Below are 109,826 nucleotides of genomic sequence, written 5' to 3' on the forward strand. Positions count from 1 at the left end.
CAGGGTTATTTCCTAAATACGGGTTGACTTGCTGGTACATAACCATTTAATTTTATATGATTACATTTCAAGTCAGCCCATAATAAAAGCTCCTGAAAAATATTAACCAGAATGCACTCAATTAGAAAAAACAGGGTGCATCATCACCTCATAAACGATGCCATCTAAAGCCATGGCATTACTAGCTTCTTCAACAGTTCGCATCTCTACAAAAGCAAATCGTTTTTCCTGATTGATGTACACATTCACAACAGCATCACCTGCGGAAAGTGGTGAATGAGTAAGACGAAAATGTTTTATACAGCGTAATTATAGATTTCTTCCTCCAGTAATCAAGACTTCACTATACAGTGCAGTCATGTGTTACGAATTTATAAAATAGCATATCAATAATGCAAATTAGCTAATGCTATCATGAACTAGTTAGCTTCCTCGTATACCTGGTCCAGCCGTATTCCCACCAACAGCTGCCATAACCTGACTGAAAAATGTCGCGACGCTCTGATTAACAATGCCAGCAATCAAGCTTTAGCCACTGGCATTCACTCTACATGTAGAAAATCCATATGCAATAAAACTGTCAGAAGAACAGTGACAATAATGACAATATTTTAATAAGATAAAGTGAACTCCGAAAAAAAAAAACACACATAGACTGAGAACTAGAGGGCAGACAAAATGACCTGTTCGTTTGCCATTGGAGGCAATCCACCCACATAAACCCTCCGAGCATGTCTTGTGGCCTACACGACATTTGTTCAAATGAGCATTTTATCAAAGGTTGCGACTATACAAAAGAGAGGTTTATGGTATGAATCACTGTTCCTCTCTCACAAATTACTCTGGATCTTATACTAGCTGACGAGAACTACATATAACCCACAAATGAAGTACTTTAAAACTCAAAAGGTTATATGAAATCGTCGAAAGTAACCAATCTTGAAAGACATATCACATTAACTATGTCAAGTGAATGAGCGTAGGTTGCTTGAGGCTCTGTTGATTGATTATTAAGAGTCACAATTAATAAACCGTGTAAATGACAAGCCAATTGCATGAAAGTGAAGTGGAAAAGGACCCACTTGTGTTCCTCCAGCGAATGGAAATATAGATGGGAACCCCATGCCTGCGATCTGACCTGTTGATTTCAATAAGTCAGTTATGTAACTAACATTACACAGGCTAAAAGAAGATTCAAGTCATGTTTTTCAAAGTAGGAAACAAGGTCGTGATAAACCTAGCAACATAAACTCTCTCATTCTGTAAAACTGTCTAACACCTTCGTTTCTACAACATATTCTAAGAAATCTAGGCTTTGCCCTCAAATACTCGAATTCCAAACTGGGGGAAAACGCAATTGCTGTCGCTTTATCTTTCTGTACCTACAGCTCTCGCAAAACTCGGACAGCCTTAGGGCTGCAAGCTGGGAAACAAAGAAATCTGTAGTACTCTTTAAGAGAGCGATACTGTCAGGGGAGTAGAAGACAAACCTAAAGGGGATAATATACTTCCAGCACCCGCGGCTGATGCTGACAATCCCCCTGTCATTGAGTTGAGCATTGAACCTATTCTCACGCATGGTCAGCCAGTGTGCCATATTTTTCTTGCTAATAGGCTCCACTGGAAGCTCTAAGAAGAAAGTACGCTTCCAGGTTCTCGAGCCCTATGAATGCCATACCCCTTGTGCAGAACCAATTTCTGCTAGTGTATGCTCATGGTTCCTTTTACCAGAATAACTCAATCAATCTTCTTCAGCATGAGTAGGAAGAAAGAGTCGTGCTGGTCAAAAGAATGAACAGAGCTTGCACAAAGATAGCCAAGGATGCAGCACTAAAGGGCTTCCCCTCTCCCATGTTGAACAAACAGGCCTTCGTAGCCAGGTTCGTTGAGAGGCACAGATGACTATTGAGGCTCGTAGTAATGCCACCCCGCAATCACAAAGCAAACACAAACACAAACAAGGACATCCAACGGAAAACACACAAACCAGCAAATAGAACCCCTCAGTTTCCAATTTGAAGAATTGACTATTTATAAAACCCTTCACACTGTAACTACGCTAAGTGAACCGCTTATTCGGGGGACAGTCAAGAAGACCGTCCAAAGTTTGAAGAGATCATAAAGACAACGAAGAAACCATTTATGAATTCTAACTTAAATTACTAATGCCTGACAGTTGCAACAGTCAGCAAACTTAGACGTGTCTTCTTACTTGACGGTTCCATGTATTGTAGTCAATCCCGCCTACCTTAAAGCCAAACTTACTGATGTCGTTCAAGTAGTGGCATTAAGTGAAGTAAAAACCAGGAAAAATATCAAAACAAACAAAAGAAAATAACAGTCCCCAAACCAACCGAGCACACCGACATCAGCATCTTACACCAACAAGGCTGAATGATTGTACATTTCATGTTCATCTTGGATAAAAAATTCAGCTGGGAGGCAAAAGTGATTGTGTAATATTTGCTAGGAGGTAGCATGTGGTCTAGTAAAATAATAAAAGAAACCTGAAGATAATAAAGTTCGAAGTCCTGGGTCAGTGCATGAACTTCACATACCTGAGAGTGCTGAAGCAGGTAAAACAGTGACACCAGGAGGGGCCATATCGAAACCACTCATCCGCTTGCTGTTCCAAAAAACCAAATTCAACCCGCTTTCATCAGTACCACATCTAAGCAAGAGTCAGCCTGATGGAGGAATTGCTGATAGTGAAGGCAAACTTGTGTCTCAAAATCTACAAAGAGTTGTATCTCAACAGTTAGCCTCGTGTTGTGTCATGTTATCAAAGACGAAAATTATTTATCACTTCTGCGGAGAAAAAATTGCTCAGAGTGCCGCACACAAGAGCGGAAATCAATACCCAGAAAAACTTTGGCAAGGAAGCAAAGTTGACGGATACAAAATTATGTAGTTCACGTAATTTGCAACGTGGGCCTCTAATGCGGAGAGTCTAGCTGACAAACCTTTTCCTTTCCTTGGAGCGAGATCTGGATCGTCGATCATGTGATCGTTCGGGAGAAATGGATCGAGACCGACGCCTGTGCCTTCGCTCTCGATCTCTCCAGTCATGACCGTGACGCCTGCAGAGAGAGCATAGTGTAAGTGACAAAAAATCGAAACGGGTTCATCTAAAGTTCTCAGCGAAATAGAATAAGTGGTGAAGCTTGACTAAAAATCACCAAACCAATCTAGCCTCTATCAATGCTCTGTGATGCCACCATACAACTACGCCGATATTGACAGCCTCGTTAGTGCTTGTTAACACCAAGCTAATGGGAGACAATTTGGCATACATATACACCTGCATTCGTATGGAGAGGTGGTAACCAGAGAACCGTCACCTTTCTCGATCACCACGATCACTCTTTTCACCGTCTTCACGGTGACGACGGCCCCACCGTTCACCACGACCACCTCTGTCGCCTTGTTCGACCCTCTGAGAGCGTTCACCTCTCTCACGCTCATCTCTTTTTCGCCTTTCTCTGTGACCATCATCTCCACGAATTCTATCTTTACTGATATCATCTTCCCTGGACTGTTGTATCACCAAAAGATTCCAACTTCAGCTTCGAAGGATACATAGATGAAAAAGGGTCGTTCTCAAAAATAACATAATCATTAACTCTTGAAGATTCTTGGCAACTACCGGTCGTACGCCTCTCAGTGAAGGATCGATAGAAGTTCTTGTCACTAGAATAGGTTAATAGGTATGGGTGATATTCTAAGACGCTTCTACAACTAACGTACATGACTTTACGATCAGAATAACAATTCACAACGTCACAACACGTAACCAGCTTAGAAAACAGCCAGTTATATAGCTGACTTCTCAAAGCTGAAATAAGGACATATTGATCATTAACATGTGCAACCTACAAAAATGCGCTGTAATAAAACGTTCAGAAATAATGACTAAGATTCCCTGAAGTCGGAACAAGCTGATTTTACATAAATATTTTACATGAAGTTGAAAGAGGTTGACACGAATGAAAATGTAAAGAACGATTCACAGCAAGTGATGAGGGCTGTATAGGTGTGGCATCAATTCTAAAGTAGCACGACACGATACGTTGCAGATGAATATGGTCCAAAATATTAGAGCGTTATGAACAAATGAGGTTGTGGTGACAGCTGACTTGTTAATTAGATCAGCACTGCCAAATGTCAGCAAAAAAATGCCTTTTGAAACTGTAAAGTTATCTTTTTTTCTGCACGTTACGACCTACTTTCAAAGAATGCGGCGGCTTAATTGGCCCTGTTTAAAGACCATGATGCTTCTGTAGTAAAAGAACTAATCCTCTCGACAAGAAGGTGATCAGAAGCATATCATTAATGCAGTCACAGTTAATGAGGGGCCATCATCGCATGACGCAATCCGCAAAATAAACGACCACAATGCCAAAATGCTTAGCGATTTAAGGAAAGCAAGGACACTACGAGTTGGAAAGACTCCAGCATCGCAAGCTTTTCGAGGTTGCATTCTCTGTGAAAATCCTGCTCGCACATAGAATTTTGATACATTGAGGAGCGACATCAATGCTGTAGGAATGGTGCAGCGATAAACAGATCGTACCTCCCTGTGACGATCACCATCTTCTCGAACAAAACTACCATCTGGTGGGAGGTCGTCGTTATCAGGAGTTCTGCAACTCGACCTAGAGAGTGGAGGCGGCGAGTCTCTCAAATCACCGTCACATCTATCGTCGTCTTCTAGAGCCATCCCACTTCTCCTGACCTTTAAGAAACCCTAATCTTCTTGTCGGACTTGGAGCTTACACTTCAGCTCTGAAATCCAGCACCAATACAAATTAAAAACAATGACAACAAGTCAAACGGCCTCATGAGAAGACCCGAGGTGTAACACCACAGCCCAGCCCACACTACTTCAAGAATCCTAACTTTACATGCCACATATACCAAAAACAAATAACATCAATTCCTGACTTTCAGATGCATGTCCCTCAGTAAACCATAAGCCCCAAGCATTTCGCAAGAGATACCAGCATTTCAAGCAAAGTGCCGACCGCAATTAACCACCTGCATGACAAGTAGACATCCATGGAAATTGGAGCGGAGAACCGTAGTCAAGAACTCGAAAACGCTTCAACTCCAGGATCTCAGACACAAACTCTTCATTTCACGACAAACTCAACCCCGACGAGATGACACAATGCAACAGTCCATGCAACATAGATTGGAAACACTGAGTCCTCGGACAAACCGTCAAGAAACAAAAAACTCTGCTGCGAAACGGAACCAGACCAGATCCTCCTCGAACAATGCAGCTTCACAATGTCAACCTCCCCTTACAAATTAAGAAAGAAAAAGACAAATGAGGACGAAATTCGTGCAGTACATGGACAACGTATTGATGCGATCGGGAGCGATTGATGGATCAGAGAGTGCTCAACGGATCCCCATCAAACAAAACACACTCAACGCGACGTGCGGAACTTTGGACGCTTCCGACCCCACACCATGAACGGAGAAAGAATGTTTGTTCGTCTCTCTCTCGTTCTCATTTTTCGTTCGTCCGACGATCGTTCTAACTTCGTCAGACGAATAACTGACGCGAACGTGCAAATCCTCCTCCGTAACGAACAGATATCTCCGTGCAATAGTGGTGAGCATGGATGGATGAAAGCATGGAGTAATAGTGTGTTTAAAGTTTAGGGTGTGATTGAATCTTTTTATGTGGAGAGACACATCACGTTTTCCACTGGCATTTTCTCCTGCTGTTTTTTGGTTCAAGAATTCTTTTCAAGACTATGACCACAAGTGTGCTTCTGTACAATTATTTGATTCGATTTACTTCTTGTGTTTAAAGGGAATAGGTTGTCGATTAGACTATATATTTATAGATATTTTGATAATTATTTGTAAAATTATTGTGAAAGATGTTTTAGTTTATAATACATTGGATGTCGTTTGACCATGACTAGAATTTTTTTTTTTTTTTTTTTTTTTTTTGATGTTGAGTAAATGATGTAATGTAGGTTTGTAATATTTTATCAGAATTGGTGATTACCATTGTTATTTACGGATAAATTAACATTTGTAGTTGTTGTCATTTTTTTGTATTTGTGGAGTTAATTAAGGCTTTAAGCATTAATGTTCAAAAGAATATATTATGAACATCAATCTTATCATTATATAACAAAATCATGAGCATGAAAAAATTTCATTGAATAAATTTACTACTTATTTTTTGGTAATCAACCAACAGTGGTCATTTTTTTTGAGTTTACAAACCTTCATGAAGCATTTCAATATTATGAAAAAGAACAGTTTTAAAATGTTCATCATTTTTTACACAATTAATATATTCCAGTAGCTTCAAAATTCAAAACTCGTTAATAGATTATTCATGATAATAAACATCACAATCTTTTAACTCTTAATATTTTATTTATATATGAAAACAAACACAAATTATTTGTTTTCTAATTAGTTTTTTGCATGTGAAAAAGTAAGGACAGTTTGAGCAACTATTCTTGACTATTATACAATTTTTGGCTTATTCAAATTGTGGTTTCGATCTGATACACATGCAAAAGGAATTACATTGTTTTAACATTTTTAATAGATTACAAAAGAACCTCACACTTTGTATACTCGAGACTTGTCATTTTAAACAGTTAAACAATTTTAACATGTGGTTGTAACTGACAAATCAAAGCCATTTGAACATGATGTAGATTTCACCTTGGCATATGAGTGATTTAAGTGGCAAGTTCAATCATTTGAATATGAAACAGGGATCACAACTTGCTTCTGATTGGATGACATCACCAATTCATCTTTACAAAAGATGATTTGTAACACGTCTTAATGTGTGCATTAACACTGTAAGGAGAGAAAGAAATTTGTAACATGCAAACATACTCAGTGTTAATAATTGCATATCCATTTACGGAAAAGTCATTGACCACTTCAATCAACAGTCCGCCCAAAGCCACACACTTTCGATTGGAGATCAGCATTCGCTTCACTTGTCCATGGACCACAGAAATGACATCACTCAATGACATGTACACAATCACAAAAGCGCAATCCATTCTGTGCGGTACCACTTGTTCCGTTGAAGTCAGTCCGCACCTTCAAGTTGCTTTTGCTCTTTTCCGAAATCCTTCCGGGTGATTTGAGGGCAGAATCACAATTCAGTATTCTGGTTCAACTAGAAACCACTGTATATGGTCCATTTCCGAGAGGATAAAATCTATCCTCCTGACGCGGTTGGCACAAGGTGGATGTAGACAATTCATGTATACTGCGTATATTCTGAGTAGTTTATGCAAGTATTTTAATCACAGAATTTGATCATACCACTCGTTTCCCTCTAAAAGTGTGTTGCAGTAATCTAACGCCACGTCGTTTAGAAGGGTTTTCATCATTGGGTAGTCTTACTAGTTGAGTCGGGGTGTCCTTTTCATCACTAAGTGGTCTACACGCTGTTTCCGGAACATGATCCACAGCGCACAATTCCATCACATTGGAAAAATTACAGAAAAATATCTACGTTCCTTGATTGACGACGACATTGATTCCCAATCTAAAATGAAAGCTAGTCTAAGACGCTCCCTGACCATTATTTTCATGAGAAAAATGTTACTTCAGCATTAACAAGACGTTCAAAAACGAGAATGTGACTTCAATAAAACCTTGAATGTTATTTGTACAAGGGTAGTTTATTCATCAATATCAGGGATGACATACTCAAGGAAGTTCTAAGCGCACACTACCAAAAATACCTCAGAAGTGGATAGGCTTGTCATAGGTGGCCATAGCAGCCTCCTTCACAGCCTCACTTAAAGTTGGATGACCATGGCAGACACGGGCAATGTCTTCACTGCTGGCTCCATATTCCATGGCCAAAACAGCCTCATGAATCAGTTCACCAGCACTGGGACCCATAATATGCACACCTAGAATCTTATCCGTTTCCTTTTCTGCAATAATCTTCACCATACCTTCCGCGTCATCGATACTGCGAGCTCGGCTGTTAGCCATGAAGGGAAATTTTCCAACATTGTATTTGATATTGGCAGCTTTCACCTGCTCTTCTGTTTTCCCGACACTGGCTACCTCCGGGTGAGTATACACGACTCCGGGTACAGTGTCATAATTAACATGACCAGCTTTTCCAGCTAAAAGTTCCACACAAGCAACGCCATCTTCTTCAGCTTTGTGCGCAAGCATTGGCCCTGGAATAACATCACCAATAGCGTAAACTCCAGGAACATTGGTCGCAAAACTGTGGTCAACTTCCACTCGTCCGAACTTGTCAACCTTGACACCCAACTCTTCTAGTCCAAGACCCTGGGTGAAAGGCGTTCTTCCAGCTGCAACCAAAACTACGTTGGCATCCAAGGTACTAGGTGAGCCCCCCTCGGCAGCTTCCAGGTGAAGTGTCAAACCATTTCCTGTATCCTCCACTTTCACTACTTTCGTTTTGAGCTTGAATTTCATCTTCTGCTTCTCCAGTGACCGCTGGAACGATTTCCTGACCTCTGCATCCATCGAAGGTACGATGGCATCACCGAATTCTACAACAGTAACCTGAGAACCTAGCCGGCCCCAAACTGAACCCATTTCCAATCCAATGTAACCTCCTCCAATCACCACAAGTTTCTCAGGAACTTCCTTCAATTTCAGGGCTCCTGTGGAGGACACGACCTTCTCCTCATCAATCGTGATACCTGGAAGCGACTTGACAGCAGAACCAGTGGCTATAATAATGTTCTTTCCTTTCACTGTTTGTGAACCTCCATCCAACAAGTCAACAGTGACTTCGTTGGGGCTAGTAATTTTCCCATAACCTTTCACATAGGTCACCTTGTTCTTCTTAAATAAACCTTCAATACCTTTCGTCAACCCTGTAACCGCTTTGTCTTTCTGCTGCATCATAGCAGGAAGGTCGATGGATACGGATCCCACCTTCACTCCATGTGCTGCAAAGCTATGCTGGGCTTCGTGATACATGTGAGACGACTGAAGAAGAGCCTGAACGGAAACAAATCCAATTCATTCATAGCCACAAACACTGTTGTTTTAGAACATTGTGCTAGAACTGTCGTAGCCTCAACAAGTTCGGTAATTAGAAATAGACAATTTATCTCCTCAAGCACACCTAGCGCCTCACACAGCACTGAAACAACTAACAGCCTCCGTCCTCCAATGATTCAAACAAAACACCTTGCATTCACCAATCCACTCATACAAACCAAGCAGAATGCAAGTAGAGCACGTGGGAACTGTAAAAAAGTCACATCGCCATTCCCGGCACACATCCGCGAGCAAATCAAATGAAGATGCTAAAGAAACCAAACTAGGTCACATCAGCACAGAAACAGGGAGAATCAGACGATTTCCTATTCACGCCTAAGGATTTCGTAAACTCTGCAACAATAGAAGGAGTTAACGCACTCTTTCCCACCGCCGATTCAATCGCTCCATGAGCGATAAAACATACCTTGGAGGGAATACATCCGACGTTCAGGCAGGTGCCTCCTAGGGAGCCTCGGCCCTCGATACAAGTCGTCTTAAATCCAAGCTGCGCAGCTTTGATGGCCGCAACGTACCCGCCGGGTCCTCCTCCGACAACAATGACATCATTCTCAGCAGCATCTGCTCCCGCAGCCGCAGCGTAGCCGCGATGGCCGACCACCCTGTACAAGCTAAATTTCTGAGTCACCTCCTTCACAGCCTTCCGCGAACAGATCCTCGCAGCCATGGCGCCTGATTAGAATCCTAATGCCCTAACGAAGGCTCCGCACTTGGCGAGACGATAATGAAGAAGGGAGAAGAAGAAGGGGAAACCAAGAGAAGAGAGCCGAGAAAGCATTAGCAAGCAAGAGGAGGGGGCGCCCGGGAGGCCGAATATACAGACCAAGGGGCCAGGGCAAAGGGAAGGAATAAGCGGAGGAAGCTCACGTTTCGGAGGGTTCTCGTTGCCCCACATACCTCACCTCAGCGCAACAACCGACGGCCAGCGTTGCTTCTTGTCGTCCCCTGGACGTGCGTCCAGTCCTGACTAGTTGCGTTCTCTCGGTCGCCGTTTCGTCCGCAATCCGTGCTACTGACGTCCGCCGTCGTGGATGTTCGTTGGCCCGGCCCCGTGCTCCGTTGGAAATGTGAACGACCGATTCTTCCGTCGTGTGTTTGTCAGCAAGTCACCAAATTGGATTGATTATTTGCTCTTGCTTAAAATGGAGCTGAATGTGGGTGAGACTTATGGGGAGACAATTATGTGGAAAGAGTGGTATTAACATTGAGAATGAAAAAATGGATGATCGACCTTTGTACTGAAAAGCTTACGAAACAAAACAATATATATATATATATATATATATGTGTGTGTGTGTGTGTGTGTGTATATATATATATATATATATATAGAGAGAGAAGGAGAGAGAGAGAGAGAGAGAAAAAAAAAAAAAAACAAACAAACAAAAAAACAAATAAACTAGTTTTTTTTAACAAATTAATTAGGTTTTGAATTAATTAGGTTTCATGTCCTCAAATAACTTGTGCTGTACAGTTCTGTGTAAAATACAGTAACACAAGCAAACAAGTAAAACACTTACTGACAACTTGGACTTGAAAAACATATCATGAGGAACCATTTATATTATTTTATAATTCACAACTTCATGGTGTTTTAGTGAACTTTCAAACTGTAAAATATTAGAATAAATTTAGATAAAAAATATTTTGTTTTTAAAAAGGATAATAAAATTAATTCCAACAAGAGGAAGAAGTAAGAGAAAAATGAAAAGAAAAGAAAGGTCTATGAATGATGGATATATTGGCACATCTAATAACAAATGTAGGCATAAAAGGAGATGTTATTATTATTTATTTTTCTCGAGCAACTGGGGAATAGAAAAGTTTTTTTGTATCAAGGCAAGTTTGGTTGTTTTAGTACAAAAGCTTTTACAAAACCAATACTAATAACTTCTTCACACATGCCAAAGCATACTCCATTTCTTGAAAAAAGACACAAATAAAAAAGAAGAAGACATTTTGTTTTAGACATTGAACCAATAAATCCAAAATTTACTCTCCTCTAAAATTTCATTTTTCTAAGCTTAAAACATGAAAAATTCACTAATATTGCCCTACAAAAAATTCTTTGATATATTTGTATATATATATATTCAAAAAAAAAAATTCGGTATAGCACAAAGAGACAAAGAAGTCCTTCAATTGGCCATGAAGAAAGGAACTTAAAGAAATGAAAGAATGCAAAGAACATGGAGTGGGACGGTGAGGATTTCCAATAGCTGCTTCTTTTCTTAGCAACTATCAATCATTGATTGTGTACTTGCAAAGAGCATTGATGCATTTAGTGGAATAACCATCCATTGTCTAACATCAATTTGTTTGTTATTTAAGTTTTTTTTTGTTGTAGATCTCAAAAATAACTCTATATTTATAATTTTAAAAATTTGAAATAATTTTGGTTGAATTTGCAATTTTTGCATGGTATACATGTTACTACACAATCATATCAAGAATTGATTTTATTTTTTGTAGTAACACAATACATGTTTGATTTTATCTACATCAATTGATCAAAACTCAACCAATTTTATTTGTATTTGTGTCTTTTGTTTTGAATTGTGATTTTTTAATTTTATTTTAAGGATGTTGTTTTCAAGATTAAAAGCTTTTTATTGACTTGTGTTGGAGTGTGACATGAAAAAGACATAAGAAAGAGATTTATACTATTGAAGGAAGTAATATGTTGTCCCAAACAATGGAGCACAACATTCAAGGTGTTTTTTTTTTTTTTTTTTTCTTGGGAAATATTAAATACATTAAGTTTCTGAAGTGAATTTCATTCCTTCAAAGTGGTGAATCTTTGCTTTATGAATTTTTTAAAGAATTTGATGATTTGATCTCAATATTATGTTTACTACGTTTTGCATCATTGGTAACTTTGGCAATAGTATGATCTGAGACTTTTGTGTAATTGGAAATGTGTACACATTTTTCATCTAAAAAAATGAATCTTTATTTATATTTGAAACTTTAAAATTAAGATGTGATTGAATTTGCAATAATTGCATGGTATGCATATTACTATACAAGCAAATCAATTTTTTTTTAATTTATAATTTAATATATCTTTAATACAATTGAGTCACAAAAATCAGCAACAGGTTATTTAGAAAATATATTTATTTTTAATAGTCATCTTTGCACCTTCTCAACTATAATATATGATGTGTTCTATTTACAAAGTTTGTACATTTTGTGGCTAATGAAGATATGTGAAGTTTTATGTTGTTTTAGTTAATGGCCAATATATTAGTACTTTCTAAGTTTAGAGACCTATTCCATTGTTATGTGGCTTTAAAAATATGCTACATTTATGTTTTCAAGATCATTAGAGAATGAGTAAAATAACTTTCAAGATCAAATAACTAGTACATATCAAGTAGCCTATGCTTTTTCATTTAATGGATTAAATAATAGGTCCACTCTTTCAAATAGATTAAGATATCAAGCAAAATTCATCAAGAATCAAGCAAAATACTTGTTAATTTTTCATTGATGCTATAGAATATATATATATATATATATATAGAATGAGAATGTTATAAATTGAATGTTTATTAAGCATATGGCATGGTATCATGACAAGATAAAAACAAATAGTAGAAGAATCTGTATCAAAGTTGAATGATACGGTATCATGCCAAGATAAAAACAAATAGTAGAAGACTCTGTATCAAAGTTGAATGATAAACAATACACTTTATATTTAGATGTTCTTGTTTTAGAAGATAACAATTTGAGAAAGCTATATTTTTTAGAAGGATCAGCATGAAGTGGAAAAATATTTGTTTACAATACAATAACAATGGAGTTCTAAAGTAACGGAAATATTTTTATATGTATTTCTTCTTACAAAATTGCAACACAACTTTTTAGTGGTAGTCGGGCTATTTATTGTATGTTTAAAATTCTATTCCATCTTAATAAAGGTTTATTTTGAAATATTATAAAAAATATATTATATGTAAATATGTTAAAAAAGAGGGTTCTTATCACTTGAAATGAAGTATCAATGCAACATTGCTATTGTGTTGAGATAGTTGATAGAACTCTTGAAGACATAAATAGCACTAATAAGTTAATTTGTAGAATTATTATAGTCTTTAGTGGAGATTTTTGGCAAATTCTTTATATTTTTGTTAAAAGCTAAAGAGAAGAGATTGATGATGCTTTTCTATAGCAATCAAAGATTTGGTCTCATATTAAAGAATATAAGTTGATAAAAAAAATATGCATTTGGAAGGTGATTTTGATAAGAAATGATTATTTGTTAGAGAGCTCTTAAAGATATGCATTTTTGTGTATATTATTTTCAAGAGTTTTTTCATGATATAATATTTATGATTAATATATCTAAGAAAAATTGCCATTTGTAGATTGAATATATATTGACAATAGTAGATCTATTGAGAATTATAGTAATTCTTCCAAAACATAAAAAAATAGGTCCAATATCAAATGACTTGATTCAAGTTGTTTATTTGAGATTGGATGAAATAGGACATTTAGAAATGAATACTTTATAGAAAGGTCAATTCAATCTGCACAAAATTATAATGTTGGAGATCTAAAGAGACATGCTATGGGAAGATTTTTTTGTGTTTTTTGTGTTTATCTTGACAAAGACATAGTAGTTATAGAAGATGACATCAATAATGTCAATTGATATCCAACCAAGTATTTAAATTGCTTAAGTCTACTTAGATTTCTATTGTATAACTTGGAGTTAAAAGTTAGATGTTTGATTTTATTGTTACATAATATTCCTCTCAATTAAAGACTTTGGAATAGATTACACTTGATTATTACACAACTAACTGATTTATTTATAGAAGCAAGACTATTATTTTAAAATTGCAAGAAAAAAATATCTTTTTTTAAGAATTAAATTATGCCCATCATTTATAGAGATTCCATTCAAATTGTAGCAAAGGCACTTTCTAATAAAGGTGGCATTTTCAATAGCCATTAACAAATCTTAAGGACAATTATTGAAGAATGTAGGAATAGATTTTAGAACCTTCATATTTGGACATGGATTGTTGTATATTGACCTTTCACAATGCAATTTTCTAAATATTTTCAAGATCCAATATCTTAAAGATAATGAAGATAAAAACACTATGATAAATGTAGTTTATCCCAATTTCTTTTAACTTAGCTATTTAAGGTCGTTGTAGTAAATAAAAATTATATTTATCAATAATATTAAAGAAACAAAAATGGTTTTTTTGTTATGTATACTCTTCTTTATTTATTTTTTAAAATAATGTTTCTTTAAGAGTGGTTGATTTTTAACTTAGAAACCAGAAATAAAAATTTTGTAGTTTTTTTGTGTCCAATAGCAAGGATTTCTACTAATACATATATATATATATATATATATATATACACACACAATCATAAACATTATATGAGGTAATTTCAGATGGAATACAATTTGATAATACAAATGCAAAAAATATATTATAAATATAAAAATAAAAATCCAATAACAAATTAAAATTGCTAATTCTACAAAAATTGATATTGGAATTATAACTTCTAGAGAAATAAATAAGTAGCAATGATACTTTTTTCTTTTTCTTTTTCTTTTTTTCCAACTTTGCCACAAATTAACTATTTGATTTTGATTTTTATTTTTTTCAATAAATTAAGGGAATTCTTTTTGGAAATACTTCATTGGACTAGCAAGTTGGTGGACATGATGCTAACTTGGATAGTATCTTGTTCCTAAAGATTGAAAAGTCTATTTAGCATTTAGTTAACAATTTATAAACTACTAAAAGCTACAGTGGATTATTTATGGTTTCAATAAATATAATAAACAAACATGATTATGGGGAACTTTGAAAAACACTTGAAAGATTTCAAATAATTGATCTTTGATGAATAATATGTTTATTAACAGTTAATTGTGACCAAGTAAAGTATTTGCCTATGCCAAAACCAATAGTGTAGTATTTAAAATTTACAACAGAGCCTGTTTCCAAACAAAAGTAACTTCTTGAAAAAAAGTGTTAAAAGAATGAATTTCTTTTCTTGGAAAGGTGTTGTTATTTTACAAGGAAAAAAAAATATTGTGATTAAAAGAAGTGAAGAATCCAAAGCAATAAATTGGATATATTTAAAGCAATCAAAAGTTATTGAAAGAAGAAATCACAAGCATTGATAAAAACATTGGATGGACTTGGATGTGTATAATAGGTCATCAACAGCATTAGAAAATGTATTAATTTTTTGATTAATTTTCAAATATTTATGCATCCACATATATAGAAAGATTAGTTCACATTAAACTACTATGAAAGAGTTGTAACATTTCCGTATATGAAATGAAAATTTATTTTAGTAAACTGAAGATATTATACACAGATTTTCAAAGAAATCAGCACGTATCTGAGGAAGTTTTTTTATAAAATACTTGAATAAAAACTGTAATTACTTTCTTACATATAAATATACATTACTGGATATATATATATATATATATATATATACATAGCCTATTTTGATTCAATAAGAACCTCCATTTAATTTTGTATTTATTTTGATATTTTTCTAAACTCAAAATGCTCTCAGTAATTGGATTTTTTTTTAAAATTCTAACTTAGACGTAACTAAATCTGAAGATATTAAGTATTATAGTACTTCAAAAAGAAAATGTTAAAAGTATTTCTTAAATCATTTCTTTTTGGAAATGTTTTGTCTTAAAAAAAATCAAAGTTCAATCTACCACTAATCTGATTTCTAAAATCAAAAATAAATTAGACCTTGTTGTTTTATTAAGTTGAATTTGCTATGTTTCATAGTTCATCATCTGTTGAGTCACTCAATTGATTGAAGTTTCTATCCACACTAACCTCTCTAAAAATATTCCTTGTTTTTTTGTTTTTTTTTATAATTATAGTTAAGTTCTTGATTTGTGATGTTTATGCTGAGACTGCGGTTTATTCATAATAATTAACATGTAATGCATTTTATAAGGCTGCTAGTAGAAACCCGTGCCATTGGCCACGGAAAATATGTGAAAAATCATCTGACTTAGACTACAATAGACTACAATAGACAAAATGCACCATGTGGACATATAAAAACTATGTCAACACTATTTCTAAAGAGAAAAGATTAGTGCTCCAGGAAGCATCCATCGCTTCTTGGTACTCTCCAATTGTCTCATGAGTTTTAACATTAGGAGAATCTACGCCCTTGGAGCACAAAGAATATTATCGAAACATTTAATGTGCGACACAATGCCTGTTGACTTCTTGCTCTCAATGAAAAATTCCAGCATTTTGTAGTCTTTCAGAAAGACCTTGACATTCATTGCATAGCTACAGCAGTTCTCAACAACCAGCCAAGAATAATGACGGAGCTTCAGAGTCTTGCACCTGAGCACAAAACAAAGGAAGATAATAGTTTCGACGCTATCTCTCAACCGCAACACGATAACAACGAGGTATATTTGCATGCAATTAAGCTCCACATTCCAACCCCCTACTCACCTCCTACAACTTTGAATGTGTCCTTCACAATGTAGGAGTCGAGAGTTTTCTTAGAACCTTTAGACCTTGCCATATCATTGAACCAATTTGTCATAACGTTTCTAGCTACTCCTCGAACACTAAATACAGATATCACATTCTTCCAATATTCTTCCCCCCACCTCCCTCACAGATTCTTAGAACCGTTGAGGATGCGTAATCTTCCCCACCTTCAATCTCATGCGCAAACAATCGCCTCTACTCAACATCCAAAAAACACAAGCTCCACAACCACATTCATGCAGTTTGCAGGATCGTAAATATTCAAGCGTGCCCTGGTCAAAACCGCACAGCACGTCACCTGACAACAACAACTATCCACAACCGCAAATACTTTGCAACGAAGGCAATTTATCAAACAAAAGCTTTAAAACCCAAATCGGCACCACCCGCACAACGCATTTTCTTGCTTCGGCAATTAGCACAGACACGCTTCAAATCTGGTAAATGCCACAGCTATGGCAGCGATTAGATGTCCCCAATGTGGAGATGTAGTGCCAAAACTTCCTTGCTTGCTTCCATGAGCCCATCGATCAATTTGTTTCACTCCACCATTACTACAACCATATTATTCATTCCTTCATTTCACCACACACATACATATCCTCCAAAATAAAAATGAAAATAACATTACCCACATCATGATTCAGTGTGTCTGAACAGCAATCCTCTCCATATAAGCAAAAATTGCACATCCATCAATACCGCCAAGCACCTTCGAAGGTCGAGCACGTCCAACCCTACACAACAAAACTCAGAACAACGCCCAATGCAACAAAATTTAAACCAATCCTACAACTAAATCAATCTGCGGAGAGGGGGAAAATTAGTCAAGCTAGCCACTTTGAGTTCTCTCTATGTAACTCTTAGAAATCAGAAATCACTCTCAAAAATCACTCTGAGTTGTCTCATTTAGTACGGGTTCTGTTACGGACCTAACAACTCTAGTTTTCATTCACTTTTGATGAAACTTTTGATGAAAACAATGATATGCAACCAATCGGGGAGGGTTTTAGTCTCTTGTTTATTCCGTGTATTTTGCCCCCCTTTTTTATACAAGAGATTATATCACTTTGTTACAATTAGGCAACTCTATGTCAAACAATATTTTGATGTTCCTTTTTTCACAAATAAATCATAATTTTCAATTCTTCATCCATTCAAATAAGTTTCCTGCAACTATTCCACCGTTTTATCTTAACAAATGTATGTGACCAGATAAGATTTCGTATTTCACACTGAGTCACACAAAAATCAGATCCAATTCCCTTTACAGTATACAATTCATTGACTACATAACTGTTCAGTTGGAAGTGACATCATATCTTTTACAAATTTCAAACTACCAATTCCACACATATTTCCAAGTCTTGCATGTCCGTTGGTGATGGGAAACCAACAATCACAAGATTTCATGTGGTCATAGATTGTTGATGCAATTACACTGTTAATTACATTCGGTAGTTTGAAAAATTACAACAATGAGTTAGCAACTCTATTCTGTCAACGGTAAAGCACACAGGAACTTCACATCCTTAGTAAGGCAATCTCACTCAGAATTTTAGTCAACACATACATTCGAAAACTTCACGATTCCTGTGTAAAAATTTCAGTCTGGCCAGAAGGAACTCATCAACTATCAAGTATGCGTCACTAGCACACACAACCTGTGTAGAAGTTCCTGCGTTAACTTTAATACAAAAATACAACTTCCAGTTCAGCTATATTTTTTCGCTTAGCCTTCATTCCAACTGAAGTAATAGGTTGCAGTCTTCACATTCTATCTATGCAGAAGACTAGAAGCATGTGGTGGGTAAGATCCACAATGATTTAGCATCCTCATTGATACTAACACAACTGTGGATGGAAAGATATAATTCAAATATGTGAAGAGTTTCACGAGCGGCCAAGACGTGCCTCTAGCCTCGCAATGTCCTTAAATTATTTACTTAACAGAAAAGGAAGAACCAAAGCCAGACCAACACAGCGGTAGAATTCAGTCTCGGCTTCAAAACACACGTAGCTCAACAGTTACAATCCTTTATTTTAATTCTCAAATTGAATAGTACAGTACAATTTAACCTCACTGTCCAGTGATCTTTGCCTTCTGTTCATCAATAAGCTTCAAAAGCTCCTCCCTGCAGCATCCGGGAATTTTAAAAATTACATCAATACGTATGTAACAGTGTGTCCTCGAAAAGCAAAGCAAGGTATAAAAAAATCATTTGAAGCGAAAGATATATTTACATCATCTCAAGCTCAGTCCCTGGCCGAGAATGTTCAACGCCTTAAAGCGAACTTCACACCAGTTACATTTGAACATATTAATATTCTCTACAATGTATACAAGGCAATATTTTGCAAACCCTAAAATAAACGTACTAACCTGTCGGGCTTGAAGAGCAAGTACCGGTAAATGAACCACTGCACACGAAACACCATTTCACATGATAATACATCAGCTCAAGTGAGCTTATCTCATCACACTACGTGATTACCTATGGGAATATTGAGCATTTATCGATAACACCGAGAACATTAAGTCAAAAAGCTCGAAGGTCAAGGTCTTAGACTAGTACCCCAGAGAACAGGATGCCGATGATCTCGAACAGATCTGGGATAATGGGAAGTTTGTCAATGGCCTGTCACATACAAATCATCAAAATGGAATCAGAGTTCTCTTGTTACCACTACTCTGCCCAACAATGCTGCTGCCATGAACATATTGCTGATTGATCATCTTGTCAGTACAGGGAACTGGTGAGGTGTTAGCGCATGCTTCATAAGAGGGCACGGGACTTGGGTCGATCCATCAGATTAACAACTACGTGATTGTGAGGCACGGTAACACAGTTCGGGAAAGCTTAGCCATTGTATTCAACCATTTTAGCACGCTGAGTTATTCAGTCAATAAAGCAAAAAAGCACGATGTGGGTTTAGGCACTCACATTGATAAGGCCGTTAGTAGCCCACAGCCCAATGAGTCCGGCAAATCCTAGTCCAACAATGGCGGGCTTATCATCCGACTTCTCCCACTGAGAATTTTAAGCCACAATTTCAGAAATTGCCAACGTGATCCGCACATGTTACGACTAACTCGTTCATAACCACAGGAAAGTGATCTACTTCCTCCTTCTGAGAAAGTTCGAAAATTACTGCTAGCTTAAACCACAGTGGAAAATACATTGATCAAACATGGCACAGTACCGCTTCCGTCAAGCTCTGGAGAAAATCCTCAGCGGCGGCGCTCGTCTCGTCCACGGCGGCCTCAGCCTCCTTGGTAGCTTTAGCAGCGACAATCGTCAAAGACCTTTTCGCATCTGCTAGTAGCCAATATTTAAGTTATGAAAGAATGTATCAGAGACAGGTCATGAATACTATATACACACCAACTTATATCACGATTCTCATCAAAACTAAACCTACACATCCCACATAGCAAGCGACGTCTCAGGTTCGAAAAAATCAGTGTCAAAAGAACAGTTTCTCTTTGTCGAGTAATAATAAACTATTTTGTCAACATTAAGTAACAATCGAAAAATCCAAATTTCTCAACCACAAGAGACTCTCTAGCTGAGAGCCTAAGATAACAACGGTTCCTACATCACATCTACAGAAGCAGAGGAACATCTGCGTGAGAAAAATGCAGCCTGGCTCACATCTTTGGCAAGCACAGTGATCTCTCCAGAATGCAGAAGGTAGCCTCATAATATTCTGAAGCATTCCTCAACAAGAGCTCCTGGTAAAGTCTGACTCAAAGGAGATAACAGATGCACAGACCGATTCATAAACGTTGAGGTCTCACAATTCCAGATAGTGGATAGACAAAGACACGTTACATGTCAAGAGGCAGAGCAACCACGAGACTCGCCACAGATAAATCGTCAGCCACTTCACTGAACGAGCTTCGAAATACAGCGAGGTTTCGACACTCCCACTCATAGATTGCAATCAACCTCATCACAACATGATGTTAAACCGACCATGGCTATTGACACACGCATCCAAACGACATTGCGCATGTGACCACATTCCACTCTCAAGACTCAGAAGAGCCATAACTGACCTGTTCGGTAACTAGAGCTGGCGAGGGAAGGAAGAGAGACGCCAGACATCACAGAAGCGCGACGCGAAGACAGAAGCACGCTCTGGCCCAGCGCGCAATGTTCTGCTTGCGCTCGGGCAGCACCAGCAACGCTCCCGATCCCAACAGATGACACCACACACGCAGAGGTCGACGCCATTGAATCCGCTGCACCTACGCTTCGTAAGCTCCACAAATTAACAAAAAAAATTAAAAAACCAACACCAAAATCCGCAGCGAGAAGGGAAACACAAATAGGAGGAAAACGGGAGAGAGAGAGAGAGAGAGAGACAAGGGAGGGGAGGCTAATGCGAGAGTGAAAGCGATAGAACCTCAAGGGGGGTGATGGAATTAGCTTCCCCTGGTCCAGATAGAATTGCGATGGAGCGAAACACACTTCCTCGGCGTTGATTGCTGCACTTCACTCTCTGCAATCCCGTCGTTGCCGATCTCTCTCCCCTCCCTCCCACCAGGGATGGATAGAGCCCGGTGTCCCGTGACCGGTCCACCGGCTCAGCCTGTCATCTCTGCCTCTTTCCCTGTTCACACTGCTTGCTTCTCCGCCGGCCCATTCTTGGCCGAACTTTGTTTTTGTGGGATATTTTTCTAAGCGCCTGTTGTAGTCCCCCCCCCTCTTCGTATTTCAGTTAAAAGGCTAGGAATAATTTTTTAAAGACATGTGTATTGGTGGGTTTGTTAATGTCCTTCATTTGCATCTCAAAAGAGGTCTGTCTTTATTTTTTCTTTTTTCCTTGGTATATGGATTTTGTTAATTTGAAGCATGGTCTTATAACAAGATAGTTTTGGAAATGAACATTTTAGACAAGTATTAGACTTGGAATTTATACAGTAATTAAAGTAGCACTCTTTTAATTAGGTATAATTGTGAACATGAAAACTAATTGGATAAAAAATAAAAATAAAACAAAAAATATATGGGTGTTGTTGATGCCATCCATCCCATGTTTCTGCAGTTTTTGATATATATATAAATATATATATACGTATGTATATAGTAATTGCTTTATTCCAATAAAAAAATGTAAATGTTTTCAACTTTTTTCAAATTATATAAGATATAATAGTAATTTCATTAAAATTACAAATTTGGGTGGAAATTTTTTTGCAAAAAAATAAATTGCAAGTTGTGGTGGGAAAAAAAAAACTGTATTGACGAAGCATTTGTTCCATCACAGGGTGAGAGACTGAATGTAGTATTATTATGTGCATCTGAATAGAAGGGTGATGAGGTAATGGGATTGGGGCTAGAATGAATGAATGAATGGATGACTACAACAGAGATTTCATCCACGAACCTGGCGAATCGGGTTCTTCCACATACCCGCCCACGCATGCAGGGTATAGATCGGACCAACGTAGTAGGTTTCCCAAGCACAAGGGCCATCCACGTGGATGGAAACGGTGTGAAAGTGGAACAAGTGGCACGAGGGTCGGAAGGGGTTGAGGCGCCACCGCGTGGCAACAGGCTTAAAATGGCAGCTAAAAGGACCAGTCGAGTGAAGGAGCGAGGATTTCCGGGCAGCCCGTTGCCAAGGGAAGCCAATGAAGGCCCGTAGCTCAGCATGGGCGTTATCCAAGAACACACCCTTTGGCGGGCAGGCTTGTGGGTCACTTGGAAAAAGAACCCTATTTTGTTTAGGGCAGGGCAGGGTGTGCCCGAGATTGGGATATGGGGCTGGAGAATGCTTGGGATCAGTTCGGGCAGATAGAAAGCGGGCAGGGGGATGAAATGCATTCCACCAGGACCATTTTCCTATGAAATAAATATCTCCCCCCTGAATTCTGTGCTCAAGTTTTCATTAGGGCCCACATTTTAGGGTATGGAATAGTTTAGTGGATGTATTTAAAAGGGGGTCTCGGAAGGTTTGTTCTGCTTTCGAGATTACAAATACCCATGAATGAATAAATGGATGGATGGATGGATGAGAAACTTGGCGGCTCGATGAGTGTAGGGATGAACGAATGAATGAATAGATAAATAATGTGGGTGCTCATCCTTGAATGAGTTTAGTTGAGATGGGTGTCAATCCAAATTTGGAAGACTTTAGTTGCAACAGATTAATGACAGATTAATATGCTTAGTAAAGGTCTTTTACTATTGGATGATGCCAAGCATAATTTGATGTTACGTCTTTTGCATGTTTAATTTCATCTGATTTAAACCATGATTCATTTGTTGCTATGTGCTGTTTTATTCTTACATCTACTGTTGATAACAAAAACATTTAACGTTTTGTAGGAAAAAAAATTTACATTGTTTCTTGACATGCTTTCTTTCAGGACAGAAATCATGAATAAGATTACTTTCAGTTTTTGGTTCACATTTGATTCGAAGAACTCAGTTACAGTTCACTTTGAAGTACATTAGTCTGACACAAATTCTAAAAAAATTTCAGATTAGCAACATTGTAATACATTCTTGGCTAAGTTTGTTCAATTGCTATTTGTATTTTAGAGAAAATGAGGAAACCAAATTTGACAGTTCTTAACCTATTACATCTGAACCAAAACTCAACACATAATAGTTGATTGATTTGACTACTGCAAAGTAACAAAGGTATATTACAACTCTGACATTTCAAATTCAATACACAGTAATAATAAAAATCGTTAAATTATGAATGTATGTATGTGTTCGATGCTGCTTTGCATCGGTGGTCTCCATGGACCTGTCTTCATGCTGTGGGTGTCAATTGCCATGCAAACTGCACATGCAATAAAAATCATGCGTTTCCACGTATGATTTGACAAGTTCCTATCGCATTATGATCGAAAGGACATCAACGAGGACTAATAGTTCATATGACGCAGCTAAAAAATGAGAAGCAACGAGTTACCCAATAATTACTCATTTTCTGAAATTACAACGAGAGAATCTCCTTCATTAAATTCTAAAGGTTTCTCCTTAGAGTCTGGATTCAGAACCTGCGCGCACATTGACATGCTAATCAATCGCTTTGAAAAATTCGTGGATGATATATTCCCACCAGACATACAGGATACTGTGAAGAAGAACAGACTGGAAAGTAAATGGAAAAAAACGATGCACGTACCACTTTGTTATTATGTCGGTAACCTATAGCAACTTCAGACCGCGATGCAGCCCGTTCTTGAAGCTCAGAAAAAGATGGTGATTCGCCCTCTTTTATGTATAGTTGTATTCCCTGATAGTACAAAAATCCATAAGCATTAGGTGACGTGCCCACATTATGACCAGGTATTGCTAAAAATTAAGAGAGCGGACTTTGCATGCTTTGTCGATACGGAGATTCATTTGCTTTTGCGGTATATAAATATTTGATGAAACATGCAATTCGCATGCTGTCATTCTACAGATATACCTTCATGTATATTTCGTTCCCCCAGGAATTTAGCAATTCTGTCCAGACGGCGTTCAACTCCCTATGCTCGACCACTGAACCAGCCAAGCATATAACATTTATTAGTTGCCGAAAGCAATTTCATAGAGTTTATTGAATAAATTAAAGAATCGAGAGTTAAGTAAAACTATTCAATCACAGGTGACATCAAGTATGCTAACGCATGGAAATTTGTTCCGTCGCTAATCAGATAGTATGCCCACAGTTGAGTGTAATTGTGCTTTCACCTTGAGAAGTTACAAGCCCCGTCAGGTCACTGGTTCCTATGTACGTGAGAGAAGGGTGACTTTTAACCACCTGCAAGTATCATAACGAGTATCAGAACGTGCACTTTCACGCCAAAAATTTATAGCCTAACTAGTTATCTGTAGAACCCAAGAAAAAATGGTATAAATCTAGACATTTGAGAGTCCAATTGAGAGTTTTCCCAGACCTTTTCAGGAAACTTTCAGAAGCATTTAAAGGCCAGAGACTAAACTCCTGTGAAAAGAAACATGGATGGTTTGCATAAAGCCAGCACTAAAGGCCACGTGAACCTTTCAGTGCAGATCCACTTTTCGAAATATTTTCGTATTGTACATTACAACATCGCCATTCTGAATTTAAAGCCAAAGAGTCTGGAAAATGACCTGCTTCCCCAGCTTGGTGTCCACAAATTCAGCCACTAAACTTGTAACCTACAACACAACAGTGCAGCATTGTTGCAACACGAATGTTGGGCCGATTATATCAGTGAGATACCTAAAATGACGCTACGAAACCATCAGATATGCTGTCACACAAGACAGGCGGACTTCAGAACTCGACGGAATGAAATTCACTTCACCTAACAAAGGAATAACTTTCATTCGTTTCGATAAGAACTATTCCCTCCCAGTTTGATCACCCTAATTATGCGTCTCCAAAAGGCTAGTGTGAATCATGAATACCCAAATGTGGGATGGAAAACTTTGAAGGTTCTCTTTAAATCAGCTCACCTTAACCTTGAACTCCTTGCAGATTGATTCCGCTAACAGCAACGCAAACACACATTGCTTATCCGGTCTGGATGAGTCTGAAAACACAGATGTGGGAGAGTTAATTGCATGACTAGATAATCTGCCTGAAGTTCGTTCGTTCGCTCTTGATCGGATTTCGTTCTTTTTCATAATGCACGACAGTTTCATTTCCACTACAACCTGTCCAACTCATGAATTTTTAATTGTTGATTGCTTGTACTGTCGTTCATGAAAACCACAATGACAGCATACACTGTTGCAAGACTTCAAACAGAATGCAGAGGAAATACCTCCTGCATGCCACCCTCGATCTCCTACAACTATAATCGAAAATGGAATCTTCTCGGACTCTTCAGCTGCTGACTTCACTTCCTTGTGCAGATTCAATGGATTACTATCCAGAATCGCGTCTTGCAGATCTGTTCGACTCATAGGATTGCCGATCTGCATTTCAAGCGTAATCAGGTCCAGCGGTTTGTACACATGGTGGCGGGACATTGTGTCAAGAAAATGACGACGAAAAATAGTTATTAATCATAAGTAAGAGGTGTTGGCTAAAGAACTGAAAAACTTACCTTGTGAACTACATGAATATTGCGTAGCAATCTTTCATTTCTTCTAGCCAGGCAGGCCTTTCTTTCTTCCACAGGAGCCTCTGCTAGTATGATCTAAGATTGTAATAAATTTATCAGAAATCTCTACTAAAAGGTCAGCCCACCTGTAACAAATTCTTAACAACCGAGGACAACAAGGACACACCATCTCACAACGTAATTCTTTCAACCTATTGCATTCTACCTTCAACAGTCACATTCGATATGGTGATGGTAACTCAACATGGATGTTCATGAACAGAACATCAAAAGCCAATACCGCGATACAAGCATTTCAATAAGAAATATTCTTCTAGACCCGTACCCACAAGGTATGAGTTCATCTCAGGATGTTTGTTAGTGTTCTGATATATTTTTCATATCCTGGAGGCATTAAGTCATAATCGGTCAAATACGTAACGCCACTAGGATCTATTAGTTTTTCCAAAAGTTCATACAAAGAAAACGTAGGAATCAGAACAGTCAATTACCAGTTCACTACCAGGGCCGACATAATCATCGTATTCCCACACCATCTCGCTGACACCAGGACGCCACCCTAATATGATGATTCGTTCTTTCCTTGTAGCACTCCAATCAGCTGTCTAAAACACCCATCAGAAAACATCAGATAGTAAATAAATCTTTGAAGCGAAAGTAAAGCGAGAAGATGGGCAGAGCTCCACAATCTACCACTTAGCGAATCCAAGTCGGATATGAGACATACCTTGGAGACTGGCTTCTTTTTTCGATTTAAAAATTTAGCCAGACTGTTGGATTCAACTGAATCTGTTGAAACAGGGATTGGATCAGAAGTGGACGCTTCACTAGAACTTGTGATTCTCAGCCTTTCCTCTGCTTTGGCTAAGAGTGCTGGGGGGGCTAAGCGCTGAGTATGTTTCGGTGCTATGACTAGCAACTGTCACAAATATGAAATGGAATCAGTTTTGATTTTCTTATTTGTGCCAATACACAGATTGTAGGTCTCATCATGGAGGAAAATCATGGGTGTTTCATAGGTGTCCCACAACGTATAATTTCAAAAATACAAGGAATTTCCCTTACTATCCTTGCCCCAAATTATCCATATCTCAGATTTATAGATCGTGTATATATCATCCTTGTCATGAAAAATGTTGCGGTGAAGTGAAATGGACCAGTTTCTGCACAATGGCCGCTGAGTTTTGAAATGTGAGTATTACCTTATCAGTTGACTCCAAGAGGCGCGTGTCGTTAGGATGAAAATCTGGGCCTCCTCCATTCGGAATGAGTCCACACACCACAGCCTGCATTGTGCATGCCCGTAAAGCTTCCATAATCACAATGAATTCAGCAGCTACTATGACAACCTAAAATTGTCACACTGAAGGTTACACCATCATAAATACGGCTAGAGAAAAGATAAATGCCTCACAGATAATCCATAAGGGGTAATACCTCCGGAAATCCACGTCGGACATCTCCATATGACATTCCAGCAAGACTTGGGTAACCTCGAAGATTAATGACAGTCTCTGCACATCAATTTCTCACACAATATATATGCAGTTTCTGATAACTTTGAAAGTTCTAGTTGCTAAGCACACAAAATAAGTTGAGAAATTGGAAGCGTTGGGCTCATGGAACATACTGCCGTGATCAAGAAGCTGTTGATACACATCTACTAAGCCACATTGACGAGTACATTGGACGAAGAGCTTGGATGCTAAGTTCTGCACTGGGCTTACTTTCAACCCTGACAAAGTTTTCAGCAAGCCTGCAGTGCTCTTCCTTGATACCTACATCCACGTCACAGAAGTTATTACTCTATTGAGCACACTTGCAACAACTTCAATACTGTACGACGAGGTTATACAACCTTCTCTATTAATCCACAGCCAGATTACAAATGTAGCTAAAGAGCTCTACCTCAACAATGACGTTTCCAGGGGCACGTTCGTCAAGTAGTGATTGCAAGGCTAAAACCGCTAGAACATTGTCTGCATCAGCTTCATATCTGCACGAAATTCAAGATACAGACTAAGAAATTTTACTCCATAATATTAATTTATTTCATTGTGTGGCTTCAATTGATGCTTGAGATGACTTGACAGACATATAGGCCTCGAAAGATTGCCAGCAAGTAGAAACCTGCAATTCACTTGTTATCTGATGCATATCAAAAACTATCTCATTACAAAGCTACAGGAATAGAAGCTTACGGATCATCCTTATTTGCCAGAAGAACAATGGAGCGAGCTTTGTCAGCAGCAACTTTCGAAAAAGACCTCGTGCTGCTGAGGCTACCACTGCGTTCACCTAGTGCAGTTAGTTCGTTTGACATCATAAGAAACAAGTGTACGTGAATTTTGTATGCAGACTACAAAAGGCTTCATGTAGACGCAAAAAACACATGACTAACATAGACGAATGAAAATCTACAGTTATGCCCACCAACGTCACTGACAAGATGAATTGTCCTGACCAACCAGTATCACGACAGAGCCAACTCATAAATTGTAGATTACGAATATTAGCTCACGGCTATTAAGGAACCAATCTCCTCACCATCGGGTCAAAATGTTAATTTGAGTGCATTCCTTGGTAACAGGCGATACAAGCCTCTCAGTCTCCCTTCTTGCTCGTTCAGAAAGTAGTAAAACTGTTTGCTTCCTGTAATGGAGAAAAGCAAGGTTCAGTGCATAACATTGAATGGATCACTTAATCATGCCAGTCCACTCTGGCAAAAATGACACACAGTAAACACCATATATCTTCAATGTAAATCATGAATCTGCCATATGTTTTATAAACTTGAAAGAAATCCGCTCTCAAGTCAAAAAATACCGTGAAGCAGCAGTACCATCACGTATGGCAAATTCATGGGCCCTGTTAAGTTGTTTCAGAACAGTTGTGATATGGTTGTTGGCTCCACATATAATGATATGCCCACTCTCCATCACTTGGGAATGAGCTCCTTCGCGGAGATACTCCATTCGTAACTGCAGTTCGAAACTTTCGTCTATCAAACATACCCTGTGCTGCTAACTTTGTGCAACAGACAAACGACCTTTCCAACAAAAGAATTATAAATGAAAACATGTAAATGTTGATTTCAATTATATTGAAAAAAAAAATCTAACAGCAATTCCTCTTTAAGAATTTATGTTAATTGCAGAGTCCGCATAAGGATGGAAGTATCTCTGATCAATCCTGGCCGCATATATGTGGAACAGTACACACTTTCCCAAATTGATTCAGGTGATACGAGGTCACACCTTAATCTGCGCCGTCAATGTACTTGTCAGTAATGAGTAAAACAGAAGACCTCCAAAAGCTAGAAAGATCCCAATCGTACGTCCCTCTTGCGTCTTCTCCTGCAAAACATGCAGTTCCGTGGCTTCTTTATTCTAGCACAATTTACGGTCACACATTTTTAAAGCAACTCAACTGTAACAAAAGAGTAGCAACACACTGACAGAATTCAATTAGCAAACACTGCCCACTTGGAAATAGACATGAACAGACAATGCTTCAGATGGCTCATATCAGAAAGAAATATCAATAGAGAGCAGGACGAGTAATTGGGCAGCAGGCAACAAACCCTCAAGTGCGTTCCAGAAGAGCAGAGGCATGCCCATGCGTCCCAGAGAGCGTCTCCCAGACTTTGCTTTCCCCTGGAAGAGAATACAGCATTTATCATACCAGGAATCAGCACTTTTCCTTGACGGGTCCCTTGTAAACACAAACACATCATTCAGCACATTACAGGGACGATGGCAATCTACCGGTATTTTTGGAATAGCACTCCTCCAATTATGATCAAAGTGAGGCATGCCATGATTAACAGCAATACATATCTGCAAAATGAAGGTAACATCCACAAAGTCAAAGCACATTCTTGACAAGATCTTATTGGAATTGTGTGACATGAATTCAGACAGAAAATAAATATCTTACATGAGTTCACCGTAAACAAGGTGCACTTGAATATTGCAATATAATTGAAAATTGTTGAAAGAACTATTTAACACACATTTAGTTCGCTGATGCTATCTTCAAAACATAATCACTTTAATTAGACCACCTGAGCACATGAACCGAAGGAAACGTCCAATAAAACCTTGAGCAAAAATAGGCAACCGTGGTTGTGCAGTAACGAGGTAAGTGCGACAAACAGAATTTACAATATAGATTTATGAAAACTCATGATGCAAGTCCTTACGTGATAGGGTGACGTTCAAGAAGAACATCAAGCATATACGATAGTCGAGTCAGGTTCCAATTCATTATTGAGAAACTTGGCGGTGTAACTTTCAGCCGCATCTGTTGAGGCCTTACCAGTAAAGTATCACCAGCTCCGTCAAACGTGTGTGATAAAGCTTGTCCAACTAAAGAGGGGGACACCTTGATAGCATCTAATAGGGCAGTCGAGTCAATGCCCCAAGGTTGAGGACGCATGTAACCCACCTTCCTTAGCAAAAGAGCTACCAAAAGAAAACTCCCGACTACAGCTGCACCCTGCAAGTTAGACCATATTTGCACATCAAACACCTACAAGTCCATTGGAGAAATGGATGACGTGCCAAGGAGATCTATACGTATTTGAGTAAAGCTGGTCCCGAGTCAAGCCCAGTTCCCAACCTAAAGCAAATCGAATTTCCTAATATTAAATAGAATCCAGCCATAACAAGCTAATTAAAGACCAGGCCCGTCTCGGCCTTGGATTTGCTTTAGGTTGGGAACTTCAACTTCTGCCACACAACCATAACCTTGTACACCTGTGAAGTATTCCTAATTTCTAGAATATTCGAGGTTAAAGGGAATACCTTGCAGCACAGTTGGAACAATTTGCCACCGTCTCCGTCACTTGATAAATTATTGTGTATTGTTACGGGTAATACAAAAGAGGTGTTATCAGCCGCAGTATGTAATCTTGTACTACGATCCAGGTTGATCTGATCCCTGGTGTCGTCATGGACTTGCGACAGTAAGGATTTTACAGAGGCTCGTTGTAGCTTTCGCCACCCTAATTGATAGTTATTAGAACACTCGTGGCTGACGTCCATCGTCTCCTGCTCATAATGATCCCCTACAAACAACATGCGAAAATATCTCGTTCCTGTAAAATGGTGGAGCGATAACTGAACAAGATTGAGAACATCCCCTGTGCTTGACAATAGACAGCAAATATGGAAACCTCGCTAATGTAAAAAAAACAATTTGTTCAGGTTAAGAGTTTTATTTCACTGGATTCAGAATCCTAATTCTAAAGTCACTATGCAACCTAGAACAGCACTAACCCCTGCTTTCTGTAGACGTTGCAGCTATAGTCATCGAGCAGTATTTGCGCCTCCCAGCAAATGCACTCGATCGCCAATGTGATAGAGACCTACCAAAAAGTCAAGAACAATAATCTAGTAAATGCAACGACCACCTCTGTACACTTCCCAAAAAATCGGTAAGGGAATATTTCTTGTGCAAAATAAACCGTACCCGAATGTGTCAATTTGAATATTAAATAGCAAATATGTTACTCATTTTCAATTTGAACATGTGTAATGCTATACAAATTCCTGCGAGAATGACCAACAGCTCAATAACATCCATAAACAGGCCAGCCATCGATTGCGTCGGATCAATTCAGAATGATCGCTTGTTTTGAGGCGAAAGAGCTCAGAAAGGGCAGTACAGGCCTATGCACGAAAATTGAAGAAACTTCAATTTAGCGATTGGCGGTGTTACTGATGCCCAAACCAAAACCTGGCGTGCGTGTGCAAACAGTCACAACAAACGAACACTTCAACATGTACAAAAATGAACAATTAAAAAAAGTTGTCAGTGGAAGTAATGTAAAAGTTTTCAGTGGAAGTAATGTAAAAATTGCCAGCTAACCTTAATGAAGTCAAGTTGAAAAGGAATCGCGCAGTGCGCGGTTTGAACGAGGCACCAGTGAACACAAGGTGCGCCATCTGCCCCCCTGCCATATCGCCTCTCATTCCCGACTAGCCAACATTCAAACACGCACTACAAATCTCCTGAACAGATTTGCCAAAACCCTGAGCTCGACACCGCAATTCAATCAGCCATCCATGGCCACCACACTCACAACTACACGTTCCCTTAGGGGAAAAGATTCTCCTGCTCCACGCTTCCGCAATATTCCACAAAACACAACAAACAATCGGAACATTCAAACATGTTGCAGGAAATCTAGTGTGGACATGAACACACACACACACCGATTCTTCGAGTAATTCGAAATGTCGCACGTGCGCAACAGCAACAGAATGAGAGCCTGAAATCTCGCTTCCACTTGCGCACGCAGAGTGGTAGTGTCCAGCCTTGCTCTCCCTCTCCCTAGCAAGCGAGGGAGCGAGCGAGCAAGCAAGCTCCGCGGACCAGGAACTGACGCTAAAGCCCACCATTCAATGCCGCCGACTCAGGCCACACCAAAGGCGCATCAATTGCCGTGCCGAACGAACGAACGAACGAACGAGTTCCGGGACCCGACGGGAAAGGTAAACGTAACCGTAAAGGTAAAAACTTAAAGTACAAGTACAGGGAAACGTAGATTTGAAAGAAAAGGTAAACGAAAACGTAAAAGTGAAGTCCCCTTCGCTCACGAAGGGCCTTTTGCCCACGTTTTCTTCGTGGCTTGGGGGGCCAGAACTTGAATTATATATATATGAAATACGAAATTGTTAAATTGATCCAGGCATTTACTAAATCGACCCTCCCATCATCATTGGTTGAGGATCCAACCAATTTTTTGACAAATGTGGATCCAACAATGGAGAATTTTTTTATGATGGTCAGGATGGGTAGGTAGATTTAGAAAATGTTTGGATTAATTTAACAATTCCCTATTTATTTATTTATTTATTTATTGATATAATATTTTGAGAAGGAAAACATAGCTTGTGTAATTACCTAACTTTGCTAGCAAAGTGAGCCACTCAGTACTCTATTGTAAATTACTTGGCATTGTTTTGTATGTCTATTGAATAGTAGAGTGACTATTACAATTGCTTTTAATGTGTTGTCTTTGGTGATGATAATTTGGAAATATGAAGGTTTGGATTTATTGTTACAATTTGCACTTTTTTGACAAGTTTTATTACATACAATTTGTGGAATTCATTGTGACCTTTTGAATGGTGGTTTTATTTAGTAGGAGTGGTTTCAACAACAAGATTTAAGCCACCAAAGTCATGCGATAAAGGTGAAGAATGCTCACACTTCACATGTTACTCCTTCCACACAAAACAAACCAAACCAGATAAGTAAAAATAAAAACAAAAAGTATTAATCTTTGTTTTATCATAAATTTTTGACCACAAAGTAATAAAACCAAGGACGAGTTTGGCTGTTAGCATTTCGCTAACAATCTCTGACAGCAACAACAAAAAAAGAAGGTATAATATAGTATTTTTAGTAGAAGAATTGTACTGCTAAAAACAATACACAATGTGTTTGAATAGTATTTCAATCATTTCTTTCTTTTCTTTCTTTCTTTATAATACTGATAGCACTATTTCAATGATGTTTAAATTGAATTCCATGCTCCCATGTGCAAAGAAATGAAACTTTCATACATACATAGTGTGAGGAGGAAGCATATACATGCACTATAGTGTTTTGTTTCGTTTTTTTGTTTTTTTTGTTTTTTTTTTCAATTGAAAAACTATAAAGAAAGCTACTCTAATACTAGTCAAGGATATATTGAACCAAAGCAATGTTATAGTTGTGGAAAAAACTATGTGGTCTTTTCAGAGTTCGTAACAACTAAACTGAAAAAAACGAGCAGAGAGACTGGAAATCGTTGCGTATAAATCTATATTTCATTCCAGATGAGCAGAAGATATTCGAAGTAGGTCTTCACTTCAACCAAAATCCAGAAGGATACTAACTAATCCTAACTTATTGTGGTCGTAGTGCACTGCAAAACACAGATCACAGTAGCTTGTAAAATGATGTTCCAAATTGCAGGTAGTGAAACAATCAACCAACTAACCATTCGGAATTGACACATCAGCACCCTAAATGAACAAATAATCCAAAGCTGAGCTATATCAAAGTTTAATCTTCTTGATGTGACCGTGATAATTAGATCTTGGATGTAATCTTTGTCACGCAACACAAAAATCTACGTGAGATGATCGGAGTGGAGCATCAGTCAGGGTTACGGCTTACGAGTATAGGGAGCCTGCAATGCCGAGGATGATAGCTATCAAAATGAGATCGATGCAAAAGTTGCGACTTGACCTCAACTGCAACTCAACACAAATATTTCAATTTCAGATACACAACATTAATACAACTGAAGCATTGTTCAACAAATTTGATTTCAATTTCACTTAGACATTGACCAAAATTTAATTCACAAGAAAGATTCACCTTAGTGACGGTATCCTTCAACTTGACATTTGTGTTCTTGAGATCAGCTGCGGCTTTATCAATCTGATTTTCAGTACAAGGCCAGGCCGTGAAGACATCCATCAGAAATTTTTGAGATCTAAAACGGCATCTCAGTAAGGTAGAAGCCATGAAGTCAGTTAGATTTCAAGATCGAATATAATAGATAACAATGTAATATATATACCCACTTACAACCCCCCACGTATTAACCCCACGCAGTGAGGACTGTTGTCCATCACCAAACATATAGAACTATCTGAATTTAAATCCAGGCGGGTTTGGACGCGCAGACATTAGCTATTGTTCGCGCCAGATATGTGGAAGTGCAGGAGTTCAACCAGCCTTTCACAAATTAGCGAAATGGGCAACTAATGAGCTGCTTCGTAGCTGAGAGCAACAAATGTTTCCAAACTAATAAAGAAAATACGGAGCTCAATTTTGAATTTCATATACCAACCTTTGTGTCCACTTCGTTAATCAAAGGTTCTTGTTTATCCAGTTCCTGCAAGCAAACGGACCTGATAATAAGTACCAGCATATTTAATCTCATCGGCAACATTGTTAATTATACTCTTGAATAGAAAAGTCCATAATACTGCATGCTCAACACTATTACCTCATTAATATCTGCAGCAATATCCTTCAAAGTAGACAGACCTTCCGCAATCACATCTAGCCCTTGGTCCTGAAGACAGATGGAGAACACGCCAAGCACGCATGACAAAGTTTACAAGTCTCGTAACAATGTTCTCGTAAGCCTGCCCCAGTGAGGTTTCAGACTACAAATAATCCACTGTGAATGCTTCTGAACTACAAAAAAAAAAAAAAAAAAAAAAAAAAAGGAGATCAAGACGACTTTCAACGGCGAAGCAAACACCGACAAGCCAATGCCGCAAGGCATTCGATTATCTTCGAATGATAAGCTTTAATCTTGCTATTATAATCTCAGAAATATCCCAACAGCATCAGAAGCTACAGTGCTTCAGCAGTAATTATTCCCCTTAAGCCCAGGTTAAATAGCTTACACAGCTCGGAGGTCTCTACGCCGTTCTCTACAACTAGTGAACCATCCTACTCCACCGGAAGAGCTTTGAGTAGCACTACCACGATAGACACCCTACCTAGTAGGCTGACATTAAAAACAGCACACCAATCGAGATGTGCGACCAAGAATACGAGACTAGAGTTTTTTGATGGTATGATGAGTCAGATGATGTTGAAAGAAGGTGTTAAATTGCTAAGGAAAAACAATGTTTACAATAACTGCAGGGATGCACGAACTTAAACCCTAGTCTACCAGGTATCCTAGAATGTTAAACCCAGACCATGCACATCGAAAATGCAGTGCAAGAAGGTGCTGTACCTGCCTGGCTTTCCTTGCCTGGAACTCTTGCCTGAAACTGGTCGATTCCTCAGTATCCTCGTAGTGCTCAGGACGCATCAGATCATCTACCGAAAAAGGAAATCTTTGCATTAGACATTCAATAGATTCAGCAAAGGGCAGAGAAATTTGTGGGTTTTACTGTGGGATACCACAAAGGTATACGTAAGAAATGATAAAATTAGCTGTTTCTTTTGAATGAGACACTTACCGGGATCCATGGTATCAACTCTGATCTCCATGGGCTTGCTCATCCCAGCCTTTCCACCCAACATGGTAGATTGGCGATTTACAACGACCCCATCTGAAATTTCGTCAATTCTTGCAGCGAGTTCCTCTACCATGTCTAATCGTGCTGCTTGTTGTTCTTTCGTAATGTCCCTTATCTGCCTTCCGATTTCGGGAACAAGAATTGATCAGAATATACACATGTCATGCTAAGAAACCGTGGATGTACTAAAGCTCGTGAATTTCAGCAAAGTTAAACATGAAGCTGAAGAAAAACTCGATGTGTCCACTTGGATTCAGTCAATTGAATAGGACGTCATTAAAACAAACACACTTCTTTTATTCTCATTTTATAAAATTACTTTGGCCATAAAAACATAGGAAAATTGTTTCTGTAGTTGGAACTGTAATGAAAGCATGGTTTTGTTAGTTTGATTCTTTTTAAAATGAAAAACCAAGAAAAAAATGTTCAAATATATATATATATATATATATGAACATGAACGGATATATATATATATATATATATATATATCCGTTCATATTCAGCGTAACATGCAGAAAAAATTAGAAGCGACCAGTTTTCTTCCTTCATCGAGTCCACCACGTACATTTATATTTTTTAGATATCAATGATGATGGAATAACATGGACCTTCTTGGCGGCTAATTTTTGAAGCTTAGGAAGCTCAGCTCGCAGAGCAGCCTTGCTACGCCGCACTTCAGAATTTAGAGTGGCCACAGCAGCTCTGTTCTTCTCGTTTTTGGCCGCCTCAGCTTTCTGCATTTCAAAGTTAAACAATCAGCACACATGTGCTCCACAGTAATATCTTCAATGGTAGCAATAACCATGACCAACCCATCACTTGGTATAAAAGGCGAAACCACCTAGTTCACCATTATGTTGAGTCTGAGTGAAGACAGAATCGCAGCCAAACGTCGATCCAGACTAAATTAGAAAAGCACATTTATTCCAAAAAAATGCAATGTAGCACCGGATCTAGGGGGACAAGACATAGCAAAGAAGGACTCTCAAAGAAAGAGGTGACATGAAAATCGTCTATATTACACACCACGAGGTGCTTGCACCCATCAGCTTCCAGCTATTGTCTACATTTTGAACTCCGACCAAAAGGGAGCACAAAGCAACAAACTAGAAAAAAGCATTGGTCATGAAAACGAGACAAGACCTGCAGGGTAGCCTCAATGTCAGCCTCAACCACAGCATACAGCTTAGCGAACTGATCTTGTCCGGACACAGAATCCGCTCCTCCCTGCTTATCAACATCATATTTTTCATACTTCTTGCACAGCACATCCACCCGAGCTAAAATGTCGATTAAACTCATTGAGGTTTCCCTGATTCCCCCTCCAAATTCAAGCTGTATTCAAACCTACGCGCCTCGCCTGCAATACCAACACCCCCTGCACTTGTACACACAAAGCAAACGGTCGATCCCTCCCAGTCCGTTTCAAGCAATGCTAAGAATGATCGTATTCAGCGATGATCGTTGCAAATGATAACAACAGCGTCTCGAAACACATCAAATGGTTTCAAACCCTTTCGGCTTCCGACGGAGGAGGAGCTTATGATCACGGATCAGTTCATGGATCGTACTTCTACGGCGCGGAATTGGAACCCCCGTAACGACGTTACGGACGGGAGAGGACAGAAACCGCGGGAGTAGGTCACCGCGCTGACTGGGCCTGACGGGGAATGGGTCGGTCATACGAGCTTGAGACATGGTACTGCGGCGGTGCTCCCCTGTTTCCGTGCCTTGAGTTCATGGTCCACGTGGATTGCTCCCTCGGGAGAGCCAATCCTTGCCTCGGAGCTCGTGTACATGGTGTCATGAATTTTTTTAAAATATAAATATGTATTAATGTAATGCAATGACGATAAATAGGGAATCTCTTATATCCGAGTTGTAAAAAAACTTGTGATAGTTTTAGTATTTGTTCATCCACATTTTACTATCAATGCTTGCATGTTGTATTCCTATGGTCAAACATTAGTACAACATAAAACTTTTGTCTCCAATCCTCAATGGTGCTGAAATTTCTCAAAAACAAAACATAAACAAGTAAGATAGTAGAAAAAGAAATAGTTAAAAATGAGCAAACAAGAAAAGGGTTTAAATGAAACTAGAGACAAACAACATAGGAACAAGAGATATTTTATGATATTCCTTTTTTGAATTGTGATTAAAAAAATTAAAAAAAAACGTATTAAATAACATCATCTCCTTGTTTACTATCCCCACAAGAACCCCAAAAAGCAATTTTTCTCTAATAAGTGAAACCCTCCATAAGGTCTATGGACCGGAGTGGACTTCTAGATGAAATAACCCCGTAGAAGCTGTGCATCATTACCAATCACCAACCAGATAATATTCTGGGTGTTGTCTGTAAAACTCGAGAGGTGCATTCATAATCATCTCAAACTAAAAACTTGAAAAGTTTAGGTGGAAGTTAAGAAAAAAGTATCTTGATACATTAGAATGTACTAAAAAAATGTAAGATAAGCTGCACGACCTAGTTTACAGGTGGTCCCTCTGCCCTAATTAGCGCTGTTAAACCGTTAATTTTTTCGCAGATGACTACTTAGCGTGAGCGTTTAAGATAATCTCCACGCTCTGCCATGGATTCAATCTCTTTTTTATTTAATAGTGCAGGTGGGTTCACAAAGTGAAAAATCCATTGGTCAGTCTCCAGGTTCACACACTACGAGATAAGTGTTCCTGGAACAGATTAGCCTGAAATACTCAGTGATCACAGTGAACGTAGCAGGGCTTGTCAGGATCCGGCACAATTGCTAATTCTAAAACGAAGTGAGTGAACAAGTTCGTTGGGTCACATTACACCGAAAACTAGAGTTGGCGAAACAGGGGCATGGAAAAAATGGGACTAGCATATCTCCCTGCTGACCGGACAGCTGGGATTACTGACAGACAAAAGAGGTAAAGATGATGCTGGTAAGTGTAACCATCACATTCACTTACAGCTACGTAGAATCAAATGGTTTTATATTATAGTGAGCTTCAGGACATCCAAATGAACTGTGCGACAGCCACCTGCCTATGCTAAGTACTCGTCAATAATTATCAGTCGATGGACTCAGATCCGGAATCAGACCAAAGTCGAATGTCACTGTTCATCCGAATCTGCATCCTCTGTAAAGCCTGCGCTCTGAGAGAGCCGGTAGTAAAGCAGCATCGCAGTAGCCATGCATGACCTATTAAAAAAGGAGAAAGAGGTCAAGTATTTCTAAACAAAGCAGTTATCAAGGCTCTGAATTCTGAAGCTTGCAAGATGGAAGTACCAAAGCGGATTGATAGATCAACAAATACAAGACAAGGATTCATCAACAAAACCAACATGTACTACAAAACATTTAAGTGGGGTATAAACGATACGAGGGAATAACGATCAGGCAGCTATTTTGTGAGACAGAAGATAACCGGATCGAAACTTACATAATAGCAAATAAAAGAATCAATTTTCTGACATCCACTGTGGATGAGCGATAACGACGTCGGCGGCGATCATCCATTACTTCTTCCCCATCAACAACAGATACAGGCAAAGTCGGCAGTGAACTTGAAAAGAATGGCACAAACTTCAAAAGGTTTTTATAAGCAGGACCTGCATATGCATCAATGTTGACTACGTCAACAGCATTCGCTACTACTCCACTCCATGTAATAGTGGCTCGCAAGGCTATGATGCACGCAATCAATGACAATATGGCCAAATCTGAAGTAAAGCGTATTGTACTGAATCATCATTCTCAATGTCACGGTACTACTTACCTCTTTTGGAATACTTGTCATCATGTTCCACATAATTTCCAGACTGCGATCTATCTATACGCATAGCATGCTTACGTGTTGTGGCTCCTGGTTGTGATTGCTACAAGAAGCAGTGAGATTAAAATCTGACTCAAAATTCTTGCTACAAACTAGAAAATTCAATTCTAAGCATCTCCAGATAATTCATAGTTTAGGAACGAATGTTTTAGAAGAATAGTACAAACTTCTGTCACAAAATAGATTTGGGGAAGAAAGTTTTCCAACTCACTTACATTTGCTGAAGAGGCCTTGGAAAACCGAGATTCAGGTGAAATTATATTGATATTTGTTGATCCAAAAGTTGAGCCATTGGTCTTGGTTCTTGGAGCTACGTCTTGGGCCACATTCACCCCTATGGGCAGCGGACCTTCACTGTTATCAGGATTGCTTTCCAAATTGTCAGAAACAGTAGCAGAACCAGCATCGACAGTTGCAGCTACTCCATCACTCTCAGATGATACACCAGCAGATGTTGAAATTTCAGCAAGAGGGGGTGTGGAAAATGCCGGAGGAGTTTCTCTTGACTGAAAAGCTGCATCGGCTCCAAGAAGCACTTTTGCCACACTAACCTGCAACAATCCAAGGTTACAAGAAATTGCTCACATAACCTAGTTCGTTTTACAAGTTATGATAATTTCTACAACGCAACTAGCGTTTTCTACTGCTATCTCAGCAAGAGCTGACGATGGTAGAAACTCAACCACACCCGTCTTATTTATGATTTTAAAATGAAAGAATAAAAAATTAAAATAAACGGAGTAGAAATACTATCAAGCATGTGTGAGTGTTATAACACACACACGCACACACACACACACCTGAGTAATGAATTCCCTGAGACTATTGTATAGAGCGGAACCAGATTCCTTGAAATACTTGTTTGGGGGCCAAACCTGGAAAAAGGCAATAAGTGTCAAGTCCAGCAGAAATATGTCAATAGATCAGTTGTCTTATAAGAATATAGATGACCAAGATGTCAGCTACATAACCTACTCCAATGCAGACAATCGAGGGAGAAATCCAACTCATCTACCTACGGATGTCAACAGGAATAGCATTTGCGAAGAAAATCGCTCCTCATCCTTCCTGAATTTGAATGGATGCAAAACATGAAAGCCTAAAAAACTGATTGAAATGAGAAATGGCAACTCTTTCAATTAAAGATTCTATCATGACTTACAGCTGTAGGACACGAAGGGCAGACAAACCCAGCAGGGGCTGTATGTGGTGGAAAGTTTTCCAAATGTACTTGAAGGCAGTTGGTATGAAAATTATCTACAATTCAATTATAGCCGCATTCAGCTTTGCACATCTCATCAAAAGACAACACAAACGGAGACATTGCAAGATTTATCGACAAACTTTCCGATCATCAGATTTGAGCTCATACGTCGGAAACGCATCTGTTCGGTAGTATGCTTAAAACATTTAATGAAAAATGATTTAAAAAAAAAAAAAAAAAAAAAAAAACTCACGTAAACACCCAAGACGTAAAGTAGTGGTATCTTCTTCCTTCATTTCATTCTGGCATCCACCGCATCTAGGAGGCCAATCATAGTCGCCATCAATAACCCAGTCTGAGTAAGTCTTGACCTGCAAGGTTGACATAAACTTAGGAAATCGAAAGCTTATTCCTCAAACAGCAGTTGTAGCTCAAACTGTACATCTCGCACAATACGGTAGGTTTCCAAGTTCTCTTCAGATGCTTATAGCGAGGACACCCCTTCAAAATTATGGCTCACTGTAGGAATGCTCGAGTACCCTTAAGTTTTCCTGACACAGTCTAACGAAATTAGGTACTCGATAGCCTAAATATAAGATTGTAAATAATATCCACTGCCACAACAGCACGAATTCATGCGCACCACGCAAAGCCGATGTTCGGGGAAGCATATACAATCCGCACATACTGGTGCCTTGTGCACAAAGCAGTACACCTTCGTTGCCTGGCCATCAACAAAGAAATGAACGAATCAGCATCTTTGACGGCTTCCTAAAAGCCACTTGTTAAGGAGGACCATCGTAACATCCCATGGTTAAAAAACAAGGTACAAGCCCCTCCAAAAAGTCCACAAGGGTAGAGTAGGAGGACGCCTTGTACTATCACTAGTAAAGGCTGATAAAGCTTCAGAATCATTTCAAACAAAAACTAGATTTGTGTTCACAGTAAACCTCCCATAACCCTACAGAATGAGTAAAAAGAAGTACTGGAGATCGACCTAAAAACTGAGGTGATATTTGATCATCCAGAACGTGGAATAGTTTTACCTCTTCAAGATCTAGGGAATCGATAAAATCAGGATCGATACTTAGCGCTCATTTAGCCCATGCACCATGCAAACATCTTGCTCGGAGAGAGAGAGAGAGAGAGAGAGAGAGAGAGTGAAACCATAAGAGTTGTGTAACACAACAGAGCAATGCGGCACTATCCCAAGACGGCGAGATTGTTCCTAACACGACGAAGTCCTGTGCAAACACAACGGGAAAAAATCGAGGACTTTCCTTACAAGAACATCTCCACAAAATCATCAGTAGAACAACACCCAGTGTCGAGAATAGCCAGCCAGGTCCACGCCTACGATGTCGACGAAACAATATTCTGAAACCAGTGCCAATTGCGACGTAGTTCCATGCTAGGCGCATATCCGAGGAAGCTCTGATTTCCTTCCGGAAATAAAAAAATTCCTCCTACCATCCCCTTTCTAGATCCACTACAGCGATTAGCGTACCGCAATTGTGAAACCATCTACTCGCGCTTTTATTGAATCAGGTTTTGAGAGAAGAGGAAAAAGAAAAGAAAAGAAGAAGAAAAAAAAAAAAAAAAAGTGTGGTGCAACTAGGGCAGGGACGCACGCACGCACTCACCTTGCGGCATCTACACACCACCATGTCGACAACCTCGGTCCAGATCGAACGATCTCACAAGGCGACACCAAACCGTAGAGACTTAGAGACTGACTGACTGATTGGTGTCAGATGAAGCTGTGCAGATTATCGGGATGGAACTAAGACACAACACCGCTCACAGCATTGCGTTGCAAGTTGTTAATTTCGCAGGGACCAACCCTCCGTCCCTCTCCGCAACGGGGAAAGAGAGACCTCCTACCCTGCGCATTTGCTCTCCCATGGCGTTGGAGAGGAGAGCAGTTTCCGATTCGGAACAGGCTTCTTCGGTTGCCCTATTCCCGTGGCTCCCAACGGAATTCGATTTTCGAATGAATGAGAATTGCAGATTATGCCAACGATTATCATTTATTTGTTCATTCATCCAACCAGCTAAGGTGATCCGAGCGGTGTCCTCCAACGAGGAGGAAGAACACGAAGGTTTTCTAGAGCTCCGTAGTGTGTTTTTGATGTGTTTTGAAGCAAATTTGCTGCTACCTTGAATTGGCCATGGCGACCATGGTGAACTTGTCTGCGCCATCTGGCGTTGTAGTGCAGCCTCCGCAGCTGAAGCACCAAGACTGGCGATCGTGTTCCGCGAATGCGGTTCGTTTGGTGGCCAATGCGGGCAGCAGGCAGTGGTGCTCTTCACCGTCTTCGTCGGGGCGGAGGGTGTTCGGGGTGAGATGTGAAGGCGGGCAGAGGGTAGGGTTTCTAGGAAGATTAGGCCGTGTTATTAAGGAGAAGGCGAAGAGCGATATTCAGCTTCTGTTTTCCGGCTTCTCCAAAACGCGAGAGAATCTGGCCGTTGTGGACGAGCTGCTCACCTACTGGAACTTGGATGAGTCTGAGAGTATCCTTGACGAGCTAGAAGAGGTTCGGAGCTTACGCATTTATTGCGAATTTTCATCTTTAGTTGAATTCTATATGGCTCAGTTTTTGAGTAGTTGGATTACCTGGCTCTCGTTCTCAATTAAGTGTTGTATTCGTGGACGCCACAGGGAATTGCCTAATCTTGTTTCTTGTTTATTAATCCTCATGGCCTTACCACACGCACGGAAGTGGCTCACGAAGCAGTAGTTTTATGGGAAAGGAAGGATTTTAATTCGCTGGGTTGCACACTGGCACAGGTATTGCTTGTATCCGACTTTGGGCCTAAAACGGCTCTGAAGATTGTGGACACCATTCGCAAGGACATCCTCGCAGGCAGGTTGAAGTCTGGACCACAGATCAAGGTTGATGTTTCCTCACCTTTACCGTCGTAGTTCTTCTTAGACTGAAAATTATATTAAATTCTCAATCGCTGTTTCTGTCTATAAGGAAGCAGGCTTTTAACGTGTAATAATGTTAGGATTGAAATTGGTGAGCAAATTTGTATGGATTTAGGATTCACCGAAATTTATAAGAATCCATTTGCTATTTTATGCTTTTTGAAAAGAAAGAAAGAAGAAAAGAAAAATAGAAAAGATTAATTACGTGGATGAAATTGACATTGTTGATGTGCTTCTGTACTGCTCTGAAGGAAGCTTTGAAAAAGAATATATTTAAATTGTTAACTGAAAGAGTGACCACCACCGAGCTTCAATTGGGCAATAGGTTCGTCGAATTCGCATCCTTACAACCTTGAATGCCGGAGTACTATGTTTTATTTTATTTTATGTATGGGCTGAAGGTATTCATACAATTTTGTACTTCGATTATTTTTCTCACACCTTTAACGAACAGTGGTCTTGTTGCGTCACAATTGTGTGCAGTCGCCCTGCAGTACTCATGATTGTCGGTGTAAATGGAGGAGGAAAAACCACCACTCTTGGTAAGTTTGAATTGATTATAAGAAGACATTTGTTCTGCTCACGTGTCACGACCAGAAAATTTATCATCCAAGTTTTAGTCATTCTCAACTGTTGCCAGGCTTGCGTTTCTCTAAGGTATGTTCGGTTTGTTTGGACAGGAAAGTTAGCGAATAGATTTAAGAAAGAAGGTGTAAAGGTGAGTCTTGCTAACCGCTAAGGCTTATAGATAGTACTTCCCTCTGAAATCTAGTCGACTGTAAGTATATTTAGCGAGATCAGGCTGGCTTGCTTGACCTAAAGCATGATTGGATTATGTTGAAACCTTATTCTGAAACCAAATTGTTTATTTGAAAATTTATTGTGAGGAGGTGTAATCTTGCTAATTGGCGATGTTAAATGTAAGCCAATCTTGAAGTATGTTGTTTTCGTCATCCCTTGAAATTGTGTACACAAAAGCTATCACATTGACTGGTTTCACGCGATGTACATTTGTAACCAATATTGAGCATGTATTTTTCTGTCCAGTTCCAAGTTTTTAAAATTTTAAAACCAATGACTTAGTCATGATTATCTGTGAGAGAAGCGTGAGGTGCTAATGGCTGCATAACGTGCACAACTATGCCTGGCATGTTAAAGGTGCTCATGGCGGCAGGTGACACCTTTCGAGCTGCAGCTGGTGAGCAGCTAGAAGTTTGGGCTCAGCGGACGGGTTCAGAGATCGTGATGGCAGAGGGCCCTAAACCTAGACCTGCTGCAGGTATGACAACAGGCAGAATTGGTAGCTGAATGCTGGTAAAGATCATGACGAGGCTTTTACTAAAGGTGGCACGAAGTGCGTGAGTGACAGCAGACTTATTGATGTGTTGGCCGCCTTGTGCAGTATTGTCCCAGGCTGTCCGTCGGGCAGTCGAAGAAGATTTTGACGTCGTGCTTTGCGATACCTCTGGAAGTAAGTTATTTAGATTTAACTGCATGATTGCATACTTACTGACTGAGTTTTTTAATCTGCTCATCTAATTATGTTTGTAGTTTCTAATTTTGAAATCGTGAAATCGGGGCTGCATAGGACTACATACAAACTATAACCTGATGGAGGAATTGCGTGGATGCAAGCGAGCCGTCAGCAAAGCTCTTTCAAGCGCACCCAATGTATGTGATTTGAAAGTTACAAGTACCGTTGAGGTCTACCTTGAATGTGGCAATTTCTTTTCTCAAATAAAATTCTAATTAGGAGTAACTAGTAAACATGCATTTTGGAAAAGCAATGGCAGTAGTACTTGCTATTTACAGGATGCTAGGCCAGCAAACAGGTCTCAGCTATGTCTGCATGGATGTCTTCTGAGTAGATTGAAATGCTGAAATTCTGGGTTTTGTGGGTATATTATAGAACTTTTCGTGGGAAGGGTCACAAAGTACACTTTTTTTTTATGAAGTGCACACGTACACTGGGTGCAATTCCACACTAGGTTACAAAATATCCAACGTGATCTGGAATTGTACTCTCAAGTCCACGTTCGATGTATTTGTCAATGAAGTTACACAAGACTTTCTTCAGGAAGTTTGTTAATGAAATTCTATGCAAGGATCTTGAGGTTGCACTAGTTTCAGTACCTTGTTATATGGTTTTCGATCTATTCAGAACCTCGGATGCATAGTTGAACAGAAAGCAAAGAATGGTGGGTAATGCAGTCTTTGGGAAGTTCTTGTGTTGCTAAGCTACCCTCTTAACGTCACGAAATTACTGTCGTATCCAGGAGGTGCTCCTAGTTCTTGATGGGACGACAGGCCTGAACATGCTTGCACAAGCTAGAGAATTCAATCAGGTACCTTTTTCTTTTGCAGTCATTCCATTGCACACGTCTATTGTTTTATGAGTGATGATCACCCCATGCCAGCCTTATCTCTGGGCTATTTCGTGACTGCTAATAAATGAGCTGAAGATTGCCATTTGAATTTAGAGCTGGCTTTCTTCAGCAGAGGTCGTTTTTTGTGGGGGATTGTTTGCTATTTGAATCAATACTTAGGGACTAGCATTCACCGAAAGGTATTCACCTCCCTGATACCCATCATTCCAGTAAATGCAGTTGAATTCTGCTAAACGTTTGAATATTGAACATGCGAAACAGGTGATTGGTGTAACTGGGTTCATCCTGACCAAGCTGGACGGCACTGCTCGAGGTGGCTGTGTGGTATGCTCTCTCATTTTTAATAGCATCCCTAATCCATTTTAAACTGCATTGATTGGGAGTTCATCATCTTGATTCAGTATCACATGGCCTACAAACATATCATGAGTCTTTTTGGAGCTGGCAAACTTTATGCATTAAGAGGTAGTAATGGTTATGTAGAAGCTGCCAAAGTGGTCTCATGATCTATGCGTTTAGCCATTTTCTTGTGATTGGTATCTGTTGCGGACAAGTCCGGTAGTTCCTCAGTGAAGAGTTCTGCACTTTTTCATGCGCAGTCATAATGGAAAAATCATGCTACTTGAGAAGATCCTGGCCGTTTTCTAATGTGGCTAGTTGTCGTCGGCATTTAAAAAAGTCTCAAATATTCATGTGTCTCTCTTTGTTTGAATGACTGTGAACAGGTTAGCGTTGTGGATGAGCTCTCAATTCCAGTGAAGTTCGTGGGCGTTGGGGAAGGAATCGACGACTTGCAACCTTTTGATGCCCAATCATTTGTTGATGCTCTTTTCCCCTGACCATTTTATTCCTTGTTATGAAACCCCATACTTGGTAATCAACAAATTTTGACCTTAGCAAGCTACGCTGCCTTCAACCTAGGTTCACGATCATTTTGTAACTGTTATCAATTAGTTTCTGAAATCAATTCCTTCTGTTTATCCTTTGGGAGGTAATTCTGTCCTCAATTGAAATGTAGTCTTTCCAGGTAATAAATCTCGCGGATTTATTCCAGACTCTGGGCTTTCATGTGCTCAATTCTGAGTGACTTTCAGTTAATACTTGCCAAATTTTAGACTTCTTCTAAGCCCGAGCACAAACGATGAAAATGATGTTTGGTCATCCAATTTTTAGTGGATGGCACTGCTCAACAGAGTTGTGCTTGTTTCAAAGTGCAGCCGTACGTATTTGAAATTGTTTTGTGGACGTAGAACTTGACTGCAACAAAGAGTATTTCTGGTGCTGACTTTTCTTGGTATGTGACTTTATACCTTCAAATTCATTCCTATCCAATTTTAAAACTTGTGTAGAAGCTCAAAGGGTTGTTTAACAATTGATCTAAAAATTATTTTCTGATTCTTTGATCTTATGAAGCATTTCATGATACACCATGCACTGATCTATCTAAGCTCACTAATGTTGAAGAACTTTGAAAAACTAATCACATGTTGTTGCTGATCTTACACTAGCTGATTAAATTCCAGTGACTAGTAATAACCAATTACCTCAACTTGTGCCTTAATATTGCCATTTATGTCAGTAGATTTTGCACAAAACATTTCACATTGTTAATCAAGTACTGATTATTTTAATACATATGTCCACCAAAAAGCATTTTTTGTAAGCATTTTTGAACTTTAAGCATTGAACTTTACAACAGAGGATTATGTACGTTAGCATGATGGATATTATGTCTGAGTTTTTGTTTTTTTATCAAATACAATTATTGTAATTTCTTTTCTATTATTTGTACTGAATATTTACGATTTCAATTAGAAAGCATAAAAATACTCTTTGATTTAGTAATCAATGTCTTTTGTATGCCATGATTCATTTAAAGCTCTAAACATAAATGTTTATTTGTATAGATACATGTATGTAAAAAACTCTAAAAGAATTATTTTTATTTTATAATTTAGACATTTAACAAAATCACTTGCAAATAAATCTTTTTAATTCATAAAATATACTTCAATGCATAATGTTCAAAAACCACTATATTTTACAGCACACATATTCAGAATGTCGTGTATTTTTTTCATTTTTATTTTTATTTTATATAATGTTGTAATTAATCACGAATTTTATTTTGTTTATTTGTTTTGAGGATTTCTTGATTCTTTTTGTCTTTATTGAATTTTTATAAATACTTCCACAATATAACTTGAAAAAATATTTCTATAAACTTCTTTAGGTTATGTACAATATCTCCATTTACTTTAGAATAGTTATTACTATGACAAATTACCTTGGATGACTAGAATAAAAAAATATAAAATAAACATCATGGTGTAGTTTGTATTTGTGTTTGATTGTTTATTTTTGTTTATATTTTGGTTTGTTTTGGTTTAAAAATATGTAGAAAAATAAAATAAAAATTCCTATGAATAAGTGTATATACACATATATATATATATATATATATATATATAGAAATACATTTTATACAACAACAAACCTTTATTTCATAAAATTGTCTTTAATTTAATATACAAGGATATATATATATATATATATATATATATATATATTACTTTTATATGAGAGAAATATAAAGAATAAGCAAATAAAAATAGTAAATATTTTATTTAAAAAATACTTATAAAATAAAAATTTATGATAAAATATAATAATTATATATTTTATATTATAATGTTAAAAAATCAAAAAAGATTTTATTATATTTTCAAAGAAATTTATGCTTAAAGTCTATAAAAAATATAAAATTTTACCATAAAATTTTTCATTTAAAAAAACAATAAATTATAATACAATATAAATTTATTTATTTTATATATTTATTTAATATTTTATCATCATGTTATTTTTTTGATTTTTAATATGTTAATCATATTGGATATCTTTACAATTTGTTGGATTCTGCATTGTCTTTTTAAATATTTAATTTTGTAGATTTTATTAGATATAATGATAATTTGTTAGATTTTGTAAAGAAATCGGATTTTAAGCTCGATTATTAAAATACATATATAATATGCCTTTGGTTGGTGAAATAATGATATTATCTTGAATTAAACTAAGACATTAATAACACAAATTTTCTTACTACTATGCATTATATTGTAAAATTTACCTTGAATTTTTCCTACTTAATAAAAACAAAGAACAATCAAGTTGTTTATCATTTAAAACCCCATCTATAGGAGTTTTAAGGAGCATGTCTTATTTGGAGTGTAATTAGGGCATTATATAGAAAATCTTCAATAGATTAAATTGCTTTATTATATTGCAAGAAACAATTACAAGTATATATACATCTTTAATTACATTGTAGTATAAAAAAATATTATTGTATGTTGAAAAGCATATATGATTATTGAGAAAATAAATTACATATATATATATATATATATATTCAAAAAAGTATTAATAGTATCATTCGTATATTTTCCTTTACTATCTAAACAAGGAGAGGCAAGAGGGGGTCTTCGTTAGTCAAGAGGGTGCTGACGTGGAATGGTCAAAGTTCGTTGTCCAACGCAGCAACGTAGAAATTCGCACGACTAGTGAGTATTGGAAGAGACTAGCAAAGAATCCCGCATCACTGCTCGCTTCTGCCCGTCCAGAACGTTCATCTTACTACCCTTCTTCATTCCCCGTCCTTTGGGCGCCCGTTAGGCGTCCGTTGGATGAGGGGGGAGGTTTACCCAGCCCTTTATTGGTATGACGGCTCTTCGGACATTTGGGCCCACCGTCGAAGGCAGAGCCATCGTCTCCCACCGTCGCCGTCGCCGTCGCCGTCATTACCCTCGTTGCAGCCCTTATGACACTGCGCAATCCGCTTTGTTCAAAGGATTCTAAGCATCGGTTGTGCCTACTTCGCTTCTTCCCTGCCCCCCGCTGCAAGCACGCGTGGAGCTCGTCCTTCGGTGCAGCTTGTTGTCGCAGCCATGTGGGCATCGAATGCCACAGTGGCGCTCGTCGCTTGCCCGAACCGCGCTACATGCGCCTGCACCTCTGCTCCTTCCGTTTCGTTATTCTCGCAGTCGAATTCTTACTCCTCTCTCGAGTCTTTGATTGTTAGGCGCGCCTCATGGAACGGACGGAGTGCGAGGTTAGTGTGCTGTGTGGCGAGTGCAGATTTGGAGACGAGTGGGACGGGGTTTATAGAGGAGGAGGAGGAGTTTGCCAAGGTCGATCCGGTAAGGGAGCTGGCCGGTGTGGTTGCGGTGTGACCTAAGCCGATGATACTGGTTTCGATTGGGAAAAATGGCAGCTGTGGTGTTGGAGTCGTCGAATTGAGTGCGATGATGGATTTTACTCCGGATGTGCCACGCGAGATTTTGTTCATTTAAGTCTGTTTTTAGTGATTGCTGGCGGACGTGTATGGCTTGGACGTGCTGCGGCGAAATGTTGAGCAATAGCACAAGAGAGTTAGCAAGTTGCGTTGAATGGAAATTCTCATGTGTTTTATGGACGAGCACTGTACTGAAAAAATTAAACAATTCAAGTCTAGGAACGCCTGTTTCAGTATTGCCACGAGTGGTTGACGATTTAAGGTTGAAGTAGGTTGACATTGTGAAATGCGCTCTGTGCCTGCGTTCCTAGCGCTGTGGATTTTTCACATGAAAATGAATCGTCAAATGTGGTCAAGATTATCCGACAAGCTTCACGAGTATAAACTTGGCCACTTATTTGGCTGTTTTATTTCATCGGTGGCCATGTAAGATAAGGAGGAGTTGATACCACTGATGCATTATCATTCGATATGTCTAGCAGCAGTAGAATCCGATGCGATATTCGTGATCCAATGCGATATTATACACTAGTTGTGCAGCTCGTTAGCTTGTACTGAACTGTAAACGTCATCTGGAGATAGTTGGTGTTGTCACCACCGAGCAGATTGTATCTAAATTTGTACCTTCGGATCAATGCTACGCTGACCTTGATGAAGTCTCACAGTTGTGCTTTCTCATCTTTTTATGCAGAGAAATGCAGCCTGGCAGAAAGCTCAGGAGACAATGGAAAGCGGAAGCATTCACCGAGGTGTTGTGGATGCTTGTAACAGTGGCGGGTTGGTGGTGCTCTTTGGCCCCCTTCAAGGGTTTTTACCTTTCTCACAGATGGATCAGGGCCGCCTGCTTAGAGGTGCTCGCTGGTCATTGTGATGACAGCCAAACCTCTTTTTGATCGCCAGCAATATTTGTATAGAAGGATTGAAGTTCCTGAGTGAATTTCACTTTGATTACTGTGTACGTTTAAAATTCGAATAAAAGTTTTTACACTACCAATAATAGCTTATCTGAAGTTTTTCAATGTGGAATATAGTCTAAAGGTATACAAATTTTTCTGTCGCTTGATCAGATAGCAGTAGATCTCTCTCCGAGTTTGCTGAGGAGTTGGTTGGCGATTTCATCTCTGTTAAGGTACACTTGCACAGTACGCTTAGGTCCACTCCTTCTCTGACTTTCAGAAGAATTTTGAGGCTGCGTGCTGGATGTGGCATGAAACTATTGTGCAATGTACTCAACTTTCGTTCGCCGTTGTTATCAGATTATAGAGGCGAATGAAACTACACGACGATTGATCTTTTCGGAGAAACAGGCAGTGTTGGAAGCAAACTTGCGCCTACTTGAGGAAGGTTTGGTTTATGAAGGCAAGGTCAATTCTGTAACTGATTTTGGCGCCTTTGTTGACGTCGTACTGCCAGATGGTGCGTAATTTGGTTCTCGCCAATCGCCGGTTTTCCTTTGTTGGTGTCCCTTTTCGTCGATCAAATATTTTCACTCTGGATAGGTCACAGAAATTTTGATCGAGACGTGAGATTCAGCAGAAAGGTCGATCGATATTTTATAGAATTGAGCTTTGCATACCAGGATTTTGCGTGTTATTCAGTCAACTTACTATGTCTTCGCTAAGAAATGTGAGGAGCCTTGTAATTGCAGGGACATCTTCGGTTCGTGGACTCGTACGTACTTCAGAGCTTTCTTGGAATCCTGTTCGTAATCCCCGCGATATTTGTGAAATAGGGCAGTCGGTTCGTGTCAAGATTTTACAACTGGACAAGTAAGATATTTTAGTTTGTTGGTTCTTGTTTTGTCCTTCGAAAACTAGCATCAAGTGCAAGGGTTTCTGGGTGATTGAAGGCAGGCCCTCATCTACCATTACTTCAAAACTTTTAATAAAGGGTTTGATTCAGTACAGATTTAACTGAAATACGAAACCATGGTATGTTTAGGTGTAATACAGGACCCATGTTTGTGAAGTGGCAATTCTTTTTTGTAACCGTCATTCTATGTATGTTCTCTCGAAAATACCTTCAGGCTTGTCCTTATACGGCGTCTGATTTTGTTACTAGAAATTATACTAGGTTTCACATTTCCCTGGATTAAGGTCAATAATTATCTATAAGCCAAATAGAAAGGTTCTCAATACCAATCAAATGTAAACAGCAATTATTGACTTTGCTGAATGATCGTGTCTATTGGATTTCATGAAGTTGCTTATGTAAACTTCTCGGGCAGATTCGTTGGTTAGCATCAGTAGCAGTGTGGTTTTTGAAATCCATTGGTTTTTTGCTACTGCTGTATCCTAATTAAATGATTACAGTACATGGAACATACAGGGACTAACAGAATCCAATGTTGCAGGGAAAAATCGCATTTATATCTATCTATCAAACAGCTGCAGGATGATCCTCGTCTAGAAACCCCTGATAAATCGATGCCTGTGCAGAGTCAAGTAAGTGATCCTTCAATTGCAGCAGGATGAGCCTTTTAACATGAGGATGTTTGATAGAGAACTAAGAACATTTGTATTTAAGTATTCGTTCCTGTAAGGCTGAGTATACAACATGGAAGTTGCTGGTGACTTCTTAATTTTCACGTCAATCTAGCAGAATACACAGGAGCCAAAGGAGCAAGGTGCTACGCTCTCCAGAACATCGTTGCCAGGGCTGCAGCAGATTTGTGAGGAACTGCTTAACGAGGAAGGGTATTGTCCACCTTCATCCTGGAATAAATACTTGTGATGTTTAGGAAGGCTGTTTGAATATGACTATCTCGTCTTTTTATCATGAATGAGGAGCAAATCATTAACTTAGTGTTAGGGCTTGACAGGATAACGGGCTTTACATTGGGTAGAGCCAGGTTCGAGAAACGCGCAGTTTCACAAGATATGGAGTTGTGGTTAGCTAATGTAAGTTTTGCTCCTGTCGGTAGTTACGTCATACATTTGTTCAATTTATTTGATGAATTGCAGTGTTTCCCACATTATCATGCGTTCATGCACTCCGTTTTGGTCCTCTTAAAGATTACTGATGTTGGGCAACCATTGGCTTCTTCTTTGTGCAGGCACCTGTTGAGGATGGGAAGTTCAGCATTTTGGCCCGTGTAGGAAGACAGGTAAGGCCTCGATAGACGCGTAGGAGCACCCGTTGAGTGCACTGCGTTTTCTTTAGTTCCGTATTATACGACTTTTAGTCCTCAAAAGATCGGATTCCTTCAAAATTTTATTTACGAGAGTGGCTATTACCGAATGGGCAGGTGCAGGAAATACAATTGAACTCAAATCTCGACCGGGAAGGAATCAAGGTAGCAGTGCAGCGCGTGGCAGGGAGATTTCCTTAGACTTTGGTTTGGAGTCACAGCAATTGCAGTGTATGATTCAAATCTTAAACCTGGATTGCAACACGTGTTATTTTTAGCACACTGTACTACTGTAGAGCCTTTGTTCACCTGTATTCTACCTGGAATTGCACAAAATCCTAAGGATCGTGAGATTTATCAATTTGAGTTGCAAGTGAGATTTGTGTCTTGAGGATAGTTCTCCCGATGGAGTATAGGTGTTGACAGACTTTTCAGCTGAAGCTTGAAATAGTCAAGTTGATGACTTGGTTAGCCTATGTTCGATATTCTGAGTGAGACGACATCAAGTCCCGAATACCTTATGTAAGATGTATCAGGGCAACAGATCACACTTTGATCATTTGAATCAAGTCTTCTGGATAGATCAATGAAGGTGGGTCATATGATTACATTAGCAAAAGTTCCATTTGCTCGATTAAATCGTCTACTTATCTGTATGCATTTTGTCATGGCGCATGTTATGTCATGAACTGTACAAAACAACGCATTGCTTTGCAACTCAAAGCTTCATATTGTACAATTATGAAAGTTTCTTACAACTGCCGTTGCAGCGTGTTCATGTGGAGCTTAGCTTACCTCAAACTCTACCGTGTCACTGTACAGGAGATAAATTCAAGTCAAGTAATCGTTTTAGAAATGTGGTTTGATTCACTGTTATGCTCCCTTGGAATCTAGGCTCTTGCTTGCCGTTCTTACCACCTCCTCTTCTAAGCCTGATCCTTGACCCACCAAGATGATCCACAGAGACACGGTTCCTTCGGTACTGTAACCCTTTTGAGTTGGACTTGGCCAAACCTCTGTACATGCCCAAGAGAGAGTTCGATTCATTGGATGTTTTCAAACACTGTGGTTCATTTTGAACATTCGACGTTCCATTACTGTCCACCGGCTTGTCGTAATCCCAGCCATTTGAACCTGCTTGATTCCGCCTGTTGGATTCAGATGGAATCAGTGAACACCTCGAACTATCCGATATTGAGGAATCACTATCATTCTGCTGAGCGAGATCCTGCACCAGTGAGAACATTGTTTCTTTTCTTTTTTGTCATGCTCAAATGAGATATTACTATCTATGCATACGATCCTTCCCCTGGAAAAATTTTGTCGATATGAGCTGGCTCAGTAGTTTTGAGAGAATATTTCTTCTCTTAAAGTAGTAGCTATTTATCAGTAAACACAGTAATGATAATTTCTTTTTACTGATGCAAAGTGAAAGATACATATCAAGAGAATGAAGTGACCTGGAAGTTTCCAAAAACACTGAATCCTTGCAATTCTTTTGTAAAGTCTTTGTTTGATCCTCTTGATTCTTTGGAGAAATACTTTTCCATTCCCTTCAATTCTGATGGCAAGTTCTCCCTCGACTTCGACCGTTGACTTGAATGTCGGACTCTCTTTGCCATTGACAATGGCGGAGTGGCTACATTATCTAAACTTAGAAATTGTTGTACTTGGATATTTTTCTCACCTAGCTTCGAACGAAGATATTGATTTTCTTCTTTCAGATGAGCGATTTCCTTTTGCAGCTTCAGAACAATCTGAGGTCAATAGCAACGTTAGATCCGATTCAATTGCTTCGCTTCACACACACACTCTCTCTCTCAAATATACGCAGTTTTCAGATGTAATTTAGTATCAACATGAAGCTGTTCACCTTGTCACGGGCGTCTAAATTGACAGCTGGAGCGTTGACAATATTATTTGCGCAAGTGGCGTAATGCAAAGTGCTGAGAGTCTCATCAATGGCCGAGGATGCTGGAGAAATGCAGGCAATCATGAGGGCGAGGCTCTTCCCGCCGAGACTGTCCATCAACAGCTTCGTCAACAAGCTCTCTCTGCATCACAGAGAGTTGGCAACAAACAATTTTCTCGCAAACTGAGCTCATGCAACAAATTTCTGTAGCTAATGTCATTGCTATTGCTAGGCTTGGATCTGCGGGGTTTAGGGATGTTTTGGCAATTGAGATGTGGTCATTGTTTCGTTGTTTTATTCCTCTCTATTGCGAACCTGATGTTCGTCAAGTTCAAAACTTCTACCCTATTGCCCTTAGATTTCACCTTAAGTAAATTGGGCTTGGAATGTTTCTCTACTCACTCCCCGTTGTTCTAGTTTTCTCAGACCCTCACTTTAAAGAGTTTTAACGGGTCATTGGAGTTGCAGTTTTAACATCCCCGAAGCCTTCACGTCTAAATTGCACCAGTGTTGATGGACAACTTGTCCTGGCTTTGAAATTACAGACCTGTAAGGCACTACATCCCCCTTTTTGCCTTCGCTTAAAGCTGATATGACCTGTAACAGTTACAAATTTGTCAATGCCACAATATCAACCTCCTCGATATCTCATGAAGTAAAAATTAGAGAAATGAAACAATGAGAAGAAAATGGTCTGCAATGACTTTAAACTACTTAAGGATGGCGGTCTAGTACCAATAGGTTGGCGTTTCCAATCCCAGCTATGAAATAGCCAACTCTAGTTGAAGGGAAAACCTAGCATGGAGGTACTGACTATCTAATGAGAAGAGACAAAAAGAATTACAATTCAACAAAACGTCAAAACTAATGAGCTTCGTCTTTGGCGTGCAGTGCCCGAGGATTGGAGCAGCGAGGAAGGTTGGTGCCTGGTTAGTGTCGCACCTTGGAAACATCTTCAATCTCGGAGACAAAACAAACGAACGAAAATATACTGCGATGCGAAAAGGAATTTGCTAGGGACTCGGGCTAAAAGAATGAGTGGGATTCTTTTGGTTTTCACAATGGACGACCACTCGATTGTGGTGGTGTGACACGCAGACTTTCAAACAGATGAAGGAAAGGCAACTCAATAAATAAAATAAAGACCTGGAATGGCTCTCGTTGGACTCAGTCAAGTCACTGCAAGCTACCGAAACAATCGCTTGGACATAAAGCAATCCAGGAGGTAAGAAAGATCTATTTACTTCACCTTGGACCCACCTTTCCTAGGGTAAATAGCGACCGATTGATGCTGCCAGTCTCTTTCAACATTTCTCCACTACTTTTGCTTTTTTTCAAGCGTTCGCTGCCTGCGAGATCCACAAATAACATGCGTCCATATCTGGAGTCCAGCACTTGGTGAGTGAGCTTCTACAGATGGCTAAAAATGGAATCAGAGAGTCTTTCCAGTTATTGACCTGTAGAAGAGAATACTGCATGCAGCATCTTTAGGAGCCTTTTTCAACTAATGCAAAGCGGTTAGGCTCAGAAAGGAATAACAAGACTCCAGAGTAGATAGAGAAATTGGTATTGAGCTTTGATGATCTTGCCTTTCCTTGCAGACACTAATTTTGGAGCCATGTGTGGAATGGTGTACCGAGTGATGGGAGGGGCATCATCGCCGACTTGGCACAATGAGTCCACATGAAGCGTCATTATACAGTGGCTTCGGCTGCTGTCTTTGTTCAACTCATGGGAACCCACCTGCCACAAACCGCAATAAAGAAACTCCCTTTTTCAACATGGGAAACTTGTTCTCCCGATCCCAATTTAATGCGCGAACTGGCTTCAATTATACTGACCCTACAAACTGCTGTGAACACCCCTCCCCAGAAAAAAGGTACGAAAAGTTTTTTTTGTTTTTTTATTTAAAAAATACGTTAACATGAAAAAAACGAGGAGGATTGACCACGGTGCAATGTCAAAGCCAATTTCCACAACAAAGGCGGGAGAGGAGTGTTTTGGGGACAAGAGCCCAGCATCGTGGTTCCCACCTTACGATTCCGGCTTCCCTCGTTGAGCACCGAAATCACATCACTCAGTGTGTCACAATCCACCAGCAACAAGTTGTCGACATAGTAGCCATCCCGTGAGCTCCACTTCACGTCTCGCGGTGCGTTATCCAACCGCAACAAGTCATTCACCTGTTGTTAAATAAACTCCACAAGTGAATCAAACCCGAGAAGGTGAAGAAGAAGAAGAGGAAGTCCAAGCTTTCACTAACACATATTAATGAGTTTATGATGTGCTTCAGAGGTTGCCGTTGCAACTGAGGATAGGTGGGGACTTGAAAAGAAGCAGGTTTTAATGAGATTGTGTCACCTGTTCCGTGTAAATCTCAAAGTAGGAGGCTCTCATTGTGAAAGGCTTTTGCCCGTTCGGTGTGTTGTGCTCGCAAGCTTTCATGGCTTCGAACAGGTATGTTGCAGAACGGACTATCAAGCCATTGTCGCCTCCTTCCATGTCACACAACAGGTTCTGCACACATCCAGCACAAGCTCAATTTTCATAGTTCACTCTTGTTCTGCTTTTTCCTATTTTCCACTTCCCGGAGCCTTCACTGGCAAATTAACTGACTAACTAACTGCTTGAGGGAAGGCGTGTTCTAACATGGCCGAGTGTGATAATAAAATACCCACTGTGGACAGATTTCCATGTGGATGAACATTTTAGAGTTCTATGCTTCAAATTTGGGTTTCAAGGGGGGGTTTTGTCAATGTGCACAAAAGCATAGGACACAGTTTTGCACATGTTTTGGTTTCGTTCACTACGTGCTACCTGCAAGGAGACACCTTGTGCAAAACACACAACTGGGCATGAATCCTTTTATGAGTTGGCAATGTGGAATAATTTGTTTTTACCACAAAATCTCTACAAGAGACACCAAGCTGATTCCAAACTAAATAACAATAATAATGATAAATGTATCCCCAGGTTGAGCAGGAGGCTAGTGTCAAGTTAAACAACATAAGTTCAATTGGTGTTTTTGTTTAAGATATACATCTTTTAGAATTTTTAATAATTTCCATCTGTCGAAGTTGTTGATGACATTTTACAATGTGAGAGTTTCTTCACATTTTGAATTGAAGCGACATTCATATGACTAGAAAGTACAAAATCATTTCCTCCGTCTTCAAAGAAAGAAAGTAATGAATGGAAAATAAATAAAACAAAAATAAAACAAAAATAAAACGATAAAAACTGTAAAAAACTACAAAAAAACAAATTTGGACCCCACTCTGAAGCCTTCACATGATGAGCCGGGCCTCAACTTTTAAATAGAATATTTGCACGTATCATTTATGCTGTACTTTAAAATAAAATAATAACAGCAGTTAATGCACCGAAAGAAAAACAAAGCCTCCATATGGTCCAGAAACAGCTTAATCGCCACTAAAAATAAAATTAAAACCTGACTCCCACTTTTAAGTCAACTCACAATGACCTTCAACCCCTTTTTACTGGGGGGGGGGGATTTTGTGCTGTGGGCTGCCCACCCCTCAACTCTTACTGGGAATGCGGAAGGAGGGAATAGAATTAGGGCTAGGGCTAGGGTTTGGCCCCCACCCACCTCTTCCTGCCCACACATGGTGAAAGTCTTTCCAGACCCAGTTTGGCCACAAGCCATGACAGTGGAAGAGTACCCGGCCAGCACTTTGTCCAGCAGCTTCTTCATGTGCACCTTCTTCAATACATCCCGCTGGTGCACCTCAGATCCCATGCACCCATCAAACTATACCATTCCAACCAACACATTCATAAATAAATAAATAAATATATGCATGTATGTATGTTATCAAATAATTTAATAAACTAAAAGTGCATAGCTGATGGTGTGCTTTGTTGCACTTTTTCCTTCTTTTTTTTCCCCATTTATTCTTATATTGCATTTCTTTCATTATCAAGACTGTGTTGTAGAAGGATTTTGGCCATTTTCATTTTTGGGGGATTTTGTATGTTTATTTTATTTTTATTTTTATTTTTTTTCTTGTTGTTTTGTTTTTTACATTTTGGAGTGGGGTCATGGTCACAAGTTTATTTTGTTTTATTCCGTTTTTTGAGTAGGTGACATTAAAAAAATTAGGCATTCTTTTTGCTTCATGTTGGTTTGTAATGAAGAAATATGAAATTTGTATGTGTGTGAGTGTTTGGCTGTTACTTTGAAAGAGCGTGTGGTGACATTGTACCCATAACCTTGTTCCACAACCTATTCCACACAAAAAAACAGCTCACAAAGTCAAATTGATCATATACTTGTACTCATTTCCACTATTGTTTATGAATCATTTGCTAAACACCTCTTACAAAAAAAAACAAAAAACAAAAAAAAAACAAAACAAAACAAAACAAAAAACAAAAAACAAAAAACAAAACAAAAAACAACAAAAAAAAGACAAACAAAAAAACAAACAAGTAAATCCTCCTTTTTCAAATTCAACATTAGTTAGTATAACCTCCTCAGTGAAGCCAGCCTTTTGATGATCTTGCAAATACAAACCCATGCCACACTTTGGATTGGATTCAAGACAATTTTGGCAAAACTTGTATGCACAATCAGCCAAGCAATATGTGAACAAATGAGGCATATAAACAAGCAAATAATCACATAAAACTGTGACCTAAAAAAGCTGGATACAGAAACAAGCAAAACCAAAACAACACACATTACTTTGAGGGATTTTTCGTCGTAGTTGACTTGGATGCATGAATTGTCACCGCGGTTGGCTTCGTCTTTCGACAGCGGCCGCGTTCGCACATACACTTTGATGTTGTGGGATTGGCACTCTATGTCGATGTCGCCCAATACAGCTGACTTGGAGCACGTCGCGCCTACTCTCACCGTACCCAACATGATAAACACGAAAAAGAAAACGAAAAGAATATATATATATATATATAAATGTGTGTATGTATGTGTGTAGGTATGTAAATATAGAAGCACACACAAAGAATCCTATCTCCGTCTCGGTGGCTTAGTTTAGGGTTTCAGAAGAGTGACGCAGTAATGGTTGCCTTGAATGCTGCTGATTAAGTTTGCGTTAAATTTTGAGCAGAGGTGGACAAAGGCGTGGTTCAGGTTGTGGGTTAGGGTCTTTGTAACTCTCGGAAACCGATTGGATAAGGGAAATGCCTTTTCCAGGATCGGTGTTTTTTATCCTTGACGTTCAGTATATGTGGCACTAGTGGGCCTAGATGACGGTAGGATTGGATTATTGGACAACATGGATGCTTTTTTTTTTTTCTCTCCCTACAATAACCAAAAATCCCAATTAGAGGTCAGAAATGGCTTAACTTTCAAGACCATTCCAGATAGTTTCCTAAATCCCTTCCGGGGCGACTACGACTTCTGGTCATCTTGGGCGTTAGGAGCACAAACCGCTGATTTCATGCAACCCTGGTTTTCTGAGGAGAAACACGGTTGGGCACCGAAAAAAACTCAACACAATACCAAACTCTAGACGCTCGCCAGCGTTTTGAAGTTTGCACCTGCGTCCCAGGATCTGTTGCGGCTGTCATCACCATTCTCTTCCAATCTGGCGAACGCCGCCAACGCCGCCGACCCCGCCATCTTCTTCCGCAAACACACGCCACGCTTCAAAAAAGACCTCTATTCACTCTTCACAGGATGTCCACGAGAGTACCAATTCCAAAACAAAGCGACTACACAGAAACACACCATTATCTCAACCACCACCACCAACTCCGGGCACCAAGTAGATGATGATGGATTCCAGTCGATGCGTTACCCATTCCAACAACATTCACTCACCACGCAACAACAACAACAATCACAACAACAACAATGCGGGGCAAATGATATTATCAGGTCATTGGGGATCCATCCCACGCAGCAAACCCAAAACCATAGGCTGAGCAAGTTCTCTATTTGAGAATCACAAAACCACGGTTGATAGAATCGAGGCGATGGAACAAAGCAGCAGAATCACCATCATCAACACCCAACACCAGCGCTGCTCTCCCACAAATGAAAGACGGAAGTTTTAGGGTCCCAAGGGACTCTCTCTCGCGCAGATCACTTCCCCTGTTTTCATCCATCCACTCACTCGGTGATGGAACTACCCCATTCGCCATAATTCATTCGTCTATTAATTCATCCATCCATATAGCCCTCATACCTCAGTCGTCATGCCATGATGAGAGGCATGAGATGGGGACGGGGTGCACATCAGGGGCGCTGAAAGCGGGACCGAAGAACGAGAACAGGTTCTCATTTGGGAACAAACGAAGGAACGCGGTTGAGAACATGGGGAACGCGCAAGGGACGGATCTAGAGAGAGCGCGATGGCGAGCGAGCGAGTGAGTGAGTTTGCGAGGAAGCGCGTAACGAACGAGGCACCGCTACACTTGGGCCTTTGCTTCCTTCAGGACGTGCCGACGCCGTGGCCAACCTGGTTGGTTGGTTGGTGCAACTACGAAGGAGGAGGAGGACGAGGCTGATCTATCGCCAATCTATCTACGCTCTTCTTCTTCATCCCCCCGCTTTTCCCTCTAGTAGTGGATCAGGTGGTGTTTCCCTCTCACTCTCACTATCCCTCCCCATCCTCAGCTCCCCCATTTGAATTCATTCATCTCCGCGGCCTCAGGATCATGCGGAGGAGGAGGAGGAGGACTGATCCCCCAGCCCCACCGATGTAGCATTTGCGAACTGCTGGTCTACCTCGCTCCCTCCTCTCCATCTCGCCGTCTTGGGATCCCGGTGGCCTTGGGAGCGGACGCTTCACCAGGTAGAGCAAGTGCATTTAGATTTTGGCTTGTGGGTGTTGTGGGGTTGGGGTCACAATGTGCACGAACTTGGGATTGTTTGATTAGCTGGGTGATTGAGGGATTTAATGCAGCTGCGCGTGGGGTGCGGCGTTGAGAATCTCTGAGAGCGTTTTGAGGAAGACCGGATCGGAGAGGGTGCGAGAGAGCCAGTGAGAGAGAGAGAGGGACTTGTGTGTGTGTGTGTGTGTGTTGGGGATTCTTGTGTGTTGTTGCGGTGGTAATGCGTGGAGGTGACAGACTGCCAGTGAATCCAGTAGAATTATCGGGGGATGGTGGAAGTATTTGTCAAGGCGCTATCGAGTAGTGTATTGTAAGAAATCTTAGTGAGGAGTCGTGTAACGTGATAATATAGTGAACAATTGGTTGACGCCAGCTTGTAGATTCTTTATTCTCCGTTGTGTTGGCTGAAGATTCCTTGAGTGTTTTGGGGTTTCTTGATCTAGCTTGAGGTGGAAAGTTGGGCAGCTGCTGCCCTCATTCTCTCCTCTCTCACAATTGAATATTAGAGTTTTTGAGAACGGGCTGTGCAGGACCCGTGTAGATTGTCGCATGTAGCCTAGTTTGGTGCACAGTTAGTAAGTGGATGTAACGCGGAACTGAGTCAGAAAACTATAAGCTCTCGGTTTTTTTTGGCAAGTTTGTCCCTATCATTTACTTCAGTCGGTGCTGCCGTAACCATAACATCTTTTGGATTTGAATGGGAGTGGATCAGAGCATCACAAATACCCCGCTATTCTTATTCTCACATGCGTTGGTGTTGCAACATTTTCAGCTGAATTACATTTTCATCCGATTGTCCAAGAGGAAGTTGGACGAGACGCAGGGACAGTGAATCTTGGCAGCATTGGAACGTGAATTTTCATTAGTTTTCTGCATTCGACTCACCTGTTAGGACTTTGCTGGCGTAGATGTTGATGGGTTGCTGATGGCAAGAGGACAAGTACTGCCCATTGTGAGTTGGAAATCGGAGCTGCGAACCTCAGATCTCAGGGTACTGAAATCTTCGACTAACCCGAATATTGTTATTGGAGAATGAGCGCACCCCTTGGGCACATGGAACCCTCCGGCAGCCCCGGAAAGAGAGCAGTACATCACTATGACAGGGCGGAAGTATCTCCTCAGGGGCATTCTCATGGAAGCAAGTTCATTGGACCAGGACTTGCGGATACCGTCCACGCTTCAGAAAAATTCGATAAGGCTGGGTTGCTTGCAGCTCACCTAGCAGCTCTCCATGATGCGTACATGCTTGAACGGGGTTTGTTGCCGGGCACTTCGTTGCCTGACAGCGAGGCGCCTCCAATTCCTCCGGTGCACGCCGAGTCGCCATGGAAAGACTTCAAGCTTCTATCTCTCGCCGAGATGAAAGTGGGGAAGACTCACCGCAAGCATGCTCTCGAAGGACGTCTGTGCGCGAAATCCTTGAAAGTGACTTCAGTGGTTAGTGATTCGTCATCCTGTGTAGCCCGAATTTTCTGCAGACCAACTGTTGGGTTGTACGAGGTCTAATCGTGTAAATTGTTGGGGTTTCTAGGTGAATGTGTTGGAGGAAGACTCCGGACTTGCTACTAAGTTAATCTTGACGAATGCGTTGCCGATGAGGGCGAGCATGGCGCAAGCACAAAATTGCTATCCTGAGGGGTCGCGGGTGACTGTGCGGGATCCTTATCTGACTCGGTTTCCTGATGGGGTGGTGGGTGTATTGGTCGAGCGTCCTCACGACATAGCCTTCCTTTCGAGACCTGATATCACTGGGGCAAATGGGACCCCGGTTTACAGAGCTGTAGGGCCGGAAGAGTATGACGACGATAGATATGCCCAATCTACGAGTCGAGAACACGAAGATTTTTCGAGGAAGGTTCATTTGTTTGAAGAGATGAAACAGATGAATCAGGATAACACTCACTCTTTACACTCGAAGTCTCACGGCCATCCATCGGCACTGCTCAGTTCTAAGAGCTCTCCTTCTCAGGATGGACCCAAAGGTAGAAGCTCACCATCGAAGGACGAACGGAAAGAGGTTCCCGTGAGTGATGCGACGGACGCTTCAATAGCACCTGAAGCAACTCTTCCAGATACGAAAGACGAGCTTACACAGAGTGTTGCAAAGGGAAATCTCTGTCCTCCAGCTGATAATGTCCCTTCCGTAAGTGTGGAAGAGCGTGTTTCAACCGAAACAGGTCCTGCGACGGCCGAAGAAGTTCTTGAAGGGAAAGATTTGGATTCATCAAGCTCTGGGGAGGTTCCTACTGAAAAGGAATTACTTGTGGATAAACCTTCCTTGGATGCTACTAAAATTGAGGAGGCTGTCAGTGGAGAACCGGACAAGAGTGGTAAAGCAGAATGCACAGAAGCGGAGGAGCTTAGCGAAATACAGGTGGAACAAGAGTGGATAAAGGTGGACATGAGTGGCAAAGAAGAAGAGCTACTATCCTCAGGATCGCAGAGTAGCAAAGAGATAGACACAGTTTCCGCGGGGGTGACAGAATCGACCAGCAAAGAGCTAGGCGATTCTTCTCTCGAAAATTGTGGGCTCGCAGGTGAAGGTGCTGCAAACGAGACACAGCCGAAGTTTGCAGAAGTGGCCCCAGAGACTAAAGTTCCACTTATAAGGAAGCAATTTCAACGAAGCGACAGTTTGTTAGCTGTGCACGAAGATGAAGACTCCAGAGCCAGAGCCAGAGCCAGAGCCAATAGTACGGAAGCAGTTGAGCCTGCACGTTCAGAAAAACCAGGACACGAAGAAAGGCAGAGTTCTGAAAAACAAGAAGTAGAAGTCAACCATCCAAGTGAATTTGTAGAAACACATAGTGCCAACGACCTGAGAGTGCTAGGCAACCTTATGTTTGCGGAGGAGAATTATAAGGGCGCAACGGACCTCTACACGAGAAGTATTCGTCTGGCAGAAAATGAAGAGAAACGTCAAGGGAAATTGTGTTGCAAAAGTGAAATCATTCTTGGGTACTCCAACCGTGCTGAAGCGTATATCCGAATGCAGGAGTTTGGCTTGGCGTTAGCAGATGCCAAAAAGGCTTTGTCACGAGATCCCACCCATCTGAAAAGCTTGTTCAGGAAGGGAAGGGCGTTGTTGGGACTCAGTCAGTACGAGCAAGCTCTGACTACTTTGCAGGTGCTGGAGCTTCAAACGTCTTGTAAAGATTCTTTGTTGAATGTTAAAGTCGCAGTCAGAGCTTTTCAAACCACAGCCCTTGTGCCTTAGACCATATATTCTAAATTTTTGTTGCAACGTTTTTCTATTTCTTACAGGCAGCTGCACCTCGAGCTCCATTAGACAGGGACCTTCAAGCTGCACTTCACGAGAGTAGTACTGGTGTTCAGCAAGCTTGTCATGGTCATTACGATTTGGCTCACTACTACTTGAAGGGAAAGCAGATGGGAGAATCCCCTTTTTGTGTAGACTACATTGGTCCTGTCATTGTCACCGACGTGGGCCGAGGGCGCGGTCGGGGGCTTATATTAACGAAAGATGTGGAAGCAGGGGAGCTGCTACTTGTATCTAATCCTATGGCTTTCTTGCCATTACCGGAGGATGAACAAGCACACAACGAAATTTCGCAGGCTTTAGTAACTGGAAAGGTCCAGGAGGGATTTTTCAAAGTCATTGAAGCTGGGCATGGACATAACAAGGGTCTCGAGAAACTGTCGACACTCTATGATGGAGAAACAGTTCTTCCAACACCATCTGTAAATCACATAGACGCAGAATCTGCAACCTCAGAACGATTGGATGCCGCACGCATTCGTCATATCATACGGCTGAATGCGATCAATGGCGATGCCACGATGGGATGGAAAAATTTACCTGGCTCTGGCGATCAAGCTCAGAAGGTATGTCTGGGTCCCTTCAAACAACGCCCTCTGAATGCGCTTCGAATGCTTTCCTTTCTCAATCTTAGTGTGGTGAAATTACGTTATGTATGTGCCTTAAGGTATTAGTCTTATCTTTTTGGTTTCCATGCCATTACCCGTAAACGTCGAAGTTCGTAACGGTCGCATCAACTCTATTGAGTAGAAGTTTTGTTTTCACTGAAATTATGTCTGAATTGAACTCATTCGCTGTTAATTTTAGGTCGTTGTTTACATGAAGTGTTTATCTATTAAATGCAGATTGCCATTTTATATGAATAACTTTGAGTTGTTTGCAGGTAGAGCACTGGGGGTTATGGTGGTTACCGTCTTTTATCAATCACTCATGTCTTCCTAGCTCTTCTCCTATGCTCGTTGGAAAAGCTCTTTTTGTATTTGCATCGCGGGACTTGCGTGCTGGTGATGAAGTCACTCGTGCCTATTTCGATATCTTTCAACCTCTGGATCAGAGAAAGGAGCTGAGCACAAAGGGATGGGGATTTATATGCTTCTGTCCGCGTTGCAAGCTTGAGGACGCACTGCACTCCTCGCTTTCTAAAGTCACTGAGCATTACATGAAGCTGGTGAGTATACGCGATATTTTAGTTAGGATTGAGTAATTGTTTATTATTGGAGGTGTTGATCACTGTCAGTATGTTAAGTGCATGGTACTGTTCTTTTCCTAGCGGTGGACTTCACAGGATTCATGCCTGAAGATAATCATCCTGTTTCCGTATCGCTGCAGATGGAATTGGCAAGCAAGTCTAAAGCAGAATTTGGGTCTGACGAGAAGCTTAAAGAGACTCAAACATCAGCTGGACTAAAACTGTTCCACAAACTTGAGACCAAGTTGAAGGATTTCAAACTTAACGCAGCTGAAAATAACTGGGTTCGTTCCTCATTCTTACATTATATTGATCTGATTAGTGGCGAGCATGAGTTGCATACTCATCTGGAATCTATTGTGGATGCTCTCGTCACGGTTTGCCCGGGCAGTGAGACAACTTTGCACATGGCGGTTGTTGCAAAAGACTCAGCAAGGCGAACCTTTGGCAAGAAGTCGGCCCAATTCAAGGCTGCCAATCAACGTGCTGTCAATGTCTGTCGCTTTACATGCGGAAAGCAGAAAGCTAGCGTTCTGCAGTCTATAGTTGATAAGAATGACTACCAATCGTAGATAGATAGAACGATGGTGGAGTGCGCTTCACAGCCTTCCTCATACTTCAGTTATTAGCTTTTTCTTCTTCTTTTCCTTCAGGTGGCAAACGTGTGGTTTCTGTTGATTCCTCGACTCGGCTCTTGTTGGGCCTAATGATGATGTGAATCGTGTAAGAAAGCTTGCCGCAGGTTATTGTAGAGTGATTCAAGTTGGGTATCAACTTAAGTCTCAGACCAAGATGTATGATATCCAATAGCTGGTTGGAATCCTGTAGGTGGTAATCAAGGTCAGGAATATTGTTAGTCACATATGGTTGCGTTGTTATGGAATTGTATGTGTTTTTTACACGACTGATAGCCTTGCATTCCCTTTTGTTTCTTCGAATGTCATATATTGTAATGGAACGTAAACATTGTTGAATTCGTCGAATATTAAGAAGCACCTACTCCTAGGATCCTAAGTGTTACTCATTAATGTTAACCAGCCTTCCATATTAAGGAGTTGACCCAATGCTGATTCTGGATGCAAGCAGGTGAGCTTTGTTGGTATTGAATGCCACTGTATCCAACATTGGTTACCTTTTATTAAATTTTGTGTCGATTTGTGTGTTTAGTTGGAGATAGCTCAATGAATGGTATTGCACACAAGTATGCATACATCTAGAAAAGATACGACTTAAAGTAATTGATATAATTTTTCTCGTAAGAGATGTTTGAGGATGTAACTCACAGTTTAAAGAATCAATAACTGAAAATTTTCTTGTAGAATTTTGGTAATGGTCGGTTAACACGAAGCTTACAGATAGTATGTTTGAAACCTGGAAATACAGTTGAAGTGTATCACTATAATCTAAATTTACTGTAATGTCGTGTATTGGTTGTTTGTTGCAACATTGACGTTAGAAATGCAATTAATCTATTTTTTATTTTTAGAAAATTTTGTTCATATTGCAATTAATATATATACTTTGTAATGCAATTATTATTATTATTCTTCCCTTTTTTTTTGCACAATATAAAAGTTGTTCATTCATTTGTATGTGTGCTTTTAGTCCTGAACATACAACAATTAAATGTACTAATTCCAAATGCATATCCAAGTGGCGATTCCTTGATTTTCTATATATGTATATATATATATATATATATATATCCTAAATCAAACTTACTTTAAAAGTTCATTAAGTTCTAATCACATTTTCAAGTAATATTACATTCAAAAATTCAAAAAGAATCATATGAAATTCTAAGCTTATACTTTCATTCAACAACTGCTAATTTTAAAACAAATAAAAAAACAGTAATGATATCCAAGATTTTAGTTTAACACTAATAATATTTAAAATTTTATATCGAAAATAGTATAAATTATGGGCATTATTTTAAAGTCTTTCCATTATTTCAAATGTCATTGTTGCAAATGATGTTTTAAAAAGATTTATTTTATCAAATTTTAATTGAATATATTCAAATCTATTTTTTAAAGAAGTAATATATAATTTTTAATACATTACTCTATGTAAGCATACAAAATATTAATTTTTACATAACCAAATTCTCATTGAGTATTTTATTAAAATATCTTTTAATTGAGCTTTTGAATTTAAAATTCCTTAAAATATTTAATAAATTATCATCAATGTAAATTTTTAACTTTTTAGATTATATCAAAAATACCAATGATTTTACTTTTCAAATTAATAATAATATATATATATATATATATATATATATATATTACAGATTTTAAATTATATATGTAATAATAACTAAATTCTTTCTAAATAGTTTAAACCATGTCGATATCATTAAATCTAATTTATTGTAATTAATGGTCTTTTCATAAAATTTAATATCAAGTTTTACTTAATGCGAAATTCTTAAAAGTAAACTTATAAATACTGTGAATTTTTGGTTTATTGTTGTAACTTTTATTTATGTTAGCAGTTTCTACTACTTAGTTTTTAAGTATATGACTAAAATTTTGGATATAATCTTAACTTTATTGATAAAAAAAGACACATATATTACAATATGCAATCATCAAAAAATAATGTAATATGCCATTTACATTTTTGTACTATTGAGTCAATTGTTTTAGTAAAACATTGTACCTTTTATTTTTAATATTTGAGAGTAAAATACTTTTTTTGTTGTATTTTGGATAATATCTTGTCAACTTTGACACAAACTAAATTATCAAACATTGATTTGAGAACATGACATAAAAATTTTGATTTCTATTTATTTTTTATTTTAATATATATATATATATATATATGTTTAGGAACTTGGTAAAGCCACACCCCCCATTCCCACTAAATGATTCATTTTGTGCTATGTCTTATGTCTCCAACCCCCTTCCCATCCCATATCCCACGTTCTCTGTTCCTATACCCTGTGCCCACCCTCCTTGTCCCATCCCCACCCCCATCTCTACCAAATATCAATATTTGATAAATTGTAACTAAAACAATGTATAAATTTAAAAATTGGTCAATAGTGTTTTTATTTATTTTTTAAATATATATATATATATATATATATATATATATATTTATCATTACATAATTCTATACATTTTTAAATGACCACGAATTAGTTATGAATGAGTGTCTATGTAAAATTGATAGAATAATAATAGACTTTTACAGAAATAATTTCAAAGAAAAATAGGTGTTTTTTTATGTACATCTCTTAAGTTTTTCTGATAAACTTATTCAATTAAGGTTTACAAACACTAATTTGACAAGAATTGTGTTATCTTTGCATGCATGAATTTTAAAATATATCTTCAAAAAATAAAAAATAAAAATTAAGCATTTGAAAAAAAAAATAAAAAGAGAGAAATTTTGGCAAAAGAAGATTGTTAATGATATCTATTTCTGTATAAAATTTCAAACTTTGGCAATTTATTATCATCATCAACTAAAATAGAATAAATGTTTTGTTTCAATTTTAATCTAGATTTTAAGCAATACAAGATATTTATTTCTAAATATTTAAACATCAAAATATAGGATAATTTTGTTTCATGATTTTTTCCGCACAATAATCAATCATATACATAAATATTACTTAAATTAAATACACTTAGACATGTCAAATTATAGCATTAACAATATTTAGTATCAAAAGCAATTATAGATAAGAAAAATATTATTTATGAAATACTGATGTAACTTTTTTCATCTAATAACTAAAATAAAAATAAAAGTAAAAATATTAAACAAAATATAGGTTTATATTTCAGCAAACTAAATTAAATAAGCAATTGTTTATTTTAAGAAGAACTCATCATTTAATGCTTGACACAAATAGTAAATTTTAATGATATCCTATCAATAAACAAAAAAAAATAAGTTTTAGTAAGAACAACATGACTAAATGCTAGCAACTTACTATCAAAGATAGATCTCTTTTTAATTCTAGAATATTCATTATGTTTGAAAAAATATTTTCTCATTAAAACTTAAAATATAAAATTAAGTAAGATGGGAGTGGAGTTGGCACAAGGAGGAGGGGGAGGGGGGTTGGAGGTGGGGAGGGTGGGCATAGGATATGAGAATGGGGAACATGGAACACATGATGGGAATGGGATTGGAGACACATGACATGGCACAAAATGAATCATTAGTGGGAATGAGAGATGCGGCTTTAACAAGTATATATATATATATATATATACATACATACATATTCAAAAATACTTCTAAATAATTTTATTTATTACAGAAATAAATGAATAAATAAATAAATAAATAAAAATATATAAATTAAATTTATAATTAAATGTCAATAGAATGACTTTTATTTAATAAAATTTTAATAAGCATTGTGTACATGTTTAGGATGTCATATTGTAGGATATTATATTATAAACCAACCAATATTATTTTAAATAATATATATATATATATATATATATTTCACTCTCTCTTTCTCTCTCTCTCTATATATATATGTATGTATATTTGTCGAAAGGATTTTGATTTTTATCAATTTTTAAGAACACCAATCTTTAAAAACTTGTCAAAATAAAATATATCTATGTGCAATTAGGACTAAATAAAGTAGATTACAAAAAAGAAACGTTGATAAGATAAAAAGACTGCAGAATAGTTGCTACCAAATACTAAAAAATTAAAAAAATTAAAATCTATTTTTTATTATTTTTGTGTAGTTGGAATTCAATAATGAGTTGTAATTGGTCATTGAATTTTCAAAACATAGAATCATTACCATCAAAATTTTCAAGAAGAATAAATCTTAATTCTTTAATAAATATTACTAAAATTTTATAACAATTTACAATAGAAAGAACTACTTAAGATAGAAAAGCTATAAAAGAAATATTTTTCAGCTTTGTATCTTTTTAACTAATTACTCTAAATGTTGGTTGTGATAGTAAATAGAATTTATGGATTATAAAAATTATAAAAATTAATTTAATTGATTTTATTTATGTTATTGATAATACTTTTATAAATATTTCTATAGGTAATAGAACTATAAACCATTAGGATTAGAAAAAATAAATCATGAAAAAAAGATAAATATAAATAAGACTTTAAATGTAATATTATTTTAAAATAAAATTATTGTCAATATTTAATTTTTTTCGATGCTCTTGAAAAAAATAATAGTCAAATCTTTATAAAAAAGGATTAAATATTATTATTATTATTATTATAATAATGTAGAAGAAGTTGTTAAAGCTATATCTCCCTTCTTTGCCATTTTATGATTGATTCCGCCCATCTCCTATCTCCGTCCTTTGTTCTTAGTCGCATGTCCATGTTCTCTTCTCATGTTTCTTGTCCCTTTTCATAACCTCCTTCATCCATGTTCCTTGTCTCTTGTTCCAAACTCCTCCTCCTCTTCCCCCTATCCTTGTTTTCTATCTTTTATTCTTTGTCCTTTGTTCCAAATTCCTCATCTCTCTTTGCCCTTGTTCTCTATCACTCGTCTCTATTCTCGTCACTTATTTCTTATCCTCCATTATTTCTTGCATGCAATTAGTGTAAACTAGAACACCCCATCATTGATTCTTCTAAATTTTCTGTATCATTATGTATTGACTAGTTCCATTTTTATATTTCAACTTGGGATGTTGTGATTCCTTGGCTTATATTGTAAATCCATCCCACACCCTCTCCAAGTTTATTGAGAATTTCACATGAACTTGCAATAGAGATCAAGTGTAATAGAGGCCACAATGGTGAACAACTAGGCAAAGCTTAAATAGCCTCAACAAACACTTCTCTCTACCCTACATTTTGAAAAATGTAAAAATGGTGTAACAATATTGAGGCCATTGCCCTTCATCAAAATGGTTACTAGCTCTTAGGACCCATTGCAACATTAGAAATATTGGCACAAGACCAACTCTAAACCAAAAATTGGAAGCGAGACTTACAATCTTTGACAACCAACTTATCATATAATACTTAGCAACCCTCTGCAGGATCTCCTCAAAGGGGCAAGTTGCATAGAAACTAATCCCTACTTCTCATTGATCTATGTAACACACACCAAAAATATCAAAGTAATCCCAATCGTATGTAGATATCTCCCTACCAAATTTCAATATTGGGCTCAAGAAACGGCAATGAACAATTTGCACAAGTAATGAAGGAGAGGAACAAGGACAAAGAGCAATTTGTCACAAAACAAGAGAAGAAACATTTTGACCCAATAATTTACATATTGGGATACATAGTTTTTTCACCCATTTCCACTACATTTAAAATTTTAGTTCAGAATGTACTTACAATAAAACTATTTTTGCTTTTTTCTTTTTCTTATATTTAGGAGACATATCACTTATTAATGCATAAAAAGACTGAAGAAGTTATTCAAACCAATTCAAAAATACTCAGATCATAAAGCTTAAAGCAAAATTCACTTGATTGTTCTGAACCTCTATTCATGCTATATGAATTTATATTTTGGTCATATATAATAGCCACTAATGCAGTGATATTTACTATACAATTATTAGTTCTTATCAGTTCTTTTATATGTTCACAACCTAATCACCACCTTAACATGTTCACGCAATTTTAGTTTGTAATTCTATTTTATGACTGCATTGGTTGTTGTTCTTATATGAAATTGGCTAGCATAATGTCTGTATCATGAAAACTCTATCATATATCAATTCAAAAAGTATTTTTTTGAAATTTGATTATTATAATGATTTATTAATTCTTATACTTGCATGAAATTATTATAATTTTTTTAATGAAACTTTAAGAAAATAATTAGTAAGATTTATGTATCTCACAATGACTTGAATTGTTAATTAAATTTCAAATAATTGTTCCCTCAATAAAGGTTTCTTATTTTGAAGTAAGTTTTATCACATGGTACATAAAATTATTTCTACTGAAAGTCGTTATCACATTTCTAAAAATTCAAAAATCAATTTCTAATCATCAAATGGAGAGCATCTCTATTTCAAAATAAAAAATCTTTTTTTTAATTTGCAATTAATATAAATGATTTTAGAAAAGGAGTATTTTTAGATGATTTAATAATGTTTTTTAGAGCATATATAGTAGATTTATTATTCAAAATAAATTTTAGATACAAGGTGTCTGTAAATTATCTAAATTTTGTTGGAACACATCACCTTGGATTTTGCATTGTTGAAAGTTTGTTGGCTCAGTTAGTTAGTTAGTTTGTTAGTTTGTTTTTCTTTTTGATATTTTTGATTTTTTTATGGTATTCCTTTTTGCCTTTTCAATTTTTGTTTTTTTTTGTTTTTTTTTTGTTTTTGGAAGTTGAAGAAACCAGTTGTAGCTTTGGATGAAGAATTAAAATAGATATCAAATGTACAAGATTTTAATATGCTTGTAATTTTAAAAAATAATAATAATGCAAAAATTATTCTAGTAAAAAGGCTTATGTACGTATTTATAAGTCAAAATCATAATCTAAAAAACATCACTCAAATTTTATTAGATCAAACTTCAGATACAATAGATTCCATTTATTCTAACAATAAAAATACCTCAAAATCATCTCTGCTTCGGTGAAAAAAAGACTAATTCAACTCTAAATCCTCACCAAACGGTAGTTTTCAACAGAATATGATGATATTTTAGTAGCGCAAGAGATCACTTCAAAAATTAGCATCAGTAATGGGATTTGGCAAATCATGTTGTACTTTGCAATTCACACACAAAAGACAGGGTGGTATGTGTATGTGTGTGTGTGTGTGTATATACATATTAGAGTATTCTTTTCACCATCCGCACCAACTTTCGAACAACTGAAATTATTAACACAATTTTTAGTGAATTTTACACAATATCATGGAACCACCACGTGTAAATGTTAGTTTAACTACTGAAACGTAACAACAACCTCACAAGCGTGAATCACCAACGGAAACAATTCAGTATTGACCTCCACAAATTGTGCAAGATGTCCTTTGTGACTTTTTACCTGCGAAACATATGCCTGTAGTAGAAACAGCCAAGGGCTAAACTCTCTAAACTTTTTTCTCCTCATGAAAAGTGGAGACTGGGTCAAAACTTCTGGATGGAAGCATTTGGTTTCACAGAAAGTGTTGAAATGAGCATCACGGACGAAGGTGGTTGACTCCTACTGCTTTCGCGCTTTCTTGTACCCAGCTGAGGGTGCAGCAAGAGAACGAATTTTCACAAAGTTAGTAGAGGTCCGTTTATCTACCCTTAAAATGGGCGTGTTCTGCACCGAAACGTGTGTTCCAGATTTGCAATTATAAATGAGAGCCATGCACCCCTACTGAAAGGTGTAAGCCCTCACCCACCAAGACAATGACATCCACTCATCATTTCTCCGCGACTTGAAAACATAGGAAAACAAAAACTTGTGGGCACGTGGAAAGAGCCACATTGCCGAAAACACAAGGCCTTTTTTTCTTTTTTCCCATGCCTTGTTTTCCTTTTCAGATCAGACGTCTCACCTGGACCAGCTCCTGACATGCTACCGTCATCACAAGAACCTGGGCCGAGGCTTTGGATTAGAAGTTTGGATAGAAGTACTCTTGAATGATTGCCTTTGGGCCCTGCAGCCAGAACCTTCAATAAGAAAAGGCTCGAAAAATATGTGCACATACCTCCGGGATGAACAATTTTGCTCCAATCCGTCATTGAAAGTAGAAAAGAGGTAGCCTTGGGCCCAACGTCATGACTGAGGGCATGCTGGCGAAACAGGAGCTGTAGCTTGTATATATATATTTGTAAGTATCTTGCTTTGATTGCACGGATAGTTCTCTATGAGGTTGGCTAGAGTTTCCAAATTGTTGCCATCCATTGAGTTCTTCATTCAGTCCTTGCCTGCTCCTTGGTGACATGAATTCGCTCCTTTGGCTGCAGACGCTTGAGGTGGTGGATTGGCTGCAGCTGTAGTCAGGTAAGAGTTCTGATCAGAATAATTTTGCTGTCACCGCAGTTGCATATTAGGATAACTCTATCTTGATTTCCTGAGGTTTAGCTTGAGTGGAAGTTAGGGATTGTAGAACTCTGCATCTTGTGCATTGAAAACGAAGAAAGTGTCTTGAGAAATATTTATTCAGCCATGATTTGTAATGGTTCAAGCATACTGTAGCCACTTCAACTGGATATCAAAGACCTCAGGATATGGGTTGCAGTTTCCTGCAGAACTCTGAAGACACGCAAAGAACTTGTTGAAGTTGATCACAAACGTAGGGAGGGATCAGGAACTAATACCTGTGTCAAGTGTCAATAGTTAGCGTCACAAATTAGAAGGGCGGAGCAGAGGAGTGCACTGGCATGCGTCTGTCATCATTGACTTTGAAGACAGCAACTGGATTTTTCACTCTGCTGTCCTCTGCACGATGACAGAACAAAAGCGGCTCCGATTAAGGAGCTGGAGGGTAGCAGCTGCACAACCACAATTTTGTATCAAGTTGATTGCGCTAGCCCTTGTTGCATCCACAATTTTAACCTTATCATCATCGTCTGCGCTGATTTTGGCACATTCTGTAAGTGATCAACAAGGGGTTGTTATTACATTGACATTCAAGATAAATTGAAGGGCCTTCCCAACGAACCAACTCAACGTTTAACTCAAAATAATGAAACTAAGTTTGTACTTGTAGCTGTGCAAGGTTCAGGAAGCAGGGAGTGATTCCCCTTTACAGTAAAATGCGTCAATATTGTTTTAATGTTTCAGGGGAATTTGAGGCAGAGCCTTGTAACTCGAAGATCATTGTTGCAAGCGAGCCGGGAGAGGCCTGCCCCAACAGGCTACCCTCCACCTGTATCTAACGGTCATAACGTGGACCCTCAAGCTCCTAGCTCGCGTCGTCGTCCTTTTGAGGATTCTAAGCCTCCTCCTCCTCCGCCCTGTGTTCCTCCACCAAAACCCTTCTATTCCCCACCAGTTCCATGACTCCCTCAATACACTGATCAATTTCAACAGGTGGTTTATAGTCACAGCAAAGAGTGGGCTGAAATAGCGGACACACAGTTCAAAGGGGTTATGAAAGAATGTTTACTCCACATATTACTGATCCTCATGTTGAGAGTAAAGTTAGCAGGATGTGCTGATACATTTTACGATTCTGTCAAACGCGATTGAGACTCAACTGATAGGTTATTCTGAAATTACAATCCAGGGCGAATTTGTTTCAAATCTGACGCATCATGCAATCAGTCAGTTTAACCACAGTCACAAATGTTTCTCTTCCTAAACAATCTCAACACAGTACCACTTCTTAAGTCAAATTCAAGGGGTTCTCTGCTTGATCTCGTCTGCTGCAACCACAACTAGCTCAATCGGAGGATTTCAGACGTACAAAACAGTTCGTAAATCTTCCAAAAACTGTCCTAAGAACTGAATCAAGAACGCGCCGAAAGAGGTGCATCCCACTAATATTTGCCGTCGTATCAGAAAGAGACTGTTCGTTGTAAGTAAAAATAGTATAAGGCAACAGTGCGTAATAACAACAGGGCCCTACACAACGAAGTCTGCATGCTATTATGACCACCCTAAAGAGTATGTGGCATGAGGGGAAGATCACCTGGTAAAAGAAAACACTGAAAGCTCTTTGCGATGATGTAAGCTTGGGGCAGGTACTATAACTGCATGAAGCACAACGCTGCCCAGATAGTGGCTAAGCACTAGAGAAATCTCTTTCTCGTTGCTTTTTCTGCTTCCAGCGCCGCACGAGTCTTGCGCTTGGCCTTCGACATAACTTATTATTGTAATTCCAAATTTGGTGAAACCTGTTTTCACCTAACTGGGTAGCACATCAACCCAGTTTGCCAAAGGCGTTGCAACTTGAGTCCAAAACTACACCTAGCTCTGCCAAACACAACACAAACACACACACACAATGACCTAATTCAAGACAAGAAGTACTATAAAGATCTACACAACCTCTATGTATTATCCTGAGACACAATTCCATACACCACTTTCATGCTTGCAGCAGCTTTCTTATGAGACACGAACATCCTTCGATTGTCGCACTACAAATGCATGCATGCACACACACACACACACACTCTTGACACCCAATCTCATGGCAGTTTTAAGTAAAGGTGTAGTTTTTGATACTTGAAGGGCTTTAGTGGCACTTTCCAGTGCATTGGACTTGGGCATTGAACATCATCGCTGCATCGTAACTGCTTTCAACACACTACAAAGCAAGCAAGCAAGCTTACGATCAAGCAGGAACAGAATCCTGATTCCATCCCTCGCCCTGAAGTAAGTAAGCACAGCAACACACTCCCTATTTTTCTTCCTTCCTTGCAAATCTCTCTCTCTCTCTGGCTTAGCATCAGCTGCTTGCTTGCTTGAGTCTCACAGCAACACACTCCCCAACACCGACTTTCTCACTCCTTTCATCATTATTCCTCAATAAATGTGTATAAATTTATTTATTTATTTGATGAAGTTGTTCTACCTTTTTCATAAATGAATTAATATTTAGCAGGCAAGAAGAATTTGTTAAAAAAGAATTTGAACAGAAAGGAAAAATTAATTACTTGCTGACAATGCGGAAGTCAAAATGGGATGCAAAGAATGGAATATCACTACTATGCACAACTTACACGAATCATCACCTAGGTTTCAATTTGTTACATGCAAATTTGTTTTAGTCATAGTTGATTGATACTTCCTTTCATGTTGCCAATAATAATAAGAAATATTTTTTGAAGAAAATACATTAGATATTGACATTGAATTATTGGATTTTTTTTTTTTTTTTTTTTTTTTTTTAAATATAAAATTTGGTCTACATTTATATTAATGTATAGACTTTTATGCATTGTTATTGTTGGAGGTAAATTTGAAGTGTATTTTCGTATGAACATTGATTTTTTGACAAATTAAAAGAGTTGTATTATATATTGGTTAGGTCTAATACTACACACATGTATAAGTTTGTGGAATTTTAAAAAGTGAATATTAATAGTTAAGGTTGATAATTAAAATTGTTGATGTAGTATAAATACAAGATAAAAAAAATTGGTATTTGCAGTTTTTATTATTATAAGTTCAGCAAACCAATGACAATATATTATTAATAGAAAATATAAGAACTAAATTTAAAACTTGCTGTAATAGTATTTGCTCTAATATATATATATATATATATATATATATATATATATATTGTAAAATCTTCATTTTTTCAAAAAAAATAAAAACACCAAAAAACCTCTTTCACATTAATTTAAAATTTGTATATTAGTTTTTTAATACATACTTTAATCTAGCTATACTCAATTTTAATCATTTACAAGTATTCTATAAAAAAAAGATAAGAAATTATTCTAAAAAACTTCTAAGCTCACTTGATGATATATATATATATATATATATATATATATATATATATGTATATTTCTTTTTCAATCTACATTATCAATATATATAATTTATTTAAAATATTATTAATTTATAATGCTAAAAAAAGATAGTAAAATAAATCTTTAATTCTATACTTGCAATTGCTAAAGCTTGATATAGAAGGCATCTATGATATGTTCATTAAAAACATTTTGAACCTCAAAAAAAACCTTCTAATTGTCTTTCAATGGCTTCAAGATTGAGATTGTTGCAAATGTATTAAGCATACATAATTTGATCTACATTGTAAACAACAATTTTACTTCTAGTGCCTAAAAGACATAATTTTTATATACAGCCATCCATACCTTTCCATTTTTGCAACATTTTCATTTGATTGGTTCCAATATAGATTGTATGCATTATCTTTGATATATCATCAAAATTATCCTTCAATATAATAAACATGATATTGTGGCAAAACTCTTGTTAAATCTTTATTTGTTTAATATTAAAGATGATTATTAATAGAAAGCTTAAAAAGCCAAAGTTATTAATATTGAACCTCTCATGAATGTATCCTTTATTAAACTTAAGACCACAATTTTAAACATGGCTAAATTTGAACATATTTTTGGTTAATATTTTTCAATCATACACAATTTGATTGTCAAATTGACTTTATTTTAAATAAAATTAGGTCTCATGAATATATCCTTTACTAAACTTAAGACCACAATTTTAAATATGGCTAAATTTGAACATATTTGTTGTTAATATTTTTCAACCATATACAATTTGAATGTCAAATTGACTTTATTTTAAATAAAATTAGGTCTCATGAATGTATCCTTTACTAAACCTAAGACCACAATTTTAAATATGGCTAAATTTGAACATATTTTTTGTTAATATTTTTCAACCATATACAAATTGAATGTCAAATTGACTTTATTTTAAAGAGAATTAGGAGCATTGAAGGATTTGGAATTAATTATTTAGAATTATAAGTATATTCTGCAAGGTTTTCATTTTTTGTTTTGAAAGATTTATTAAATATATTTCTTGTCATTTTTAATAATATTTACTTTGGTGGTATAATTAGAATCTTTTAAAAATAATTAAATTTAAAATAATTGATAATATTTAATAATTGAGGCTGTTCACATTGTAATAATTAAGTTAGTAATTTGAATTTTTAATCTTATTTCCACTATAATAGTAAAATAGATAGTTTACAATTTTGACCTTGTTTATATTATACCAATTAAGCATCTTCTTCACAACTTAACTCTATTTATATTGTGGTAGCTATATAATTAATTTAAAATATAACTATTTCTTACTTATCAATAAGTAAATTATAAAATTAAAATAATTATAATACTATCAAATTTCTATAGACTCACAATTAATAAGACATATTAGGACAAGAAATTTATTTTAAAGTGAGGTAAAAGTTCTACCATTGTAGTAGTTTTTAGATACCTTAACAAATAAAAATAAAAAATATATGGTTGATAGTATATTTCAATACTATCTCTATATTGTAAGAAGATTTGGCATATATTCCAATTGATGAACTTAAAATTGCTCTAATAGAGACAAATACTACACTTGCATTAATAGTGGTATTCAAATAATTATATAATAGTGTTAATTAAGAAGATGCTTCCCAATTGTTTTTAATACAAAAGAAGTTATTACAATCTTTTACTTTAAAATTTGGAAGAAAAAAAATATCAATCTTGTAGATTGATCTATAGTTGAATAGTTGCAATTACTAAAGAAGAAACTTTAGATTTTGCTTGAACTTTTATACACAACTATAAGAGCCAATAGTAGAATTAGAAGCTAAGGATAGGACTATCTATAAAAAATACTTTTGATGAAATTTGTTAAACCTATTTCATAAAAATTTAATTGAATTCAAATTAGAGAAGTTGTAGTTTAACACAAAAATAAGAAAAAAAACTAAGTTGATTATAATAAAAAAAATTAAACACAAGAAGAACTTATATAACAATAATGATTTTTTAGATAAATTACATGATATAAATGTTAAATAAGAGAAAAAAGAGAATATGTAATTTTATGTTATTATAACCAATTAAAATAATTTAACTTGATAATGATATAATAGAACTTATTGAAGAAAAAATATGAATCTTAATAAAGAAAAATTCTAATTGATTTTAAAGCAAAGACAAGGAATTTATTCAATTAATAAGATAAATACTTAAAAGAGGCACTAGAAGTATATTAGATACACCTCAATAATATCATTAAAGCTTATAAGTTACTCCAAGCAAGTCTACTTATAGAAAAAGAAGTATTGGTCAAAGATACAACACGGTTTTAATTATTATCTATAGAGAAAGCAAAACCAAGTAATAAGTTAGTATGCTTAGATATGATATTATTTCAATATAGAATAAATTAATTTTAACAAATATATAAAGCTTGTAATATTTTATTAATACTAAATTTATAAAGATGTTACTTGGATAAAAAATAATGATAATGTTAAATCCAAAAATCAGCAATTTAATTTAAAAAATTATATTAATCTACTACAAGTAAGTTTGATCAATCAAATTTATAAATATCATAAAAAACATCAAATTTAATAATTAGATTTACTTATTTTATTTAATTTTAGAATATGAATATATCTCTAATGTATTTTATTTTTTCTAAATTGAATAATAAAAATTAGAAGATGTTCAGGAAAAAATAAAAGAACCAACAAAGTTTTTTTATAATGTAAATTAATAATATTTTTACCAAATTTAGATTAAATTTTTTTAGTGCAGCCTAAGGCTCTCTCCTTTTATTAAGTTCGATTATTTAGACCAATATTCAAAGTCAATAAATAATGTATGAATATTATTTTTAAATCATCACAATATTTTTTTATATGTATACTTTTATTTTTAATTGTATTGGTACTTAATATCTCTTACTAATAGTTATAGTAATAATAACTAGTACTCAAGTAATTTTTTTTAAAGAGATAATTGATAAATATTTTTATATTAAAAAAAGTTGAGAGAGAGTACATAAAAAAAAAAGATCTTACTTGTTTCAAAATTTAAAACAAAGAAGTTGCTTAAAAAGAAGTTGGAAGATCTTTGACAAGATAAACAGAATCTTTAAATTTAAAAAATATTAATATAGACCAATCTTCTAGTAAGATATATATGACATCTAAAAATATTAAGAAGTCATCCATGTGAGGATGCACAATCTTTGGAACAAAGAAGAAAGTTTTACCAAACTGAGAGATAGAAGTAAATCTCTTCACATTTCTTTTTGAGAGTCTCTACCTTATTACTTTACTATCAAGTTGGATATCATGGATATATATATATATATATATATATATATATTTTAATTATTACTTAAATAATATGAATAAGTAGAATTAGGTAAAAATAGATTAATTTCATAATATCTTCTAGAAAAGTTTTTCACAAGCTTCTTAGATGCTATTTTGACTTTACATATGTTTGTAGTTGATTGATACGTTAGAAACTTGATAAATAAGCTATTCATGTGCTATATGTGTTGGTAGCTTGTGGAACAAGCTAACTATGTGGTGCCTATATAAAAAACTTGCCTTGCAAATCAAGCTACATGTCTTACAAAGTCAACACGTTTTTGGAGGTCTTATAGAATGTTGCCATATAGATTTAGGTAGTATATATAGAAGCAAGAGTGAAGTCTTTTTTACTCTAGTCAATGTCTTTCTTGATTCTAGTTTAGATTCAAGAGTCTCTAGTTTCTTTGTCTTTTTGTAATAGCCATTCTATTTTCTTTTTAATATGTATACTTCTTTATTTCTATTTTTTTACTTTTTTTTTACATAGATTTCATAGGTTTATGCATCTTCTTTCAATTCATGTCTTTGATAGATTGATAAGAGTATACTTAAAATATTAGAGCTTTATCTTTTCTTAATTAAGAGTGGATTATCTTTTTTTCCTTGATAAGACATAAGCGTAGTAGAAGTTGCGGATTACCTTCTTCTAAACTAATATTTTTTTTGGTATTTTTTTAAAATTTTCAAGTCATCTTTTTTGCTTGTCTTGAGTAATATTAGATTTTTTTATTCTAAGTATTATCATAGTAGAGCTTCTTAAAATGAAGAGTGCAATATCACAAATGCAAGAACAATTAAAGAAGTTAATGCTTGCGATGCATCAACTCAGTTTATTGCCACTAAGAGCAATAAAAATAGTAAGAAGTGAAGATACAAATATGATTGAAACTGCTTCAACATCTATATCAAATCACATCCCTTCTTCTATAATAGAATATCCTTTCAATATTAGAGAATTTAGAGTTGCCTTACTCAAGAAGTTTGATGGCACAAGATCCAAGTTTTGAAGATTTATCAATGAAATATAGCTTGTAATTGAACTTCAACCCCAAAGCTATCCAACATTGGAATCACAATTTAGATTCATTGATATTCTTATTTTAGGTTTGATATTATCATGATTTTCATCTTTTCTTCAACAACAAGATCTAATATTAAATAATTTGGATGCTTTATAGGCAAAGTTTTGATCTATGTATAGAGAATATGATGCAATTCATGTTGCAATCAATAAGATTTGATTCTTGCAATAAAAAAATCAATTAGTGATATCATACACTTCACAATTTTGACAACTAGTGATTGATGTCAAGTGGGATGATGTTGCCTTTAGCCTCAACTTATTTCTTAGATGAAGAATTTGTTAAAATCTATAAAATATTATTACTACAAAAAACTAAATCCATACATGTAGAAGTCATAGATGACCATCTATTATCTTCTAGAGATATTATTCATGAAACACTTCTTATAGATGTAGCAATAAATAGTCATAATAGTTGCATAATTTTTAATATAATTAGATTTCTTTTTAATTTGATAATTTTAAGTTTATTTTGGCTAGAAAAGTATAATCTTTTGATAAATTATATTTCTCACAAACTTGAGTTTTCCCAAAGCATTATTAAGAATTTTATAGAAAGCCATGACACTAATGTAGCCAAATTTGTATTCATAGGTGCAAAAGTTTTCTTATATGTTGCAAAAAAAAGATCTCCTTTTGTTATTTATGCCACATCCATTTTTAATAATGGAAAGATTTCAAGTAGCATTCCAAATCAATATTAAGTTTTTCAAGATGTTTTTGAGAAGAAAAATGGAAATATTCTCTTGTAGCATCATCCATATGATTGTTCAATCAACCTTAAAGATGGAAGTTAGCCACCATTTAATCCAATCTACCATTTATTACAAAATAAATTGATTAAACTTAAGAAGTATATTGATAGGAACTTCGTAAAGAATTTTATATGCCATTTGAAATCTCCCACTAGAGTTCCTATCTTATTTGTGAAGAAAAAAGATAAATTATTACAAACGTCCATAGATTATTGAGGATTCAAGAAGATTACCATTAAGAATAGATATCCTTTATCCTTGATATTTGGACTTCTTGATCAATTAAATCAAGCTAAGATCTATAGAAAAATAGATCTACAAAGAGCATACTACTTGGTCCAAAATTAAAGAATAAAAGACTGCATTTTGAATAAGGTATGGATACTTTGAATATAATATCAAGCCTTTTGGACTCACAAGTACACCAACTGCTTTTTAATATCTCATGAATGATGTTTTTTGTGAGTTTCTAGATGATTTTGTTTTCTGTTATTTGGATGATATTTTAATTTATTCTAAGAATACAAAAGAGTATGAAGTTCATGTTCATTATGCAATAAGAGATGTGCAATGCTATTTGGGCTTTGCCAATTATTATTGGATCTTTATCAAGATTTTTTTTAACTTGTAGTTCTTCTTACATATCTTACATGCAAAGACAAAATTGATTGGAGCAAAGAAATTGAAGCATCTTTTGAAGAATTGAAGTCGACATTTATTTTTACATCAATCTTATATTGCGTCAATTTTTTTAAGGTATTTTTTATGAATATAGATGCATCAAATTTTACTATAGATGTTATTTGCCACAAATAGAAGAAGATAAAAAACTCCATCCAATAGCTTTTTATTCCAAGAAATTCTTAGCAGCTAAGATTAACTAAGAGATCTATAACAAAAAACTTCTTATAATTATAGATTCTTTTCAAGAATGGTGTCATTATCTAGAAGGTACTTCCAATTTAGTCACTATATATATAGATCACAAGAACCTAGAGTATTTCATATTAGCATATGTTTTGAATTATTTCTAGCCTCGTTGGAACATGTCTTTGTCAAGATTCAAATTTAATATTACTTATCACCCAAGAAAATAGTATGGTTTGTCCAATGTTCTTTTTAGACATTCTTATTTGAGACCAAAAAAAAAGATGCAAATTTTTATCAATAAAGGATAATTTAATTTAAACCAAAATATTTTCATCTTTGAGTAGTGAAATCAACATTGATTATTGATTCAACTTTTTTCAAACAAATTCAATCAAATATGTCCTCTAATCTTCTTATTCATGATATCAAGAATATTTCTTCTAAGTCTTGTGATACTTCCAAGTTTGAGTTAAGAACAATATATTTTATTTTGAAAGATGCTTATTTATTCTAGAAAGAAAAGCACATTTACGTGTTCTTCAAGTATGTCATGACTTTTCAACAAGATATTTTGGATACAACAAGACTTTGGAGCTAATATCTAGAGATTTTTGGTGGCCGCAAATGTGAAAGGTTCTAAAAGACTTTGTTCAATCATGTGACATTTGTTCCAGGTCAAAAACTCCTCATCATTGATCTTATAGACTTCTTCAACCATTACCTATTCTAAAACAACTATAGTCTTTTACTTCTATGGATTTTATTACAGATCTTTCAATCTTAGATTTGTATAATTCTATATTACTGATAGTAGATCATTTTATCAAAATGGCATATTTTGTACTATGCACAAAATCTATCATAGGTGAAGAAATCGTCAAGCTTTTCCTTGACAATATCTATTGATATCATGGATTGCCAAAAGATATTATATTCGACAGAGAGAATCAATTTGTATCAAGATTATAAAAAATCCTTTTTAAGATTCTAAAGGTGGACATAAAGCTTTCTTTGGCCTTTCATCTTTAAATTAATGGACAAATAGAAGGTGTAAACCAAGTTTTGGAACAATACCTAAGGTGTACCATCAATTATCAATAAGATAATTGGGCAACCTTCTTGCCATTAGTAGAATTTATTTATAATAATATAATGCATTCTTTTATGTAATAAATACCTTTTTTTTTATTAATTATGGTTACCATCCACAACTTGATACTTTTGACTTTTCAAAAGTTGATAATCTTCTGGCAAAAGATTTGGCAAATCATTTGAAAGAATTATATGCAACAATGAAGGAATAATTAAAAGAAGTTCAAGAATGACAAAAGTTCAACTTAAATGCTTATCAAAAGAAACAACCACAATTCAATGTAGGTGACAAGGTATGATTATTGTGTGGTAATATTAAGACTACTTGTCCTTGTCACAAATTAAACTACCACAAACTTAGACCTTTTCCTATTTGTGGACAAATCAATCAAATTGTTTATCAATTACATCTACCAAAGTCAATGAAAATCCATCATATATTCCACGTATCTCTTCTTAAACCATAGAAGATTGTGACATAGCAAAAAGAAGATAAGTCCGTTGTCCTTCTATAGAAATACACAATAATAAAGAGTTTTAAGTAGAAGAAGTTGTAGACTTAAGGCAGCGCCAAAATAAGTTAGAATATCTTGTCCATTGGTATAAATATAATATTAGTAAATATACATGGGAGCTAATAAAGAATCTTATAAATGCAGTAAAGACTGTAGAGGCTTTTTATCAATGACATCCATCAAAACCAAGGTGAAAGATAGCAAATCTTTGCTATAAAAGAAACATAATTCAGAAAAGATTGCATTCGATTTTCTATCATTTTTTGTAATTTTTTTATAACTATGGTGTTAAAGAGATAGAGAATCAACAACAAGCGGATTCAACTCAAGAGCCAATATTTGCTGACTTATTAGATGAGATCTTACAATTTTCATAGCCTTCAAAATAACGTAATAGGGATGAAGATTTTTAAGAATAATATATTTTTTTTTTTGAATAGATGGCAAGATACAACGTGTTTGATATCACAACTTCAGAAAAGACTCTTGATATTTGGTGATTTTATTGGAAGTAGGCATGATTCTTGATAGTATTAAAAATATTTTTGTTTAAAGGAAGTTACAAAGATTTCAACAATGATCAAATCATAGAATGGTCTTTTCGTCCTGAAATAGAATATTAGTAATGGTTGAAATGACCTATCAACTACCTTCAAAGGAAACAAAGATCAGAGTATGTAACAAATATAATTTGATGTAGCTTAGACTTCCTCAATATATAATCACTACTCCTCATGGAACTTGTCTCTAAAAGGGGGGATAATATCATAGATATATATCTATTATAATTATTATCTAAATAATATGAATAGATAAAATTAGATAAAAATATATTAATTTCATAATATCTTCTAAAAAAGCTTCTTAAAAACTTTCTAGACACTGTTTTAACTTTATATATATTTGTAGTTGATTAATAGATTAGAAACTTGGTCAACAAGTTATCCAAGTGCCACATGTATTGGTAGCTTATGGAATAAGCTAATTATATGGTACCGATATAAAAAACTTGTCAAGATATGTATCATGCAAAGTCAACACATTTTTGGAGATCTTATAGAATGTCACCATATAGATTCTAGATAGGTAGTATATATAGAAGCAAGAGTGAAATCTTCTTTATTCTTGTCAATTCCTTTCTTGCTTCTAGTTTAGATTCAAGAGTCTCTAGTTTCTTTATTTTTTAGCAATAACCATTTTAGTTTCCTTTTAATATACATACTTCTTTATTTTTATTTTGTTACTTTTTTTTTATATAGATTTCACAGATTTATGCATCTTCTTTTAATTCATGTACTTGACTCTAGATTATATATTGGATTTTCATAAGACTTGTTAAAAATATATGTTTAGGACATGAATTAAAAGAAGATGCATAATATTTAAATTGATTGATATAAGAGAATTTATAGCATAATACTCTTTTAGATATTTCAAGCCATTTTAAAACTAAAGACTCTTCTTTGGTTGAATAATATATCTTAAGTTTAAATTTAGATAAAAAATTATTATAAAAAAACTAATTTTTTTAATAATATTATTATTTGTTTCTACAAATAACATCAAATGCCTTAATGTAGAAGAAATATCTTATCAATTAATTCATTTGAAAAATTTTATAATTAAAAAATATCAAAAAGTACTTTTTAAAATATCTATATTAGTATTAAAATGAATTATATTTTATATTGTATCTACCTTATTAGTAAATAATAATATTTATAATAAATTATTTTTATTCAATTTAATATTTTATTTAATAAAAAAATTATTATTAAAAAAATTACATTCTATCACAATCTTCTTGAATAATTTAAATTATTATAGATTCCATTTAAACAAAATTTTAATTAACAAAAGAATTCTAATATAGATAAATATTATAAAATAAAATAATCAAGAGAGATTCAAAAGTCTTTTGCTTCCAAATTATGACCTTTATCTATTATACATGTAATTAAAGTCAATTCAATGGATTTAAAATATTCAACTTACTAAATTTTAATTGTATAAACTCTCTATAGCAATTTTTAGGATTAAGAGTGGAATAAATAAATCCAAAATTGAAGAAACACATATCTCATTATTTTTTCTTTTAAAGCAAAGATTATGTCAAAGACATGAATTTTGAAAAAAGAAATCCTCAATACACTCTTATGACATTCAAAGGAACTAAAAAGTCACTCAAAGTTGATATATTATTGAACTAGAATGACTAATGCCAAAAACAAGAAGACTAGAAAGTCTAAAAATAAGACTAAAGATTAGAAAAATATTGATAAGAGTGAAGAAGGTTTTACTCTTACCTCCATATATACTCTTAACTAGGAGCTACATGGCAATGTTCTATAAGACCTTCAAAACATGTTGACTTTGTAAGATACATATCTTAATTTGGAAGGCAAGTTTTCTATATGTACACCACATAGTTAGCTTATTCTACGAGCTATCAATACGTGGTTAACTTGTTGACTAAGATTCTAACCTATTAATCAACTAAAAATACATGTAAAGTCAATATAGCATCTATAAAGCTTCTAAGAAGCTTTTTTAGAAGATATTATGAAATTAACTTATTTTTATCTACTTTTATTTATTTCTATCTAACCATATAGGTAATTACTAGAATACCTATATACATCCATGAAATTACCTCCTCTTTTAGGGACGAGTTTCAAGAAGAGTAATCATCATATGTTGATGAAATCAAAGATGCGACAAATTATATTTACTACATATTTTGATCTTTGTATTTTTTAAAGATGGTTGATAAGTCCTCTCAACCATTGATAGTGTCTCATATGAGGGCAAGAAGACTACTATATTATTTGATCATTGTTGAGGCCTTTGTAACTTCTTTCAAATAAAACATTTGAAATGCTATCATAAGTTATTTTTACTTCGAATAAAATCAACAAACATTGGGACTCTTTCTCAAGGTTGTGATACTAAATACATTGTATCTTTCTATCTATTCAAGAAAAAATATGTCGTTTCTAAGGATCTTCATCTTCATTATGTCAACTTGAAGGTTGTGATAATCCCAATGTCTCATCTAATAAGTCAAGAAATGAAAGTTCTTGAGTTGAATTTGCTAATTGTTAGTTCTCCATCTCCTTAGCATCACAAATATATAGGAGCTATTGAAAAGGATAGAAGATAGAGCATTATCTTCTTTTGATCTTGTTTCTTTTAGATCAAAGATTTGTTATTCTTCATCTTGGTTTTGATAGATGTCGTCAATGAAAAGTTTCAACTTTGTTTGTTGCATTTGAAAGATTCTTTGTTGGCTCCCATATGTGTTCACTAATATCATATCTATGCTAATGAATAAGATATTTCAACCTATTTTGGCATCAATTTAAAACTAAGACTTCTTCTACCTTGAACTTTTGATTATTATCCATTTCTACAAAAAGAGATGGCATTTGTCTTCTTTTCAAGATATTTATTGTCTTATATGGGTTAAAAAGAGACATATAAAATATGAGGTGGATTTTTATAAACTCAAATAGATATAATTGATAAGCAATAAGATTGACTTATTCACTAATATAAAAAGATTCAAGCCTATAATAATTGAAATTATTACAAAGATGAGTAATCTTGATATTGCAATAAAGTAAATATACCTTATTACTTATATTGAATTGTGGTTGTTTCTTACAATAGGCATCTGCATTAATCTTTTTTTGTACTTAAGCTTTCTTTGATTATGCCTTTATTATTACATGTAGTTCTTACAAACAGTTTGCTTAATATTTTGCTACAAGATTAAGAATTTTTAAAAGGTCAAAAGTATCAAGTCATAGATAATAACCATAATTAGCAACAAAAGGTGTTTATTGAATGGAAGAATACACCAAACTATTGTATGCAAAATTTATCAATGATAAAAGAGTTATTCAATCATCTTCATAATTGTCACGGCCATAATCATGTAAGCTAATAATTACATATAGAAATAGGTAGAAGTAAGTAAAAGTAGATAAAAGTAAGTTAATTCTATAATATTTAATATAGAAGCTTCTTAGAAACTTCCTAGATGCTGCTTTGACTTCATAGGTGTCTTTAATTGACTTTTTAGATTAAAAACATGGTCAACAAGTTGGCCATGTGCCACACATGTTGTTAGCTTGAAGATCAAGCTAACTATGTGGCCCACACGTAGAAAAACTTGCCTTGTAAGTCAAGGCATGTGTCCTACAAAGTCAACACATATTGAAGGTCCTATAGAACGTCGCCACGTAGTCCTTAATTAGATAGTATATATAGAGACAAGAGTGAAGGCTTCTTCACTCTTGTCAACTCCTTTCTTGCTTCTAGTCTAGTTTCAAGGGTCTCTAGTTTTCTTGTCTTTTGGCAATAGCCATTCTAGTTTCTCTTTTCAATATACATACTTATTATTCATATTTTGTTACTTTTCTTTGAGTGAAGGCTTACTTGTCTGAAGTGTTTTTTCATCCAGTTCTTGTCCTTGACAGATTGACAAGAGTGTACTTACAATATCAGAGCTTTGTTTTTCTTGAGTAAGAGTGGATTACCCCTTTCTCTTGACAAGGCATAAGCGTATTAGAAGTTTGCGGATTACCCACTTCTAAACTGATATTGTTCTTAGTATCTTCTTTGTTATCAAGTCTTTCTTTTCTTTTGTCTTGAGCAGTATCAAACAAATTTTTCTTCTTAGTGTCATTATGGCAGAGCTTGTTGAAATGAAGAGTGCAATGGCACAAATGCAAGAGCAAATGAGGGAGTTAATGCTTGCGATGCATCAACTCAATTCACCAACACAAGAAAGAACAAGAATAGCAGAAAGTGGGGATATAGAGATGATCGGAGCTGCTTCAACATCTATAACAAATCACATTCCTTCTCCAATTGTACAACACCCTATAAGCACTAGAGAACCAAGAATTGCCTTACCTGAGAAATTTGATGGTACGAGATCAAAGTTTCGAGGATTCATCAATCAAGTACAATTGGCAATTGAACTTCAACCGCAAAGCTATCCAACTCCAGGATCACAAGTCAGGTTTATTGGCACTCTACTTTTTGGTTCTGCATTATCATGGTTTTCGTCTTTTCTTGAACAACGAAATCCAATATTGGACAATTTGGAAGCTTTTTTGGTGGAGTTTCGATCTATGTATGGTGAACACGATGCAACTCGTATTGCAACAAATAAGATCCGAATTTTGCGACAAGGAAATCGCTCAGTAACAGTGTATGCTTCACAATTTTGACAACTTGCAATTGACATCAAGTGGGATGATGCTGCACTTATCAGTCAATTTCTTTATGGATTGCAATACGAAGTAAAGAAATTGATGCTCAACTTACCTGATCCTCAAACTTTGAGTCAAGCAATCGATTTTGCGGTAAAATGTGATAATCGACTTTTCGAATTTCCATTTGAGAATCATTCACGAGAACCTCAATGTTATTACTCAATGGGAACATCAACATCTTTGCCAAACGTACATTCGGAAGTAGAAGACATGCAAATTGACGCGGTACGTTTTAAACCCCTAACTGAGCAAGAAAAGATTCGTCGTCGTCAAGAAGGATTATGTTTATATTGCGGAGAACCTAAGCATACTGCTCAACATTGTCCAAAGAAACAACGCAACTATAAAATGAGAGGTACGACGGTCAAAGAAGACAACATGTCGGAAAACGGATTCGTCCAGCTACAATAGGGACCGTGCAGCTGGAACCTTGTACAATTCCTAATAAAGGTCCTATCCTCTCCTCAGAACCCTCTCTTTATTTTATAATAGACTTATATTTAGGACCTAAGAATTACAAAGCCTCTGCTTTATTAGATTCGGGAGCCTCAGTATGTTTTTTAGATGAACAATTTGTTAAAAGTCGTAAAATATCCTTTGTACAGAAACCTAAACCAGTACATGTAGAAGTCATAGATGGTCGTCCCTTGTCTTCTGGACATGTCACTCATGAAACTCATCCTATAAAAGTAACAATAGACGGTCATGATAGCTACATAGCTTTTAACATAATTAAATCCCTGTCCAATCCAGTTATTTTAGGTTTATCCTGACTAGAAAAATATAACCCTCGAATAGATTGGAATTCGCGTAAACTTGACTTTTCCTAAAGCGTTATTAATAGTTCTACCAACCAAGTAAAAAATTATAAGTCTAGTATAGTAAAATCCGTACTGATAGGTGCAAAAGCATTTATACACGCAACAAAAGAAGGATCAACTTTTGCTATTTATGCTGCACCTATTTTTGAAAACGTAAAGACTTCAAGTGGCATTCTAAGTCAATATCAGGAGTATTAAGACGTTTTTGAGAAAAAGAATGCAGATATTCTTCCTGAGCATCGCCCATATGATTGTTTAATCGACCTCAAGGATGGAACTCAGCCACCATTTGGACCAATTTACAGTTTATCGCAAGATGAGATGGCTGAACTCAAGACATATATTGACGAGAATTTAGCGAAGAATTTCATACGCCATTCAAAATCTCCAGCAAGAGCTCCAATTCTATTCGTAAAGAAAAAAGATGGATCTTTACGAATGTGTGTTGATTATCGAGGACTCAACAAGATCACAATCAAGAACAGGTATCCATTACCTTTGATATCAGGACTCCTTGACCAGTTGAATCAAGCTAAGATCTATACAAAAATAGATCTAAGAGGAGCATATAATCTAGTACGGATCAAAGAAGGAGATGAATGGAAGACTGCGTTTCGAACCACGTATGGACATTTCGAATATAATGTCATGCCCTTTGGACTCACGAATGCACCAGCTGCTTTTCAACATCTCATGAATGATGTATTTCGTGAATTCTTAGACAATTTTGTCGTCTGCTATCTAGACGATATCTTGATCTATTCTAAGAACGTCGAAGAACATGAAATACATGTTTGTCAAGTATTACAAAAACTTAGAAATGCAGGATTGTACGCCAAAATGGAAAAGTGTGTATTTCACACTACTCAAGTTGACTTTTTAGGATACATCATTTCAAATGATGGTCTCATGATGGATTCTAAGAAAATCCAAACAATCATGGATTGGAAGATTCCAAGGACAGTAAGAGATGTCCAATGTTTCTTGGGATTTGCCAATTACTATCGGATCTTCATCAAAGATTTCTCATGAGTTGCAGCTCCACTTACACACTTGACTAGTAAAGATAAATTCCAATGGAATCAAGAAGTGGAAGCAGCATTTGCAGCCTTAAAGACATCGTTTGTCTCTGCACCAGTCTTATATCGTGTTGACTTTTCCAAGGCATTTTTTATGGAAACAGATGCATCAGATTTTGCCTTGGGTGTAGTTTTATCACAAATGGGATCAGATGACAAACTTCATCCGATAGCTTTTCATTCAAGAAAATTCTCAGCAGTCGAGATCAATTATGAGATCCACGATAAAGAACTTCTTGCGATCGTGGATTCTTTTCAAAAAATGGCATCATTATCTAGAAGGCGCTTCTAGTCCAGTCACTGTGTATACAAATCACAAGAACCTCGAGTATTTCATGTCAGCACGCGTGTTGAATCGTCGTCAAGCTCGTTGGAGTATGTCTTTGTCAAGATTCGAGTTCATTATCACTTATCGGCCAAGAAAACAACAAGGTTTTTCTGATGCCCTATCTAGTCGTTCTTATTTTGCACCAAAAGAAGGAGATGCAGCTTTTGAGCAACAAAGAACGGTCCTCTTGAAATCAGAGCAATTTCATCTCCGAACAATGAAATCAACATTGACTGTTGATTCAACTTTTCTCAAGCAAATCCAGTCCAGTATGTCCTCATGCCCTCTTGTTTATGATATCGAGAATAATTCTTTTAAGTCTCATGATCCTTCTAAGTTCGAGTTCAAGAATAATCTATTATATTTTGAAGGACGCCTATATGTTCCAGAAGGAGAAGCACATTTACGTGTTCTTCAAGCACGTCATGACTTTCCAGCAGCAGGGCACTTTGGATATAATAAGACTTTGGAACTCATATCAAGAGATTTTTGGTGGCCACAAATGTGGAAGTCAGTCAAAGACTTTGTACAATCATGTGATATTTGTTCAAGATCAAAAATTCCTCGTCATCGACCTTACGGACTTCTTCAGCCATTACCTATACCAGAACAACCATGGTCTTCTATTTCTATGGATTTCATCACAGATCTTCTAAGCTCAAGATCTTATGATTCTATATTTGTGATAGTAGATCGTTTCACCAAGATGGCACATTTTGTGCCATGTACAAAATCTATCACAGGTGAAGAAACAACTAAGCTTTTCATTGATAATATCTATCGCTATCATGGATTACCTAAAGATATCATATCGGATAGGGGAACTCAATTTGTGTCAAGATTTTGGAGGACCCTTTTCAAGATTTTAAAAGTGGACATAAAGCTATCTTCGGCTTTCCATCCTCAAACTGATGGACAAACAGAGCGCGTAAACCAAGTCTTGGAGCAATATTTAAGGTATACTATCAACTACCAACAAGATGATTGGACAACCCTTCTGCCATTGGCAGAGTTTGCTTATAATAATACGGTACATTCTTCCACGCAACAAACACCTTTCTTTGCCAATTATGGCTATCATCCACGACTTGATACTTTTGATTTTTCAAAAGTTGATAATCCTGCAGCAGAAGATATGACAAATCGGTTGTCAAAGTTACATGCAATAATGAAGACGCAATTGAAGGAAGCTCAAGAACGACAAAAGATAAACGTAGATCTATATCGTAAGGAGCAACCATAATTCAACGTGGGTGATAAGGTATGGCTACTTCGTCGCAATATCAAGACTACTCGACCTTGTGACAAGTTGGACTATCGTAGGCTTGGCCCCTTTTCTATTTCTGAACAGATCAACGCAGTTGCATATCGGTTACATCTACCGGAGTCAAAGAAGATCCATCCTGTATTCCACGTGTCTCTTCTTGAACCATATAAGATAGTGGATATACAAGGAAGAAGACAAATGCTACCGCCTCCTATAGAAGTAGATAATAATGAAGAATTTGAGGTGGAAGAGATATTAGACTCAAGGGGGTGCCGAAATAAGCTGGAATATCTTGTTCATTGGAGTGGATATGATATTAGTGAACGCTCATGGGAGCCATCCAAGAATCTAGCAAATGCATCAGCTAAAGTCAAAGTTTTTCATCAACGACATCCATCAAAACCAAGATGAAAATCTCTCTTATAAAAGAGACAAGATTGAGGCAAGATAACATTCAATTTCCTATCCTTGTTTGTAACTTCTTTGCATTTGTGACGCTAATTAGATGGAAAGCCAACAACCAGCAGATTCAACTCAAGAACCTTCGTTTGCTGACCTGCTAGACGAGACATTACGATTGTCACAACCTTCAAGACGACGCAATCGAGATGAAGATCTTCAAGAACGACATTTTTTTCCTTGAATAGATGGTGAGATACAACGCATTTGGTATCACGATTTGGGAAGGGACTCTCGATGTTTGGTAATTTTGCTAGAGGTAGGAACAACTCCTGATGGTGTTCCGAATATTCTATTCGAAGAAAGTTACGAAGGCCTCAACAATGATCAAATAACTGGGTGGTCTTCCCGCCCTGGTATGGGATACTACCGATGGTTGAGAGGCCCTATCAATCATCTTCGAAGAGAACAGAGATCAGAGTATGTGGCGAATACAATTCGTCGCATCATAGATTTCCTCAACATATGATGACCGCTCCTCGTAGAACTCGTCTCTAGAAGGAGGGATAATGTCACGGCCATAATCATGTAAGCTAGTAATTACATATACAAATAGGTAGAAGTAAGTAAAAGTTGATAAAAGTAAGTTAATTCTATAATATTTAATATAAAAGCTTCCTAAAAACTTTCTAGACGCTGCTTTGACTTCATAGGTGTCTTTAATTGACTTTTTGGATTAGAAACATGGTCAACAAGTTGGCCATGTACCACACATGTTGTTAGCTTGAAGATCAAGCTAACTATGTGGCCCACACGTAGAAAAACTTGTCTTGTAAGTCAAGGCATGTGTCCTATAAAGTCAACACATATTGAAGGTCCTATAGAACGTCGCCACGTAGCCCCTAGTTAGATAGTATATATAGAGACAAGAGTGAAGGCTTCTTCACTCTTGTCAACTCCTTTCTTGCTTCTAGTCTAGTTTCAAGGGTCTCTAGTTTTCATGTCTTTTGGCAATAGCCATTCTAGTTTCTCTTTTCAATATACATACTTATTATTCATATTTTGTTACTTTTCTTTGAGTGAAGGCTTACTTGTCTGAACTATTTTTTGATCGAGTTCTTGTCCTTGACAATAATAGTTGATGGTACACTTCAAATATTTTTCCAAAACTTGATTCATTCCTTCTATTTACCCACTAATTTGAGGATAAAAAGTCAAAGAGAGCTTTTTATCTATCTTTAAAATCTTAAAAAGGATTTTCTAAAAAATTAATATAAATTGAGTCCTCTTATTCAATATAATATGTTTAAGCAATCTAAGATAACAATATATATTGTTAAAAAAAATCTTAGTTGTTTCTTCACCTGTGATAGATTTTGTACATAGTACAAAATGTGCTATCATAATAAAATAATCTACTACGACAAATATAAAATCATAAAAACCTGAGATTAGAAGATCCATGATAAAATCTGTAAAAATGAATGATCATGGTTGTTTTAAAATAAGTAATGGCTGAAGAAGTCTATAAGATTGATGGTGAGGAGTTTTGGATCTTGAACAAATATCACATGATTTTATAAAATCTTTGATTGCCTTTGAGATTTGAGACCATTGAAAATCTTTTAATATTAGCTCCAAAGTCTTATTGTATCCAAAATATCTAAGTAGTAGAAAGTCATGACAAGTTTTAAAAACACATAATTGTACTCCACTTTTTAGAATGTATAATCGTCCCTCAAAATAGAGTAGATTGTTCTTGAATTTAAATTTGGAAGTATTATGAGACTTAAAAGAATTATTCTTGATATCATAGATAAAATGATTAGAAGCTATACTTGATTGAATTTGCTTAACAAAGGTTGAATTAACAATTAATGTTGATTTTATTGCTCAAAGGTGAAAATGCTCTAGTTTTAAGAAAATTATTCTTTATTGATGAAAAGATGCAGTTCACTTAATTGGTATAAGATAAAAACATCTAAAAAAGGCATCCAATAAAAATTATTATTTTTTGAATTGATAAGTGATCTTGAAATCAAATCTTAATAAAAACATATTCCAACAAGATTAGTGATAATTCAAAACACATGTTGACATGAAATACTCGAGATTCTTATGATTTGTATGTATGGTGACTGGACTCAAGGTGCCTTTTAAATAATGATACTATTTTAAAATGAATCCATAATTAAAAGGAGATCTTTGTCTTAGATTTTATAATTAATCTTTGCTATTGAATTTTTTTGGAATGAAAAGCAATTAGATGGAATTTATCATTTGCTCATATTTATGATAATACTATATCTAAGGCAAAGGCTGATGCATTTTTTTCCATAAAAAATGCCTTCAAGAAATCAATACAAAATAAGATTAGCATAAAAGTAAAGTCTTTTTTTAAAGCATGAAATGATGCTTTGGCTTCTTTACTCTATTTAAGTTTGTCTTTACAAGTCAAACATATAAAAGAAGCTACAACTTGAAAAACATTCTTGATGAAAATCTAATAGTAATTAATAAAGCCCAAAAAGTATTGCACATCTATTATTATTCTTAAAATCTTCTTCTCTATGATAGTTTGGACTTTTTTTGGATCCATCATTAATCCTTTGTTAGAAATGATATATCCGAGGAAGTCAACTTGAATAATAAGGAATACACACTCTTTTAACTTAGCATATAATCTTCTATCTTTAAATTTTTGTAATACACAACAAACATGAATTTTATACTCTTCTATATTCTTAGAGTAAATTAAGATATCGTCTAAATGGTAAATAACAAAATCATCAAAAAATTCATAAAAGATATCATTCATTAGATGTTGAAAAGCAACTAGTATATTCTTGAGTCTAAAAGGCATGACATTATATTCAAAATACCCATACTTGGTTTGAAATGTAGTTTTTTACTCATCTCCTTTTTTAATACATACAAGATTATATACTCTATGTAGATCTATTTTTGTATAGAACTTTACTTGATTCAATTGATTAAGAAGTCTTAAAATCAAAGGTAGAAGATACTTATTATTAATAGTGATTTTGTTGAATCTTTAATAGTCCATATACATTAGCTGAGATCTGTCTTTTTTCTTTATAAATATGATAGGAGCCTCAGCTAGAGATTTAAAATGACATATGAAATTCTTAACCAAGTTTTCATTAATGTATTCCTTGAGTGTAGCCAACTTATTTTGCAATAGTCTATAGATTGGTCTAAATAGTAATTTAGCTCCTTTGTGAAGATGGATGGAATAATCATAAAGATGGTATTTTGGAAGAGTATTTATGTTCTTCTATTCAAAAATATCTTAAAAATCTTGATAATAGCTAAATATACAACTTGATGTCTTCTCACCATCAGAAATAGGCATAGCATATAAAGCAAAAAATAATCCTTCTTTTGCGACATATATAAAAGCTCTTATACATATCAGTAAGGATTTAGATATATTAGACTTATGTATTTCTATTTAACTAACAAAATTTTGGATTAAACTATCAAAAAAATTAAGATTATCAAAAATCCAATTTATGTAAGGATTATACTTTTTTAACTAAGATAATCCTAAAATAACTAGATTAGACAAAGATCTTATTATATTAAATATTACTATGCTATTATGATCTTTAATTGTTACATTTGAAGGAATAATCTCATACATAATATCTTTAGAAGATAAAAAATGACTATCTATGACTTCTACATGTATATGTTTAATTTTTTTAACTAATAATATTTCTTATTTTTTTACAAAATCTTCATCTGTAAAAAAGACTAAGGCTCTTGAATTTAACAAAGCTAAGATTTTATAATTTTTTGATTCTAAATAAACTTCCATTGTAAAACAAGGTGAAGGATCTAAAGAGAGAATATGTCCTTTACTAGGAGTTACATAAGATTCTAGCTGCATGATCCCTATTGTAGCTGGAATTTTTTTTCTCTCTAATACATTGTCTTTTTTGGCAACCATGCTTTTCATTTTGTAGTTCTCTTAATTCTTTGGATAATATTGAGTAGTATGTTTATCTTCTCCACAATATAAGTATAAGCCTTCTAAATGTCATCAAGTTTTTTTCTACTCCGTGAAGAATTTAAAATATATTATATCAATTTGTATTGATTCTAGCCTAAATGAATGTATTTCTAAAAACTTAAAGACTACCATCATTATTTGATTTGTTCCTCTTGAGCCAAATCTTTGTTCTTGATATCTTTCAAATAATCAATTGTCACATGCAATAACTTCAACAATAAATTATTTTAAAGATTTTATCTTTAATATTGTTAATAATAATTTTTTTATATTATTCTTCAACATATATCAAAATTGATTGATAAGAACTTTATCATTCCAATCTACATTGTAAGCTAGGTTTTGGAATTTAGTAGCATATATGGTGGTTGACTGTGATCCTTGCCACATAGATAAGAGCTTGATCTTTGCTACTCTTTCTTGATGACTTTCTCTAAATATGGCCGTAAACACTTCTAAGAATGAATTCAAATCATAAAGGAGTTATGAATCCTTTTTCATTGAAAGTGCAAACTAAGAGAAAGCACTTCCTCATAGAAATGCACTTATAAATCTGACTTGAATAAATCCATCGAAATATTGGAAAGAATGCAACCTTAGATAGAATTTGAGTTGTCATAGAAATCTTTAAAATTTTGATCTTATTCCATCAAATTTATCGAGCATACTAATTTTTATCTTCGTTATACTTATAGAAGCAAAACTCCTTGGATTTGGTTCTAAGATTGATCTACTTGCTTCTTTCAATTGCACAACTTCTTATAGCAAACTTTAAACTTCTTCCATAGGCTGTCAAGGACAAGAACTCGATGAAAAAATAATTCAAACAAGTGAGCCTTCATTCAAAGAGAGGTAACAAAATATATATAAACAAGTATATATATTGAAAGAGAAATTGGAATGGCTATTGTCAAAAGACAAGAAAACTAGAGACCCTTGAAACTAGACTAGAAGTAAGAAAGGAGTTCACAAGAGTGAAAAAGTCTTCACTCTTGTCTCTATATATACTATCTAACTAGGGGCTACGTGGTGACGTTCTATAGGACCTCCAATATGTGTTGACTTTGTAGGACACATGCCTTGACTTATAAGGCAAGTTTTTCTACGTGTGGGCCACATAGTTAGCTTGATCTTCAAGCTAACAACATGTGTGGCACATGGCCAACTTGTTGACCATGTTTCTAATCCAAAAAGTCAATTAAAGACACCTATGAAATCAAAGCAACATCTATGAAGCTTCTAGAAAGCTTCTATATTAAATACTATAGAATTAACTTACTTTTATCTACTTTTACTTAGTTCTACCTATTTGCATATGTAATTACTAGCTTACATGATTATGTCCGTGATATTACCCCCCCTTCTAGGGACGAGTTCCACGAGGAGCGGTCATCATATGTTGAGGAAATTTATGATGCGACGAATTGTATTCGCCACATACTTTGATCTTTGTTCTCTTGGAAGATAATTGATAGGGCTTCTCAACCATCGGTAGTGTCCCATACCAAGGCGGGAAGACCACCCAATTATTTGATCATTGTTGAGGCCTTCCTAACCTCCTTCAAATAAAACATTTGGAACACCATCAAGAGTTGTTTCTACCTCTAGTAAAATCACCAAACATCGGGAGTCCCTTCTAAGGTCATGATACCAAACGCATTGTATCTCGCCATCTATTCGAGGAAGGACATGTTGTTCTTGAAGATCTTCATCTCGATTGCGTCGTCTTGAAGGTTGTGACAATCATAATGTCTCATCCGGTACGTCAGCAAATGAAGGTTCTTGAGTCAAATCCGCTGGTTTTTGGTTCTCCATCTTCTAAGCGTTACTACTACAAAGAAGCTACGAATAAGAATTGAAAATAGAATGTTATCTTGCCTAGATGTTGTTTCTTTTATAAAGAAGGTTTTCATCTTGATTTTGATGGATGTCGTCGATGAAAAGCCTCCACTGCCTTTGCTGTATTTGTAAGATTCTTTATTGGCTCCCATGTGCGTTCACTAATACCATATCCACACCAATGGACAAGATATTCTAATTTATTTTGGCGCCGCCTTGAATCTAAGACTTCTTCTACTTCAAACTCTTCATTATTGTCCACTTCTATAGGAGGAGGTGGAGCTTGTCATCTTCTTGGTATGTCCACTGTCTTGTATGGTTCAAGAAGAGACACGTGGAATACTGGATGGATTTTCATTGACTCCGATAGATGTAAACGATATGCAGCTGGATTGATTTGTGCAGAAATAGAAAATGGTTCCAGCCTTCGATAGTCCAACTTGTCACAAAGACGAGTGGTCTTGATATTGCGATGAAGTAGCCATACCTTATCACCCAAGACAAATGATGGTTGTTCCTTTCGATAGACATCTGCATTGACCTTTTGTTGTTCTTGAACCTCTTTTAACTGCACCTTCATCATTGCATGTAGCTCTGATAAATGAATTGCCAAATCTTTTGCAGCAGGATTATCAACTTTTGAAAAGTCAAAAGTAACAAGTCGTGGATGATAATCATAATTAACAAAGAAAGGTATTTGTTTTGTAGAAAAATTTACCGTATTATTGTAAGCAAACTCTGCCAATGGCAAAAGAGTTGTCCAATCATCTTATTGGTAATTAATGGTACATCTTAAATATTACTCCAAAACTTGATTAACACGCTCCGTTTGTCCATCAGTTTGAGGATGGAATGCCAAAGATAGTTTTATATCCACTTTAAGAATCTTGAAAAGAGTTTGCCAAAATCTTGATACAAATTGAGTTCTCCTATCTGATATAATATCCTTGGGTAATCCATGATAGCGATAGATATTGTCAAGAAAGAGCTTAGCTGTTTCTTGACCTATGATAGATTTTGTACATGGTACAAAATGTGCCATCTTGGTAAAACGATCTACTATCACGAATATAGAGTCATAAGAACCTGAGATTAGAAGATCCGTGATGAAGTCCATAGAAACAAAAGACCATGGTTGTTCTGGAATGGATAATGGCTGAAGAAGTCCAAAAGGTCAATGACGAGGAGTTTTTGATCTTGAGGAAATATCACATGATTATACAAAATCTTTAACTGCCTTCCACATTTGAGGCCACCAAAAATCCTTAGATATCAGCTCCAAAGTCTTATTATATCCAAAATGTCCTGCTGCTGGGAAGTCATCATGAGCTTGAAGAACACATAAACGTGCTTCTCCTTTTGGAACATACAAGCATCCTTCGAAATAGAGTAGGTTGTTCTTGAATTCAAATTTAGAGGGATCATGAGATTTAGAAGAATTATTCTTGATATCATGAACAAGAGGGTCTGAAGACATACTTAACTGGACTTGCTTAAGAAAAGTTAAATCAATAGTCAATGTTGATTTTATTGCTCAAAGATGAAATTGCTCCGGCTTCAAGAGAACTGTTTTTTATTGTTTAAAAGCTGCATCTCCTTCTTTTGGTGTAAGATAAGAACGTTTAGACAAGGCATCAGACAAACCTTGTTGTTTTCCTGACTGATAAGTGATGATGAACACGAATCTTGATAACGACATGCTCCAATGAACTTGGCGACGATTTAATATGCGTGCTGACATAAAATATTCGAGGTTCTTGTGATCAATATACACGATGACTGGACTGGAAGCGTCTTCTAGATAATGATGCCATTCTTGAAAAGAATCCACAATTGCAAGAAGTTCTTTGTCGTAGATCTCATAATTGATTTCTGATGCTGAGAATTTTCTTGAATGAAAGGCTACTGGATGAAGTTTGTCATCTGTTCCCATTTATGATGAAACCGCACCCAGAGCAAAGTCCGATGCATCTGTTTCCATAAAGAATGCTTTGGAAAAATCAACACGATACAAGATTGGTGCAGAAACAAACGCTGTCTTCAAAGATTCAAAAGCAACTTCCGCTTCTTTATTCCATTGGAGTTTGTCTTTACAAGTCAAACGTGTAAGTGGAGCTACAACTCGAGAGAAGTCTTTGATGAAGATCTGATAGTAGTTGGCAAATCCCAAAAAACATTGGACATCTCTTACCATGTTTGAGATTTTCCAGTCTATAATTGTTTGAATTTTCTTAGGATCCATCATAAGTCCATTATTTGAAATGATGTAACCTAAGAAATTGAGTTGAGTAGTGTGGAATACACACTTTTCTAACTTGGCATAGAGTCTTGTATCTCTTAATTTTTGTAACACACGACGAACATGAAGTTCATATTTTTCTGGATTCTTAGAATAGATCAAGATGTCGTCTAGATAACAGACTACAAAATCGTCCAAAAACTCTCGAAAAACATCATTCATTAGATGTTGAAAAGCTACTGGTGCATTTGTAAGTCCAAAAGGCATGACGTTGTATTCAAAATGTCCATACCTAGTTCGAAACGCAGTATTCCATTCATCTCCTTCTTTGATGCGTACTAGATTGTATGCTCCCCGAAGATCTATTTTTGTATAGATCTTAGTTTGATTCAGCTGATCAAGAAGTCCAGATATTAAAAGTAGTGGATACCTGTTCTTGATGGTAATCTTGTTGAGTCCTCAATAATCAACACACTTCTCCAATGATCCATCTTTTTTCTTCACAATTAGAATTGGAGCTCCTGTCGAAGATTTAGAATGGCGTATGAAATTCTTGGCTAGATTTTCTTCAATATACTCCTTGAGTTCAGCCAACTCATTTTGTGATAAACTATAGATTGGTCTGAATGGCGGTTGTACTCCTTCTTGAAGGTCAATTGAGCAATCATAGAGGCGATATTCCGGGAGTGTATCTGCATTCTTTTTTTCAAATATATCTTGAAATTCTTGATATTGGCTTGGAATGCCACTTGAAGTCTTTTCACCAGTAGAAACGGGTGTGGCATAAATAATATATGGTGATTCTTTCATAGCAGCATGCAAGAAAGCTTTTGCACCTATAAATACGGGTTTAATTGAACTGGACTTATGACTCTCTACTTGATTAACTACACTCTTAGTTATACTCTTAGAGAAAGTAAGAGTTCGGGGAATCTAATCTATTTGAGGGTTGTATTTTTCTAACTATGATAAACCTAAAATGACTAGATTAGAGGGAGATCTAATGATATTAAATACTACAAAACTATTATGACCATTGATTATTACTTCTATAAGAAGGGTTTCGTGAGTAATATCTCCAGAAGACAATGGACGACCATCTATGACTTCTCCATGAACAGGTTTAGTTTTCTTTACTAAAGATATGCTATGTCTTTTAGTAAATTCTTCATCTAAAAAACACGCTGAGGCTCCTGAATCTAACAAGGCAGAGACTTTGTAATGTTTAGGTCCTAAAATAACATTTAATGTAAAACAAAGAGAGGGCTCTGAGGAGAAAATAGGACCTTTACTAGATGTTGTGCAAGGTTCCAATCACACGGTCCCTATTGTAGCTGGACAAACTCGTTTTCTGACATATTGTCTTCTTTCACAGCCATACTCCTCATTTTGTAATTGCGTCGTTTCTTTGGACAATGTTGAGCAATGTGCTTTGGTTCTCCATATTATAAACATAATCTTTCTTGACGACGACGAGTCTTTTTTTGCTCAGTAAGAGGTTTGAAACGTACTACATCAATTTGTATATCCTCTACTTCCGAATGTATGTGTTGAATAGGTGCTGGTATTGCCATTGAATTATAGTAATGTTGAGGTCTACTTGTACGGTTCTCAGATCGGAATTCAAAAAGGCGATTGTCGCACTTCAGAGCAAAGTCAATTGCTTGACTCAATGTTTGAGGATCACGTAAGTTGAGCATTAATTTTTTTACCTCATATTGTAATCCGTAGAGAAATCGGCTAATAAGTGCAGCATCACCCACTTGATATCAGTTGCAAGTTGTCAAAATTATGAAGCATATAACGTTACTGATCGATTGTCTTGTCGTAAAATACGGATCTTATTGGTTGCAACACGAATTGCATCATGTTCTCCATACATAGATCAAAACTCCGCCAAAAAAGTCTCTAGATTATCTATTATTGGATCTCGTCATTCAAGAAAAGATGAAAACCACGATAATGCTGAACCTGAAAGAAGCGTACCAATGAATTTAACTTGCGATCCTGGAGTTGGATAGCTTTGGGGTTGAAGTTCAATCACAAGTTGCATTTGATTGATAAATCCTCGAAACTTGGATCTGGTGCCATCAAACTTCTCGGATAGGACAATTCTTGGTTCTCTAACATTTGAAGGGTGTTCCACCATAAGAAAAAGGACATGATTTGGTGCAGATATTGAAGCAGTTCCAACCATTTCTATATCTTCACTTCTTGCCAATCTTGTTGCTCCTTGTGGTGGTAAATTGAGTTGATGCATCGCAAGCATTAACTCCCTCAATTGTTCTTGCATTTGTGCCATTGCATTCTTCATTTCAACAAGTTCTGCCATGATAATACTTAGAAGAGAGAAGATGTCTAATATCGCTCAAGACAAATAGAAGAGAGGACTTGAGAACAAAGAAAATACTAAGGACAATATCAGTTTAGAAGAGGGTAATCCACAACTTCTAATATGCTTATATCTTATGAAGAAAAAGGAGTAATCCACTCTTAATCAAGATTAGACAAAGCTCTGATATTGTAGGTGCACTCTTGTCTCTATATATACTATCTAACTAGGGGCTACGTGGTGACGTTCTATAGGACCTCCAATATGTGTTGACTTTGTAGGACACATGCCTTGACTTACAAGGCAAGTTCTTCTACGTGTGGGCCACATAGTTAGCTTGATCTTCAAGCTAACAACATGTGTGGTACATGGCCAACTTGTTGACCACGTTTCTAATCCAAAAAGTCAATTAAAGACACCTATGAAGTCAAAGCAGCATCTATGAAGCTTCTAAGAAGCTTCTATATTAAATACTATAGAATTAACTTACTTTTATCTACTTTTACTTACTTCTACCTATTTGTATATGTAATTACTAGCTTACATGATTATGTCCGTGACATAGGCATAGAAATAGTATCTCTATGATTCACATTGAAAATACATGAGATTTTTACTCTTAAAGTATTCACAAGCTTATGAAGATGTGTAATAGTTGCAAATCTATTCTCACTTCTATTGAGAGTAGCATCCATAATCTTTCTTTCTATATAGAACTCAAACAAGTTCAAAAAGTTAAATTAGAGGAGGATAATTTGTAATCTCTAATATCAAATAAAAATTTCTATAAAAAGAGATAATCCACTCTCTTTAAGAAAAATATTAGTATTAGAAAATAAGATTTTTTGTTTAAAGGTAGATAGTCTGCAAGCTTTAAAATACAAGAATAGAAGTGGAGTAATCCACTCACTTTTAAAATAAGATAAAAACAACAAGTTAGAATTCTTGTCAAACTGTCAAAGATATAGATTTCAAAGAAAAAAATCTCCAATATACTCTTGTGATACTGAAAAGAATCAAAAAGTCACTCAAATATGATAGATTATTGAACTAGAATAGCTATTCCCAAAAATAAGAAGACTAGAAAGTCTAGAAATAAGACTAAAGACTAGAAAGGCATTGGAAAGAGTAAAGAAGACTTCACTCTTGCCTCTATATATACTATTTATCTAGGATTTATATAGCAATGTTCTATAGGACCTCCAAAAATGTATTGACTTTGCAAGATACATATCTTAACTTGAAAGCCAAGTTTTTTATATTTAAGCCACATAGTTAGCTTGTTCGACAAGCTATCAATACGTGGTTAACTTGTTGAATAAGTTTTTAATCTATCAATCAACTACAAACACATGTAAAGTCAAAGTAGCATCTATAAGGCTTTTGAGAAGCTTTTCTAAAAGTTATTATGAAATTAATCTACTTTTATCTACTTTTGCCTATTTCTACTTAATCGTATAGGTATTTATTAGAATATCTATGTATATCCATAACAAATTATGTCTTATCAAACATCTCCATAAAACATACAAAAAACATGAATAGCATTCAAAACTTTAAAAAATGTTGTCACCACTTTTAAGGTAAAAATCTTTTACAAATTGTGCATCGAATATATTTAGAACATTATTATATTTTTTAATATTTGAAACAAAGAAATAAGATCTATAATAGAAGCAAGTTCAATCCAAAACTTATCAATTCCAAGTTTATAATTTTTAGTAAGCTTTGTTACAATGTACACAACATTGCCAATTGTACTTATTCCATGCATTATAAGCACTAGAACATATTTCTTCTATTACTTTTGAAGCTTTAAATAGGTACTTTTCTTAAATATTAAAGCCTTTGCATATAAAAATATTACAAGAATTGATAATAATATATTTTAAAATATTTATAAAATAAGATTTTAAAATCAATTATGATAAGATTAACCTTTGTATGGTTTAAATAAACTATTGCAAATTTAATAGCAACAATATGACCGTCATATATGTTCCATACAATATTTATAATCTATCTTGTTGCAAAAATATGTACTTCAAAATGCAAACCTATTGCATAAATATTATTCTAATTATTTATCCATGTCATGCTCTTATAAGAATATACATGTATTACATATTATCAAATTATATAAAATAAATAAATATATAGAATAATTAAAATTATGCTACAAATTCCTTTAAACCTTGGCATTTAAGTCTAAACAAATAGTGATACTTACCAAATTACACTCTTGTTAGTTAGTGTCACCTTTAATTTTTTGTTACATTATATTCTTCATGATTATTTAAGATAGCTTGAATTTTTTGATTTTCATTAATATTGTAGTCCTAAAAATGTTTATTTCTTATACAAAAATAATATATCTATTAATACCTAAAAAATCAAAAAATCTATTATTACTACTACTAATAATATATAATATTCTTATCTAAATAAATTTTTGCATTGAATGCAATAACAAGTATACTTAAAAAATTAAATAAGTTTTTTTTTTTTTATTACTTCCCTTTTATATAAATAGTACAGTATCAATAACTTTTTTTGCCATAAAATATGTAAAAGTACCAATAAATATTAGATGGTATTAACTTATGCTATCAAAGATATATAAAGAATTATCCATATAACTTACAAGTTGACTTACTGTTTAATTGATAATAGCAATAACTAATGATAAAAAGTAATTCTTCCAAAATTCCAAGAGTTCAATGTAGTTTGGAATACAATCAAGAACAAGCCTTGCTAATACTTTACTACAACTTGTAAATTAAATAAATCTTAAGTATAAAGATTAAAAATCTAATTCAATTCTTTATTACGTAATAGCTTCTATTTTATTTATTTATAATAATATTAATTACTTATACTAATATCTTCTATTTATTTTTGCATCCAAAGTTAAGTCAAAATCTAAGATCTATGGTATTATTATTATTATTATTCTTAAATTTATATTCTAATAGTTGCCTAATAGAAATTACAACTTATTAAAAAATTAAAAGTAATTTATTTAATATTTATTTAATATTTAATATTTAAATATTTATTTAAAAATTAAAAAAAGTAAAATCATGATTTTTTATATTAAAATTAGATATCTATTATCTCAATGTGCATATATATATATATATATATATATATATATAGATTTTTAATTTTTAATTTTATAATATATATTTTTTTCTTTGGAGATTTTTTGGTTCTAAAGTTTGTTAATACTTTGAGCTTTATTTTTAATTTATAATAATAATTTATCATATTTTTTAAATATATTTTCTTTCTAAAAATAAGAAATAATAATGTGTTCAGCAAGGTACTCCATCTTAGCCTTGACAACATTGTTGTGTATGCTAATCCCTCTTCCATATATTCATTCAAAGAATCTTGTATTGC

The 109,826-nt window shown here is 36.1% G+C and overlaps 11 protein-coding genes and 1 long non-coding RNA gene across 29 annotated transcripts in view; 5 read left to right on the forward strand and 7 right to left on the reverse strand.

The window, feature by feature from the left end:
• The window catches only part of LOC112294578 (splicing factor U2af large subunit B), an 8,640-nt gene extending 3,155 nt beyond the window's left edge, over positions 1-5,485 (reverse strand). For 2 of the 5 annotated variants that reach the window (XM_073540435.1, XM_024545192.2), the window contains exons 1-10: positions 5,357-5,485; positions 4,574-4,785; positions 3,342-3,535; positions 2,964-3,080; positions 2,559-2,626; positions 1,491-1,565; positions 1,083-1,138; positions 684-743; positions 441-501; positions 148-260 (exon numbers count right to left, since the gene is read on the reverse strand). In XM_073540435.1, the coding sequence (XP_073396536.1) occupies positions 148-260; positions 441-501; positions 684-743; positions 1,083-1,138; positions 1,491-1,565; positions 2,559-2,626; positions 2,964-3,080; positions 3,342-3,535; positions 4,574-4,720 (891 nt within the window). In that variant the 5' untranslated portion in view covers positions 4,721-4,785; positions 5,357-5,485. Of the gene's footprint in view, positions 1-147; positions 261-440; positions 502-683; positions 744-1,082; positions 1,139-1,490; positions 1,566-2,558; positions 2,627-2,963; positions 3,081-3,301; positions 3,536-4,573; positions 4,786-5,037 lie in introns of those variants that run through there. The other 3 variants (XM_024545190.3, XM_024545191.2, XM_024545199.3) reach the window with 3 other exon arrangements.
• A 2,165-nt stretch (positions 5,486-7,650) lies between these two features.
• On the reverse strand, positions 7,651-9,840 carry LOC112294508 (dihydrolipoyl dehydrogenase, mitochondrial). Its single transcript, XM_024545010.3, has 2 exons — positions 9,473-9,840; positions 7,651-9,003 (listed from the first exon to the last, which is right to left on the reverse strand). Exons 1-2 carry the CDS (start codon positions 9,731-9,733, stop codon positions 7,753-7,755), a joined length of 1,512 nt encoding a protein of 503 aa, XP_024400778.1. The 5' UTR covers positions 9,734-9,840; the 3' UTR covers positions 7,651-7,752.
• An 8,790-nt stretch (positions 9,841-18,630) lies between these two features.
• Positions 18,631-21,104, reverse strand: LOC112294764 (protein CURVATURE THYLAKOID 1C, chloroplastic). Of its 3 annotated transcripts, none has more exons than XM_024545578.3 (7): positions 21,027-21,104; positions 20,677-20,862; positions 19,818-19,930; positions 19,559-19,645; positions 19,190-19,252; positions 18,997-19,034; positions 18,631-18,748 (listed from the first exon to the last, which is right to left on the reverse strand). In XM_024545578.3, exons 2-7 carry the CDS (start codon positions 20,852-20,854, stop codon positions 18,694-18,696), a joined length of 534 nt encoding a protein of 177 aa, XP_024401346.1. In that variant the 5' UTR covers positions 20,855-20,862; positions 21,027-21,104; the 3' UTR covers positions 18,631-18,693. The 3 variants fall into 3 exon arrangements, with proteins under 3 accessions (XP_024401346.1, XP_024401345.1, XP_073396544.1); XM_024545577.3 differs by having other exon boundaries at positions 20,677-20,868; XM_073540443.2 differs by having other exon boundaries at positions 20,677-21,104.
• Positions 21,105-23,313: 2,209 nt separating this feature from the next.
• Positions 23,314-32,083, reverse strand: LOC112294807 (putative ion channel POLLUX-like 2). 3 transcript variants are annotated; one of them, XM_024545673.3, is made up of 25 exons: positions 31,908-32,083; positions 31,561-31,724; positions 30,969-31,057; positions 30,495-30,757; positions 30,007-30,186; positions 29,454-29,525; positions 29,270-29,342; positions 28,944-29,042; positions 28,513-28,667; positions 28,234-28,338; positions 27,888-27,974; positions 27,595-27,682; positions 27,317-27,464; positions 27,124-27,200; positions 26,889-26,972; positions 26,414-26,605; positions 26,178-26,291; positions 25,669-25,761; positions 25,384-25,537; positions 25,073-25,149; positions 24,725-24,772; positions 24,323-24,392; positions 24,057-24,130; positions 23,769-23,879; positions 23,314-23,640 (listed from the first exon to the last, which is right to left on the reverse strand). In XM_024545673.3, the coding sequence occupies exons 6-25, from the start codon at positions 29,504-29,506 to the stop codon at positions 23,560-23,562; spliced, it is 1,983 nt and encodes a 660-aa protein (XP_024401441.1). In that variant the 5' UTR covers positions 29,507-29,525; positions 30,007-30,186; positions 30,495-30,757; positions 30,969-31,057; positions 31,561-31,724; positions 31,908-32,083; the 3' UTR covers positions 23,314-23,559. The 3 variants fall into 3 exon arrangements, with proteins under 3 accessions (XP_024401441.1, XP_024401438.1, XP_024401439.1); XM_024545670.3 differs by having other exon boundaries at positions 29,891-30,186; positions 31,908-32,076; XM_024545671.3 differs by having other exon boundaries at positions 29,891-30,186; positions 31,561-31,703; positions 31,908-32,055.
• A 1,156-nt stretch (positions 32,084-33,239) lies between these two features.
• Positions 33,240-37,285, reverse strand: LOC112294260 (syntaxin-71). Of its 2 annotated transcripts, none has more exons than XM_024544550.3 (9): positions 36,885-37,285; positions 36,350-36,475; positions 35,679-35,853; positions 35,450-35,535; positions 34,703-34,771; positions 34,544-34,588; positions 34,066-34,128; positions 33,862-33,938; positions 33,240-33,607 (listed from the first exon to the last, which is right to left on the reverse strand). In XM_024544550.3, the coding sequence occupies exons 1-9, from the start codon at positions 37,041-37,043 to the stop codon at positions 33,589-33,591; spliced, it is 819 nt and encodes a 272-aa protein (XP_024400318.1). In that variant the 5' UTR covers positions 37,044-37,285; the 3' UTR covers positions 33,240-33,588. The 2 variants fall into 2 exon arrangements, with proteins under 2 accessions (XP_024400318.1, XP_024400319.1); XM_024544551.3 differs by having other exon boundaries at positions 33,305-33,607; positions 33,862-33,874.
• Positions 37,286-38,703: 1,418 nt separating this feature from the next.
• Positions 38,704-42,633, reverse strand: LOC112294565 (uncharacterized). Of its 2 annotated transcripts, none has more exons than XM_024545156.3 (9): positions 42,411-42,633; positions 41,411-41,491; positions 41,021-41,138; positions 40,726-40,820; positions 40,364-40,438; positions 39,779-40,114; positions 39,507-39,606; positions 39,171-39,339; positions 38,704-38,929 (listed from the first exon to the last, which is right to left on the reverse strand). In XM_024545156.3, exons 1-9 carry the CDS (start codon positions 42,432-42,434, stop codon positions 38,842-38,844), a joined length of 1,086 nt encoding a protein of 361 aa, XP_024400924.1. In that variant the 5' UTR covers positions 42,435-42,633; the 3' UTR covers positions 38,704-38,841. The 2 variants fall into 2 exon arrangements, with proteins under 2 accessions (XP_024400924.1, XP_073396110.1); XM_073540009.2 differs by lacking the exon at positions 42,411-42,633 and adding an exon at positions 41,814-41,866.
• Positions 42,634-42,889: 256 nt separating this feature from the next.
• Positions 42,890-47,139, forward strand: LOC112294564 (cell division protein FtsY homolog, chloroplastic). The gene is made up of 11 exons (XM_024545155.3): positions 42,890-43,304; positions 43,559-43,663; positions 43,951-44,024; positions 44,183-44,241; positions 44,380-44,417; positions 44,858-44,978; positions 45,102-45,170; positions 45,288-45,370; positions 45,976-46,044; positions 46,348-46,410; positions 46,812-47,139. The coding sequence occupies exons 1-11, from the start codon at positions 42,939-42,941 to the stop codon at positions 46,923-46,925; spliced, it is 1,161 nt and encodes a 386-aa protein (XP_024400923.1). The 5' UTR covers positions 42,890-42,938; the 3' UTR covers positions 46,926-47,139.
• A 2,813-nt stretch (positions 47,140-49,952) lies between these two features.
• Positions 49,953-54,152, forward strand: LOC112294676 (uncharacterized). The gene is made up of 10 exons (XM_024545400.3): positions 49,953-50,288; positions 51,075-51,234; positions 51,451-51,512; positions 51,640-51,799; positions 52,032-52,152; positions 52,737-52,827; positions 52,985-53,079; positions 53,205-53,283; positions 53,439-53,489; positions 53,631-54,152. Exons 1-10 carry the CDS (start codon positions 50,037-50,039, stop codon positions 53,712-53,714), a joined length of 1,155 nt encoding a protein of 384 aa, XP_024401168.1. The 5' UTR covers positions 49,953-50,036; the 3' UTR covers positions 53,715-54,152.
• Positions 54,153-54,219: 67 nt separating this feature from the next.
• On the reverse strand, positions 54,220-61,471 carry LOC112294675 (uncharacterized). Of its 6 annotated transcripts, none has more exons than XM_073540056.2 (13): positions 61,413-61,471; positions 60,952-61,125; positions 60,134-60,294; positions 59,624-59,671; positions 59,036-59,197; positions 57,787-57,942; positions 57,459-57,608; positions 57,062-57,168; positions 56,686-56,806; positions 55,973-56,022; positions 55,387-55,567; positions 54,974-55,270; positions 54,220-54,741 (listed from the first exon to the last, which is right to left on the reverse strand). In XM_073540056.2, the coding sequence occupies exons 2-13, from the start codon at positions 61,031-61,033 to the stop codon at positions 54,325-54,327; spliced, it is 1,932 nt and encodes a 643-aa protein (XP_073396157.1). In that variant the 5' UTR covers positions 61,034-61,125; positions 61,413-61,471; the 3' UTR covers positions 54,220-54,324. The 6 variants fall into 6 exon arrangements, with proteins under 6 accessions (XP_073396157.1, XP_073396161.1, XP_073396160.1 ...); XM_073540060.2 differs by having other exon boundaries at positions 54,220-54,661; positions 55,201-55,270; positions 60,952-61,033; positions 61,413-61,461; XM_073540059.2 differs by having other exon boundaries at positions 54,220-54,661; positions 60,952-61,033; positions 61,413-61,459.
• LOC141046399 (uncharacterized) lies at positions 55,566-57,162 on the forward strand. Its single transcript, XR_012219363.2, has 3 exons — positions 55,566-55,974; positions 56,317-56,650; positions 57,027-57,162. It is a non-coding gene; the product is annotated as an uncharacterized LOC141046399 (long non-coding RNA).
• A 319-nt stretch (positions 61,472-61,790) lies between the features above and the next one.
• LOC112294674 (uncharacterized) lies at positions 61,791-67,624 on the forward strand. 3 transcript variants are annotated; one of them, XM_024545394.3, is made up of 6 exons: positions 61,791-62,210; positions 63,023-63,687; positions 63,782-65,377; positions 65,515-66,096; positions 66,414-66,698; positions 66,860-67,624. In XM_024545394.3, exons 2-6 carry the CDS (start codon positions 63,283-63,285, stop codon positions 67,289-67,291), a joined length of 3,300 nt encoding a protein of 1,099 aa, XP_024401162.1. In that variant the 5' UTR covers positions 61,791-62,210; positions 63,023-63,282; the 3' UTR covers positions 67,292-67,624. The 3 variants fall into 3 exon arrangements, with proteins under 3 accessions (XP_024401162.1, XP_024401164.1, XP_090099863.1); XM_024545396.3 differs by having other exon boundaries at positions 61,791-61,989; XM_090243737.1 differs by lacking the exon at positions 61,791-62,210 and adding an exon at positions 62,726-62,882.
• Positions 67,625-76,123: 8,499 nt separating this feature from the next.
• LOC112294339 (uncharacterized) lies at positions 76,124-76,860 on the forward strand. Its single transcript, XM_024544650.2, has 2 exons — positions 76,124-76,270; positions 76,462-76,860. The coding sequence occupies exons 1-2, from the start codon at positions 76,124-76,126 to the stop codon at positions 76,678-76,680; spliced, it is 366 nt and encodes a 121-aa protein (XP_024400418.1). The 3' UTR covers positions 76,681-76,860.
• Positions 76,861-109,826: the final 32,966 nt, after the last annotated feature.

Source organism: Physcomitrium patens, chromosome 17 (assembly GCF_059467195.1).
Source record: "Physcomitrium patens ecotype Gransden chromosome 17, ASM5946719v1, whole genome shotgun sequence".
NCBI lineage: Eukaryota > Viridiplantae > Streptophyta > Bryopsida > Funariales > Funariaceae > Physcomitrium > Physcomitrium patens.

Excerpts from the sequence above, each read along its gene's own strand:
- LOC112294508 (XM_024545010.3), bottom strand. The coding sequence starts at position 9,733 with ATGGCTGCGAGGATCTGTTCGCGGAAGGCTGTGAAGGAGGTGACTCAG. Across the intron at positions 9,004-9,472 it reads TCGGATGTATTCCCTCCAAG|GCTCTTCTTCAGTCGTCTCA; the intron begins GTATGTTTTATC and ends GTTTCCGTTCAG.
- LOC112294764 (XM_024545578.3), bottom strand. The coding sequence starts at position 20,854 with ATGGCGTCGACCTCTGCGTGTGTGGTGTCATCTGTTGGGATCGGGAGC. Across the intron at positions 19,253-19,558 it reads CTACTAACGGCCTTATCAAT|GCCATTGACAAACTTCCCAT; the intron begins GTGAGTGCCTAA and ends TGTATGTGACAG. Across the intron at positions 19,035-19,189 it reads TCGGCATCCTGTTCTCTGGG|TGGTTCATTTACCGGTACTT; the intron begins GTACTAGTCTAA and ends TTTCGTGTGCAG.
- LOC112294807 (XM_024545670.3), bottom strand. The coding sequence starts at position 31,664 with ATGAGAGGCGATATGGCAGGGGGGCAGATGGCGCACCTTGTGTTCACT. Across the intron at positions 28,668-28,943 it reads CATTGACGGCGCAGATTAAG|TTACGAATGGAGTATCTCCG; the intron begins GTGTGACCTCGT and ends TTCGAACTGCAG. Across the intron at positions 25,538-25,668 it reads ATATTCATGTAGTTCACAAG|ATCGGCAATCCTATGAGTCG; the intron begins GTAAGTTTTTCA and ends CTTGAAATGCAG.
- LOC112294260 (XM_024544550.3), bottom strand. The coding sequence starts at position 37,043 with ATGAGTTTAATCGACATTTTAGCTCGGGTGGATGTGCTGTGCAAGAAG. Across the intron at positions 36,476-36,884 it reads ACATTGAGGCTACCCTGCAG|AAAGCTGAGGCGGCCAAAAA; the intron begins GTCTTGTCTCGT and ends TTTGAAATGCAG. Across the intron at positions 33,939-34,065 it reads TGAAGGATACCGTCACTAAG|TTGAGGTCAAGTCGCAACTT; the intron begins GTGAATCTTTCT and ends GTTGAGTTGCAG.
- LOC112294565 (XM_024545156.3), bottom strand. The coding sequence starts at position 42,434 with ATGGTGGTGTGTAGATGCCGCAAG. Across the intron at positions 41,139-41,410 it reads CCGAACATCGGCTTTGCGTG|GTCAAGACTTACTCAGACTG; the intron begins GTGCGCATGAAT and ends TCAACCTTGCAG. Across the intron at positions 40,821-41,020 it reads TTTACGTCTTGGGTGTTTAC|ATAATTTTCATACCAACTGC; the intron begins GTGAGTTTTTTT and ends ATTGAATTGTAG.
- LOC112294564 (XM_024545155.3), top strand. The coding sequence starts at position 42,939 with ATGGCGACCATGGTGAACTTGTCTGCGCCATCTGGCGTTGTAGTGCAG. Across the intron at positions 44,979-45,101 it reads TAAACCTAGACCTGCTGCAG|TATTGTCCCAGGCTGTCCGT; the intron begins GTATGACAACAG and ends CGCCTTGTGCAG. Across the intron at positions 46,045-46,347 it reads AAGCTAGAGAATTCAATCAG|GTGATTGGTGTAACTGGGTT; the intron begins GTACCTTTTTCT and ends CATGCGAAACAG.
- LOC112294676 (XM_024545400.3), top strand. The coding sequence starts at position 50,037 with ATGTGGGCATCGAATGCCACAGTGGCGCTCGTCGCTTGCCCGAACCGC. Across the intron at positions 50,289-51,074 it reads AGTTTGCCAAGGTCGATCCG|AGAAATGCAGCCTGGCAGAA; the intron begins GTAAGGGAGCTG and ends CTTTTTATGCAG. Across the intron at positions 52,153-52,736 it reads AAGATTTTACAACTGGACAA|GGAAAAATCGCATTTATATC; the intron begins GTAAGATATTTT and ends CCAATGTTGCAG.
- LOC112294675 (XM_073540055.2), bottom strand. Across the intron at positions 56,807-57,061 it reads GATGCCCCTCCCATCACTCG|ATATGGACGCATGTTATTTG; the intron begins GTACACCATTCC and ends GCTGGACTCCAG. Across the intron at positions 55,271-55,386 it reads ATTTAGACGCCCGTGACAAG|ATTGTTCTGAAGCTGCAAAA; the intron begins GTGAACAGCTTC and ends TATTGACCTCAG.
- LOC112294674 (XM_024545394.3), top strand. The coding sequence starts at position 63,283 with ATGAGCGCACCCCTTGGGCACATGGAACCCTCCGGCAGCCCCGGAAAG. Across the intron at positions 65,378-65,514 it reads AAGCTCTGACTACTTTGCAG|GCAGCTGCACCTCGAGCTCC; the intron begins GTGCTGGAGCTT and ends TATTTCTTACAG. Across the intron at positions 66,097-66,413 it reads CTGGCGATCAAGCTCAGAAG|GTAGAGCACTGGGGGTTATG; the intron begins GTATGTCTGGGT and ends AGTTGTTTGCAG.
- LOC112294339 (XM_024544650.2), top strand. The coding sequence starts at position 76,124 with ATGACAGAACAAAAGCGGCTCCGATTAAGGAGCTGGAGGGTAGCAGCT. Across the intron at positions 76,271-76,461 it reads CGCTGATTTTGGCACATTCT|GGGAATTTGAGGCAGAGCCT; the intron begins GTAAGTGATCAA and ends TTAATGTTTCAG.